Below are 103,520 nucleotides of genomic sequence, written 5' to 3' on the forward strand. Positions count from 1 at the left end.
AGAGCAGGGACAAACCCTGCCCGGGATGGAATTCCCAGAGAGCAGGGACAAATCCTGCCCGGGATGGAATTCCCGGAGAGCAGGGACAAACCTTGCCCGGCATGGAATTCCCAGAGAGCAGGGACAAATCCTGCCCGGGATGGAATTCCCAGGGAAGCTGGGAGCCCTGGAGTGCCCCAGGGAGCAGCCTGCACAGTGGAAGTTGTCCCTGGAGCAGGCTGAATTTCCCTTCCAGCCCAGCCCATTCTCTGATCACCATCTCCTGCCTCGGAATTAGACAAAAAGAAATAAAATCCATGCACGCATGGGGGTTTGCATAAATTTCTCCTCTCCCTACACCGACAAACACATTGAAATACATTTAAAATTATTGTAAAATTTTAAATATGAAAATACATTAAAATTTCTCCTCTCCCTACACAAACACATTAAAATATGCTAAAAATTATTTTAAAATTTTAAATATTGAAATACATTAAAATTTCTCCTCTCCCTACACAGACAAATGCATTAAAATACAAAAACAGCTACAAGTCTCTGTTATATTACATATATATATATACACACATATATATATGTATATATATATATGTATGAAAAGAACCTAAAAGAGAGAGATATATATGGGATATATATATACACACATATATATGCATATACATATTATATATATATAGAGAGATAGAAATATATTTACATGGGATATATACACACACATATATGTATACACATATTATATAAATATTTATGTTAAAAAAGAAAAACATCTGAATCAGATGTAAAACTTGTGTATGGACGTTCCTTTGGGGCAGTGAGGAGTGAGCTCTTGTCCCACCTGCAGCTGCTGACCCGGACTGGCAGAAGGACAGACTAGCTGTAGGTTGTCATTAATCTTGGTCTAAAAGCTCCCCCACTGTGTATCTGGAGCAGGTCTGGCTCACCTGTCAGACATTTGTGTTTTGGCATGTGTTAACCTGCCTGGTTCTGTGGGTGCTTCCTGTGGGGCACTGCCATCAGGTCTCAGTCCTGTCCCCTCCTGCTGGAGTCTCGGCTTCATGGTTGGGAGTGGAGTGTCTTCAGATGTGCTGCAGGTCTCTTACAGCTGGTGCCTACTATTTTGCTCTTTTTAATAGATTTTGTGTTGCCATTTGATAATGCTTTAATGTGAGGACTGTTGTAATGAAGTGAAGAATATATATATATATATATATAAAATTTACACACACCTAATGCCTCTGTATATCTAATGCCATATTTAACTAATTTTTAAAAACCATTCCCAACAACAAAACAGTTAAACCCAGCTGATTTTCAGGGGGGAAAAAAACCAAACCAAAACAAAAACAAAAACAAAAAACCAAAAAAAAAAAAACCTCCAATAAACGCATCCAAACAAATGTCAAACCGGAATGAATAATTAAAGCAGCGCTCACATGTCATTAGCAAGGAGATTGCAATGCCGTGCCCGAGCTGTTTTACCTGCCCGCTGCTCCCTCACCTGCGGCGCTGGCTCTGTCCCTGTGTCCCTGTGTCCCTCCGGCTGCTCCCGGGTTTAACTATTTAAGGAGCAGAGGGGAGGATATATAAAATTTACACACACCTAATGCCTCTGTATATCTAATGCCATATTTAACTAATTTTTAAAAACCATTCCCAACAACAAAACAGTTAAACCCAGCTGATTTTCACGGGGGAAAACAAAACAAAACAAAAACAAAAAACCAAAAAAAAAAAACAAACCTCCAATAAACGCATCCAAACCTATGTCAAACCGGAATGAATAATTAAAGCAGCGCTCACATGTCATTAGCAAGGAGATTGCAATGCCGTGCCCGAGCTGTTTTACCTGCCCGCTGCTCCCTCACCTGCGGCGCTGGCTCTGTCCCTCTGTCCCTGTGTCCCTCCGGCTGCTCCCGGGTTTAACTATTTAAGGAGCAGAGGGGAGGAGTGGCCTGGATAATCACAGCAGGGAGTGGCCGGGCAGGCGGGGGCAGGATACCCGACCTGGGAGGCTCCTGCTCCGGGAAAAGGGACCAAAAGGGACAAAAAGGGACAAAAAGGGACCAAAGGTGTCCCTTGACCAGGCACAGCGGGAAGGTGGCACCGGGGAGGACTCAGGGCTGTCAGCAGTGGGGAAACTGAGGCAGGAAAGTTGTTCTGGGAGGGTGTTTGTTGTTGGAAAGAGAGGGGATGGTGGGGGATTGGGTTGTTGGCCATAAATCCCCCAAATTTTTTGGGTGGTTTTAGACTCAGGGGCTGTCAGAAGTGTCCTGGTGCTCCCTCGCTGTGTTTGGATGCACCAGAGGGATCTCAGAATTGTGGAACAGCCTGGGCTGGGAAAGAGACATCAGGATCACTGAATCCCACTCCCAGGAATTCCCACAGCTGGGAAAGAGCCATCAGGATCACTGAATCCCACTCCCAGGAATTCCCTGAGCTGGGATGGAGCCATCAGGATCCTTGAATCCCACTCCCAGGAATTCCCAGAGCTGGGATGGAGCCATCAAAATAATTGAATCCAACACCCAGGAATTCCCTGAGTTGGGAAGAAGCCATCAGGATCACTGAATCTCACTCCCAGGAATTCCCAGAGCTGGGATGGAGCCATCAGGATCCGTGAATCCAGCTCCCAGGGATATCCTGAGTTAGGAAGGAGCCATCAGGATCACTGAATCCCCCTCCCTTCCCTGCCCAGACCCCCAGGAATTCCCAGAGCTGGGAAAGAGCCCATAGGATCCTCGAATCCAGCTCTCAGGAGTTCCCAGAGCTGAGAAGGAGCCATCAGGATCCTTGAATCCAGCTCTCAGGAGTTCCCAGAGCTGGGAAGGAGCGCTCAGGACCACTGAATCCCCCTCCCTTCCCTGCCCAGACCCCCAGGAATTCCCAGAGCTGGGAAAGAGCCATTAGGATCACTGAATCCCACTCCCAGGAATTCCCAAAGCTGGGAAAGAGCCCATAGGATCCTCGAATCCAGCTCTCAGGAGTTCCCAGAGCTGGGAAGGAGCCCTCAGGATCCTTGAATCCAGCTCTCAGGAGTTCCCAGAGCTGGGAAGGAGCCCTCAGGATCCTTGAATCCAGCTCTCAGGAGTTCCCAGAGCTGGGAAGGAGCCCTCAGGATCCTTGAATCCAGCTCTCAGGAGCTCCCAGAGCTGGGAAGGAGCCCTCAGGACCACTGAATCCCCCTCCCTTCCCTGCCCAGACCCCCAGGAACTGCCCCTGTCCCTGCTCAGGGCTCTCCTCCAGCCCTGCTTCACCTCCTGGAGAAAGGCCAGGCAAAGAAAGTAGCCAGGAATAGGAAGGAGGATGCTGGATGAGGCAAGCTCGCTATCTGAGCTCCCATCTCCTGCCCCAAGCCCTTCCAGCCTGTTCTGCCAGCCGGGCAGGGGCGTTTTTCCAGCTCAGTCCCACCCCTTGCCTGCCAAATCCCCTCCAGGAGCAACACAAACCACCGGGCAGCCCTTGCAACATCCCGGATTTATATATAAATATATCTATTCATATATATATATATTTGGAGCACAGACAGCTCCTGGCCTGAGTTCCTTGGTGCCAGCAGCTCAGCTGAGGGAGGAGGAGAGCTCAGCTGCTTTTTCCTGGGAAGCAGGAGGGAGAGCTGGCTCCCAGGAGCCTTTGGGAAGCAGCAGCAGCAGTTAAATTTGCCCATTAAAAATATTAAATTTGTAAATTTAACTGCTGCAGTTAAATTTGCAGCAGTTAAATTCAGACACGTTCCTAAATCTGCCTGTGGGACTCAGCTCCTTTTTTTTTTTTTTCCGTGTCCAATCTCCTCTGGAGAGCACACGGAGCTTTAAAAGTCTCAGCAGCTCCCGAGGGAGCTCCACCTTTGGCTAACAAATGCAGAAATGGGGAGAAAATCAGAAGCAGGAGGAGCTGTTTGGAGGAGAGGAGGGCTGAGGGCTCCAGGGGGAAGGAGAGGCCTGAGAAAACTCCTCATTCCTGGATGATCCCGGTGCTGCCAGGCTGAGGCATCTGTGTGCAGCTAAACCCCAGATTTTGGGGCAAAATGCGGTGCTGAGGGGTTTAAACCATTCCCAAGAGCCAAACCCACAGCTCTGCTTCTCAGGGCTGGAGCGTGGACATGGAAAATCCACCTGGTTCCACAGGATCCCAGGATCACCAGGGTGGGAAGGGACCTCCAGGATCACCCAGTGCCACCCCAGTGCCACCAGCATCACCCCAAAGCCTGTCCCCAAGGCCACATCCAGACTCCTCTGGGACAATCCCAGTGACTCCAAACCTCCCTGGGCAGCTCAGCCCAAGGCCTGACCACTCTGCCAGGGAAATTTTCTGTCCCAGTCTCCAACATGAGCCTCCCCTGGTGCCATTTGAGGCCATTTCCTCTCCTCCTTTCCCTGCCCCTCCTGGCAGGAGCTGTGCAGAGCAGTGAGGTCCCCCCTGAGCCTCCTTTTTTCCAGATTGAGCTCTTTTCCAGCTCTCTCAGGACTTTTCCAGCCCCTTCCCAGCTCCAGTCCTCTCTGAAGTGAGAGTTTCAAACTCTTCCCTGGATTTGATGGTTCTCTTGCCTTGGAAACCAATGGAAAGTCCAGTGGAAATGCAGAAGGATAAATGTGGATAACAATCCCTTGGAGTGCTGGCCCTTGATCACCTGCACAACGTGGGGGCATGAGTGATTTTTTGTTTCATTGGGAATTTTCCTGATTCTCTGGGAGAGACACAGAATCCATGAGTCCAACCTGCCCTGGAGAGAAGCTTGATTGCTAATTAAGGCACGTGATTAGCGCCAGCCTCTAACTGCTGACCTGAAAAGTGTGTGAGGGTGGACTCCTCCCCAGCCATTCCTGGGAAAAAGGTGCAGGATTCCTCCTTGTCCTCAGCAGGGCAGCACAGTGGGGATCCCAATCCTCCAGCAGGGTTCCCATATCCTCCAGAGCTGTGGATTTTTTGGGGTTTTTTTTCTGCCAAGGTCGGGATTCAATGTGTGAGAGGGTATTTCTTGTTGGGACTCAGATGTTTATCAGCTCTTGTCTCTGTCACAGTCTCACAAACCCTGAGCTCTGCAGCACTTCACTCCAACAAACTAAAAATGGAGCCCTGTCTCTCTCTCTGCAAGGCCTTTGAAGGATAAACTGTCCAATTAAGAAATGACACCTCAATTATTTTCACTTTTAACCCAATACCCAACCAGCCGTGCCCGCAATGGGGACTTTTTTATCCAATGACACAAAACCACCCAAAGCCAAGGAGAAGAAGGTGAAGAAGAAGGAGAAGAAGAAGGTGAAGAAGAAGGAGCAGCCTCCACCCTAAACCCTCCATCTTGCTTTATATCTGTTACTGCATTCTAAACCCTTAAACTCTGTGTGAAAACCACGTTCACCCTCTTGTGAAAATTAAAAAGTTTAATAAAGGATAACAGGAGATAAGGACCATAGAGCAAATGTTGTACAGCCAGGTGGATTTTGGCACTTAGCCAAGAGCACACTGTTATTTTTGGGGATATTCCTTAAATACTTTTTTCATTATATTAGCTTGCTGTATATTTATAGACTTTTATGTACGGTAAACTTTTACTTCAAACTTAGTTTACATGTTTCAAGGATTGTTTAGGATGGCTCCTCTTTAGGTCTGCCTTTTTAGAGTATGCATATTTTTGGTTGTAGTTTAGTCTGTTCTTATCACTTCCAGATTCTAGGCCTTAGTCTACACTGTCTTTAGAAGGTGAGTGTTAATAGTTAGCATCTTTGCAGCAACTGTTCTCATTTCATGTTTATTAGATGTTACCTCATCTAAGTAGACATTTTAATACAAGCATAGCTATTTCATTACTATGTCCAAGGTTAATTAATAACAGAAATTACAATTATATATTCATAACAAAGTAATTTTAACACCACACATATAAAATCAGTTTTAATTTTTGCAAAAAGCCAATATCACAACATGTATCTATAACACTCCGAGTTTCCCACCCTGTGATATCACACACTTCTATTCAAACTGCACACCCATAACCTCAGTTATATTATTGAATTTTGGAAGCTTCTCCAGGCCCTCAGGTCAGTGCAGTGTTCTCCTGGGGGTCAGGGCCTGGCAGCACAGAGAGTCTGGAATTCTCAGTTCCAGGGTTCCAGCACAGAGCAGCATCCAGCTGCCGTTGCCAGGGCTGAGTGAAGGAGCTGGGGTGGTGTGGGATTTCCATGGGGAGGGTGGGAATTCTGGGAGAGCGGAATAAGGAAAATTTCTGTTGGAAGCCAGAGCACAGGGAATATTCCTCTGCTTGTCCTGAGAAGTCCTGACCCCCAGGAGAACACTGCTTTTAATCTTCCTCCATGGAGAAAGCTTCCAAGACTCTGGGATTAATTGGAAGCTGTGTGTGTGAAATAGACAGTAGGAGAGTTTATCACAGGGTGAAACACTCAGAGGTTTGGGGTTTTAGTATGGAGGTGGATGGGAGACAAGATGGAGGATTTGGGGCATTGTCTGATCTGCTTCTTGTTCTTCATCTGCTCCATTTTCTGCAGTGTTGGAGGCACAGGGTGATTGGTTAGAAAGAGCCACAATCAGATGTTGTGTGAAGAAATAAATAATTAGTTATTGGTAAAAAGAAAGAAATCAAATATGTTCTAAGAGTTAATTGGACAGAATAGCTTTAAAAGACCTTAAACCTGCGTGCCTGGTGACTTTTGGTGCCTTTCTCTTTGTACTCTGAGATGCAGACAGCATGCTGAGCTTTTGGAAAGAGAAAAATAAACAACAACCTGAAAACCAAAAGAACAAAAGTCCCGTCCATCTCTCAATTCTGGCACAGAAATTTTCAGGGGTCTCCCCATCAGGGATTTCACAGATTTCCTTCCATTTCAGTTTTCCTTCATCTCCCTCAGCCTCCGTGCTGATGATCCTGAGGAGCATGGAAGTTTCCCCGGTTTTCCCTGGATTTCAGTGAAGCTGTAAGGAAGTCACCTTCTCTTCATTTGATCCTTCACAAAATGCTCTGAAGCTTTAATTCTCTTTCAGAAGCTGTGGCTCAGAAAGTGGGGATTTGGTGAGGAACAAAACTGGAGGCAAAATCTGGAGGCACAGCCGTGTCCCCCCAGTGACCCCTGCCCAAGGGTGTTCCCACCCCTCCTCCAGCCACAGCCCTGGGCTCTGGGCTTTTCCAGAGGAATGAGGGAGTGGGTTTGGAGCAGGAATACCGAGGTGCTAGGAAATAAACCTGGCAGTCTTCCAGTGGTGGCAGATCAACTGGGAAGTTTCCAGCAGTTTTATGGGACACAGGTCAGGGCACAGCTGAGGATTTGGTTCCCTTATTCCTGAAATTCCTTTTTTTTTTTTTTTTTTAAACACACAAGGCAAGGAACCAATCAAGCAAGGCTTGATTTAGTCCTATTTTGTGGGAGATAGATTTATAGAAAATTCCAAGAAAATTTAATTTAAAATTCTAGAAAGCCTAACAAAAAACTCACATAATAGACATCTGTGTACAAACGTTCAGATAAGAAATGCTAAGTTAGAAATACCACAAAATAAAACAAACATTTTTGAAAGAAAAATTAAACTAAAAGCTATTTTCAAAAGATAGCCTTACAAATAAAACTAAATACTTCAAAGAAATGAAACCATGAAAGATACATAGTAGTGAGACTCAAAAAGAGGAATTTTAAATTATTAACTTTAAAACATTTACAACATAATATAACAAAAGCCAATAAACAAAAAAACTTACTTATATTGTGTTTTTACACCATACACTTATAGTGTACTGTAATTAAAAAATAGTAACAGTGTAAATTATAACATCTATATTATCTCACCCTTCTCATAAAACTAAAAATAGAATAAAAGTTTTTTAAGCGCCTCTCATACTTATATCATGTTTTTACACTATACACTTACAGTGTACTGTAATTAAAAAATAGTAACAGTGTAAATTATAACATCTATATTATCTCACCCTTCTCATAAAACTAAAAATAGAATAAAAAATTTTTAAGCACCTCTCAGCTACCCCATCTCTAAATAAAAAGAAAAAAAACTTAGCAACTATTTTTGCCCAAATATTGGATTTTAAAGCGTCAAAACCCTGGATGGGCTCGGTGGGAATTGCCCTGATCTCCGTGTCCCCTCTCCCAGGAGCGAGGATACCTGGAAGCACAGGCAGGACATGAGCAAAGCCCTTTGAAATCCCAAAAGGCTGCGATGAGGCGATGGATGAGCTCCAGCCCGGAGCATTTCCCAGCCCCACTCTCCTCCCAGCTTGTTTTCCACGCTCCCAGCCCCGGGACACACAAGCTGGATCGTGTCTGACATTTCCTGTTGAGCCAGGGCTGCTGGCCCGGAGGAAATGGGCCGCAGGAATGTCTGGATGTGACAGCGACACCGGGGATGTGACACGGCTCACGTGAGGAGCCCGCAGCGCCCGTGGTCACCGGGGACAGAGGGGACAGAGGGGACAGCGGCCCGAGGGCTCGGCCACAGCTGGATCCTGCTCCTTGTCCTGCAACTCCTCCCAGAAAATCTGGGTCATGCCCTGGCAGGTGTTTGCTGCAGGAATGAGCCATTCCCCAGGCTGGGATGATGAGGGATGACCCTTCCCCAGCATTCATCCTCTTCCTCCTCCTCCAAAGCATCCTGGGGGCAGAAGCCTTGAGGATCATCCCATTCCCCATAGGCAGGGACACCTTTCCCTATCCCAGGTTACTCCAAAACCTGTCCAAGCTGGCCTTAGATACTTCCAGGGCAATGTTTTGGAAGGCGTTTGCTGCAGGAACGAGCCATTCCCCAGCATCCCTCACCAGCATTCATCCTCTTCCTCCTCCTCCTCCTCTTTCTCCTCCTCCTAAGTGTCTTGAAGGCAGAAGCCTTGAGGATCATCCCATTCCTCATGGGCAGGGACACCTTTCCCTATCCCAGGTTGCTCCAAACTGGCCTTGGACACTTCCAGGGTGATATTTTGGGAGGCGTTTGCTGCAGGAATGAGCCATTCCCCAGGCTGGGATGATGAGGGATGACCCTTCCCCAGCATTCCTCCTCTTCCTCCTCCTCCTCCTCCTCCTCCAAAGCATCCTGGAGGCAGAAGCCTTGAGGATCATCCCATTCCTCATGGGCAGGGACACCTTTCCCTATCCCAAGTTGCTCCAAACTGGCCTTGGACACTTCCAGAGTGATATTTTGGGAGGTGTGTGCTGTAGGAATGAGCCATTCCCCAGGCTGGGATGACGAGGGATGACCCCTCACCAGTATTTATCCTCTTCCTCCTCATCCAAAGCATCCTGGAGGCAGAAGCCTGGAGGATCATCCCATTCCCATGGGCAGGGACCCCTTTCCCTATCCCAGGTTGCTCCAAGCTGGCCTTGGACACGTCCAGGGGGATGTTTTGAGGCTGTAGAGAATGATGCAAGAGCTGGAGGAGATTTTTTAGAGCCCAGAGATATTTTGCATGGAAAATCCCTTCCCAGGACCCTGCTTGGGCAGGGGGAGGATGTGTCCTGTCCTTCTCCTGGTCTCAGTGGTGGCTGAGCCATCTTGGCTTCCCAGGAGATGCCAGCTTGGCCAGGGTTTGGAGCGTCCTGGAATGGCCCTACCCATGGCAGAGGGCTGGAAATAATTGATCTTTAATGTCCCTTCCAGGCCAAAGCATTCCAGGATTCTGTGGATGGTCCCAGTGCAGGTCAGAGCCACTCATGGATCCCATTCCCAGGTTTTTGGTTCCCAGACCTGGCCCTGTGAGCTGTTCGTGTCTCCCCACACTCAGTGTGGGTGTGAGGAAAGCTCCTCTGCATCCTCCAGGATTTGTACAAAACACTCCCTCAGCCTGCTCCTGCTCCAGGGAACAGCTTGGTGCTGCTTTTTCCTACAGGAGCCCTGGATATTCCCAATATTCCTCCTCAGCAAGAGGAGAGCTATGGAAAACTTTTTGCACAGGAGCACATCCCGTGAAAGAAAAGAGTTTGTATGAGCCAGAGAGGAAAAGAGCTGTTATTGGACATTGTACAGTGAGGGATTCTGATTATATAAGTTTTTCTTTCTTTCTTTCTTTCTTTCTTTCTTTCTTTCTTTCTTTCTTTCTTTCTTTCTTTCTCTTTCTTTCTTTCTTTCTTTCTTTCTTTCTTTCTTTCTTTCTTTCTCTTTATTTCTCTCTTCCTTTCTCTCTCTCTTTCTTTTTATTTTCCAGCATTTTTCCAGCCTGCTTGGCTCTGAATGCATTCAGCTTTCTCACCACTCCACTCCACTGGAACAGGACTCCTCAGGACAGACCTCCACAGATTTTGCTCCTTTCCTGCCATTCTCAGACTCTCCCTTTGCCACAAATTCCATGTTTTGATGCTGCTGTGACCCCATGGGCAGCTGGGCATTTCTAAATCCACAGGGACTGGGAACAGCTGGATGGGACCTGCCCAGTCTGGCCCAGAAATGGGATCAGGAGGTGCCAGCAGAGCAGGGATATTTGGGGTCTGGGAAGAGATCTGGGTACCACTGGGCCAGGCCTGGGGTGGGCTGTCCCCTGTTGTCCCTGACACTGGAATTCCTGGGTTCCTCCTGCCCCTCTCCTGAAGATTTCCAGGTGGAATGGGTTCATCTGAGCCACCTGCAATGGGATTTATTGGGTTTCCCCAGATGCAACTGGTGAGCAACTGGGACACACTGGTGTGGTCCCTGCAGGAGGTGCAGCCTCATCCTCCTCCTGGAATGGGGAATTTAATGGGAAATAAACCCATTAAATGTAAAGCTCCATCTCAGCTCCATCTCAGCCCCATCCCAGCTCCATCCCAGCTCTATCTCAGCCCCATTCCAGCCCCATCCCAGCCCCATCCCTGCTCCCTGTCACGTGCAGGATCCACGACAGGGCCTGGCTCAGAGCCACATCCAGCTCCTGCCACTCCTGACTCAGCCCTGGCAGCAAAACTCTGATTATCACCCTTGAATTGTGCCTGGGGAGCAACCAGGAAAAAAAAAAAATCCCATGATGAAAATCCCATAATGAAAATTCCATTTCTGCGGCCTGGTGTTCACGTTTTGGGCTGGGCTCCAGCGCTGTCACCTCCCGGCCAGAATGGAGGCAGCTGCCACTCCCATCCTGTGCTTCACATCCTGTTTCCACCACTGCACATTAAGGAGCCCTTGGCCAAGACAACATCACGTTGGGACAGCTGAGCCAGCAGTGGTGGCTGCTGGGGACACCAGGGGACAGGAGGTGGCTGCTGGGGACAGCAGAGGAGGAGAGGTGCTGTCCCCGCAGGAGGACGAGAGCTGAGCAGGAAAACTGAACATTAAAGAGCTGATAAAAGCTGAAAATACCCATGGAATTGTCAAAGAGCTTTGTAGCCCTTGTTTTCCACTGCTGGGAGCCATCAGGGATCAGAGGAAGGGCAGGAGGAGGGCACAGGGTGGGAAAAGCTCTGCCCTGTCACCCCAGCTGTGGTGGCCCTTCAGGGCGTGCCTTCTGCTGGGACGAGCTCCTTCAAACCCACCTGGAGCTCCCAGAATCGCCACAGAATCCCAGAATGTGTGAGCTGGAGGGGACCTTAAAGGCCATCTCATCCCACCCCACCCATGGAGCATTCCTAAATGCTCAGGGTTGGGATCCAGGGTGATATTTTGGGAGGTGTTTGCTGCAGGAATGAGCCATTCCCTAGGCAGGGATGATGAGGGATGACCCCTCACCAGCATTTCTCCTCTTCCTCCTCCTCCAAAGCACAAAAACTGGATGGGAACTGCCCAGACTGGCCCAGAAATGGAATCAGGAGGTGCCAGCAGAGCAGGGATATTTGGGGTCTGGGAAGAGATCTGGGTACCACTGGGCCAGGCCTGGGGTGGGCTGTCCCGTTATCCCTGACTCTGGAATTCCTGGGTTCCTCCTGCCCCTCTCCTGAAGATTTCCAGGTGGAATGGGTTCATCTGAGCCACCTGCCCTGGGATTTATTGGGTTTCCCCAGATGCAGCTGGTGAGCAACTGGGACACACTGGTGTGGTCCCTGCAGGAGGTGCAGCCTCATCATCCTCCTCCTCCTCCTGGAATGGGGAATTTAATGGAAGAAACCTATTAAATGTATGGAATAAACCCACAAACCCATCTGATAAACACAGCAGGTTGAGACTTTTCTCCCTTTTGAAAACCTCGCAGGCAATTTAATTCTCTGTAAATCTCCAAAAAATGCCAGTGGATAAATGAAGAGGAGAAGCTGGAGCAGGGAATGCTCTGCCTGTGTTGGTTCCCACTGAAGGAAATTCAAGAGGGCAGAGGAAACCTTCCCAGAGTGGAGAAAAGAAGGATCCTTCAGAGTTCCTGGTGATTTCTCCATTTCAGTGACTCCTGGGAGCGGAAATGAGGAGCAAAACGCACATGGAAAAATCCAGGAGAGGCTGTTGAAAGTGCAGAGGTTGGATTAAATGATTTTTATTAAATAAAGAATCTGTTTCTATTGTCTCTGTTGTGCACTGAGCTGTGCAGCACCTCTGGAGTTGGGATCAGGATCAAATCATGGAATATCCTGGGCTGGAAGGGATCCCAGGGATTGAATCCAAGCTCTGGCCCTGCCCAGACCCCCCAACAATCCCATCCTGGGCACCCCTGGGAGTGGTATCCAAACGATCCTGGAGCTCTGGCATGAACCAGGCTGCTTCTCAGCTTCTTGCTGCTATTCAAAATGCCTTTTATTCTGTCACAGTCCCTTTCTCCAGGTCAGGATTTGGATGGAAAAACAGCTGGGCTGGTGGTGAAGAGATCTCCATTTTTTTGAGGGAAATCCAGAAATGGAAGGAGATCAGAGATTTTGGGTGCCAGCCCCACCCTGGGTAAATCCCAGAGGGTTGCTGAGTGATGTCCGTGCTGGTTTTCCTATTCCTGCAGCACAACTTTTGCATATTAAAGTGAAAAAAAATAAAATTATGGGCAGGGTTTGATGGTTTATCGCTCAGGATCTGACCCAGCCCCGAGTCCCTGGGAATGGGGCTGCTGGGGGGAGTTCCAGAGGTGGAATGGGCAGGATCTGCCTGCAGAGTCAGTGTGACATTCTTGTTTGCAACTTTTTCTCAGCTCCCTTTGGCACCGTTGGGTGGGAACAGAAAATAAAGCCTTGAGGAAACCCTGCCAGGACAAAAAGTGCTGGAAAGTGCCTGGATGCAGAGCAGAGGCTGGAGGTTCAGGTGCACAGCAGCTGCTGGAGCCATGCTGCCCTGAGAAATCCCTGCTGCCAGTGGAGCTGCAGGTCAGGAGGAAAAACGAAATGGAGCTCAGGATCCATTGTTGGGAACAATGGGAGAGATCCTGATAGGAGATCTCCTGCTGAGGAGAGGGCTGCAGGCCAGGGCTGGAGCTTGCAGGGAAACCTGGAGGAGGATGAGCATGGAAATGGTGGGAGACAGAAGAGACAGAGCTGCTGGGGCTGTGCCAAAGGAGCAATCCCTGGAGAACAGCTTGGGATCAATCCCTGATCCCCAGGGTTGGAAGGGACTTTAAAGATCATCCCATCCCAGCACAAACCATGGCAGGGACACCTTCCCCTGTGCCAGGCTGCTCCAGCCCCAGTGTCCAGCCTGGCCTTGGGCACTGCCAGGGATCCAGGGGCAGCCCCAGCTGCTCTGGGAATTCCATCCCAGCCCCTGCCCACCCTGCCAGGGAACAATTCCTCATTGCCCAGATCCCATCCAGCCCTGCCCTCTGGCACTGGCAGCCACTCCCTGTGTCCTGTCCCTGCATCCCCTGGAAATTGTCTCTCTCCAGGTTTCCTGGGGCTCCTTCAGGCCCTGCAAGGCCACCCTGAGCTCAGCCCAAAGCTTCTCCTGTGCAGCTGAACAATCCCAGCTGTGCCAGCCTTTCCTGCCAGCAGAGCTGCTCCATCCCTCTGCTCATCCTGGAGCCTCCTCTGGGCTCTCTGCAGCAGCTCCAGCTCCTCCCTGTGCTGGGACAGGGCTGGGGCAGCTCTGCAGGTGGGCTCTCACCTGTGGGGGCACAGGGACACAATCCCAACCCCTCTCCTGATCCGAGCTGGGGGCTCTGGGCTGGGGCAGCTCCAGCTCTCCTAGGGCTGCTCCATCTGCTCATCCCAGCCTGGGCCGATCCTGGGATTGTCCCAAGTGCAGCCCTTGGCCTTGTTGGAGCTCAGCAGATTCCCAGGGGCCCTTCTGGAGCTGCTGGTGCAGGTCCCTCCGGATGGCTCCTGCCGCATTCCCGCTGGCTCCCACAGCTCCCCAGCCGGGTTTGTGCTGCTCCCTGCAGCCATTCCTTGAGAAAAGCTCCCTGGAGCTTCCACGTGCCCAGCTGAGGGCTCCAGCTGGATCAGGACACCGGGGACCGAGTTTGGGGCAGTGATAACAACGTGTAAAACTGAAACAGGATGCCAGAGAAATATTACACGAGATAAGAGCAGTTATCAGCTGTAAAGAATGTTCTGCTGGCTTCTGATTGCTCCTATCTTCTATTTTTATCAGTTTCCTCCTGCTTGTCTCTGAACAAGTTTCCAGGTTTAGCAGGTCTGACCCAGCCAGCTGCAAATCAAGATAGCCCTGATAACTCCAAATGGCACAGGGCAACTCATTCCAGCCTCACAGAGCCTTTGGGAAGGATTTTCCAGCTGGACTCTTCAATCCCAGGGGTTTCATCTCCCATCCCTGCAGCGCTGAAGTAAAATAAATAATAATATTTTCTGCTGGTAAAATAAAACCCCACCTGCTGCAGGTGCAAGTTCTCCATGAGGTGGGAAATAAGAGCTTGGAGTTCTCCAGGATGGGGAGGGGAAAGGCTGAGCCCTGAATCTCAGCAGGTCAGAGCTGCCTCAGAGCAGCACAGATTCTCTTCCCTGACTGCAGATGAACTCCTGGACTCATTCCTGGGATGGGCTTCCCTCAGTGCTGCCCTCACCTTTCCTTCCAGCTGGAATTGGCACCTTGGCCGAGCCTGGGCGACGCTCACGGCTCTCTGAGGGTGGATTTAATGTGGGCAGGCAGGGACAGATTTAAACTGACAGAAGGGTTGGGTTGGAGACTGGGATGGCCCAGGGATCCAGGGGCAGCCCCAGCTGCTCTGGGAATTCCATCCCAGCCCCTGCCCACCCTGCCAGGGAGCAATTCCTCATTGCCAAGATCCCATCAAATCCTACTCTGAAGCCATTCCCTGGCTCCTGTCCCTGCAGGCCTTGTCCCCAGTCCCTCTGCAGCTCTCCTGGAGCCCCCTCAGGCCCTGCTCTGAGGTCTCCATGGAGGTCTCCCTCAGGGGCTCTGAGCTCTCCCTGGATCCTCTCCTCTCCATGTGAGCACCCCCAGCTCTCCCAGAGCCCTCAGAACACCTCCATGGCTTCCTCTGGACTCACCCCCACACTCCCATGGCTTTTTCCAGGCCCGCCGTCATTCCCTGGAGCTGCAGGTGCCCCCGAGCCCCGGCTGCCCTGGGCAGGGAGCCGTGCCCAGCCGGCCCTGGGGGCTGCAAAGCCCGGCAGTCAGCTCCAGGTGAGGAATTCAGCGCTGACATTTCGATATTTGTGCAGCTCTGGGAGAGATCCCGGCAGGGCCCGGCCCTGGTTAATCGGGTGGAGAGAGGGGACGGGTGAGTGGGTGCCCCTGGGGAGGATCTGCCCCCTGCCCCGAGCCTGTGGAACAGGTTGGGAGGAAAAAACAACATCTGAGGCCACGAGCAGTGCTTGAAATTCAGATTTTATTGCTCTGTATAAGCGAAAAAAAACCAGGGGGGTGGAAGAGAACTCCAAGACTGAAAGGTGGGAAGCCACCACAGGCACTCACCCAGGGGTGAGGGTGGCACAGCAAAGCTCCTCACTTTTTTTAAATTTCAGTTAAAAAAAAAGGCAGAGCTGCTAAAAGGAAAAAAAAAAGGGGTGCAATTAATGCTGAGCATCACCCTCCTCACAAATAACCCCCATGGAGCTATGAAAATAAAATGACCCAAAATCCCTGAAAATACCTGAGGTGGAGAGAGAGCTGAGGAGGGAGCCCTGGGGATGAGCTTCACTCCCAGGGTTTAATGCCATTAAATGTTTTAACTGTTAAATTAAAGAGTTTAATGTCATTAAAAGCAATTTTTGGTGCAAGTTTAAGCCAAGTCCAGGGGCCTGTTTCTGCAAATCCTCTCCCAGGGCAAGTCCTAAACAGTGAGATCCCAAAAGAGCAGCGCCCAAGCTGAGAAATCAACATTTTTTCAGAGCTGGGCTTGGGTTTTCATTCCCCCAGAGGAAAAAGTGACTGGGATAATTAAGTTGCTGGAGATTTCCCAAGCTGCTCCAGACACCAAAAATATGGATCTTGTCCTCAGCTTAATGGAAGGCACTGTATAAATATAATCTTAAAAAAACAGCCCTGTGTTTTGAGTGTCCTGAGTGCTCTGGGAACACAGACACGGCTGGAATATTGCTCAGATGGAAGTGCAGTGCTAAAGAAGTGCCTGGAAAAGGGCTCTGCTGGGATTGCTTCCCTCTCCAAGCTCTCTGCCCTCACCTTGCCTTGGAAGCAGCTGCTCTGCTCCTCTCCCCAGCCTCCCCCAGTCTCTTCCCTCTCCAGCAGCTAAAAATGGGATTTGTGTCTGCAGGGCAGAAATAAAATCCCCACTCCTGCCCAGAGTGTTGCTTCCTTCTCCCCAAACCAGCTCCAAGCTGGCAAAGCTGTTCTTTTAGGGAACACAATGTCCAGGGGAGATGGATTTCTCCTTTCACAGGCAGGTGGAGGAGGGAAAAGGAGGGAAGGGCAGGAAAACCTTCCTGGATTTTGTGTTGGATCCTTGGATGGACGCCTGGGAGCTGCTCACGGAATCTGAGCTAAGCACAGACAGCACCTCTGGGTGATTCTACAGCAGAAATGATGGAATTGCTCTTCCCACAGTGGAAATTCCCTTCCCAGCCAGGGGCTGGTACTCGGGGCTCGTGCAATAATTAATTGGGATTGAAATTGGGGAATGTTCCCCACATCCATGGCACACACCCAGTCTTTGCACATGGATTTTGTTGCCAGGATCAAACCCCATCCATGGGAAGGAAATTCAATTGACTGGCCCCCAGGGAGACCTGCTAGGAATCAGAATTGATGTTGGAAAAGCCCTCCAAGATCTTTGAGTCCAGCCCCTAACCCAGCACTAACCATGTCCCCAAGTGCCACACCTATCCCAGTCACTAAAGTTTCCCTTCAAAGTCTGCATTCTCCCACGGAAATATTTTTCAGACAAAAAATTGGGAATCTTTTCCTAATATTTTATCACTAAGAGGTGCATGATTCTGAAGGAAACAGGTTAGCACAACACTGCACTATTTATAAAATCATTATTCTAAGCTGGACAAAAATTCAAATAAAATCTTTCAGCTTCTATTTCCTGGGAGAATTTGGTCATTCTGGAATACGATTGTCTAAGCCATGCTTGGCAATTAACACCTCTGCCCTGTATTTGGTTCTAATGAGTCCTAATTAGGCTCTAATTTCACACCAGCAACACTAAGATTTGCCTTTGTAGAGAGCCAGAGAATCCCAGAACCGGTTGGGTTGGAAGGGAGATCAAACTCATCCCATTCCCTGGGCAGGGACACCTCCCACTGTCCCAGGCTGCTCCAGCCCCAATGCCCAACCTTGGGCACTGCCAGGGATCCAGGGGCAGCCACAGCTGCCCTGGGCACCCTGTGCCAGGGCCTGCCCACTCTGCCAGGGCAGATTTATCCCCAAAATCCCCCCCAGCCTGAGGCTTGGGTCAGGAGGTGAAGCTGATGAGTCCGCGGCGTTCCGCGTGAATCCCGACGTTCCCTCACGGCGATTCCCACACGACGCCGGTGCTGGGCACTGGGGCAGCACTGGCATCTCCCAGATCCATCAGCTTCACCAGCACTGCTCCTCCAGCCTGGCCAGGCCCTGTGGCTCTGCAGAAGAGCCAGCAGCTCCCCCGGCCCACAGCAGGCACCGCTCACACCGTCCCCGTGCCGCGCACCATCCTCCCCCGCTTCTCCCTAGGAAGATTTCTCCTCAGGGATCTTCATGCCCGGCTGCTCCACGGCCAGCTGGTTCTCCAGGACACAGCAGAGCTTGTAACTCTCGATGAGCTTGGCCTGGAGGTACTCCCTGTCCTTCTTGTGCCAGGCGTCCGTGGCGATGTAGGTGTTGTAGGGGTCGCGGGGCCCCTCGAGGCGCCGCGCCCGCAGGTTGGTCACCATCACCCCCACGGTGAAGAACCCAAAGAGCCCCAGCATGAGCAGCACGTAGATGATGGCCAGGCTGTCGCTGGCGCTGCTCTCCTGGGAAGGAGCTGAGCTGTTGGTCTGTTCCGGGCACTCCTGGAGCAGTTTGGAGAGGAGCAGGTTCAGGGCCGTTGTGTTCGACAGCACCAACATCTGGATTTTCTGTCCTTGGTGCTTCTTCCTTCCTTTGGCTGGAAAAGGATAAAAATCAGGGGGTGGCATCAGGTAAATGTCTGATTAAGCTCTTTTCTGACCCAGAGATGGGGCAACTGAGATGTGTTTGAAAAACTTTTATTTCATTTTCAGTCTCATGAGAAGGGTGAGACAATACAGATGGTATAATTCACAATCAGAAGCCAATTATTTCCTAATTACGATGCACTATAAGTGTTTCTTGGCCTATCAGCTTTAGCCACACCACGCTGTAAATGCCTTAAAGCCAATCATCTAAAATGACCCCTCTTGAGTCCCACTACAATTCATCTTTCACAGTTCTGTTTCTCCAAAGTATTTGGTCTTATTTTCAAGGCCACCTTTTGAAACTTGTTCCTAGCTCCATTTCTCTCCCAACAATGTCTGTCCTGTTCCATGGCATTTCTGAGTCAGCATTTCTTGTCTCAAGGTTTGCACACAGGTGCACTCTGTGTGAGCCTTCTGTCAGGCTTGGAGAATTCCCTACAAATTCATTCCCCACTTTTCCCCCTCTCTCTTGAATGGAAAAAGTTCTTTGATGGATCTCACAGATGAAGATGGGATTTCCTCTGCCTCCCTTTCCTGGTTCCCCTCCTCAGTGAGGGATTTACCTCTGGGAGCCTGGGTGTGATGCCTTGAGTTTCAGCTTTTCTATTTTTCAGATTCTGTGCTGCTTTAGTGTGTAGCTCTGAGCTTCATATTGGGTGTTAGCAAGTTCTCTTCATAGGGCAGAGAGACAGAGCAATCCTTTTCCAGCTTGACCAAGGACAACTGGTACAAGCTCCAGGCCTAAAATGTGTAAACAAGGGAGAATTGAAGAGAGAAAAACAAGCAGGATGGGAGTGCAGGGGCTGAGCTGGAATTGGACACTGAACTGCAATGTGCACATGGAGCAGAGCTGATCCCAGGGAGAGACCCCGGGAGCGCTCGTGCATTTTGGGGCCATTTGGGTTCATCTTGGCTGCAGCCCTGGCTGGGCTCTTGTGCTGCCCAAGGTGGATCCATGGAGGAGATCCTTGGAATCAATCCCTGCTTTATTCTTTAGCTCTGCCCAGCCTCTGCTCTGGCTCAGCCTTCCTGAGGCATCAGTTCAATGTGAAGAACCCCTCTCATCTCTCACCTGTAACCCAGCCAGGGCTGAGTCCATCCCCAGCCACAGCTCCAAAATCCCCTGGTGCTGCACAGCTGGTCTGTGTGGTGTGGAGCTGGCACAGATCTCACCCCGAGCTCCCTGCTGCTGTTTGGAGTTCAGGACTCCCTCCCTGAGCCCCCCAGGCAGGAGCAGTGTCCCAGCCAGAGGGACAGCTCTGATCTCTGCTCTGGGACAGGGGCAGCACCCAGGGAGCAGCTGGAGCTGGGCCAGGAGGGATTTAGGTTGGATTTTAGGGAAAGGTTCTTCCCCAGAGGCTGCTGGCACTGCCCAGGCTGCCCAGGGAATGGGCACGGCCCCGAGGCTGCCAGAGCTCCAGGAGCAGGAGATGGGGACACCCAGAAACTCCTGGAAGGCCAAACCCTCGCAGGCACAGCCTCTGCTCTGCCAGTCTCACACAGGAGGCTGGAGGGTCCTTTTCCCTTTCCAATCCATCTGTAAATCACTTAATGAGAGGAACCCTGTCAGCACTGCATTCCCAAATCCTCAGCAGCCAGGCAACATCAAATCATGAAATCATTTTGGAGTTGAGAGGGACCTCAAATCCCACCCAGTGCCACCCTGCCATGGCAGGGACACCTTCCCCTGTGCCAGGCTGCTCCAGCCCCAGTGTCCAGCCTGGCCTTGGGCACTGCCAGGGATCCAGGGGCAGCCCCAGCTGCTCTGGGAATTCCATCCCAGCCCCTGCCCACCCTGCCAGGGAACAATTCCTCATTGCCCAGATCCCAACCAGCCCTGCCCTCTGGCAGTGGGAGCCATTCCCTGTGTGCTGTCCCTGCATCTCCTGGAAATTGTCTCTCTCCAGGTTTCGTGGGGCTCCTTCAGGCCCTGCAAGGCCACCCTGAGCTCAGCCCAAAGCTTCTCCTGTGCAGCTGAACAATCCCAGCTGTGCCAGCCTTTCCTCATCCATGACTGACAGCCCCACCACAGCCCCTCAGCTAAAAGAGTCTGGAAAAGAAGACACCAATGTCCCTGGACCACCTGAATGGTCATTGTCACTCAAGGTGACCTTGGCACCCCCTGGGGTGGCTCTCAGGCCTTCCCACAGCTTTAAATCCACGGCAGCAGCTCAGCAAATCCTTCTCCAGAACACTCAGCCATTGTTGTTGGGGGATTTTGAGGAGGAAGTACATCAGAACCATTTCTAATCCATCCAGGCTGAGAAGGAGCCCGGGGCAGGAGTGACACCTCTGGCAGGGGATGGTGGCAGCTCAGGGATGTTTTCCAGGAGCTCTGCGTGGGAGGGAGCTGAGCTGGGCACAGCCTGCAGCTGCTGGGAATGAGCCTGCAGGAACAGCAGGTACCTGGAGGCTTCCTTGGGTTTGTTTGTGCCTTGCTGTGGAATGAAAACTGCACAAGGAGCTGCTGAAACAGAGGGACAGAGCCAGGGCTCAGGAGGAGAACATTTCCCTGGAGTGTTCACAGCCAAGGGAACGCAGCAGGCATGGAGAGGGTCACACACAGGAATGAATTGTTAATTAATGACTCCTTGTGATGATTTTCACTGTGAACTTTTTATCTGAGCACTCACGGGTCTGAGGCTGAAACACAGAGAATTTCAGCACGGGGTGGGGAATTCTTGTGGAATGGTTTGGGTGGGAAGGATCTCAAATCCCAGCCAGTGCCACCCCTGCCATGGCAGGGACACCTTCCCCTGTACCAGGCTGCTCCAGCCCCAGTGTCCAGCCTGGCCTTGGGCACTGCCAGGGATCCAGGGGCAGCCCCAGCTGCTCTGGGAATTCCATCCCAGCCCCTGCCCACCCTGCCAGGGAGCAATTCCTCATTGCCAAGATCCCATCCAGCCCTTCCCATTCCCTCTCTCCTGTCTCTCCATCCCCTGGAAATTGTCTCTCTCCATGTTTTTGTAGCTCCATCCAAGGCCAGGTTGGACACTGGGGCTGGAGCAGCCTGGCACAGTGGAAGGTGTCCCTGCCATGGCAGGGGTGGCACTGGGTGGGCTTTAAGGTCCCTCCCAACCCAATCCAGTCTGGGATTCTGGGATTTTATGATCTCTTCAGGGACACCCAAATCCCTGCAGCTCTGGGGTGCCAGAGTGTGAGCCCAGCTGGGTGGGAAGAGGCCAAGGGGAGACCCTGGAGAGCTCCTGGTGCCTCTGTGGGAGCTGAGGCCATGGGAATGTCACAGCAGAGCTGCAGACTGACTTAGGACTCCAAATACAGGGAATTACAGCTGGATCTGGCACCTCATGGAGCTGCTGCCAGCTGTGGGGACAGCAGGGCTGACTGGCACCCCCTGAGTGGCACTGGCTGCTTCCCAGCACAGGCACAGCACAAGGCTCTGCTCCAAAGGAGGCTGGATCCTGCTCCCTGAGCCCTGGATCCTGCTCCCACAGCCCGGATCCTGCTCCCACAGCCTGGATCCTGCTCCCCGAGTCCTGGATCCTGATCCCACAGCCTGGATCCTGCTCCCTGAGCCTGGATCCTGCTCCCACTGCCTGAAAACTGCTCCCAGAACCTGGATCCTGCTCCCACAGCCCGGATCCTGCTCCCTGAGCCCTGGATCCTGATCCCACAGCCTGGATCCCAATAACACAGCCTGGATCCTGATCCCACAGCCTGGATCCCAATAACACAGCCTGGATCCTGATGACACAGCCTGGATCCTGATCCCACAACCTAGATCTTGCTTACACAGCCTGGATCCTGCTCCCAGAACCTGGATCTTCCTCCCTGAGCCTGAATCCTGCTCCCTGAGCCTGGATCCTGCTCCCAGAACCTGGATCCTGCTCCCTGAACCTGGATCCTGCTCCCACTGCCTGGATCCTGCTCCCACTGCCTTGATCCTGCTCCCACAGCCTGGGAGCTGCTCCAGTGGAGGGCACCCAGCCCAGTGGGCACCTTCAGCTCCAGCCCAGCCCTTCCTGCCCAGTCTGGGCTGGGCTGATCTCCAGCAGCTCAGCTCCAGAGCAGCAGGTGCTGCCAGAGGCTGCTGGTGCCACCGGGGTTTAAAAGGGAAAAGGGAATTTTCTGTCCTGGAATGCACCTAAAATTTGTGACACTCGGCTTTGGAGCTCAACAGGAATTTTGTCCTCGAGCACTGAGAGCTGTAGCGAGCCCAGAGGAGGCTCCAGGATGAGCAGAGGGATGGAGCAGCTCTGCTGGCAGGAAAGGCTGGCACAGCTGGCATTGTTCAGCTGCACAGGAGAAGCTTTGGGCTGAGCTCAGGGTGGCCTTGCAGGGCCTGAAGGAGCCCCAGGAAACCTGGAGAGAGACAATTTCCAGGGGATGCAGGGACAGCACCCAGGGAGTGGCTTCAACTGGTAGATTTCCATTCCACTCCCTCATTTCCTTGTGATGGAAATGAGGGGCTGGGATGGAATTCCCAGAGCAGCTGGGGCTGCCCCTGGATCCCTGGCAGTGCCCAGGGCCAGGTTGGACACTGGGGCTGGAGCAGCCTGGCACAGGGGAAGGTGTCCCTGCCATGGCAGGGGTGGCACTGAATGGACTTTGAGGTCCTTCCCAGCCCAAACCATTCCAGGATTCCATAAAAACTGACTCTTGGCTGCCTCTATTTCTCTTCCCTGCTGAGGTTTCAATGTGATTTTTATCACACAAACCGAGCTGGATGTGAAGTGACAGATTTTAACAGCGTTTTCTCAGCTCTCTCAAATCAGAGCACCTCTATTTTCATTTCCACCAAGCAAACATCTCCAACCCTCTCTCCTATCATTGCCAAAGCATCAGCAGCCAGCCCCAGAAACCCAGGCATTTTAGAGGAACACTCACCTTTAGAGAACACAGCTCAATCACCATTTCCTGTGGTTTGATGACACAGAAATAAAGCCTGTGCTACTCTCAGAGCAAAAAAACCAGCACAGCACATCACCCACCTCCCAGATTTTCTGCCTTCCAAACGTCCTGCTGCTTCTGCAGCGCCATGAAGGATCCAGTGACCTCCCTGGCTCGTTTCCCTGCCATTCCTTCAGGGATGAGTAGCTCTGACACCGTTCCCATTGCACAAGGGAGCCCCATTTCCTCACCCCAGCTGCCGGGAATTTTGCAACCCGGCAGCATCCAGGGCACAGCTCCTGCCCGGGCCGGGAGGGAGAGCTGCTGCAGGGGGGGATCTGCAGCTCTGGGCTCTGCCTCCCGCAGCCCCCAGCTGTGCATGGCAGCTGTGCAGCCTCTCCTGCATGCCCAGGCCCATCCTTCCCTGCTCACCTGGGCAGCAGCACCGCAGCTGCTGGGCAAAGAGCAGCACCTGTGCACTGGGGGCACTGAATTGTCCCCAAGTCTTCAGTGAATTGTCCCCAAACCCCCAGTGAATTGTCCCCAAACCTCTGCTGAATTGTCCCCAAACCCCACTGAATTGTCCCCAGATCTCCAGTGAATTGTCCTTAAAAGCCCCAGTGAATTGTCCCCAAACCCCACTGAATTGTCCCCCAACCCCGCTGAATTGTCCCCAAGTCTTCAGTGAATTGTCCCCAACCCCCACTGAATTGTCCCCAAACACCCACTGAGTGAATTGTCCCCAGACCTCCAGTGAGATGTCCTCAAACCCTACTGAATTGTCCCCAAACCCCCACTGAATTGCCCACAAATCCCACTGAATTTTCCCCAAACCCTCACTGAGTGATTTGCCGCCAAACCCCACTGAATTGTCCCCAAACCCCCACTGAGTGAATTGTCCCCAAACCCCGCTGAATTGTCCCCAAATCCCCACTGAATTGTCCACAAACCCCCACTGAGTGAATTGTCCCCAAATCCCCAGTGAACTGTCCCCAAATCCCCACTGAGTGAATTGTCCCCAAATCCCCACTAAGTGAATTGTCCCCAAACCCGCACTGAGTGATTTGTCCCCAAACTCCACTGAATTGTCCCCAAACCCCCAGAGAACTGTCCCCAAACCCCACTTTTCTCTGATCACAAGCCAGCAGTTCAGTTTCCTTGCACACATCATGCAGATATACCGCTATTCCAAAGTGGAAACTCCAGCACTCCCTAAAACGCACCCATCCCGGCGAATCCCGGGCTGCAGCAGCCTGGGGGCTGCTCCCAGCCCCGGGGAGCAAACACCGGCACGGCTGGAACGACGAACAAACCCCGGCAGCTCTGCTCCTCCATCGGTTCAGCTCTGCTGAGCTCCCGGGCTCCTGGACATTCCCATTTTTCCAGCAGCCCCGCTCCCATCCCGGGCTGCCCGGACACACCTGCGGGGCTCCAGCCCCTCGTGGAGATGGAGATGCCAGCCCTGGGGATGGGTGTGGGGCTGAGCTGGCTCCGGCTGCTGCAGGGCCACCAGCCCGGCTGTCACTGTCCCGTCCTGGCAGAGGCGAGCGGGGAAAAGCCGGGCTGGGAGGAGGAGGAGGAGGGAGGGAAGGAGGAAGGGAGGGAGGGAGGGCAGCAGAGCCGTGCCCGCTGCAGGTGCCCAGGTGGGAGGTGCTGAGGGGGCACCGCAGCTCCTGGCATGGGAGTTGTGCAGCCAGAGCAGCACAGGAGAGAGGGAACCATGGAATTCCTGGGTGGGAATAAACCCACAGGGATCCCCCAGTGCCACCCTGCCCTGCCCAGAGCCCAAAATCCCAGCCTGGGCATCCCTGGCAGCGCTGGCCAAAGGCTCCTGGAGCTCTGGCAGCCTCGGGGCCGTGCCCATTCCCTGGGCAGCCTGGGCAGTGCCAGCAGCCTCTGGGGAAGAACCTTTCCCTAAAATCCACCCTAAATCCCTCCTGGCCCAGCCTGGGATCCTCCCTGGGTCCTGCAGCCCCGGGAGCTCCAAGCTCAGGCTGCTCTGCTCCAGGAAGGCTCCGGGGGTTGGAACATTCCCAGTGATTCCCTGGCTCCCTGGCACTCCTCGAGCTCCATCCTGCAGGGATGTTGCACATTTTGGGCTGGGAGCAGGAAGGGGAGATCATTACAGGGCTCCCCTCTAACACCTCCCTGAAGGGAGGCTCCCTGCAGCCAGCACCAAAACCTCAAACCCCCACCCCAAATCTCACCCTCTGCTTCCCACGGGAGGGAGAAGGGTATCCCTTCTGTGGGTATCCCGTCTGTGGGTATCCCTGAGCCACAGGGGGCTCAGCCGTGCCCACCTGGAAGCTACAAAGTGAATTTATCAGCCTTGAAAGATGCATTTGAGCTCCTTCAGAGGATGCTGCTGGTGTGGGGTGACATCCCCTCAGCATTCCCATCCTTCCCATGGGATAACATCCCTTCAGCATTCCCATCCCTTCTGTGGGGTGACATCCCCTCAGCATTCCTGGGCCAGGGCACATCCCAATCCATCCCATCCCATGGCCCTGGCAGGGACAGTGGCCACCAGACTCTCATCAGCTGCAGTAAACGGATGGGATGGGATGGGATGGGATGGGATGGGATGGGATCCCAGACTCTCATCAGCTGCAGTAAACAGGGATGGGATGGGATGGGATGGGATGGGATGGGATGGGATGGGATGGATGGATGGGATGGGTTGGATTAGGTAGAGATTGGGCTTGGGAAAGGGATTGGGATGGGGTGGGATACAATGGGATGGGATTCAGATTCAGATTGGGATGAGATGGGATGGGAGGGATTGGGTGGGATGGGATTGGGATTAGGATTGGGATTGGGATGGGGTAGGATAAAATGGGATGGGATTGGATTAATATTCAGATTGGGATGGGATGTGATGGGTTGGGTTGGGATTGGGATTGGCTGGGATGGGATTGATGGGATAGGGTGGGATGGGATGGGATTGATGGGATGGGATGGGATTGATGGGATGGGGTTGGATGGGATGGAGATTGGGATTGGGATTGGGATTGGTAGTGGGATTGGGATGGGTTGGGATGTTATGGAATGATGGGATGGGATGGGATGGGACAATGGGATGGCATGGGATGGCATGGCATGGGACAATGGGATGGCATGGGATGGGATGGGATGGGACAATGGGATGGCATGGGATGGGATGGGATGGCCCCTCCTTGCCTGACACTCTTTTCCAGCTGCTGTTGCCTGGGCAGCAGCTGGGGAAAGGAATTGAGGTGGTGATGGAGGCATTCAAACAAATGGATGAAAATATCTCAGCATTTTCTTGCTGCTCACTTTTCCAGAGCTTTATTCCATTTTTCCTCAGGGTGAGGATGCAGCCCCTGCTTCCCTTGCCTGAGCTGCTGCTGCCTCTCAGTGAAGGAGCAGGCTGTGGGATTCATTTCCAGGCTGGCCCAAATCTCTTTTCTGCCTGCCCAGTTTCCCCTCTCCAGGGCAGCCCAGTTCAGTTCTCCCCTGCCCCTGGGAAGCCTGGAGCAGGATCTGATCCTCTTCTTTTCACAGCCCCCAGGGAATTCCCCCTTCTGGGTGAGTTTTAAAGCCTGGCACGGGAGCTGGAGGTACCAGGAAGAGGGAGAAGATGAAGGGGTGGCCCAGGCTCAGGAGGAGTCACAGGGAGGAGATTCCCTTCCCCAGACCAGTGGCACCAGTTTGAGGCCAAGCACGGCCACCAAGACCCTGGGATGTGAAGGAATGTCGTGCCTGGATGTGTGATCTCCCAAATGACTGAAGGGTGTCCCAGAGTTAAACCCAGCCCGGGAACATCCCCAGGAAAAGCTGTGGGAGGACGGGCCGGGGCTGATTAGGGAAAGTGCACTTGTGGATAAATGCATTTGATGAAATAAATGGGTTAAATCAGCAATGCTGAAGGCTCAGAAATGGGGTTAGGGCAGCAAAGGCTCCCTCTGGGGTGGCCACAGAGAGTTGGATCCAGGAGAGATCCATGAGGGAGGAGGAGGAGGAGGAGGAAGAGGAGGAGAGGTGTGGGTGGTCAGTGACAGCAGAGTCAGGCCCTGCTTCCTCCTCGTGGGGGAAATCTGGGACAAAACCAGATCCTGGCACTTCCTGGGCCAGCCTGCCTCTTCCCTGAATGCTGGGTGGGGGGTGTGGGACAGGAGCAAGGATCTGGGGTGGCACAGGGTCAGGGGTGGCACAGGGTCAGGGGTGGCAGAGGTGGCCGTGCCAGGGCAGGGAGCTGTCAGGGAAGGCCGGGCACAAGGAGGGCACTGCAGCCATTCCCTGTCCCCTTCTCCCAGGGCAGGGCTCTGGTGTCCCCCAGCCAGCTGTGGGGACACCCTGCCACCCCACAGGACACAGGGAGGGGGCTGAGGGTGCCTGGAGGGGAGGGACCCCGTCTGTTGGGACAGGGGGGCTCTGCTGAGCCCTGGTGACATCCCAGCTCCCTGCTGGGGCCAGCTCGGGAATTCCAGCACAGGGAGGAGCTGGAGCTGCTGGAGAGAGCCCAGAGGAGGCTCCAGGATGAGCAGAGGGATGGAGCAGCTCTGCTGGCAGGAAAGGCTGGCACAGCTGGGATTGTTCAGCTGCACAGGAGAAGCTTTGGGCTGAGCTCAGGGTGGCCTTGCAGGGCCTGAAGGAGCCCCAGGAAACCTGGAGAGAGACAATTTCCAGGGGATGCAGGGACAGCACACAGGGGGTGGATTCCAACTGAAAAATTACAGGTTTAGATCAGATATTAGGAACAATTTCCTCCCTGGCAGGGTGGGCAGGGGCTGGGATGGAATTCCCAGAGCAGCTGGGGCTGCCCCTGGATCCCTGGCAGTGCCCAAGGCCAGGCTGGACACTGGGGCTGGAGCAGCCTGGCACAGGGAAAGGTGTCCTTGCCATGGAATAGGATGAGCTTTAAGTTCCTTTCCAAACATTTTAGGCCATTTTAGGATTCATTCTCTGGGATCTCAGACTCTGTGGGCCCCACTCCCCTCCCAGTCCCTCCAGTGTCACCTCCAGCCCAGGCAAGGTTGTGTCTCCAGCAGAGCAGATCTGTCACTCCTGTTTGACTTTGGGGGGGACTTGAGAGCACCTGTGACTGGGAGATTATTATTTAATATATTTTTTAAAAGCTCCAACTCGATGTAGGAATCCTTTTTGCCCTCCTGGATCTGTCAGTAGCCACAGATTTCATTTTCCCCAGGTCAATGACGACCTGTGGAGTGATGGGATCCCTCAGGAAGTTTTCTCTGGAAGGTGACAAAGGACATTTCCCAGCACAAGGGCTTGCAGATCTCTTGAAACCGCATTCCTGGAAGCCTTTGGGTTTTAAATTTGCCTCATTTTTTTTTTGTTTTGAGGAAAGAAACACTGAAATAAGAATGGGGAGCAGACACTTTAAAGTTTAAATACACTTTAAAGTGTATTTAACTTTAACTTTAAAGTTAAAATCCACTTTATTCTTTCAATGAAATTCCCATTTTCCTTGAAAAGCTGCTGCTGTGGCCCTTGTACTGGAATAGATGAGGTCTAACATGTTTCTGTCCAGGTCTTTTTCTGTGGCATGGTAACCCCTGAAAACCAGGGGGAAGGACCAGAGCTGTACAAACCCTCCCTGGCAGAGTTCTTGGGGCTCCTGAGCAAGAGGGAGGGAGAAATAATCCAGAATTCATTCAATCATTCAGAATTCATTCAGAAATAATTTGGTTTCTGGCCCCACAGGGCCCCGAGCTGGTCCCAGCTCTGCTCCCTTGGCCGAGCCCAGGGGACAGGAGGTGGCCAGGCCCTTCTGCAGCTCCATCCCCCACCCCAAGCCTGTCCCCCCATCACAGAGCCCTGCTGCCCAAGGGCTTGGCCAGCCCCTGGGGATGGCACCTCCAGTCCAGCCCAAACCCTGCAGAGATCATTTTGGATTGAGGTTTTCCAAGTCACCCTACAAAGGATGGCCAAGAGGGAGACATAATCCACCTGCTGCTATCCCAGCATTAATACAATTAATTAATTAATTAATTACCACCCCAAAGCCCTAAAAACAAGGGTTTGGAGCACCTGGTTCCCCCCTTTGCACCATCTGTGCCAGGATCCAGAGCTTCCCTTGGCAGCAGCAGCGAGGCCACAGCTCAGGGATGCAGCTCAGGGAGCTGTGGGATTTCCTGCAGCTGGAAAACTGGCTGCACTCTGCAGCCTGCCACTGAAATGCAGTTTAGAGTGGAAAAAAAAACAAAAACAAAACCAAACCAGTGTTAAATGAAAGATGTGCTGACAGCTGCAGCTTTGGAAGTGGCTGGATGGGGAGGCTTCAAACCCCCAGAGCCATTGAATGCCATTCCATGGAATTCCTGTCCTTCACAGGAGCTCTGAGCCCTCAGCTGAGGCACAGGGACTGGAGAGTTGATTTTGGTGAGGATGATTCAGATGGGGCACCACCGATCACCAGTCACAGCTTTAATGACCAGACACAGGAAATTTGGATTAGTTCTGACCAAAGCTGGAGTTTATTGTTCCCAGGGGTCCTGGGAAGGTTCCTCCCCTGAGCCACAAACTCATCCCCACTGGCACAGGGTGCCCAGAGCAGCTGGGGCTGCCCCTGGATCCCTGGCAGTGCCCAAGGCCAGGCTGGACACTGGGGCTGGAGCAGCCTGGCACAGGGGAAGGTGTCCCTGCCATGGCAGGGCTGGCACTGGGTGGCATTTAGAGCCCCTGCCAACACAATCCAGTCTGGGATTCTGGGATCCCCTGAGAGATTATTTGGGTTATCAGCTCCCACAGGCTGAGCAGAACCCTCTGGGATCTAGGATGAGGGAGGAAGGTGAGACCCTGGATCCCAAGCTCAAACAGACATCCCAGGAGCACACAGAATCCCAGAATGGCTTGGGTTGGAAGGACCTTAAAGATCATTTTGTCCCAGCCCTGCCATGGCAGGGACACCTTCCACTGGCCCAGGCTGCTCCAGCCCCAGTGTCCAACCTGAATCACCACATCCCTGGAGCTTGGATCATCCTCCCAGCATTTAAAGTATTGAAGATCTGACCTGGTGGATCTCCTTTGATCCTTCAGCAAAAATACCATTGAACCTTTGGATTTTCCTCCACAGAATCCAACCACCCCAGAGGGCATTTTGTACCCCCATTTTTATCTGCAGATCCCCAAATCCCTGGTGCTGGCAAAGCCCTCCCAGCCCAGGCAGTGCCAGCTGTGCCCCATGGCCACCTTGTGCCCCATGGCCCAGAGCACTCAGTGCCACCCCCAGGGGACACCTGCAGGGATGGGCACTGCAAAGCTCCCTGGGCAGCCCCTGCCAAGGCCTGAGCACCCTTTCCATGGAGAAACTCCTCCCAGCACACTGAGAAGCAGAGATGTTTTATGCTCAGAAACCAATTTTCATGGTGGTGCTGCTAGAAAAATGAAAGATCTGAGATTCCCCCATGGTGCAGGAAAAAGGATCTGTCCAAACATCCCCTTCAATCTCCCAGGAATTTGCACCAAATCCCTGGGGAATGTCAGGAGAGGAGGCTCCTCCATGCACAAGGAAGGACCTCAAAAATATCCCCAGTTCAGGGAAAGAGCCAGATCACAGGGGCAGGGGAACTTCTGTCCTGAGAAGCAAAACTGGGAAATGCATTTCTGTTAACTGGGGAGGGAGCAGGGGCAGGGGAACTTCTGTCCTGAGAAGCAAAACTGGGAAATGCCTTTGTCTTAACTGGGCTGAGCTTTCTGCCCACGCCACCTGGAGCACGTGAGCCCCAGCCTTGCCTCCCTTATCAAGGAAGTTTTTAGAGGCAGCAGCAGCCCTGAGTGATTTCTTTATCTCATTTCCTCTTCTTTAGAAGTGCCTGTGTTATGGTGTGAGGCCCAGATAAGCTTTTCTCTCCAGGCAGCCCCTGTGTGTCTTCCTGCTGGGCTGGTTTTTCCCTGAGCGCACACAGATGGGGGCAGCAGCAGCTGATTCCCAATTCCCACCCTTCCCAAAGCTCAGGAGTCTCAGCTCCTGCTCCACTGATCCCCAGTGGAGTGAGAGGGTCAGGAGTTCTCCTGGATGTGCTACACCCCTGCAGCCTTCACTGGAGAGCTGGTGTGGCTTTGTGTAAAAACAGATTTGCTCTGTCCTGAGCTGCTCATCCCTCCTTAGCCTAATTTTCCATGGATTCAAACATGTTAGGAGGAGCAAATTCATTCCAAGCGTGGTGTGAGTGAAGTCAAACCTCATTCATGGTCCCCAGGCAGAGCCAGAACTGTTGGAATTGCTCCCAAAATCCCTTCCTGAGCAGCAGCAGAGGAGCCAGGCCATGGAATTGGGAAAGGTTTGGGTTGGGAGGGACCTTTAGGATCATCCAATTCCATGGGCAGGATTTCCACTATCTCAGCTTGTTCCAGCATGGCCTTGGACACTTCCAGGGATGAGACAGCCACAGCTTCTCCTGGACTTTTGGAAGGTGTCCACCATGGCAGGGGTGGCACTGGATGGGCTGTAGGCTCCCTCCCATCCCAGTCCATCCTGGGATTCCACTGCCATTCCCAGGTTAGCACAAGGGATCAGGGCAGAGTTTATGTGGCCTCTCTGCTCACCTGTGTGGGCTGAGCTTGTGCAAATCCGCTCAGCTTTGAAATCCTTACCTGGCTGAGGAGGAGAACACCAAGTCCTTCTTCCAGGCAAATCCTTCCCTTCCTTCTCCAGGTCAGCACCGTGGAACTTCCCAGGACCACTGAGGCTGGAGGAGACCTCCAAGGCTGAGCCCAGCACTGCCCAAAGGCTGCTCCTGCTCAGCTGCTGCTTCACTAAGAACTCTCTCAGAGCTGGGGCCTGTGAGAGGTGGAGGAAGTGCTGATGCTGATAATAAATTGATTTTGGAGTGATCATCTGCCCTCAGCATCTGAGGAGGGACAGAGACAGAGCCAGAGCTCCCCGAGGTGCCCGAGGCTGCAGCTGCCCCTGCCAACATCCTGGCACTGCTCAAAGGGAAATTTTTAACTTAAAATTCATCTCATCCAGCCCTGCCATGGACAGGGACACCTTCCACTGTCCCAGGCTGCTCCAAGCCCTGTCCTGGGGCTGGGACTCTTCCAAGAATGGGGCAACCACAGCCTTTCTAAGCTCTCTGAACTTCAGAGCTCCTTCCTTCTCCTGAGCTTTCTGCTGCACTTTGCATGACTGATAAATGTGTTTTCCTTTCTTTCTTTTATATCTGAAGAGGAAAAAAATGGACAGTATAGGGAGGGGCTGGGGTTTAGGGCTCTACTGGAAATGTTGTGGATCATCAGAGCTCCAGGGGGAATTTACAGAAGATTTCCAGTACCTGAAGGGGCTTCAGGAGGGCTGGAGAGGGACTTTTTACAAGGAGATGAAATGACAGGAGAAGGAATTTAACATTAGGGAGGAATTGTTCCCTGGCAGGGTGGGCAGGGGCTGGGATGGAATTCCCAGAGCAGCTGGGGCTGCCCCTGGATCCCTGGCACTGCCCAAGGCCAGGCTGGACACTGGGGCTGGAGCAGCCTGGCACAGGGGAAGGTGTCCCTGCCGTGGCTCTGGGTGGGATTTGAGGTCCTCCCAAGCCAAAGCTGTCTGGGATTCTGTGCCCACATGGATGCTGTGGATGGACAGGACCAGGCACAGTCCCCAAAGTCCTTCCCAGCCCATTCCCCAGCCCTGAATCTCACCCAGGTCCTTCCTGCTCTGCTCCTGCCCTTGCCCTGCACTTCTCAGGTGCACATTTATCCACACAGGGACTTTTTCCTCTCACCCCTCATATTTTCCTTACTTCAGGCATTTTTTTCCTTCTGGGCAAACAAGTCATCCCAGTTTTTTTGAGTTCCCTCCCTCTCAAAACAATAGGTCAGGTAGGAGTGAAACTGTCCCTCCTTAAGCCAGGCTGCCACAAATTCCTCCTACCTTCAGTAAGGGACTGGACCCAAAACTCAGGATTCTCCTTCTTCCCTGGCCAGCAGGAAAGGCTGAATCCTGCTCAGGATCTCAGTCAGGACTGAAAAAGCCTCTGGTGTTGCCCATCCTGGGTTTGTTGCCTCAGTCACAATCCAGAGATTACACCAGCACAAGAAAGGGATGAGCTGACCTTAATGACAAGGTTTGCGAAAGAGTTGGACTTCATTTCTGAGATGTTTTAATGAATTACTCTGGCTCCCTCCTTCTAAAAATTCCCAACCCTCTGCTGCCTCCTGACTGAAAAGGAAACACCCTCAGAGAACAGGGTGCAGGTGAAGGAAAGGCTGAGGGTGCAAACAGCCTCAGACCCACCCAGAGACGCTTTGGAACACTCAAATTTACCGTGGGAGAGAGGATCTTTCATGGAAATCCCAAACTGCTACAAAACCCATTGGATTTTGCAGAATCCCCAAATCCCTGGTGCTGGCACAGCCTTCCCAGCCCAGGCAGTGCCAGCTGTGCCCCATGGCCACCAGAGCACTCAGTGCCACCCCCAGGGGACACCTGCAGGGATGGGCACTGCAAAGCTCCCTGGGCAGCCCCTGCCAAGGCCTGAGCACCCTTTCCATGGGCAAAGTCCTGCTGCTGTCCTAACTGAGAGTAGTTTTGGATTAGAAATTGGGAAGGAATCTTGCCTGTGAAGGTGGAAAGGCCCTGGCACAGAGCAGCTGGGGCTGCCCCTGGCTCCCTGGAATGTTCAGTTCCAGGCTGGACACTGGGGCTGGAGCAGCCTGGCACAGTGGAAGGTGTCCCTGCCATGGCAGGGGTGGCACTGGGTGATCCTTAAGGTCCCTTCCAACTCAGCCATTCCATAACTCTGTGATCACCCCACCATGCCATTCCTAATGCCATGACTAAAAGATTTACTAATTTTAAACCTCCTTTGTTTGTTCCACACAAGGAAGTGGAAAAAGTGCATTCCTGTTGATCAACCCCTCTGCCAGATCCAGCACATTATTCCTTTTGTTTGCAAAGTTTCATTTCCAAACGCCATCCATTAACCACAGCCCATTCATGCAGCACTTTGACCATCCAGACCTCACCAAAGGGATTTTTTTATCCTGCTGTTATGACCAGCTCCACTCCCTTCAAAAAGCTCAGCAGGGCATCACCTTTTAACCCAAAGTGAAAACAATAAGTGGGATTTTTGTCCATTTAGGAGCTTTAACCACCTGTGACGTCACAGGAATGCTCTGGACAGTGAGGAGCACTGGGAATGATGAGGGGCTGGGAGCTGGGGTTTGTTTGGAATTCTCCTCCACAAAGCTCTGCCCCAGCAAAGCTGAGCTTTAACATCTCCACTGCTTCCATCCTTCACTACATGTAATAAAGCTTCTGATGGCAAATTAATTAACCACGTTGACAGCCGTGATTTAATTGTGGGGGGATGAGGGAGCCTCTTGGAAAGAGTCAAAGAGAGGTGTCCCTCAGAGTGAAGCTTTCTAGGGCAAGGCAGTGGCTGGAAAAGTTTGCTCTACTGCATTTGAAGTTCAAAATTAACTCCTTATTTTCCCACACAACATAAAAACGTTCCATAGAATTTTTTTCTTTTGAATCTCACCCAAAAATTCATGTTTGGTGTGAGAGGGACCTTAAATGCCATCCCATTCCAGCCCTGCCATGGGCAGGGACACCTTCCACTCTGCCAGGTTGTTCCAATCCCTGTCCAGCCTTGCAGAGGTGTCCATGATCTGGGTGCTGCTCATCACACCAGTCAATAAACCAGGACACAAACCTGCTTAAAATACCAAGAAACAAACCTGAAATAATCAAGGAATCAACACTTCCATTTAATTAAACATCCAAATTCTCCAGTGGGTTTGGATCACAGATACAGAATGGGTTGAGTTTGGGGTTGTTTTTTTTTTTTTAGAAATTGAGATCAAAACCAGATTATCTGCAAATGTGGCTTTTACAGGCCCAAAGAATCATCAGGGTTGGAAGAGACCTTGAAAATCCCCCAGCACCACCAGCATCATCCCAAGGGCCACATCCTGAACACTCCCAGAGACTCCAGCACATCCCTGGGGAGCTCATCCCAAGGCCTGACCACTCTGTCAGGGAAAAATATCCTGTAATACCCAATCTGCACCTCTGTGACCTCCCAACTGCACTCTGGAGAGCACAGATCCAGCCTGTGGTGGCTGGGCCAGGCCTCCAGCAGCCACCCCTGGCCAGGTGTGTCCAACCAAGGCTGCTTTGCCTTTCAAGGTGTGCCAGGATTTCCCTCCATGCCCCAGACAGCCACTGGCCAACAAAGCAAATGCACTCAGGGCAAAGTCAGTGCAAATAACTGGGGAGTTTTCTGCAGTTCAAAAGGAGGAGGATTGCTTCCTCCCCAGCCCCACCCACAGCAAACCCAGCACAAAAGGCTTCTGTTCTGTCTCCCAAAGAAAAATCCCCTGGCATTTCACTTTGATTGATGACACGCAATAAACTGAGGCAGGAACCCAGTGAATGTGTGGGTTTGGAAAACAGGGACTCCAAACATGGATCCTGCCCCATTCCTGGGGCTGCCCATGCCCAGGGACCCTGGAACCCAGCACAGGGAGGAGCTGGAGCTGCCTTGTCCCTGGCCTGATGCTGAGATCCCCTGCAGTGGGACCTGACCTCTCCCCGTGGTTTCTCTCCCAGTCCCTCTGAATGGAGCTACTTTGCTGGTGCAGCATTTGAGGGATTGCTAGTGCAGGATTTCAGGGATTGCTTGTGCAGGCTTTGCTGCTCCCTCTGGCAGCCACTCATCCCATGGGAAATGGAGATGTTTGGAAGCAAAGGCAGCAGCACCTGCAGAGGGCAGAGCCCTGGTGGCAGCCGGGATCATCAGGAGTCTGGCATTCCCCAGATCCAGGATTTTGCAGTGCCAGCACTGGGGTTTGTGGTGACTGATGCTGAGCTTGGGTAACGACACCAAAACACCAAATCCCCCCTGGGCAGGAGGCGGCCGCTCCCTGGAGTGTCCTTGGGATGCAGGGAGTGGGAATGGAGCAAATCCAGCCCCTGTGTGCCCCTCCTGGTGCCCAGCAGGCAGGCTGGGTCGGGCTGGAGCAGCCCTGGGGACTCAGCAGGACAAATGAAGGATTTCAGTGCCCAGGACACGCTGGCAGTGCTGCCACCAGAAAGGACTTCCCAGAACTCACATCAGTCCTGGCTGCCCTGGGGTACAGAAATGGATTTCCAGTTGGATTTCATGTCCAAAGTGTTCTGGTAAAGAGCTTTCTGAGAGCTTTCCCTGTGCCAGGGAGCCGAGCCATGGATTGGGGTTGTGCCTGTGCCACCCCACTGGTGCTCAGGGATTTGTCCTTCCTGGCATCTGTGTCTCCCACAGCCGAGTGTCTCTGCCCACACTGCAGCTCTGGAGACAGATTTTTTCCTGGAGCCTGAGGTTTGCCAACAAAAGCATCACTGTGAGTTTTGGTGGACAATTAATTAGTCCTTCCCTCCTGCTCCTCCAGCCCCCTTTGGAATAATTTCTCCCATTCCAACGCTTCCTCAGCTGCTTTTCCTGACCTCAGGAGCTGCAGAAACAAGCAGGGAACTCAAGAAGCTGCAAGGAAAGTTCTGTCCAGTCCAGTCATTTCTCAAATGTGTATTTGAGAGGCTCTGTGTGAACCCCTGAGAGCAGGTGGAGGATGCAAGGAGCATGCAGAGGGAACAGAATTCCTGGGGGAGGGAAGTGCAGGATCCTCCTGTTCTCACACTGAAGGTCAGAGCTGCTGCCTGGCAGCACAGGGAGTGTCCTGGCTGGAGGGAAACGAGGCATTTGTGGTGAGGGACACTGGGAAGGAGTTTAAATTGTTAGAGAGGAAGAAAAACTGCAGGGAAAAATCTGCATTTCCAGATCCAGATTTTCCGGATTGTATTCCCAGTCTGTGTAAGGTGGCTCTGGCTGAACAAGGCACTGTTCAAGGTGTCCCATCCTGTGTTTCTGGGATCACAGAATCCCAAAATCCCTGGAGCTGGCACAGCCCTCCCAGCCCAGGCAGTGCCAGCTGTGCCCCATGGCCACCTTGTCCCCAGCCCAGAGCACTCAGTGCCACCCCCAGGGGACACCTGCAGGGATGGGCACTGCAAAGCTCCCTGGGCAGCCCCTGCCAAGGCCTGAGCACCCTTTCCATGGGCAAATTCCTGCTGCTGGCCCAGCTGAGCCTGCCCTGGCCCAGCCTGAGGCTGTTTCCTCAAGGAATCTTCCAGAAGGAACACAGGCCTGCTGCACCCACGAGGAAAGTCCGGAATCTGTTTGGATGAGCCCCAGCTCTTCACTCTGAAGTCTCAGACAACACCAAAAAACCTCACATTACATTAAAATCCTAATTAAAAACCACCCCAAGCAATTTGCTGAGTAACCCTCCCTTCTGCAGGAGCTCTCTCCAGAAGGAAGCTCTGCCATGGCTTTAATGACAGGGCAGTGGTGCTGTGGCAGCTCCCAGCCCAGCATTCCTGCACGTCCCAGCAGCTCCTGCTGATTCAGGAGACAGCCTGAGCAGCCAGAATTGGTCCAGCAGATTAAAAAGCAGGTGCAGCACATGGTAATCCCTCTGCCAAATTGGGCTGTGTGGGAGAGGCATTCAGCAAGGACTTTCCATGCCTTGGCAGCACGTGGAGCCATCCAGGCTCCCACAGCCTTCCAGGGAAGGCACTGGCACAGTTTTGGGGAGGGTTGTGTTGCTGAGGAGGAAAAGCTGCTTTTTATGGCAAGTCCTGCAGTTTCCCACTGGAGTAACATCAATAAATGGATCATTACTTTACTTACAGAGGCTCAACCCAGCATGGTTCAGCTCCTAGAAAAGGTAAAAAAATCCCATGCTGGTATTAAAGGCACTTAAGAGAATCCCAGAATTGGGCTGGAAGGGATTTTCAGGATCATTTTCATGTCCCACAGGCAAGGACACCTTCCACTGGGCCAGGCTGCTCCAGCCCCAGTGTCCAGCCTGGCCTTGGGCACTGCCAGGGATCCAGGGGCAGCCCCAGCTGCTCTGGGAATTCCATCCCAGCCCCTGCCAGGGAACAATTCCTCATTGCCCAGATCCCATCCAGCCCTGTCCTCCTTCAATCTAAAATCATTCCCTGTGTCCTGGTACTCTCTGCCCATGTAAAAACCCCTCTCCCTCCTTTTCAGAGCCCCCTTCAGGCTCTGAGCTCTCCCAGGAGTCTCCTCCAGGCTCTTCCCACCAGCCTGACAGTGACTCCCACCAGGGAATCACTTGGATGAAAATCCCACACACCCTGGGGATCAGTATCACTTCTACAGAGGCACAAGTGGCACCCAAAATTTACCTTTTCCATCTGGAACCAGCCACTTTTCGCTGTGGGTGGCCCCACGTGCTCCTTCAAAGCAAAGAGATTTACAAAGAGAAATGCAGAACAGCAGTTTGGGAAAGGTGGAATCATAAAATCATGGAATGCTGAGGGCTGGCAGGGATGTCAAAGATCTTTTCCAACATCTGCTGTGGGGATGGGAGCCAGAGCTGGAGGCTGAGTTTTACTGGAGCTGGATTTATTCAGGATAAAGCCATTGTTGGATATTTAGCTCCACCTATGGGCACCTCCTCGTGCCTCTGGAAATCCCTCAGATTCAGCCATTTAGTCCTGCTTTAAAACTCTAATCCCAGATTTTCCAGGCGGGAAGAGCCCTTCAGGAGCACCCAGTGCCACCCAGCATCACCCCAAGGAGACATCCAGACTCCTCCTGGACACTCCCAGACACAGTGACCCCAAACCTCCCTGGGCAGCTCGGACCCAAACATCCCACGGATTTTAAGAGGGGCATGAAGAAAGAAATTCCTTTCAGAAACTTCCACAAAGGAAAATGATTAACTCGGTTTATCTTCAGTGGTGTCAGGAAGCTTTGATCTCTAGCCCTGGGCATCCAGCAGGGTGTCAAGAGGATGCACCAGGCTCTTCCTAGTGGTGCCAAGCAGTGGGATAAGAGGAATGGGCAGAGACTGATGTCCAGGAATCCCAACAACTTCTGTCTTGGGCAGTGCCAGCCCTGGGGTCTCCTCCCTGGGATATTCCAGAGCCACCTGGACAAGCCCTGTGCCCTGGGCTCATTCCAGTGAAGGGAATTTTTCTTTCCTAATCTCCAACCTGAGCCTGCCCTGGTGCAATTCCAGCCCATTTCCTCTCCTCCTTTCCCTGTCCCTGAGTTTTGGGGAGCAGTGAGGTCCCCCTGAGCCTCCTCTTGTCCATTCCAAACCCCCCCAGCTGCTCCTCCCAGGATGTGTTTTCCAGCCGTTTCCAAAGGGACTCCAAACAAAAGGAATTCCTGGCAGGAAAATACACACACTCTCAACATGACAAAGTCTGGAATGGGACAGTTCCCTGTTATCAATGGAAATTTTGTCAGGGAAGATAAATCCAGCCCTGCCAGCTCCATCCTGTCCTTGGAGTCACCTCTGTGTTCCTGCCTCACTCCTTTTAACACTGAAAATTTGGGATTATTTGAAAGCTCAGTATCAAAATGTTCTTTACCACTGTCTTGGGGAATGTCTTCATCATAGTTTTGTCTTTTCAGATCCAATTATGAATTATTAAAAGCATTAGCAGGGAATAATTCCCTGGAAAATGTTTCTGAAGTGTGCTGGCCAAGGCAGGATAAAAGCAAAAAGGAAGAACTTGTGTTCCCCAGGACAAGCCAGAACTTGAGCAGGCAGGTGATGATGCCACGGGCAAAATCCCTGCTGGAATTGTTCAGAGATGGTTCAAAAATTGTTCAGGTGGCTGGAGAGCTCTGGAGTTCATTCCTTCCCCACTCCTGGCAAGTCTGGACTGAAGAAGAACCTTCTGCTGCACTGGTCCAGTGTCAAACAGCAAAGTTTCCACACCTGGGGCTGCTCTGGGAAACAAAACTGATTAAAAACCAACTTTGGTCCTTTCGAGGTCGTTGCCTTCACCTCTTTAACGAGGAAGGGCTTTAATTGGGCACCAGAAATTCCTTTCTGCCATCGCAGGACTGCCATTCCTTCCCATGGCAAAACCTTCATGGTTTCCCTTAATTCATTTTGTAACAAAAGGACTTGAAGTTATCAGGTAAAGCCATTTAATACTGATGTATTTTCTGTATTCCAGGAGCTTCAAAAACCATGGGATCATGGAATGGTTTGGGATGGAGGGACCTTAGAGCTCATCTCATTCCATCTTCCACCATCCCAGGTTGCTCCAAGCCCTGTCCAGCCTGACCCTGGACACTTCCAGGGATGGGGAATCCAGAGCCTCTCTGGGAAAAAACCCCAAATTATTCATTTAAATAGAAATATTTCAGGTATTATCAATGCACAGGGATTATTCTGGAGCAGGAGATGCTGATACCTCTGTTAGGAACTTGAGGCTCAGAAGAATCAGGTTTTCACTGGAACATCCTCACTGGATTTTATCCATGAGCAGATTCTCCCATGTGGAGGTCATGCAATTCTCTGAAGGCTGGAAACCTTTTCAAGGCATCATTTGTGAGGGCCTGGCACAACATTCTGCCCCTTTGGAAGCTGAAAATTCCCATTTTGGTGCTGAAATTTGAATGGTTCTGTGCAGAAAACACCAGGACATTTACAATAAGACAATAAAATATTTTAATTTCAGTCTGCCCCGTGCTATACAAGTGTATAAAATACCAACTAAGCATCCATTGGAACATTACAAAAATAACCAGAAAAAGCAAGCAGCACACTGGAGTCATGAGGACAGGAGGTGGCAGATCCAACCAGGAACACACTGAGAGCATTCCAAGATTTCCATGGCTCCCACCTCAGGCAGGGGTCAGGTATTAAACTGGCAAAAATCAGATTTATTGATGGTTTGAACTGAAAAGCAGCTCTGCTTTTGGAGGGAACACAGCAGCAGCCACCTGGGTTTCCACTGCCAAAGTCATGCTTGGATTTTTCATGGAAAAAGGACAGGACAGGAATTATTCCCAATGCTTTGAACTGAATGTGGTGAGACACAAAGTCCAGCAGTCGTTTGAGAAACATGGAAAAGTCTTGGAAAGGCTTCAAGGCAGTTGTGGCAAACCTACAAAGTTTTTCTCTATTAATTCCTTTATTTTGGGTGTTGAATGCAGCACGTGGAGCCAGCTGAGGTTAACCCAAAATAATCTGATTTTCCTGGGTGTCCAGCTGCAGCAGTCCATGGAATCAGCTCTTCTCACCAGCTCCCACGGAGCCAGGGCCACTCAGACACCAGAACCAGGCTTTGTTCCACTTCCCAGGGAATAACAATCCAAGCTAGAGCAGGAAATTCAGTATATTCCTGGTCTCTAGGCCCACATTTCTGCTCCAGTCAGGAATTCCAGGCCTTCCCTGTCTCCCTGCATCTGGAATGGCTCCACTCTTTTTAAAACAAATATTATTTTAAAAATCAAGGTGTCAACCAGGAATTTCAGTCAACATTTGCTTCAATCTCTTCTCAGACCAACTGTGGCAAGAGCAAACCACGAGAGAGCCACAGTCTGATTCCTAAAAACACAACGAGAGGCTCCAGCATCCCTTTTCCAAGACCCCAAGTGGTATTTTTTATGGATAGCAATTCCTGTCTCCTCCAAAAAAATCCTGAACCCTGTTTCAAGGTGAGGATCTCCAGTTTAAAAAACAGTATTAAAATATTTCTGCCTTTTTTCTTCTTTAAAATTTGCATTTAGGAGCCTTTAAACACTGCCATAAAAGAGCCCTAAAGCTTCTCCCACGTATTCCCAGTGCTTAAATCAGCATTCCTTGGCATTAAGCATTTCATCCCAGCTGAGTTTGGAAGCAAAGCTCAGAAAGTTTGGATTTTTGGATATCCAAAACCAGTAGAAAAAGATCCAAGTGTGCAGCTTGGAGTAGGAATGGACAAGGAAAAGGCACTCCAGCTCTCCTCACTGCTTCCTGGGTGGAATTTTCCAATCCCAATGAAATCTTTACTCACCAAAATTGCAGATTCAAGTTTCTCCATAGGTTTTTTTTTTCACTGGAAAAATCCCCCTGCTCTGAATATGCACCATCAGCATTATCTGAGTCCTTTTTTCCCCCCTCGAGTCAAAACTCCAAACAAATCCTACTGGAGGTATAAATTACCTGAACTTAAATAATTTAAAATCCATGTTTTCCAACAGCTCTCCTATTGCACGTTTTTCCATTCCTTTTTTCCAAAACTCTCTGCAGGAATTCCAAAGGTTAAAATTTTAAAAGCACGACTTCCAGAGCACCAAAAGCAGGTGCTGGAGGAATTGGATCCTGCTGGAAAACGAGTGCCAATAAAACCGAATATAAATATATCATGTATGTACACATCCAGGAGGAATTCTGGGATGCTGAGTTTATAAATACTTTGAAACAATTCCCACATTTCCAGAAACTTGGGAGAAACTCTAGAAAAGAAAGCAAATTACTTGAGAAGACCAAGAAGAAACATGCACAAAACCTAGTGTAAGAAAAAGGGTTAAATTCCCAAAATTCCCATCATCTCTCCAACCCTGTCATCCCAAGGTTTTCCAAACACCCATCAGGGGTGTCACAACAAGGAATTTTCCCCCAGAATAAGCCCAGTTTGTCCTGTTATGTCCCAAAATGCCCCCTTCTCCCATCCTTTGTTCCCAGCATCTGGGAATTCACTCAGCGCACGGATCAACACTCCAAACTGAGCAGGGAATTCTTTCATCTGGAGCAAACCTGGAATTCTCCTCCCGTGGCTGCAGCTGGGCCACCACAGCTGGGCTGGTTTCCACTGCAAATCCTTGGGAAAACCCCTGGAATTGTGGATTTCCTCTGGAAGAAGCAGCAGCTGGGCTGGGCTCAGCTCAGGGGGGCGGGGGTGTAGTCGGGCCGGCGGGTCTGGATGATTTTGGGTTTGGGTTTCTTGGGCTCCTCCTCGGCCTCGCCCTCGGGGTCGCTCTCGCACACGTGCACGACCACGCTGGGCGTGGTGGCCGTGGCCGCGTGCAGCTCGTACTTGTCCCCTGGGGAGGGAAAAACGGGAATTCCTGAGGAAAGGGCGCCTGGGGGCTTCTCCAGGGGGGTTTTAGAGAGGGAATTCCTGAGGAAAGGGCACCTGGGGGCTTCTCCAGGGGGGTTTTAGAGAGGGAATTCCTGAGGAAAGGGCACCTGGGGGCTTCTCCAGGGGGGTTTTAGAGAGGGAATTCCTGAGGAAAGGGCACCTGGGGGCTTCTCCAGGGGGGTTTTAGAGAGGGAATTCCTGAGGAAAGGGCACCTGGGGGCTTCTCCAGGGGGGTTTTAGAGAGGGAATTCCTGAGGAAAGGGCACCTGGGGGCTTCTCCAGGGGGGTTTTAGAGAGGGAATTCCTGAGGAAAGGGCACCTGGGGGCTTCTCCAGGGGGGTTTTAGAGAGGGAATTCCTGAGGAAAGGGCACCTGGGGGCTTCTCCAGGGGGGTTTTAGAGAGGGAATTCCTGAGGAAAGGGCACCTGGGGGCTTCTCCAGGGGGGTTTTAGAGAGGGAATTCCTGAGGAAAGGGCACCTGGGGGCTTCTCCAGGGGGGTTTTAGAGAGGGAATTCCTGAGGAAAGGGCACCTGGGGGCTTCTCCAGGGGGGTTTTAGAGAGGGAATTCCTGAGGAAAGGGCACCTGGGGGCTTCTCCAGGGGGGTTTTAGAGAGGGAATTCCTGAGGAAAGGGCACCTGGGGGCTTCTCCAGGGGGGTTTTAGAGAGGGAATTCCTGAGGAAAGGGCACCTGGGGGCTTCTCCAGGGGGGTTTTAGAGAGGGAATTCCTGAGGAAAGGGCACCTGGGGGCTTCTCCAGGGGGGTTTTAGAGAGGGAATTCCTGAGGAAAGGGCACCTGGGGGCTTCTCCAGGGGGGTTTTAGAGAGGGAATTCCTGAGGAAAGGGCACCTGGGGGCTTCTCCAGGGGGGTTTTAGAGAGGGAATTCCTGAGGAAAGGGCACCTGGGGGCTTCTCCAGGGGGGTTTTAGAGAGGGAATTCCTGAGGAAAGGGCACCTGGGGGCTTCTCCAGGGGGGTTTTAGAGAGGGAATTCCTGAGGAAAGGGCACCTGGGGGCTTCTCCAGGGGGGTTTTAGAGAGGGAATTCCTGAGGAAAGGGCACCTGAGGACTTTTCCATGGAGGTTTTAGAGAGGGAACTCCTGAGGAAGCGTCACCTGGGGGCTTTTCCATGAGGGTTTTAAGGGGGGAATTCCTGAGGAAAGGTCACTTGGGGGCTTTTCCATGGAGGGGAATTCCTGAGGAAAGCGCACCTGGGGCTTTTCCATGGTGGGGAATTCCTGAGGAAAGGGCACCTGGGGGCTTCTCCAGGGGGGTTTTAGGGGGGGAATTCCTGAGGAAATGGGACATGGTGATTTTTTAATGGGGTTTTTAGGTGGGAAGTCCTGAGGAAAAGGGGCATGGTGAGTCTTTAATGGGGTTTTTAGGGGGAGAATTCCGGTTTTTAGGTGGGGAACTCCTGATGAAAGGGCACCTGAGAGCTTTTCCAGGGGGTTTTTTAGTGTCGGAATTCCTGAGGAAACGTCACCTGGGGGCTTTTCCATGAGGGATTTAGGGGAGGAATTCCTGTGGAATGGTCACCTGGGGGCTTTCCCACATGGGTTTTTAGGTGGGGAATTCCTGAGGAAAGGACACCTTTGGGCTTTTTAATGGGCGTTTCAGGTGGGGAATTCCTTAGGAAATGTGACATGGTGATTTTTCAGGGGGGAAAATTCCACAGGAAATGTGACATGGGGAATTTTTAATGGGGTTTTAGGGGGGAAAATTCTTTAGGAAATGGGACATGGTGAGTCTTTAATGGGGTTTTTAGGCAAGGAAATTCCTGAGGAAATGGGACATGGTGAATTTTTAATTGTTTGTTTTAGGAAACACGACATGGTGATTTTTCAGGGAAGAAAACTCCTTAGGAGATGGGACACGGTGACTTTTTAATGGGGTTTTTTAGGAAATGTGACATAGCAAATTTTCAATGGGGTTTTTAGGCAGGGAAATTCCTGAGGAAATGTGACATGGTGACTTTTCAGGGAAGAAAATTCTTTAGGAAATGTGACATGGTAAATTTTTTATGGGTTTTTTTAGAAAATGTAATATGGTGAATTTTTAATGGGTTTTTTTAGGAAATGTGACATGGGGGGGAAATTTCCTTAGGAAATGTGATATGGTGAATTTTTAACGGGGTTTTTAGGTGGGATAATTCCTTAGGAAATGGGACATGGTGACTCTTTAATGGAGTTTTTAGGTGGGAAAATTCCATAGGAAACGCTCAGTAACAAGGGAAAATGACCAATTTTTAATGCTTGGAAAGGCCTAAAATATTTGTTTTAAAGTTTCTTTTTGGTTTTCCTAAAATTTGGAAGGAAAACTTGGAGTAAAGGAACAGCAGCATGGAGCAGCTCTGAACTCCCACACAAACTGAGGCTGCTGTGTTATTTATTCATTTATTCATTTTTTGACTTATTTATTCCAAGTGTTCCATGAAAAACAACCTCTGCTTCCAAAATCCACTGCAGGGAAATAAAATCTCTGGTAAGACTATTTCATAATGAATTATTTAGAATATTTAATTAGGATTCTTGATGGGAAGTTTGAAATCCCAACATGCAGGAGTTCAAAGTTGTGTCCTGCCCTTTTCTCCAGCCTTTACAATTCCGTAAGTTTGGAGGTGAACAGGAATTTTAAAAATCCACCAGTAAAATGAATCTGACACAGTTTTCATTCTCTTTGATCTTATTGATGAGAATAATTATTCTCATATAAAAAGAATAATTTAATTCTCTTTAATGTTATTAAATTTTTCTCTCCCCTAAAATTAATAATACAGCCCCAAACAGGTTAAATCTGGTCTGGATTAAAGGAAAGATTAACTTGCACCAATTTTCATGGATAAGTTGTATAAAATATGGGAGAAAAAGGAAATCAAAGGATGAGATCATTAATCACTGGGGAAAGGAGCGGCAGGAATTTATCCCTCTTAAATTCCAAGGAATTTTAGCTTCATACTGATAGTTCCTCCTACACTCAGTAGCAGTTTCCTCCTCTGAGGAAAACAGAAATAAAAATAAATAGAAATAAAAAGAAATATAAAATATAAAGAAAAACAAAATAGAAACAGAATTAGAAATTAACAAAATAAATAGAAATAGAAAATAAATATAGAAAGAAAATATAAACAGAAATTAAAATAAATAGGAATAAATTCTTGGGAAACTTTCAGAAACCCAGGAAGTTTTGAGTGTTTTCTGAACCAAAATTCTGTTTTTCCCACCTCCTTACCTGGTCCTAGCTTGGAGATTGCATACAAAAGGTCGTAGTTAATGACTGGAGTGGCATCCTCCACTTGTTTCCAGTCCACAGGAGGAGAGGCAGGAGGGGAGATCAGGAACTGCTTGTCTGGATTTGGGGGGGCCAGGTGGGAGCTCCCGATGTGCAAAGTCTGCAGGAGAAACCAGATGAGCCCAAGGTGTCCCTGAATGCCTGCATCCCTCAATTCCTGCATCCCTGAATGCCTGCAACCCTCAATTCCTCCATCACTGAATTCCTGCATCCCTGCAACCCTGAATGCCTGCAACCCTGCATCCCCGCATGCCTGAATGCCTGCATCCCTGAATTCCTGCATCCGTGCACCCCTGAATGCCTGCATCCCTGAATGCCTGCATCCCTCAATTCCTCATTCTTTCTTCCTTGCACCTCTGAATGCCTGCCTCCCTCAATTCCTGCATCCCTGAATGCCTGCATGCCTTCTTCCCTGCATCCCTCAATTCCTGTATTCCTGAATGCCTGCATCCCTGCACAGCTGCATCCCTCAATCCCTGCACCCCTGAATCCCTCAATTCCTGCATCCCTGAATGCCTGCACCCCTGCATGCCTGAATCCCTGCATCCCTGAATGCCTGCACCCCTGCATGCCTGAATCCCTGCATCCCTGAATGCCTCCATCCCTGCACCCCTGCCTGCTTGCACCCCTGCATTCCTCAATTCCTGAATCTCTACATCCCTCAATTCCTGCATCCCTTAATCCTTGCACCCCTGAATCCCTGCATCCCCAAATCCCTGAATAACTGCATCCTTTCATCCCTGAATGCCTGCATCCCTGAATCCCCACATCCCTGCACTCCTGCATCCCTGCATTTTCCTGCATCCCCACATCCCGGGGCTGTCGTGCCCTGCCCGGCACTCAGGGTGGCAGCACCAGCCAGGACACAGCTCCGAGGGAAATTCCACCGGGATCCTCTTCCCTAAAAATCAAACCCCTGCCCTTCCAAACCTCCAGCAGGACAGGGCTCTAAGGCCCCGTGACAGATGGTGCTGGGAGTCATCCCAAAAGTGGGAGTGGAGGGAATTCCAGCAGGGATAAAAATAACCTGGATCATGGGGGGTGTCCACAACTTCTGGATTTGTTTTCCCACTCAATTTTCAGAGGGAAAAGCAGCTGGAAAAGCAGCCTGATTGCCAGAGCCCGAGTTTGGGCAGAAGCAGAGAGATCCAGAGCTGCTCTGGGGGAGATCCCCAAGACTGGGATGGGCAGGGAGAGCCTGGAATGTGCAGCTCCAGAGCTTGGAATGTGCAGCTCCAAGTCTGGAATGTGCAGCTCCACAGCTTGGAATGTGCAGCTCCAAGTCTGGAATGTGCAGCTCCACACTTTCAATCCCCCAGGGACTCCCTGGGTGCTGGCAGAGCCCACCCAGCCTCCCCCAGCCCTTTAAATTCTTGGAATGTTCTCATTCCCATCCAAGGTTATCCAAAAAATGGGAAATATCAACAGCCTCCAAATGTGTGGAGCTCTGGAATAACCCTGGATTCTCAAAACGAAAAATGACCATGAAGGAATTCTGGGATGCTGAGTTTATAAATACTTTGAAACAATTCCCACATTTCCAGAAACTTGGGAGAAACTCTAGAAAAGAAAGCAAATTACTTGAGAAGACCAGGAAGAAACACGCACAAAACTCAGTGTAAGAAAAAGGGTTAAATTCCAAAAATTCCCATCTTTATCCCAAACCCAAAATTTAACCCCAAAATTGGGGTTTTCCAAACACCAGCTTGGAAAAATAAATCCTCCACATCAGCTGGAGGATTTATGGGAGTCAGAACAAGGAAAGCTTTAATCCCCCCTGGGATAATCCCAACCAGCTTTTTTTTTTCACCTGAGCAAAATAGAGTTTGAGCTCTTTTCCAAGGAATTCTGTCTTGTCCAGCTGGATCCTGGCATCTGCTGCAGACAAGGGGTTGCTGAAGTTGATTCTCACTCTTTTGAAGCTCTTAAAATACTGAAAGGTGAGGTCCCTGTCGTAGGGTCGGAACAGGGATTCAAATTTGGCCTGGAGAGAAAGGAGCAGAGGAGAAAATCAGCACTGAACACTGATAAAGAAATTAATTTTAATGAGAAGTTACTAATAAGGGCAAATTATCACTCTTGAATATTCATTATTGCAGCAGCTTCATTTATTTTCCTTTTTCTTTCTAGAATGAAGTTTTCTACCTTATCCCTTATTTCACTGGATCATTAAAATGGATTATTAATAAGTGATATTATCACTCATTATATTATTATCTGAAATTATTGCTGGACAAAACACTCTAATTTAGCTACAGAAGATATTGAAATGTTTCTTAAAAAATTAATATCCAAATCCTTGACAAAAAACTCTGCCAAGCCTTTGCCCAAATGTGCAAATTTCAATGGAACCAGCACAAGTTTTAACAGAGAAACATGAAAAAAATCCTGATTTTCAAGCTAAATGTGATTTTCTTCAGGGACTCAGCACAAAGAATGAAGTCCATGAACATCTCCTGCCTTCCTGCTATGTTTAATTTCATTTATGGAAAGTGCTTCCACTCTCCCTGCAGGATTCCAGGCCAAGAGAGACACAAGAGGAGGCTCTGGAGCTGCCAGCTCCTTCCCAAGTGTTTTATTCCAATGGATTCAAACTGGAGGAATTTCCAGATATTTTCTCTCCCTAAAAGCTTCCTAGAACTCAGGGTAAAGCCACAATAAACATTATTCCATTGAGGGTTTTTTACTACAATATTTTGAATTAGGAGGGGAAAAAAGCAGGGACATTACATAAGAAGGCAGAAATTAATTCAGAATTTCGTTTTCCTCCCTGAGAAGCTCCACTTCACTCACCACAGCTGGGTATAAAATCATTCTATTCCAAAGAGATTTTAAAATCAGAGCTGCTTCTCCAACTTCTTCACAGGAGCAGGACCCTCCCCACACAGAGCTGGTCTTTGGGATACCTCAAAATACACCTTTGGAATATCTCAAAGCTGAGCTGGAACCATGGAAAACACACCCAAAAACTGCATTTCCAAGTTCCCATTCTGCATTTAAAGGCAGAAAGATCTGGGTTGTTTTATTGTTATTATTATTATTTATTTAAATGTGTGATTATAAAGGTCAGAAATATCACTCTATCACTATGATACTTAAAAAAAAAAGTTATTTTTGTCCTGAAGGTATCTTAGCAGTACCAGCTCACTGTATCAGGACTGATAAATGTTTTATATTCTTTTATATTTACATTATTATTTATTTTCTATTGCAAATCAGCTAAATACAGACCCAAGAGGATTTCTTATAGTTTTACCAGGAAAGAAAAATCCCAGGAGAAGTATCATATGGATTACAAATTTGTGGATCTTGCTACCAGAATTAGTAAAGGAACAGCAGCATGGAGCAGCTCTGAACTCCCACACAAACTGAGGCTGCTGTTTTATTTAGTAATTTTTCCAGAACTGATTAAATATTTGCTGAAAATTCAGAATACACCGCACAATCCAAGAAGTCTGGAGGGAAACTTGAGATAATTTTCCCAACCACACACAGGTAAAATTGAATAATTCCCCGAGCTGGAATCATTCCCATCAGAGCAGCCTGCTGCAGACACCCAAGCTCCAAGACAAGCTGCAATTTCCTTCCAGATGCGAGCAGCACCTCTGGAGTGCAGCTCCAAGAAATAACCCCAAAACCAAAACCTACCCTCGTTTCTGGCTGGGTGAAGAGCTCCCCATCGGGCAGGCAGGCGATGAGCGAGCCGAAGCTGTAGTGGAAATTACGGAAATGCATTTTGGGGCCGGGATCCCGGCTGCTCGGGAGCCCTGGCTGCCGCTCCCGGCGTTTATAAAGCAAAGCCAGCCCAGCCCCCGGTGACAAAAAGCTCTCAGAGCATCCTGTGGGTGACAGCGAATTCCTGAGCGCGGTCCCGCGTGCTTGGGAACAAAATGTAAGCGGGACTGGAAAGAGGTGACGTCAGTAATTAGTCAGCTTCCCTCTGCTAATTACCGGGAGCATGGAAAATGCAGCTGAGCTGAGCAGCTCAGCCTCTTGCAGCATAGTTTCCACTGGCAGTAATTCCATGCAGCTCCCATTCCACGGATGGAAAATGTTCCTGTCCTGCCTCTGCAGGGCTGGGGAGAAAGAGAAGGCAGCAGGAAAAATGCCTAATTCTGATTCTCTGGGGATGGGAAAGAAATCCCTCAGCTTGCTTCTTGTTCCACTCAAGAGCTACAGGTGGAAGCACTCCAGGAATGGGCTGGGGAGAAAGAGAAGGCAGCAGGAAAATGCTCAGTTCTGACTCTCTGGGGATGGGAAATAAATCCTTCTGTTCGCTTCTGTTCCACCAAACAGCCACAGGTGCAAACATCTTGGCCCTGTGTTAAAACAGAATGATCTAAAAGCACTTTAGATTTTGACTGTGTTATAATTTTGGAGCTGAATGTGTGTGGGAGAGTTTCAAATAGCTTGTGAAAGCTTCAGTTTAAACTTCATTAATTACCTGAAATGGTGATGAGCTTTCTTTAGTGGTTCTTGCTTAAAAAAAAAAAAAAAAAAAAAACACACAAAGCAAAAAACCTCCCTCTCCCCTCAAAAAAAACCCCAAAAAAAAAAAAAAAAAAAAAAACACACAAAGCAAAAAACCTCCCTCTCCCCTCAAAAAAAACCCCAAAAAAAAAAAAAAAAAAAAAAACACACAAAGCAAAAAACCTCCCTCTCCCCTCAAAAAAAACCCCAAAAAAAAAAAAAAAAAAAAAAACACACAAAGCAAAAAACCTCCCACTCCCCTCAAAAAAAACCCCAAAAAATCCACAAGATCACAAAAACCTGTGTTCTGTGCTGCTTTTTGGGAAATGCTTTTGGATTTCTTGTCCCAGAAAATGTCAGGAATTCAGGTTCCAGGAATGGGCTGCACTGAAGGCAGCAGGAAAAATGCCTAATTCTGATTCTCTGGGGATGGGAAACAAATCCCTCAGCTTGGTTTTTGTTCCACCAAACAGCCACAGGTGGAAATGTAGAGATTGTGATTTGGGGAAATGATTTTCCTGCCATCACAAGGAGGATTCGTTTGGAAACTTCTTCAAAGCAGCTCTGTGGATTAATTACTGCTCTTGCCTTATTAAGAACTTTCCCATCCAGCAGGGAGGGTTTGCCAGGGATTGGTTTGTGCCTCTTTTTCCTACCAGGAGCCTGCTCAGCAATCTGCTGGCAGGGCTCTACCAGAACCTGAGACACAGCAGCAGGGAGCAGCTGTGGAACCTGAATTCCTGACATGTTCTGGGACACCTGAATCCCAAAGCATTTCCCAAAAAGCAGCACAGAACACAGGTTTTTGTGAGGGTTTTGTGGTCTTTTCTTGTGATTTTTTTAGCGGGGGTGGGAGGTTTTTTTTTGCTTTGTGTGTTTGGGTTTTTCTTTTTTTTTTTTTTTTTGTTTGTTTAAAGCAAGAACCACTAAAAAAACCTCATCACCATTTCAAGTAATTAATGAAGTTTAAACTGAAACTTTCACAAGCTATTTGGAACTCTCCCATGCACATGCAGCTCCAAAATTAAAACACAGTCAAAATCTGAAGTGCCTTTAGTTCCTTCTGTTTTAACACAGGGCTATGACAGAAGCACCAAGTTTTAGGGAATACCTGCAAACAATGCACAGTGCTAAGTTCAAAACCTGATTTCATCAATACATAACTACACAAAACTTTTCACATGAAGACCATCCTCCATTTTTAGGGGATCTACTTGCTAAATCCCCACTTAAAGTCAAACTCTCCATTGTTCTTAGGTTACCTCAGTGTAAAAGTCACCACAGCATGAAAGGAATACTTAATACAATTTATTAGAACCTTTTCTTAGAAGGCATCACTTCAAAATCCCAGGAGCACTGAAATTGGAGAAGCACTTCAGGACTATCAAGTCCCACCTGTGCCTGAATCATCACCCACCTTGTCCCCAGCCATGAGTGCCACATCCAGACATTCCCTGGACACCTGCAGGGATGGGCACTCCAAACCCCCCTGGGCAACCCCTGCCAAGGCCTGGGAAGACTGGGATGAATTCCATCAGTGAGGATGGGATGAGAGATCTGCAGTGGGCACACACAGAAATTCAGGGTTCACAGAGCCCAGAAAACCACACTGAGCACATCCCAAACCCTGTCCCTGACCTGGAATTTGTTAGGTACCCTCTAGCCTCGGGATGTGGAAGGAGCAGGTGTGACTCCACAAAGCAGAGGTCAGGATGCTCACCTGGAAAGAATGGCCATGACTCACCTGAGCACAAACAGGCTGCCCACATGCCAGGGAACTGCAGCTCCTGATAAGAAAGCAGAGCAGGTTCCTGCTCCAAGCTGGCACAGCCTCGGGTCACTGCAGCACCTAGCAGCTCCTGCCAAGGCCTGAGCAGCTTTTCTGGGAAGACTGGGATGAATTCCATCAGTGAGGATGGGATGAGAGATCTGCAGTGGGCACACACAGAAATTCAGGGTTCACAGAGCCCAGAAAACCACACTGAGCACATCCCAAACCCTGTCCCTGACCTGGAATTTGTTAGGTACCCTCTAGCCTCGGGATGTGGAAGGAGCAGGTGTGACTCCACAAAGCAGAGGTCAGGATGCTCACCTGGAAAGAATGGCCATGACTCACCTGAGCACAAACAGGCTGCCCACATGCCAGGGAACTGCAGCTCCTGATAAGAAAGCAGAGCAGGTTCCTGCTCCAAGCAGGCACAGCCTCGGGTCACTGCAGCACCTCTGGGGACATTTCTGTCCCCGGAGCTCATGAGGAGTAAAACAGAAAAAATCTCTCTGATGGCCATGCTCAAGGCCACCTGCACATTGCTGAGAGCCAGGGAAAACGACTTCAGAAGCCACCCCTAAAACAGAACTTTGTCAGCTAATCCAGGACTAGAGCCTGGCTAGGAACAAACCAAGTGGGCCTGAGAAATGCAACACCTCACAAAAGAATTTTTTCACAGTGCTCTCCAGATTTAAAAGAAAAATTTAAGTTCTACTGATACACACAATGTTTTTAACTTGGCTTTTTAAAACGAAGAAATCACTTGTAGGACGTTGCACTTTGTCACTATCACATGATTTTGTAACATGGTTCTGTACCAAATCATGGAATCACAAAAAGGTTTGGGCTGGAAGGGACCTCACAGCCCACCCAGTGCCCCCCTGCCATGGCAGGGACACCTTCCTTGTGCCAGGCTGCTCCAGCCCCAGTGTCCAGCCTGGCCTTGGGCACTGCCAGGGATCCAGGGGCAGCCCCAGCTGCTCTGGGAATTCCATCCCAGCCCCTGCCCACCCTGCCAGGGAACAATTCCTCATTGCCAAGATCCCACCCAGCCCTGCCCTCCTCCAGCTCAGGCCAGGTCTCTCAGTGTATTAAATAAACCTCTTTGAGTTATTAATACCAAGCTCAAACACTTTGTCAAAGAAAAAGCCCCAGTTCCCACTGCCCCTGGTGCAGGTAATGAAGAGCTGTTTGAGGAGAGCCCTGAATGATGTGGAAACCACGAGGCAAAGTTACAAAAACCCCACTGCCAAACCCTGAGTGTTGCAATGTTCCCTCCTGGAAGGTTTGGTACCCAAACAACTTTGGCTGGGACAGGAACATTGCAACACCTCAGGAGTCCTGGATTTGATGTTCTGATATTATCAGAGGGCAGCTTTTTCTGCTCCCTTATCTCCCTTCAGAGAGTTTGGTGCTTCCTGTCCTCTCTTTGAGACTCCCTGGTGAGCTACAGACAGAACAAGGGCAAAATCACCTGCACAGGGAGGAGCTGGAGCTGCTGCAGAGAGCATCCCTCCCAGCCCAAACCATTCCATGGTTCCATGGTGCTGCTGCACTTTGGGAATGAAAGCAAAGGGCTCAGAGCAGTGGGGCAGGAGAGCAGGGTCAGCTCCAGCTCCTCAGCTCCCAGCCTTCCCTTGGAAGCTGCAGATTCCAGGGCTCACATTCTGGAACTTGAGTTCTAAAACTGCAGACAAGGTGCTCAATCAAAATCTAAACAGCTCCCGAACACCAAGAGCACCTGAGAGATCCTCCAGCACTGCCAAGGACAGAAATGTGACAGAGACCATTTCTGGGGGCTGGAAGGACAATCAGAGAGTCCAATAAATACATGAAATAGTGGGAACACAGAATGACTGAATGCCATAATTAGCTCCCCAATTTCATCTCCACATGCAGTGGAATAGGCAGGGCACAGAAGCGAAGGAAATGAGGCCACAGAAGCAGAAATCAGGGGAGTCACCAAAAGTGCCAATAACTCCAACAGCAAAGTGAACAACCAGAGAAGGGAAATGAATGTGAAGTTAAGTATGTTGGGAATTCTCTAAGTTGATAAAATTACCCCCAAGAGCCATAAACCAGAACAATCCAGTCCATTCTCTCTCCTCCCTGGCAGGTTTTACAGCTGCCCTTGGAGGTGCTCTTTGTGTAATCCCTGCACTCCCACTCCAGACCTGCTGCTTTTTCCTATCAACACACAGCTTCTATTCCTGGCTCCATGTTAATTATCCTGCCTCAGCCCTTCCTCAGGACAGGGATAAACATCTTCAAGTTATCTGCAATGAAAATCACATTGGCTTCATTTTCCTGGCACAGCCTTACTCTCATTTTACTGGCTAAAAATGAATTCACATTCCCAACCACTCCCTTGCTCCTCACAAAAAAAACCCAAAAAAACTCAAAAGAAAAATCATAAATTCCCAGACTGGTTTGGGTGGGAGGGGGCTCACAGCCCACCCAGTGCCAGCCCTGCCATGGCAGGGACACCTTCCCCTGTGCCAGGCTGCTCCAGCCCCAGTGTCCAGCCTGGCCTTGGGCACTGCCAGGGATCCAGGGGCAGCCCCAGCTGCTCTGGGAATTCCATCCCAAAAATCATAAATTCCCAGACCGGTTTGAGTGGGAGGGGGCTCACAGCCCACCCAGTGCCAGCCCTGCCATGGCAGGGACACCTTCCCCTGTGCCAGGCTGCTCCAGCCCCAGTGTCCAGCCTGGCCTTGGGCACTGCCAGGGATCCAGGGACAGCCACAGCTGCTCTGGGCACCCTGTGCCAGGGCCTCACTGCCCTCTGAGTAAAAAATTTCTTCTTAAAATGTCTTTAACATTAATACTGGGTGATAATTCTGCCTCCCTGTGTTTGTGACCTGGGTGTGCTTGGCATTGGAAAAATTTACAGGGCTAAGTCAGAGGCAGGGGTGGGTGTGATGCCATGCCAGGCACGGCCAGTGCCAGGCTCCCAGGGATCAGGCTGCTGGAGGAATCTGGGAAGAAAACTGTTCCAAAGTTTCTGAAATGTTCTAAAGGATTGGTCTGCCAGGGAATTTTACCTCATGAGAAATCCTGTCAGACTTGCAGAAAGAAATCATGCCCAGATTTCCTTTCAGACACATTTCCCAGAGCAGCTGGGGCTGCCCCTGGATCCCTGGCAGTGCCCAAGGCCAGGCTGGACACTGGGGCTGGAGCAGCCTGGGACAGGGGAAGGTGTCCCTGCCATGGCAGGAGGGTGAAACTAAATTGTCTTTAAGGTCCCTTCAAACTTAAACCATTCTGTAATTCTGTGACAACTTCTGCTCTGGGGTTATAAAAAGCTGGTTTGTAAAGTTACCTATTCCACGTTATATTTTGTGCATTTCTCAGAAAGACGTAAGTGAAACAAATCCATTCCTCCAGCAGGGAAATCATCTGCACAAACCAATTTGTTAACGAGCTCAGAAGTCTGTGGGATCACAGAATGAACTGTACAAGGAGCATGTGCAGACTTATTTACAGTAAAGGAATCAGAGCACAGCAACTCAAGGCCACAAAGTGTTAGTAAGGAATCAGAGCACAGCAACACAAGGCCACAAAGTGTTAGTAAGGAATCAGAGCACAGCAACACAAGGCCACAAAGTGTTAGTAAAGAATCAGAGCACAGCAACACAAGGCCACAAAGTGTTAGTAAGGAATCAGAGCACAGCAACACAAGGCCACAAAGTGTTTTCCCAATGACAGCATGCCCTAGGTTTTTTTCCCCAATGACAGCATGCCCTGGGTGGAGCCAAGGAATGCCCACAGTCCCTGGAAAAGGGGCAGCAGCAGCTCCTGTCCCCATGTGTGCCCCAGCAAACACAAGGGCTCAGTGCTGCACAGCCCTGCAGGTGTTTCACCCCCTGAGTGCCCAGGCAGACAGAGCCCAAAGTTTGGGCAGGTTTGAGCAACTTGAAGGATCTGATTCCATGGAATGGGCACAAAGGTGTGTTTGTACTGCTGGGGTACATTCCTTTATTTGCAGCATCAGCCTCTTCACATGGCTGAGACAATTTCAAAATGGCAAAGCTCATGTACAGCCAGCAGCAGCCACAGATTTCTCTGTTACAGAGCATTTTTAATCTTTCTAGCCAACAGCACATTGCTAAAGGTCACGGACAATTGCTCCAACCAATCACTAAAAGCACACATACACCTGCTTCACACAATGCCTGCTTGTCTTTCTATTTACAATACACAATACTCCATTATTAAGTTTAAAACCTCCTACCACCTTGCTAAGCACGTTTTTCTGCAGGCTTAAGGTCTGTCTTAGCCAAGCCTAAAGCTCAAGCTACTGTTTCATGTCCTTGCTGTACTATTGTAACTTTTCTCCTTTCAGACTTTGCAGTTAGCTCTGAGTTCTCTGCTCTTTCTGTTTCTGTGTTGCTTTTACAGCTTCCTCAAACCCTTCTTACCTTTACTGTGGGCACAAAGGTGTGTTTGTACTGCTGGGGTACATTCCTTTATTTGCAGCATCAGCCTCTTCACATGGCTGAGACAATTTCAAAATGGCAAAGCTCATGTACAGCCAGCAGCAGCCACAGATTTCTCTGTTACAGAGCATTTTTAATCTTTCTAGCCAACAGCACATTGCTAAAGGTCACGGACAATTGTTCCAACCAATCACTAAAAGCACAAATACACCTACTTCACACAATGCCTGCTTGTCTTCTTTCTATTTACAATACACAATACTCCATTATTAAGTTTAAAACCTCCTACCACCTTGCTAAGCACGTTTTTCTGCAGGCTTAAGGTCTCTCTTAGGCAAGCCTAAAACTCAAGCTACTGTTTCATGTCCTTGCTGTACTATTGTAACTTTTCTCCTTCCAGACTTTGTGGTTAGCTCTGAGTTCTCTTCTCTTTCTGTTTCTGTGTTGCTTTTACAGCTTCCTCAAAGCCTTCTTACCTTTACTGTGCTCCCCCAACCTGCCTGGGCTTCACCCAGTTTTGCTGAGTGCTCCTCTCAAAGGAGTGCACAGTTCTAAAGCTCCAGCACTTTTCAGAAATCAAAGACTGCTGGAAATATCTATCAGAGCACTAATTCAGCACAATTAGCACTGGCTAATGGTAACAGAGGTGTTCACTGCAAAGGATAACCTCAGCTGACAATAAGAATTGAAAACCACGTGTCTGGGGTGCAGTGTCACCTCTGGTTTAGACTTCCACCTATTCCAGGAAAATCTCCTCCTGTTCCAAACAGAAGCAGAGGAATGAGTGCCCATTTTCTAAGATGTCAGGCAAACCCACAGGAAAGCCAGTGGAAAAGTTTTGAGGATTCTGCACCTTAAGACACAAGACTCAAATGCAAACTTAAGACTCAAACACTTTTCTGCACCTGAAGTTACAGAGGGATAAATGTCTATGAGTTTGTAAAAAAACTCTGCCTATTTCTACTGTCTTTATTTCTGTTTAAACTCATTAACTGCTTTACTCTCATTCCAAAATTATCTGCAGATAATGTATTTATAGTAGAAAAAGCCCATTATGAAACACCTTTTGCAGTAATTGGGTTGGGAGATTAGAAATGGGAAGGAGAAAGTTCTTGCAAAGTCAATCCAAGAAACATTTCCTTCACCACAGAGAGAGAATCTGGGTCCACATCATCAAAACAGCCTTCAAGAAGATGCTTTTTAAAAGTCCATGAAAATTCCTGAGGAGGACTGTCCAGCAATAATATAATTAATCCATGATACGTTGGGATGACAGAAAATAAACAGCCAAAGACAAAAAAAAAAGCCAAAGATGACAAGAAACCACGACAAAAGTAATCAAGAACATTCCCATGGCCAGCTGCAGTTGCAGTGCTGATTTTTATTTCTATTTCTAGGCAGAAAGGAGGAAAGAAGGTGACAGGGACAAGAGTCCAGTGTCCAGCTCACCAGGGAACCCGTGCACAGGCCACCCCAGGAAAAGCTAACTCTGGGAAGGGAAGGGCAGGAAATTCTCCAACAACTCCTCTGCAGCTTGCTGAAGGCTTCTCTAAATATAGCTGTCTATATAAATCCTTCCCTCAGAGTGGAGGTGAAAAAAGGGGGAAGAGGTGGAAATTCTCCAAAGATCACATCTATTTGTCAGGAACTATAAAAGGACAAGGACTTTGAAAACAAAATAGGTTAATAGGGCATTTTTCATACTGGAGGAAAACTATTTACAGCAGAATTGAAGGAAATGATTTGTTGAAAATGCTCCTGCAGCCACCAAGACAAAAAGAGGTTTCTCCCAAGCACTGGGTAACAATGAAATAAAGGAAGCATGAGAGACTCTTACCACTTCAACCAGGAAAAATCAACTCCACTCTGACCTTTTCAAGGTTATTTCTTTGAATTAATAACTCAAAGGGGAAAAAACCCCATCTAGACAGTAATTACCAGATCTGTGGAGCTGCAAGATGAAATAACTCAAGTCAGAAAGAAGGGCCATGTTCAAACACATCACTGCTGAAGCAAAAAGGGGCTTTGGATCATGATTTCTTGAGTGAGGGGGCACCTTCTGCAAGAAGATCTGGCTGTTTTATGAAGAGAGAGCAGCTGTGAAGTTATTTATAAGTGAGACTGAGCAGAGGGAGAGCTGCAGAACAGGGCACGTGCTCCCAGTGGGATCCCTGCATTCCCGGAGCGTGCCCTGCCAGCGGGCACAGCTGGAGCCCTGCACACCACCAGGGCTGGGCTGGGACACAGTGCCACGTTTGGGGGCTGAGCAGGGACCACAAGTCAGAGAAATTTAACCCAGATCTGCTGAAATGGTGACAGGGCCACAAGGAGAACAACCCTGAACAGCCCAAACATGGAGGGATGGGGAATGGAACCAACACAAAGACAGGAGCTGTGACAGCTCCTGAGAGAGGATGGAGGGGAAAAGGACAGGAACAAAGCTCAGGGAATCCCAGAATTCCAGAATCCCTGGAGCTGGCAAAGCCCTCCCAGGCCAGGCAGTGCCAGCTGTGCCCCATGGCCACCTTGTCCCCAGCCCAGAGCACTCAGTGCCACCCCCAGGGGACACCTGCAGGGATGGGCACTGCAAAGCTCCCTGGGCAGCCCCTGCCAAGGCCTGAGCACCCTTTCCATGGGCAAATTCCTGCTGCTGGCCCAGCTGAGCCTGCCCTGGCCCAGCCTGAGGCCGTTCCCTCTGCTCCTGTCCCTGTTCCCTGGAGCAGAGCCCGACCCCCCCGGCTGTCCCCTCCTGGCAGGGACTTGTGCAGAGCCACAAGGGCCCCCTAAAAATCTTCCCTAATTCTCTTCTTCCATGGGAAGAAGGAAAAGTTCCCCACAAATGATCCAGCAGTGCCACAATCCTGCCCCACAGCTGACAGGGCTTTACTCAAACCCCATCCAATCGAAGCCAGGATGGTCAGAGCTCCCCCTGATCCAGATATTCCCACAGGAAGCACGTCCCTCCCCAATTCCTGCCTTCCAGCAGCAGCCACAACACAAATGAGACACAGAACACTGAAGCCAAACATGGGTCATTATTTACAACACCCCAGTGCCAATCAGCTGAGATCAGTTTTGCCCTCGTGTGTAAGAGCAGTGATGAAGACACAACAGGAGAGGAGCTTTCAGCAATTCAGTTCTGAGCTGGCTGTGTAAGGTTGGGATCCAGGTTCAGATTCCAGAATCCAAAGGAGCTACAAGAACCATGGAGAGAGACAATTCCCAAGGGCTGGAGGGACAGGAGCCAGGGAATGGCTGCCAGTGCCAGAGGGCAGGGCTGGGTGGGATCTGGGCAATGAGGAATTGTTCCCTGGCAGGGTGGGCAGGGGCTGGGATGGAATTCCCAGAGCAGCTGGGGCTGCCCCTGGATCCCTGGCAGTGCCCAAGGCCAGGCTGGACACTGGGGCTGGAGCAGCCTGGCACAGGGGAAGGTGTCCCTGCCATGGCAGGGTGGCACTGGGTGGGCTCTGAGGTCCTTCCCAACTCAAACCATTCCGTAATTCCACTATGCATAACACATTATGTCTTCAAAATATTTATCTGTGGAAGAGGTTTTACAGCAACTCCTGTGAGCCAGAGAGAAGTCTGATCAGAGGATCCACGCTTGTCCTGGAAAGAATTTTCTACCAAGGTCGTTGACACAGAAACCAAGAAAGAAAGAAGGAGAAATAAGAGAAACCTGCAGCTGCCCATTCCAATGAGCACTTTGTTTGTCTTTCCTGACCAATGGGTAAAGTGTAAACTTCTGAGCTTTGTAAGAATGTATAAAAAGAATAAAAACAGTTTGAAGCCTTCTGAAAATGGAGTGCTACTTTGTATTGTGGCTGTCTCAACTACAACATATATCCACTTTATCATGTTTGAGTAAGAGCCTGATGTCAGCACCCCAGTCTTTTAAATATTTCTTGAGAAAAAAATATTTATTTGGTTTGCTGGCTTGATTACACACATACTGATCATCACAGCAGCATCAAAAGGCAGGCGGAAATTGTAGTTCAATGTGATTCCATCTTCACTGAAACTTTTCTGAGAAGACCAAAGAAGTTAAGGTATTTTTACCTCACTTTGTACATTCCAGATAATGAAGGAGGTAAAGATAAAAGGTCAGTACAGAGGAAAAAAAAAGCAAAGGGAATGAATCTGTGTCAGCCTGTCTGTATTCCCCACTCAACATCTCAATCAAGAGTCAATCAGTGCCTATTAAAGGTTCAGGTAAAGCAATTAAAGAAGTCCAATTACTTTTTCTTTGAGCAACCAAGGCTTTGCTTGCAAATCTGTTCTGAAAGTCAAAGGGGCTGGAGCATGGCCAGGGCAGGGAATGGAGCTGGGAAGGGGCTGGAGAATCCCTGAGGGGGCTGGGAAGGGGCTGGAGAATTGCTGAGGGAGCTGGGAAGGGGCTGAGCCTGGAGCAAAGGAGGCTCAGGGGGCCCTTGTGGCTCTGCACAAGTCCCTGCCAGGAGGGGACAGCCGGGGGGGTCGGGCTCTGCTCCAGGGAACAGGGACAGGAGCAGAGGGAACGGCCTCAGGCTGGGCCAGGGGAGTTTTTCTTTCTGAGTTTCACCTGCACTTTCCCATTGGAAGCCCTTCAAATTGTGCAGGCTGGGGTTTCTCCAGCAGAGCTGCTCATTCCTCAAGGCTCATGGAAATAAAACAGGCAGCACTGTCCTGAATCCTGCATTTATTCCTCCAAGAAGAGCCAAATGCCACCTTTATCCAGAGGAGTGTCTTGGTGGTCCCTGCCCTGACGCTGCTTCTCAGATGTCCCACGTGGCTTTTGGGAATTTGGTGAGGCCTCAGAGCCAGGATAACCCCCAGGTGTGATTCCATGGGCTGCTCCTCCTCCCAGCTGGGCTCCAGCTGATCCAAGCCCCCCCAGAGCTGTTACTGCTCCCTGATGACATTTGCTGAAGGAACAAGTCTGGTCACTGTGCAGCAAACAAAGCTGGGGAGAATGGTTTGGAACAGGCAGCTTTTCCTCAGGGCATCTCCAAAACCTGTGAGACAATTTTGTTTACCATTTAATCCTAGACTGGTTTGAGTTTGCAGGGACCTCAGAGCCCACCCAGTGCCACCCCTGCCATGGCAGGGACACCTTCCACTGTGCCAGGCTGCTCCAGCCCCAGTGTCCAACCTGGCACTGCCAGGGATCCAGGGGCAGCCCCAGCTGCTCTGGGCACCCTGGGCCAGGGCAGGATTTTTTCCTAATTCCAATCTAAACTTTCCCTCCATCACTTTGAAGCCATCACCTCTTGTCTTGTCACCACAAACTGTTGTAAAAACCTCTTGAAAGTTCCAACCTTATTTCTTCCTCCTTCACTTTAAATTCTCACCTGTGAATTGCCAACCCAGCCCTGCTCCCATTTAATTTCCTAATTTTCTGGATCTTAATTCAACAGCTGTTCTTGGCATGGAAGGAAGAAACTCTTCCAGAAGGTTTCCTACATCTCTTGGTACTATTTCAAAAAGAGAATAAAGAAGAATCCTGGAATATCCTGAGTGGAAGGGACCCACAGGACCATTGATCCAAGGCCTGGCCCTGCCCAGAGCCCCAAAATCCCAGCCTGGGCATCCCTGGCAGCGCTGGCCAAAGGCTCCTGGAGCTCTGGCAGCCTCGGGGCCGTACCCATTCCCTGGGCAGAATTCCTCCTCCAGTTAATTCCCAGTGCAATCACAAACGCTGCTCTGCAGGGCCGTGCCCTGGGGCTGTGTGTCCTTCCAGCAGAAGCTGCAGTGCTGGGGAGCCCCATGGAAGTGGGGCTGGGCACCTCTGCATGCCAGGGGGGTTCCTGGGAAGCCAATTCCTGAATTCCCACACAAACTGCAGCCACTCCACAATGCCTCCACTGAAGGATTAAAACAAGATTCAAATAAAGCCCTGATGATTTTTTAATGCAAATTCCAACTGCAGTGCCAAGAAGGAGCTGTTTTTCCTGAAGACTTACAGGATACATTTGAATAGCTTCAAATGTATGAGCTGGTGTCCTTTTTGCATTAGGAGATCCAAATATATTCAAATAAAATTTCCAGAGTTGTGCTCTGTCACACAAGGGCCTTTTACAGATTCCATGGGCCACAGTTTTCCAGCCACCCATCTGAAAAATAAATACCTGCAGTGTGCTTCTTCCATCCTTGGAAAAATCTATGATTTACACTTCCATTTCCAAGAATTAAACACTGAATTCCTGTGCACTGAGTGGGAACACAAAAGTGGGCACTTGGAAATTCCACTACAGAGCAGCTGAGTAACCATCAGCCTCATTTAGAAAACTTTTGAATGTGGGAAATATATTCCAAAATGTAAAGGCTTTTTCCAACACGTTTCCACTCCTGCTGGGAATACACTCAAATGATCCAGAGTAAATTAATGATGATTTTGCCCTCATTTGAGTACTCAAAAGGAAACAAATATTTTCAGACAGTATTTATGGCAATTATTTTTCTATTAATCTAAAAAAAGTCATTCCATTTGGTAAAATATTCCAACACCTGTGCCATTCCAGGATTTCCAACCAAACCTGCTGAGGGAAGAACAAAACCCTCTAAAGAAAATCCAGAAATCTCTCTGCTTTGTTCAAAAATTGGTATTTTGGAACAGAGCAATGTAAGCTGAGGAATTATGATGCTCATTGATCCCTAATCCACTGGAAGGGAAGGAAAATGTCCCTTCAAGAGCTTTCTCCAAGTCATCATGGGAGACAGCTCCCCAAGAAATGTCTGGAGCCTCTTAGAAAATCTCCACCAGGAAAAGGGGTTAAGGGACAAGGCAGAAATGAAAAATGTACTTGGCAGAGGATGCAGGCTTTGGGTTTTAAGAATCAAACACCAAAAGTGACAGGAAGAATTCTGAATTGCTCTCTGAGGCATTGCAAAGTGGACACAAACTGTGGAGAAATAAAAATTCCAGTGGATGCAGGGGTGCAGTGAGAGGGTCAAGCTCGGTTCTGAGGGATCTTGAATGGCTGAACTTTTAAAATGTCTTCAGGTGGTCAAAAATTTCTTCAGGTGGATTTAACTGGAAGTGAGGCATCATCCACTTTGCCAGGAAATTCAAGATGTTTAAGCACCATTCCTTTCCTTTGCCCTCTTCCCAAAGCAGCCCAGGAGCTGAGCAGGGCAGTTCAGGACAGCTGAACACAAAACACAGGCAGCAGCTTTCATTTATTAATAACAAAAATTCAGCCTATTCCCCCTGGCCTGGCTGGTTTAATCCAGGATATCTCCATGCATGAGCTGTTCCCACAGGAAAAGAAACCACCACCACCAAACCCAACACACCAAAAAACCCAAACACAACCCAACTTCCTCTGCAGCTTCCTAAAAAATCCTGGATGCATCAACTTTGGCAGAGGCAGCTCTTGGCAAAGAAGTGGGAGCTGCAGAAAATGGGATTTGACAGGCATTCAATAGTCAGCTTCACATCTCTGACAGGACAGAAGCAGCTCTTCCCAAAGCCAGGAGCTGCCCCAGACATTTGGATCCACAGCCCACTCCCAAAAATCCCTCCAGGATTCACTCCAAGAACACTGAAAGCTGCCATCCCTCACCCTTCCCACTTTTTTTCGTGGCATTTCTGGTTTCTTTTAGCCCTGTAACAGCAGAATAATGAACACAGATCATGTTAAAACCATGGGAAGGAGTGGGAAAACCATGGAGGCTCCCACACTGCCAGGCATTTGCAGGGGCAAAGCAGAGACTGGAGATAATTACACTGATAAGATGAAATAATTAATTCATCATCAACCAGCAAAGAAATATTTGGCCAATTTACTGTCTGTGAGGACACCATTCACTGCCAGTTCCTCTTCAGCTGCCTTGATTATGCCAGCAGGAAAATCCAGGGAAGAAAAGGGAAATTGAGAGAAAAGCCCCTCTGGCTGGCATTAAATGTCATATTTATTTCAAAATAAGCATTTTTAGCAAGTCAATGAGCAGCAATTTTTCACTTGCTCTTTTCATGAGAGCTTTTGAAAATGGGTGTCCCATGATCTGTACAGAATCATGGAAAGCTGCCCCATTTCCTGATAGGCAAAGGGTGGCCACTGCAGCATTTCTTTGACTAATTCCTTCCACTGGGTTTTCCATAAGTGATTCATGGCTGTACTCAGCTTTCCTGGAAAACATTTCTCAAAGTCTGCAAGGTATGGAAAGCAGGATATTCTCCTGGGCTGGCTTCTAACTGGGAATCTTTGTGCCTCTCTTTAGACACAAACAGCAGTTTTAATAACTTCATTCTGTAAACTCTGATTTAATTATTTTTCCCCTAAATCTCAGAAGAAAACAAAACTCAAACATATCTTTCACTCTATTCCCTGCATATCTTGATTTCTTAGAATTCTAGCCTTAGAAGCCTAAAAACTGGGTGCCTTTTTCTATGATTTTGCTTTTATTTAAAGGAAATTCAGAAAGAACCTTCCTGAACACTTGTATCACCTGCTAAATTTTGTTCTTTTCTTAGAAGTCACAACACTACAAAGAGTTGTTTTACGTAGAGGGACTGTGAAATAATTACAAGTTCCCTGAGACTCCATGGCTGACTGGCTGCTAAAATCCCTCAGGTGTCACTTAAACCCAAGACTCAGCAGTCAGACCAACTCAGACCGGCTCAAAGTCCTGCTCAGCCTCGGATCCAGCTGAGTCTGGAGGCTGCTGCTTAAATAAATCTTCAAAGCAGTTCCCAGGCCCCTCATCTCCTCCCATTTTCCATAAGAAATTTAAGGCAACTTTGATTCCCATGCAGATCAGTTGTGGGGATACCAAAGCTCCCTGGGACATTTTCCACACTATTTCTACCTGGGCTGCTGCCTCTGTGCAATTCCACAAGAAACAAATTCTGCTCTCACTGCTCAGAGCAGCTGGGGCTGCCCCTGGATCCCTGGCAGTGCCCAAGGCCAGGCTGGACACTGGGGCTGGAGCAGCCTGGCACAGGGGAAGGTGTCCCTGCCATGGCAGGGCTGGCACTGGGTGGGCTTTGCTGCCCCTTCCATCCCAAACCATTCCATGATTCTGTGATTCATTCTAAGACCGAAACAGATTTCCAGTGTTGTAAAATGTTCTAAGTGAAGGTCAAATAATAAATCTGAGGGTGATAACACACCTGGAGGGAATTAGTAAAGGTTTCAAATAATCCCAATCTGGTTTGGGCTGGGAGAAAGCTCAAAGCCCACCCAGTGCCAGCCCTGCCATGGCAGGGACACCTTCCCCTGTGCCAGGCTGCTCCAGCCCCTAAGACCAAAACAGATTTCCAGTGCTGTAAAATGTTCCGAGCGAAGGTCAAATAATAAATCTGAGGGTGATAACACACCTGGAGGGAATTAGTAAAGGTTTCAAATAATCCCAATCTGGTTTGGGCTGGGAGAAAGCTCAAAGCCCACCCAGTGCAGACTGTTTCAGAATTTCTGTTTCCTGCTTTTTTTTTCAGCCCCCAAGCCCTGTTTTGGAAAATCCCCCCACTCCTTTCCCCATGGAGGCAGGAAGGGCCCAAAGCTCCCAGGAGAGCTCTGCCCTGAGCTATTCCTGGTGTGTTTGCAGCTGGTGCCACTCTCCAAGGTATTTCTGAGGAAACTCATTAAGCTCCAGCAACAACCATGTCCCAGTGAAAGGGAAAACTTGTGCTGTGTGCTCGGTCCTTCAGCAAACACTGACAGCAGGGCTGTGCCCGTGTGAGCAGCTGAGCCTCAGCATTTTTTCCAGATGAACTGGGTTCTGATTGAAGTACTCCTCTAAAAAGCTTGGAGTGTTTCATTGGACTAGGAGGAAAGAACACAAATGTGCTCGAGTGCTCTCCATAAAACCAGCCTGGCCATGATTCACAGCCCCTTTTAGCAGGCAGTTTCACAAACTCTATTTTGTATTTGTCACTTCTCAAAGTGACACGATCCAACGGCCTCTACCTTGACAGTGTCCAAAGCCAGCTCAGAAAATCACAGCTGACATTTCCAACCTGCCCAGCAGAGCAAGGGAAGAGCTTAAACAGCATTTCCAGTTCCACCTTCTGCAACCTCAACGTCACAGCAAGGGCTGAAATGCCAAATTAGAGAGACTTCAAATCAGAGAAGCTGCAAGGCAAAGCCCTAATCAGGACAGGCAGCAACAAAGGGAAACTCAAATAACTGGGGGGGAGAGAGATTAAACAATAATTTGCAAATACAGGAAACAAATACAGTCAGAGCTCTCTGCTCATTAGTGAATTTGGTGTCCCACATCCAATCTATTTTAAAAAAAGAAAGGTTATTCACTTTCAGGCTGACCTGATTGGGCTGGCACATTAAAATCTTTCAGCATTTCTTTGCTCATGGTGATTGTTTGTGTTTAGATTTATTGATGCAGCTCTTTTCCCCAAATCCTCATGGCCTGTCACGTTGCAGCTGGGTTTTGTTCTCCCCTCACTCAGCTCTCACAGGATCCTTTCCCTTGGGCTGAGAGTTTATCCTTGGGCAGTTTTTAAGGATAAAATGATGGGGGAACTGCTCTCCTGTAATGATGATTAAACACCAGCACCAAACACTGAACTGGGGCAGTTTAAACCAGGCTTAGTCCAGGACAGGGTGACACAGAAGGAAGATTTAAGTAACCCAGCTTTCCAATGTACAACCACTGAGTGATCAACACCTCATTCCTGTCATTCCATCTGCTCCTCCTAGAACCAAGGGTTTTTTTACATGTATTTCTTCAGGAGTTTTTTTAGATTTGTACCTTTTAAAGCATCGTTACTCACCAAGGCACTGGAGAAGATGGATCTACTACAAATAACTCCAGGGGCTGATGAACAGTGAGAAATAAACACCTCTCAAAAACAGCCCCCACTGCCAGCATTTGTTTCCCAGCCCAAAGTGGGCCCTAAATAGCACCAAGCCAGGTCTCAGCTCCTCCTCATCCTCCTGAATTCCAAAGCACAATGGGGCTGGATTTCACTCTTTATTTACTTCCTGCACTGACAACTCCACAGCAATCTACCAGAGACAGTCACTAAAATAATCTCATTTAACCCAAGTCCGTTCTTCCACCCAGGGAATGGCTGCCAGTGCCAGAGGGCAGGGATGGGTGGGATCTGGGCAATGAGGAATTGTTCCCTGGCAGGGTGGGCAGGGGCTGGGATGGAATTCCCAGAGCAGCTGGGGCTGCCCCTGGATCCCTGGCAGTGCCCAAGGCCAGGCTGGACACTGGGGACAGGGGAAGGTGTCCCTGCCATGGCAGGGCTGGCAGTGAGACCATCTTTGACCTCCCTTCCATCCCAAACCATCCTGCTTCCATTCCATAAAAACCTCATTCTCAGCATTTCCAGATCACCCCTGTGAACCACGGAAGAGATTCCCAGCAGTGCCTAAGAATTATCCAGCTGCTCATTATTTTATATTGGTTCATTAATTCGCTCTGATTAACAAACATTTTGCAGCCATTTCGTGCTTCCCACACAGCTTCAGGACTGTATCATCTGTGGGGTCAGAGGTTTAGCTTTTTTTTTCAGCTTTTTTTTTTCTACCATTTCTGCAAAGTTAAAAGAAATTTTAAGAGGTAAGGCACTTGTCCCTGAAGTACTTTTCTAAATTTTATGGTGTTTTTTTCAGCTGTGACAGGTACAAGAACTGTCCCAGTGACTGAAGATATGACATAATCCCACTGGAGTAGGATGAAAAAGACTTCTGTAGTTAACAACTGATTATCATGAAAAATGCAGCTGTATTATGCCAAAACTCTGACTGGAGGGAGAGCAAAGATAAGGATGAAAACAGCAGGTGTTTGGGATTGTTTTAATTTCTAGTTCCTTCTAACATGACAGCAGGATTTGTTTAACAGAAATATTAAAGATATCATCCCAGGCAAGCAGAAGTTACGTGTTCATCCTCTGACACATCCTCTGTGACTAAGGGAAAAACAAAAGGAAATAGAAAATTCAACTTTAACACAGGAGGCTTTGGAAAACAACAGGAGCTGGTCAGAGCAGGCTGGTATTTCTGTGATCTTTAAAGAATGACATTTTCCACTGCACTCACAGAAGGAAGAATGGAAGATAAACTTCAGAAATATTTTCTAAGAATGTTCTGGGAGGGTAGGAAAAAAAAAACCAAAGCAATTACAAGAAGTTTCTGCATTTCAAAGAACAAATCAAGTGTACCTGGAAATTTCAAAAGGATTTCAAAGCCACTAATGGAATGGTTTGGTTGGAAGAGACTCTAAAGATATCTAATTCCAACCCCCTTCCATATCCCATCCAAGCCCTTGATAAAATAATAAAAGATAATAAAAGGAGCCAAAGAAGAGTCTGGAATTTATACCAAATCACCTGCATTTTTGGTGAGGTTAATGCCTGACACACTGTAATTATCTTAGACATTAATTAGTGACACATCAGCAGCACACTGGCATTTAAAGCTGTTAAGGTATACAACAACAGAGCTTTGGGGATGCATTTTATTTATTTATTTATTCATATGGCAAGAACCCACCTGTTTTTGATTAAAGGGACAAAAAATTCAACATTAGAAAATAATTCCTGAAAAGATTTTAAATGCCTGAATATTCCAGGCAGTGGTTTTTGGGTTAGGAACTCTCACTTGCTGAAAGTTCTGCATTTCCTTCCAACTTCTGCTAGAGAAATGTCTGGATGTGCCTTTTTCCCAGCAGGGGAGGCAAAACATCACTGCAGAGCAGTGGGTAAGGACAGAATTCCACTTTGGCAGCTTAGGAAAGAAGGCACAGATTAAGGAACAACCTCTGCTGACACCACCTCCTGTGAAGAATTCCTGCACTTCAGCTGCTCTGGGCAAGGTGAGGAGCTGAACCAAACCTGAAAAACTTCCAAAAATGAGTTTATTTATACCTAATATAGATTCTAAGGCTTCCCCAAGGGGAGAACACCCCACTGACGTGGGAGGCTTGGTGGGGTTTGGAGAGGCCCCGCTGATCTCACCTGCTCTGAGCTGATTTTCTGCTTGTTGCACAACCCCAGGCAGGAGCTGTTCATACTTTCCACTGCCTGTCCCTGCAGCTGCTTCATCCTGGAGCCTCAGGACAATTCAAGCCTCTCATCAGAGTTTCCATGAGCCAGGCAGTGCTGGCTCCCAGCTGGATGGCAACTGGCCCAAGGGCCAATGAATTCTGCAAAGGAATGGCCACACACCCCAGCAATTCCCACTGATTTCCCTCCACAAGTTCTGGTTGCCACCAGAAACTCTCTCATTATTTAACCTGCAAGAAATGGACATTTTAGTTCTCACTTCACCATCTTTTTCCATAGTAATGGACATTTCAGTCCTTATTTCATCATCTTTTCCAACAGTAATGGACATTTTAATTCTTGTTTTCTATTTCCATAGTAATGGACATTTTAATTCTTATTTCATATTTCCATAGTAATGGACATTTTAATTCTTATTTCATCTTCTTTTTCCACAGTAATGGACATTTTAGTTCTTATTTTCTCTTTCCACAGTAATGGATATTTCAGTTCTTATTTTGTCTTCTATTTCCACAGGAATGGACATATTCCTACTGCAGCTTTCAGGAATTATCAACAATTCTATACTAAAATATTCAGAGATGGGAGTTGTTCTTAAAGAATTTAACAATATCATCTCACTTGCTGGGTTATCAGAAAGGTGGAGGATATTTTAACTACAAACCCACAGAAGTGTTTTGTTTAACTATATGGATTATGAATGGGGTAATAAAAACAAACAGGAAAAAAATCCATTTATTATAACAATACAACTTGGCTTTTCTGGCACTTCACCAGCTCAGCTTCCTACCTTCAGGAAAAAAAACCAAAAAAATAACAATTCTCCTGCCTTTCAGCCAGTTCTTCTTGGAAAACAGCCTGAATTTTAAGAGGCTTCCACACAAACAGCCACTTGTTTTGAAATCAGGATCAAACCTTCAGGAAGTTTCCAGAATGGTTTTCAGTCCATGCAAGAAAATAAAGTGATTTTGGTGCATCTAGAAGTCAAACCCCTCAATTTATGGGTATTTTAGGATTATTTTTGCCAAGCTGTGTGATACAGACATTTTCAATAAATCAATTTATCAAAAAGCCCTGCACTGGCAGAGCTGGCCCTCCCACAGCACTGCTGTACCACAGGTACTCTCTCAATTTTCCTGCTGCCTTTTGCATTTCAGCAACACAAAGGAACTCCAATCCAGCTCCTGAGAGCTCAATTACCAAGAGTTGTTTGCCAGCACCAAAATAACTGCAAAGAAAACCTCAAAAAGCAAAATCACACCCAGCTCTTCACTTGTGAGCCTCTGAAAATCTGCCCAGGGGAGAGGGAAGTTACATTTTAATAAATGAAATTCACTGAGAATTGACAGCTCTGCTTCTGTGATTGATCAATCACTGACTGCCATAATTAATTACATTAATTCTGGTTATCTCTGGCAGTAAAAAATGCTGAGAGGAAGAGAGCAAAGGTTTAAAGCAGGTGCTGCTGGATGATTCTGTTCCCATCTAAAGCTGGCAGAAGCTCACAGACTCCATTTATTGTCACATCCTAAATCCCTGTGCCTGGCAGCCACCACTCACCCACCACCTTGTTTTTAATATTAGCATTCCCAAACATTTTAGGACAATGTTCCATAGTTTAATTATGCATCACACCCACAAAAAAAAATTTTAAATGGTATTTTAGAGCTCTGTCATGACTTCAGGTCCACTGAACACAGCCCATGTTTCAACCATTCCCAGCACATTTCCATATTTTATGAGGATAAAAAGAGCACCTGGCCAGAACAAGAGATAAAAGCCCAACAAAAACCACCCCAAATGGCCACGGAGGAAAGTGCTTAAAGACTAGGAACAAATCCCAAAATTCAAGCAAATCCAGGCAGCTCAGGGGTCCCTGCCCAGGGCTGGAGCTGGATCATCCCTGGGGTCCCTTCCAAGCCAACCCATCCCAGGATTTTCTGTTTTCACACAAGAACAGCCCCCAGACTTCACTGGAAATTCTAGTTCATATCAATATATGAATTTGCACCATTGTTTTATAATTATTTCCCTCATTTTCAGCTCTCCTGACCTTCAGTTACGACACCAAGTAATGTTATTTATTAATATGCAATATAATTTAGAAACACTGCTTATTAAAAGTTGAATTAATTACTTCAGCAATTTCTGACACAGAACTAAACCTTTGCTGCTATAATTTAAACCTGCTCTGCATGGGACAGTTCAGTGACTGCTGATATTAATAATTATATCATGCTGGGGTGTTTGGGCTGAGTTTCACATCAGTCTCACCTCCAAACCACGGCTCTTATTTCCATATTTTTAATTAATGAATGGGACAATAATGCTGGGAACAAAGCTCCACTTGCTGCTACAAAAAGGCAGAACCCAAGGAAATGGTGATCCCAGGGATGCCTCAGGTTTGAGCTTTTCTATTTTCAGACCATGTCCTGCTTTAGTGGGTGGGTCTCGCTTCATATCCTCGGATGGTGAGCTCTGTGCACAGAGCAGGGACACAAAACAATTCCTGCTCCAGCTGGGCACCAAGGACAAATGATCCAAATCTCAGCCCAGGAGCACAAACCCCGTGGGCTGCAGAGAGAAAAACAAGCAGGATGGGAGTGCAGGGGCTGAGCTGGAATTGGACACTGAACTGCAATGTGCACATGGAGCAGAGCTGATCCCAGGGAGAGACCCCGGGAGCGCTCGTGCATTTTGGGGCCATTTGGGTTCATCTTGGGGGCAGCCCTGGCTGGGCTCTGGTGCTGCCCAAGGTGCATCCATGGAGGCCTTTGGATAAATCTTTATTAAAATATTTATTAAATTTTATTTTAATAAATTATTATGTTTCCCTACTTTATTCTGTAACTCTGTCCAGCCCCTCTGCTCCAGGTCAGCATTCCCAAAGCACCACCAGGGATTTCACCAACGTTTTCCCAAATTTCCCTTTTCTCCAAGAAACCAAAATTGTTAATCCTGGCACAGCTCTGACCTCGGGTGGGATCTTTCTCCCAGACTCTGAGCTCAGGATTGCAGCACTGGATCCCAGGGAAGCAATTTTTGTGAAGAATTCCAACACTGAGGCTTCTCAGCACAATTTTACAGCACTGCTCTTCTAGGTTTAGGTATTTTTAAGGCACCCAACAATCATCTGGTGCAGCAAGAGTTATTTGAGTATTTAAATAAATCTATAAATATTATATATTTCCTTTTTTTTTCTACCTATAGAAGCATTTGTATTGTTTGCTTGAAGCACTGACTGATCAGCCCACTCTGAGGATTTCAATAAGTGGATTTTTGGCCCAGAATTAATTCTTTTGGGGACCTACAGAAGGTCCAAGTGTGATATAAACCTGAAGCTGCTCAAAATACCTCCACTTAACTAAACACCTCCAGAAGCAGTATTGAAAAACTTCTCACAATGGAAGGTTTCTCATTTTCTTGTAATGGTTTTAGTGTTCAAAGTAAATCCAGATTATTGAGATGTGATTTTGAGCCACACTCTTAACCCTGAGCTTTATTTGGAAACCAGAAGCATTACAAACTATAAACACTGCCACAAAAAAAAAAAAAAAAAAAAAAAGAGATTTTTTTTTTGGCAGGGAAAGAATGAAAACCTTCAAAATATATGCAGGTGCCAATATTTAAGTTTTACATTCCCTTTATGGAGTATTTTGCCAAAACCAGAGCTGTGGTCACAAAAATCCATAAATGTAAAACCACTTTTTTTTGGAAATCTGCTTTTAAAAAGTTTTTTTTTTTTAATGTGATCTAAGAGGCTTAAAAAACGTGAAGTAAAAGGATTATGAGGCATGTGGCTGAGGCAGGAAGAGATTACCAGAAAATGGAGATTATTTATAAAGAAAGTTTTATAAATACTGCTGAGAAATCTGCTAAACTTCCTGCAAAGCACAAGGAATTCTTTAAATACTTAAAAAAACCCCAAATCCACCTCCTGATTATTTCAATGGCCCAAAGCAAGGCTCCAAAAGCTCACAAAAAGCTTTTCTGCACTGAAAATCCCCCAAGCAGGAGGAAAAACAGGATTTTGGAGCTGGAATTCCCAGGATTCTGCTTCTCCTGGGCTGCACAACTCACCTTGCTGGGTTTTATCTTCAAGAACAAATAGATTTAATTTATTTTAGAGAGACTCTTTGCAGCCAGGGTTATGTGAGGACACAGACTCAGCTCCAACTCTGGGTGCACTTGCAGCAAGATGAATTTCTTTAATAATTCAGTTTTCCACTGAAGTTTTCCCAGAGAAAAGCTGCTCCCAGGACAGAACTGCCTGCTTTCAGTTTCTCTGTGAATATTAGTTGTTGTTAATGATGGAAAACTTGCTGCTGTGTTCATTAATTTGCAAAAAATGAGCAGATTAAGGTAATTATCACAGAACCATTAAAGGTGGAAGTGACTTTCCCAGCAGAACCATCGTGGAAAACAGGACAAAACATGGTCTAAAATATGGAACTAGGTTTAAAATATGGTTTTTAAACACCTAAAATGTCCCCAAGTGCCACATCCAAACACCTCTGGAACACTCCCAGAGATGGAGACTCCACCAGATCAAAATCTCAGAAATATTTTAAATTTAAGGGGAAATTGTCTCCATCAAAAATCTCTCCTCTGATTTTCAGAGGAATTAAATTCTTTGTAGGAGCTCTCTGTGCTCCTCTTTGCCCAGCTGAGAGGTGCCCACAGTGAAGGAGAAATGGAAACTGGCTTTGGGGTTTTTTTAAGCTTAGGATTAAGTGTGTGAGATGATATTTTTTGTTTAAGTTTCACAAACTGTGAGTTTTATAGTATTTTATTTTCATAAATTAAAAATGGAGCTGTATTTTTGTAAGGGTTTTAAGGAGAAATTATTTTTACTTTTAACTTAATAACTAACTACTTGTGGTTTGTAATATGGATTTTTTTATTTAGTTACACAATATTACATATGAAAAAGGATTAGTTTCTGTTTTAAAACTTTTATCTTGTTTTATTATATTTTAAAACTCTTAAGTTTTCTACTGTGTGATACTACACACTTCTATTTAAACTCCACACTTGTAATTTTGGTTCTATGATTTCATTTTCTCCACAGCTTCAGATTAAATGCAGGATTCTCTTGGTGCTTATCAGCACACAAAGTCTGAAATTCTCAGTACCCAGGGTTCCAACGAGGCAGAAATGAAATTATTTCGTTTTTTAACCTTCCTGTGAAGCTACTGATACATTTTCTTAAATAAATGAGCACACAGGAACACAGTTTTAAAAACAAAATCCACCTGGGTGTTGGGTGAAGAAAGAATTACAATTCCTCAAGCACACAATCAACACTGAAACTACCAAAAGCTGCAGATCCAGTGTAAAAGATCAGAAAATCCAAATTTTTCCGAGGTAATTTGCCAACTTGAAGACCAGAAAAGGGGGTTTTGTCTGTGGTAATTTCCTGTGCTTCAATAAAAAGGAAAAATCCAGAATTTAAAGGAATTCCTGAACTGTGCTTTAACTTGAGAGTAAGTGTTTAGGTCAATTTATGGGTTTTTTTACTCTGAAAAATTTTGGGATTGGTATTAAGAAACTGGTCAGGAAGAATTTTTATTTCTTCTGAGAATAAACTGTCACTTAGCAGAATTGACAGGAAGGTCTGGTTTTAAGAAACTCATCACAAACCACTGAAAACTTCTGATTTCTCAACTGGGATTATCAACACCCCAATAAAAACTGAAAAGGAGGAAGAAGAGGAACATTCAAGCAGCACAAATCATGATCTGGGAGGGACAGAACAAAAATAATTACCAGTGGCTGTCTTGTCTCACCTTTGATTGGATCAACCCTCCTCAAATAGGGCAATCCAGGATTATTAAGGGGCCCACTGAAGGGAAAAAAATCCCATTTAACTGGAGAGAAAAGGTATTTTAGGAGTGTTACATCTGCTGGGAGTGTTCAGAGAGTGGAACCGAGCAAACACAGCAAAATTCAGAGTATTTACAAACACTGAGGGTGGGGATCCTTTCATCAGCACCAAATTCCACCCCTCTGCTGCTCAAGTTGGAATTTTTTGGAATTCTACACCAAACCAAGGGAATTTTCTTAAATTTCACCCCCTAACCAAGGGCAGACTTTGAAAATCACCTTGGAGTATTTCTCAGGTGGTCCAGCCAGTGACATTTCAGTGTGCCCACGTCACCTCACACAAAACTCCTGCATTCCCCTGGACACCAGAACCTGCTCTGGAAAACTGGATACACCACGGGACAATGCAGTATTTTCCCCATTTTTAATTGTTTTTCTTAAATCATCCAAACGCTGAGGGCACCTTTCACACCTCCAAAATCTGGGATACAGCCTTAGGGCTTCGTTGCACTTCCTCTCTCTGCACCTTCCTGACATTTGGCCAACAAAACAAATTAAAAACGTGGCCAGTCCATGTGTGTTCTTAAAAATGTCCCTTATTTCCAGCTTTAAAGAGTCACCAGCTCTTGCCAGCTCTGTCACTTTATTAAATGAAGCTAAATTATGCATTTCAGTGCTGAAATTCAGTGACCACACACCTGATTTTTCATCTATTAAAAGTCTGTGTGCATTTGCCTTCCAAGGGCCTCCACCTGCCTTTTTTTTAATGTTTTGTGTTATTTATAAAGCTGAGACTCTTCTTCCCTCCTGGACACAGATATTTATTCAAGTTCAAGGCAGTTCTCCCATTTTTTACCTTAGAAATGTAAGTTATACAGGCTCTGTACATGTTGCCATCCATAGTGAAGATAACACAGTTATGCTGAGATGACAAAACTCAAATTCATTTGTTATTAATCTTTCAAGTGCATTCTGTTTAATTCAAATCTGTTTCAAAACGAAGCACCTCCTTCAGTACAAAAGGGTTTGAGAGCAAAACCAACGACAAAAACAGGAAAAAAACCCAAAACCACAACATCGGGTGCACCAAACACAACCTTAAGCACAAAGCTCAGGCTAGGGTGGTCCAGGGGTACTTTATTTTATTGCATTTCTGTTTCATGCACAGCTTCACCCTGGGCAACAGGTTCAGGACTCAAAGGAATTAAGGTAAAAGAGCTGTAGCTACTGAAAGACCCAGAATCGTGGAATCACCGAGGTTTGGGCAGCACGGAGTGCCAGCTGTGCCCAATGCCCACCTTGTCCCCAGCCCAGAGCACTCAGTGCCACCCCCAGGGGACACCTGCAGGGATGGGCACTGCAAAGCTCCCTGGGCAGCCCCTGCCAAGGCCTGAGCACCCTTTCCATGGGCAAATTCCTGCTGCTGGCCCAGCTGAGCCTACCCTGGCGCAATTTGAGGCCGTTCCCTCCGCTCCTGTCCCCGTTCCCTGGAGCAGAGCCCGACCCCCCCGGCTCCACCCTCGGAGCGGGCTCGGCTCATCCCCGCCTCGGCACGGAGCTCGGGCAGGACCGAGGGGGCGGGCGGGGACTCGCAGCCACAGCCTCGCCCCCTCATCCCCACCCCCGAGCGTTCTCTCCCCCGGCCCCGCACACCGCGCCCCCCTCACGGCTCCCGCCTCACCCGGTACGGGCCGTCCTGGAAGACGCGCGGGTCCAGGTTGCAGGCGATGGTGGCGGTGGGCAAGTCGCGCAGCGCCACCGCCTCCATCCCGCGGTCGACGAAGCTCCACTCCGCGTCCGCCTCCTCTTCCTCCTCCTCCCCTTCCTCTTCGTCTTCCCCGGGCGGCAGCGGCTGCCGCAGCGGCGGCTCCTCCATGGCCGGAGGCGAGCGGAGGCGGCCGCGGCGACGTCGCTGAGGCGGCTTCTCCCAGCCCCCGCCCGCCATCTTGTTTCCTTAGCCCCCGCCCCGCAGCAGCCAATCGGAAGCCGCCGCTTCGCTCCCTCCGGACCGTGTCAGCCAATCGGAAGCCGCCGCCGCCGCGGCAACAGGTGGCGCGTGAGGCGGCGTCCGCCATGTTGGGTGAGGGCAGCGCCGTGAGGGAGAGGCGGAGCTGCCGCCCACAAAATAAACTATATTTGTATAAAATATACTATATTTACCATCTATGCTGTATATCTAGTATATATTACGTATGTAATACACGTACTCACTATGTATAATATATTATAGATGAAAATTCACCATATAAAATACCATATATATACCACATATATATATATATATGTACACCCTATAGTGTGTGTACTGTATTTATAGTATTTTTTTATATTATATGTAATATATACAAAAATATTCTGTGTATACGATGCTGTATGTCTTTGTGGTATATATCTAATATACAGTATATAGTATATAAAAAGGTGCTTTGTGTACCAAAATACTGTGTGTGTGTATATGTGGGAATATAAATAACGTGCAGTACATATAATACATATAAAATATGTTGTGTATAATAATATACTCTATGTATATATATATATGTATTTATATATAAATTATATAATGCTATATTATTGCTAGAGAGAGAAAAACATGAGCTTTGTGTCCCATCCCTGGAAGTGTTCAAGGCCAGGTTGGATGGTCTATAACATAAATATTAAATATTTAGATAAAAATGCCACATAAATGTAAAAATTCCTCACTCTGAGACTTAGAACTCAGCTGAAAATTGCTGCTGTGTGTGTTGTAATTTTGTTATCTGCCTTAAGGACAAGCTGACCTTCCCTTGGTGTGCTTGGCTGGTTAGTCTGACCTAAGAGACCCAGACAAATATTTTTATTATTATGTATTTATTATCTTTTTAATGTAATGTGCCTGTATCCATATAAAATATTTTATATAATATTACGCTCCGATTTGTTTTTATATGTACTTAGCACCACCTTCCAGGGGAAGGCCCAAGCTTCAAAGGTCACAAGTTTTTTTATGAAGTTATTGGGTTTTATGAAGTTAGTGTTTTTTATGAAGTTATTGTATTGTTATTGAAGTTTTTTAATGCAGTTTTTAAATGCAGTTATTTTATGAAGTTATTTATTTTTAAGTTATTGTGAGATTCATGCATCTCCAGACATCCCGACTCCAAATTTCTTCAGCCTCTCTAATGGGTTTGGAGCCATTTAAGTCTTTTTCTGAGGGATAAACTAAATACAAGATGCTTTTGTGATCACTTGTGCTAAAATCTTCATCTTCTCAGATGCAGACGAATGGTCTCTGATAAGAAAAGAAACTTCTCTGAGCAAGCCCAGGTGTTTAATGCAGAATCCAGCCAAAATAAAGCCATTTTTAACCCAATTCTTTGATGCCAGAGCTGCTTCCTGACAGGGCTGGTGACGCTTTCCCCTCTTGAGGAGCGAATCTCTGGATTCTCTGCAGCTCCAAATTCCTGGAGGAATTCCACCCGAGGAATTTCCACCTGAAATCTGCTGTTCCACAGAATTCCAAATCCAGAATTCCGAATCCAGGAGCAAATCCCTGTCCCTGCAGCCTGGACATCTCCCTGGCAAGAAAACCACCAGGGAATATTCCCTGGCACGAGGTGCTCATTGCAGTTCAGGCGGCAGGTTTGAAGGGGGAAAAAAACGTTATTAATTGTATTTTGTGTAATTAATTGAGGCTAAAGGTCAGCTGAGATCGTGCCCTGCAGGGCTCCAGCGCCAAAGGACTTCTCTGCCCTAAGAGCTTAAAAGTTTTAAGCATTAATTCAGCCACAGACGTCAGAAAAAAAAATTAAATAAATAAACCTGAATCTCCCTAATCTTCAGATTTAATTGTTCATCCTTTATTTTTTCATAGGAAGGGAACGCGGCAGCGCTTTTGACTGGAAGAGGTGGAAAAAAAAACAGGAAAAAAAATTTAAAAAAAAGGATTTTTCCCGCAATGTTTGGGGCCAATTTCAGTGTAAGTGAGGTGATTAACGCTAATGATTTAGCCGCAGGAAAAGCGGAATTGCTGCCTGGAGCAGAGCCAGGGAAGTGTTCCCAGCACTGACACCACCACCTAGTGGCAGTGAAACCTCGGGAATTGCAGCCTTTTCCTGCAGGGATCTGCCTCCCAAACCCGCCTTTGGCGAGGGAAACGTGGCTGGCTAAAATAGAATGAAATGAAATGAAATTAAATTACATTAAATTAAATATAATGAAATTAAATAAAATAGAAAATGAAGTAAAATAAAATAAAGAAATAAAATAAAATATAAAATGAAATATAAAATGAAATTAAATAAAATATGAAATGAAATAAAATAAAATAGAATATAAAATATAAAATCAAGTGAAATAAAATAAAATAGAAAATGAAATGAAATAGAATATAAAATATAAAATGAAATGAAATACAATATAAAATGAAATAAAATAAAAAATAGAATGAAATCAAATAAAATATAAAATATTAAATGAAATTAAATAGAATGAAATTAAAATAAAATAAAATAAAATAAAATAAATTAAATTAAAAATAGAAAATGAAATGAAATAGAATATAAAATATAAAATGAAATGAAATACAATATAAAATGAAATAAAATAAAAAATAGAATGAAATCAAATAAAATATAAAATATTAAATGAAATTAAATAGAATGAAATTAAAATAAAATAAAATAAAATAAAATAAAATAAAATAAAATAAAATAAAATAAAATAATTGATTATCCTTCAATGGAGAGAGAATAAACATCACAGAATCCCAGAATTCTCAAGGTGGGAAAAGACCTTTAAGATCACCCAGCATCACCCCAAACCCTGTCCCCAAGGGCCACATCCAGACACCTCTGGGGCACTTCCAGGGACTCCAAACCTCCCTGTGCAGCTCGTTCCAGTGCCTGACCACTCTTCCCGTGGATTTTTTTTTTTTTTTTTTAAAATCCAACCTGAACCTCACTACAGACATTTTGCTTTGAAAAGCCATGAGATATTTTCAGCCAATGCAGCTGGAAATATTGAATGGAAATGGTGAATTCCCTCAATGCTGTTGATAAAAAAACAGCAGCAAATATTAAAATAGTGATCCAGTAAAAAAATTTTAAAATGTCTATTTAAAAAAATAAAAGAAAGCAACAAAAAAGAAAACCTGTGTTGTTTTAAGATGAACATTTTCCTTGGGGAGAGGTTTGGACCACTTTTAGCAGCTTTAAGAGAACAAAAAAAAACCCCAAACCACCCCTGAGATGTTTTCAGGGCTGGATCTGCTTAACTGAGCAAAAAGAATAGTGGGGAGAGGCTCCAGCTAAACGTGGAGCTCTGCAGAGTTTTGGTCACAGAACAAGAACAGATGGCCCCAGTGATTAAGCAGATTTAAGCAAGAAGTAAAACATAACTTTAACAACATTTAGCACCAGAATAAACTGTGAAACGAGGCTGGGGGTTTCCTTTATGGCTATTTCCTTTTGGAGGGCACCTGCTTTGCTCCAAGTGAGGTTGAATTAAAGTATTGGGATTTTGGGTACTTTATAAACTCCCTGTAAGTGTCTGGATTGTGTTGGAGAGGCTCAGACTCTTAGGGGGAACAACCTGTCTGAGAGAAATCAGCCCAGGGGGCTGCTTGGCACAGGAAAAGCACCTCAAAAAGTAAATGGGAGACTCTGTGATCGGGATTTTTAGTGAAATATCCCAGGACCTGAGGCTGTCGGGAGGGTGCAGCAAACAGGAGGCAAAGCCCTTTGGGCAGCCTGTGAAGGAGCCACTGACTGGAAATGGCAAAGTGCATTGGGAAAAGCAGGAGGTGGATTGGAAAAGCAGATCATGGAATGGTTTGGGTTGGAAAGGACCCTACAATGCTGCTCCCAGGGCAGGGTTGGAGCTCAGAGCCCCCAGAGCTGCTCCCAGGCCGTGCTCCTGGCTGGGATTGTCCCAAAGCCGGAGCCGCCGCTGGCACTGGGACCTGTGGAACTCCCTGAGCTCCTTTCTAGTGAAAGATGGAAATGAAACTCCATGAAACAAAACCAGCACAGCGGAGTTCAGAGTTTTATTGCAGGGATCTGCCTCAAAAAAGCTGTGTTTTGCAAGGGAAATGTAGCTGGCTGAAATAAAATAAAATATAAAAGAAAATAATAAATAAAATAAAATAAAATTAAAAATTAAAAATAAAATAAAATATTAAAATAAAATAAATAATTAAAATAATAAAATAACATAATATCAATTTAATTAAAATAAAATAGTTAAAATAAAATAAATTATTAAAATAAATAAAAAAGAAAATAATAAATTAAATTAAATTAAATTTTAAAATAAAATAAAATATTAAAAATGAAATAAATTATTGAAATAATAAAATAACATCAATTTAATAAAATAAAATGAAATAAATTATTAAAATAATAAAATAACATAATATCAATTTAATAAAATAAAATAAAATATTAAAAATAAAATAAATTATTAAAATAATAAAATAATGTAATATCAATTTAATTAAAATAAAATAAAATATAAAAGAAAATAATAAATAAAATTAAATTAAATTAAATTTTAAAAATAAAATAAATTACTAAAACAATAAAATAAAATAAAATAAAAATAAAACAAAACAAAACAAAACAAAATAAAATAAAATAAAATAAAACAAAATAAAATAAAATAAAATAAAAATAAAACAAAACAAAACAAAACAAAATAAAATAAAATAAAATAAAATAAAATAAAATAAAATAAAATAAAATATGTATTATATAAATTGTATTATATAAATTGCAGTCACCGAGCTCCTGCCCAGCGCTCCGCTCCCGGCCCAGCCTCTCCTGTGCCGCTCCCTGCCTGCTCCCGCCCGTCCCGTGCCCGTCCCGTGCCCGTCCCGTGCCCGTCCCGCCGCCCTCCCTCCCCGGCGCTGCCACCCCAAATCTCCGGGAATCTGTTTTCATCCCGGGTCACCCTGCTCCTCTTCCCGAGTTTCCAGCTCTGCCCCGGTGAATCGGCTCCTAAATGAGGCAGGGAATAAAATAACAAAGAGGTAAAAGCTTCTTTGGATTTTTTTTTTAAATTTATTTCTTTATTTATTTATTTATTTCAGAGCAATCAGTAACAGCCCCGGTTACTGATTCACAGCAGGGCTCGGACAAACGGGTTTGTCAGGCAGAGCTGCTGAAAGGAAATAATGAAAAGAAATGTCAGAACATTTCAATAAAACCTCAGTCAGAGCTGTTGGGAGAAAGGGGAAGGTTGGGGTCCTGATCCTGGGAAAAGGAAAAGTCATGGAAAAGGAAGATAAAGGCGAGGAAAAGAGGGGAAATGGAAAAGTAGGAGAAGAAAAGGGGAGAAAAGAAATATTTAAAAGAAAAAGAGGAAAATTAAAAAAGAAATGAAAAGGAAAAGAAAATGAAAGAGAAAAATAAAGAGAGAGAAAGGAAGGGAAAGGAAAAGAAAAAGACAAAAAGAAGGAGAAACAGAAGAAAAGAAAAAGAGAAAGAAAAAGAAGAGGAAGAAAGAAACAAAAAGAAAGAAAAAAAGAGAGACAAAAAAGAAAGATAAAAAGAAAATTAAAAAGGAAAAAAGAAAATGAAAGGGAAAAGGAAAAAGGAAAGGATTGTGGCATAACCTGCATGAAAATAAAATAAAATGGTCATTATGAATAAGACAAATTCTCATTGTACCTCTTGACTGCACGTCATGTACTTCTACATCAGCAACTCGAATATTTATATTGCTGCTTTGAAATATTCCAGGTTTTATTCCCAAAATCCATAATTATCACAAATTTCCTGAGGTGGGAAGATCCCTTTAGGATGATCCAGCCCTGCTGTCAGCCCAGCATCACCCCTGAACCCCAACAGTTCCTTTAAAAGACACATTAAACTTAAAAGTTCCCTGAGTTTTGAAAGAACAATTGGAATAAAAGCCAAGATTAAGTGGCAGTGGTGCAGAATGGGGGTGAAATTAAAAGCTGTGAAATGAAATTTAAAACAAGAGTATTAAAAAAAAAATCAAATGAACTGTGATTAGGGGTTACATTCTGAGAAACAGGCGCAATAAACCAGGAAAACATTTGAAATAAAAGTTAGATGTAGTAGGAGTTAAAATAAGAGTTCAAGACCATCTGGACACTTTAAATAAAGTGAAGAAAATCTCTGGGAGCTTCCAAAAGCTTGGAGTTATTTCCAGGCTCCCAAGTAAAATGCTCTGCTGGATCTAGTTAATCAATTAATTAATTCGCTAACGAGTTTTGTGGAGCACTGCGACAAGAGCAGCGTTTATCACCCAGAAAACTCGAGGTGATTTCATTAATTCCGAGTGTGAACTCCTGGACACTGGGGCAGTTTTAGCTGCAGTTTTATTTTAAGGGCTCGTTTTCATTTGCCACGAGCTGCTGAAATCCAGCTGAGGTCGGAGTCGTTTTCCACACTCACCTCCCGAATTCCAGGAGCAGGGAAGGAGGAGGAGGAAGAGGAAGAGGAGGAAGAGGCAATAATGAAATCACAGCTCCTCGATGAGCCTGGCAGAGGCTCTTAGCTTTAAACTACTGAGCGAGGAGGGATTTGGAATTGGGCAATCCCTAAGGCAGGAGGAGGAATTCAGGAATGCTTGGGAAAGGCTCTGAAAATGACTTTTCATTGGAAAAGCCTCTGGAAGCGATGGGGAGGAGGGAATTCAGCGCAGGGAGCTCCACAGGGGTTTCCCGAGCAGAATCAAAAGCCTGGAGTTGTCCAAAAGGAGCCAACTCGAGGTTTCAGGACGGCCAACAGGACTTTGCTGCTTCCCAAATTCCAAATTTAATTCCAAACCACGATTTGATTGAATTAGGCTAAAAAACAATATGTAATGTCTGTTTTTTTTTACCTTGGCTTCATTATTCTATCAGTGCTGCTTAACCAAAATAAAAGGAAAATCAAAGATTCTTTTGGACAATGAGCAGGTTTAAAGTAATTAAACATAGCGGAAATGACCGAGTTTGATTTCTTTGCGAGCTTTCTTGCTGTTTTTCAACATATTCTGTAATTATTTTTTCAGAATTTAACTCCGGGCTGCTCCGGAATTGAGTCAAAAAAACAAAAGGAAGAGCGGGATTCGGCATGAAGGATCATCTCCTCCTTCTCTCTGCTTGTTGAGTCTCATTTTTGGGGGTTTTTTTTCGGGTTTTGCCCTGTGCCCTGACATTCCTGAGTTTTTTCCCAAGCTCCCGAAGCAGCTGCGGAGGGCCGGGATTGCTCCTGATCGGCTCAGCACAGATGGCAACCCCGCAACCCGCCGGGATTTCCACCAGGACATCCCTCCCTCCTCCTCCTCCTTTCCTCTGAACACCCTCCCAGCCACGAGATGATGGAATTTCACACCAGGAAAATTAAGGAAGCCGGGGCAAACGTAACAAACATCCATGCGTTCTGAAAGCAGGAAAAGATTCTAGTCCTCCAGTAGAATTCTTTCACTTGCAGCTTTGTCTTTCCCACAGTTAAAATAACATTTTAAATAGGATATAGAACTGGTTTATATACAAATAAAGGGCTCTGGGGATATTTTTCTGTCTCAAAAGGTATTCATATTCGGTATTAATACATAAATATTGATAATACTGTATTCATATTCTTATATAGATAATTTTTATACCACAAGTGATTGGAAGTTTTATACCACCAGTAATTCTTGTCTCCAGCCAGGCAGTTTGTACCTGTCTGTGTTTATCCTGACAAATCTCTCCCTCCATCCCATGCTGGGGGCACCCAAATAAATTGTGCAAGAACTCCTTTTCTGGAGCCTCAACTTCCCTGTAATTCCCAGGGCAAAAAATCGGGAGCAAAAGGAATTTTTTTTCCTTACCTCTGGCTGCAAAAAAATTACAACTTTGATCTGCAGTCGGGAAGGAAAAGGAGTTACAATAATCGGAGCGAGTCCAGCCTAATTAAAATCCCCCAGGGATCAAAGTTGTTCCCACCAGACTGCGAGGGGATCTTCGGTTGTGGCTACAGTATGACATCTGTGAGCATTAATTCATTAATTAATTAATACCTGCACTCATCCTTTAATAAAGAAGGTGTGCGCTAATCCTTCCCGAAGCCGAACTCTGAAAATCAAATTTATTAACCAAGGGCTGTTTTAGAAACAGATGGGGTGTAAAGAGCTTGACGGAACAGTGGGAGCGTGGAGAACGGGATATTAATTAATTGTTAAGTAATTGAGTGACGAGTGCGGGGAGCGAGAAATCCAAAGCTGCGGGATGCCACGGGGACAGGTCTGAGTTTAACATTGCTGCATTCCCAAAACTCCTTCGGGAAACCGAAGAGTGCCAAGGGACCTTTTCACCTGTCCCCAGCTCTGTTCCTGCCTTCCCCCGTGTCCCGGTGCCCTCACACGGCTCGGTTCCAGCAGAATGAAAAATCTCTGTTCCCGGGCTCCGGGGAGAGCACAGAGACATCCCGAACAAATTATTCCTGCTGGATTGTATCAACCACTCCGCCTGAGGTTTGTGTCCTGCAAAGAGAATTAAGGGGTGGCTGGGGGAGCTGTTAGACCTTGGCTCTGTCTTTGTAAGGCTCCCGTGAATATTTAACGAGCTAATCTTTTGTTAGGCTTAAACCCTGCGCCGAGGTTCGCCGGCAGGCACGGCTTAGCACCGAAAGGGGTTTTTGTTGGCTTTTGGTCTGGTTATCACTGAAAGGGTTTGGGTTCTGTCGGCCTTGAAATCCTCACCTTGTGAGAACTGAAAGAAGGGAACAGGTAAATAAAGGAAAAGAGGATCGCGGTGTTAATGGATAAGCTGTGCAGGGAACGGGGGACAGGCAGGCAGCTCTGCTGTGGTTCCACCACATCGGCAGGACACAGATCCCGGGTCAAACTGGGAACCTGAGTGAAACCTGACACAAACCCAAAGGAGCTGTGCAAGAACCCAAATACTGAAGCACCCAAAGGAGTTGTGTGAGAACCCAAAATATTGATGGACCCAAAGGAGCTGTGTGAGAACCCAAAATATTCAATCACCCAAAGGAGCTGTGTAAGAACCCAAATATTGAAGCACCCAAAGGAGCTGTGTGAGAACCCAAAATATTGATGGATCCAAAGGAGCTGTGCAAGAACCCAAAGCATTCAATCACCTAAAGGAGCTGTACAATAACCCAAAATATTCAATCACCCAAAAGAGCTGTGTAAGAACCCAAAATATTGATGGACCCAAAAGAGCTGTGTAAGAACCCAAAATATTGATGGACCCAAAGGAGCTGTGTAAGAACCCAAAATATTGATGGACCCAAAGGAGCTGTGCAAGAACTCAAAACATTCAATCACCCAAAGGAGCTGTGTGAGAACACAAAATATTCAGTCACCCAAAGGAGCTGTACAAGAACCCAAAATTCAATCACCCAAAGGAGCTGTGTGAGAACACAAAATATTCAGTCACCCAAAGGAGCTGTGCAAGAACCCAAAATTCAATCACCCAAAGGAGCTGTGTAAGACCCCAAATATTTAATTGCCCAAAGGATTTGTGTAAGAACCCCAAACATTTCATCACCCAGAGGAGCTGTTTAAGCTGCAGGGAGCCTGAGCAGGCTCTGCCACAGGGAGCTCAGAGGGACCCTCCTGTCCCAGCCCATCCAGAGCAAAGCTGAGCTCAAGGGGCCTCAGGGCTTCTCAAGGGTGCAGCCAAACACAGGATTCATGGAATTGTGGAATATCCGAGTTGGAAAGGACCCACAGGGTCACAGTGCAGCTCCTGGCCCTGCACAGACACCCCAGCAGTCCCCCCGTGCCTGGGAGCAGTGTCCATAAATGTCACCACCTGCCTTCAGGTCTTGTGTCCTTCACCTACAGCCAGTTCCACACAATTCCCACCCCTGCCCTGAGCAGTGCTTTGCTGTTCATTCCCAGTGCAGAATCCCGAGGTGAGCCGTGCCCTCCCAGCATGACCTCCATGGAGACAGGCAGAGCTTTGGGCTGGGCTCTCACAGCTGAGAGGGTTCTGAGCTGGGACTTGTGTGACAACTGGGGACACAGGGAGGAGCTGGAGCTGCTGCAGAGAGCCCAGAGGAGGCTCCAGGATGAGCAGAGGGATGGAGCAGCTCTGCTGGCAGGAAAGGCTGGCACAGCTGGGATTGTTCAGCTGCACAGGAGAAGCTTTGGGCTGAGCTCAGGGTGGCCTTGCAGGGCCTGAAGGAGCCCCAGGAAACCTGGAGAGAGACAATTTCCAGGGGATGCAGGGACAGCACACAGGGAATGGCTGCCAGTGCCAGAGGGCAGGGCTGGATGGGATCTGGGCAATGAGGAATTGTTCCCTGGCAGGGTGGACAGGGGCTGGGATGGAATTCCCAGAGCAGCTGGGGCTGCCCCTGGATCCCTGGCAGTGCCCAAGGCCAGGTTGGACACTGGGGCTGGAGCAGCCTGGCACAGGGGAAGGTGTCCCTGCCATGGCAGGGGATGATCTGTAATGTCCCCTCTGACCCAAACCCTTCTGGAATTCTCTGACATGTCCAACCTTCAGGCCAAGGTTAAGAAGCCTTCAGCAAAGGTGAGGATGAAAAAACCAATATTATCTCTCCAGTGGTTAACGAGTTGTGTCATTCTACTGATATTAAACCCCATAAGAGATAGGGAAAATAATTGCCTCAGGACGGTTCCACCTGCAAGACCTCCACTGGCAGGTGCTGAGTTGCTGCTCCTAAATCCTCATGAGCCTCTGTTCCTAAATCTTCCAGGAACGTTCCTTCGGAGCACAGCTGCCTCCATTCTGCTGTCTCACTCGGGATGCAGCTCCGGGAGAGCGTCAAAGAGCTGAGGATCGTTCATTGATTTGGCTGCTCGTGTTTTATCGGGGCAGAGTGTTTCACCTGCTGCAATGATTTATTCTGTAGGATTTCCCCGCTCCTGTCGGCTGCATCTTCCCCTTTCACACCCACTCCAAACCCCTGTGTTCTACCCCTGCTCTGCTCCCTCTCAAATATATGAAGTGGGTTTATATACACAAATATTAAACTGTTTAACTCTTGGGGGTTTTTAATTATGATGCCTCACTCCGGTCAGCCAACTCTGCCTCCACTGTTCTGTCTGCCCCTAGAAAATCAGGATTATTTTCCTTATCTGAAGGAAAAGTTATGACTTCTTTCGCAGCAGCTGCCGGCTCTGCCCAGGACACGGCGTTTCTCACCCCGTTTAAATGCAAACTCTCGAGGGTCCTCCTAAGGCGAATAAAAACCACTTCAAAGCATGCAAATCCAGGTGTTTATTTCTTTACACACAGGTTTGTGTTGTTCCCTTTTACAACACAAGCTGACAAGGACACATTTCCCTTCTTAACAACCTTTGGAGCAGCCCGAAGCGGTTCATCCGTGTTTTTAACAAAACGTGCGGGACCATGGGGGCTGTGCCAGGTCAGTGCATAGGCAGCGGCGTGGATGCTCAGAGGGTGCCTTCCTACACCTGATTTGGAAAATGAGGCAAGCAGAGCCTCAGCCGCACCTGCCCGCAGGTGTGTGCCCGGCTGGGGACTGCAGTGCCAGGGACACCGCGCCGGGGCTGGGAGCAGCAAAGGGGCAAAGCAGGGGCACGAACGGGGCTCAGCGTGCGAGGGGAGACACACACACACACAGAGGAGATTTTTGGCCACTCTGCAAAGGCTCCGGTGCCTACCGGGCGGAGATGGCCGGGGGCAGAGCTCGGTGAGCAGTGGAGCCGCTGCACAGCGGGGCTGGGCAGGGGCTGTGCCCGGAGCGGGGCAGGGGCAGTGGGATAGGGTAGGAGCTGTGGGATGGGGCAGGGGTTGTGCCCGGAGCGGTGGGACAGGGCAGGAATTGTGCCAGAAGCGGGGCAGGGGATGTGCCCGGAGCGGGGCAGGGGCAGTGCCCGGGCAGGGGCTGTGCCCGGGGCGGTGGGACAGGGCAGGAATTGTGCCCGAAGCGGGGTAGGGGCTGTGCCCGGAGCGGGGCAGGGGCAGTGCCCGGGCAGGGGCTGTGCCCGGGGCGGTGGGACAGGGCAGGAATTGTGCCCGAAGCGGGGTAGGGGCTGTGCCCGGAGCGGGGCAGGGGCAGTGCCCGGGCAGGGGCTGTGCCCGGGGCGGTGGGACAGGGCAGGAATTGTGCCAGAAGCGGGGCAGGGGCTGTGTCCGGGCAGGGACAGGGGCAGTGCCCGGGCAGGGGCTGTTCCTGAAGCGGGGCAGGGGCTGTGCCCGGGCAGGGACAGGGGCAATGCTCGGGCAGGGGCGGTGCCCAGAGCGGGGCAGGGGCAGTGCCCGGGCAGGGGCTGTGCCCGGGGCGGTGGGACAGGGCAGGAATTGTGCCAGAAGCGGGGCAGGGGCTGTGTCCGGGCAGGGGCTGTGCCCGGAGCGGGGTAGGGGCAGTGCCCGGGCAGGGGCAGGCGGAGGGAGGAGCGCAGCCCCGGCCCCGCCGCCCCGGGCCCCGCGCAGGCACCGCCCCCGTTCCCCGGCCGTGCCCGGCGCTGCTCCGCGGCCGCTCCGCTGCTCCGGCTCGTCCCGAGCGTCCCGGCGGTCCCGGCATGGCGGAGAGCCCGGGGCGGCCCCCGGAGAGCAGCGATGTCCCGCGGGAGGGAGGCGAGGACGAGGCGGCGGCCGGGGCTCGGCCCGGACTGTGCCCCGAGGGCGCGGCCGAGCCCCCGGACGGGCCCGCGGTGCCCGGGGACAGCGGCTCCCCCGAGAGCCCGGGGACACCGAGCGAGGAGCAGCGGGACCCCGGCGGGGACAGCCCGGGGCACGAGGGGCAGCCGGGCGGCGAGCCGGGGGTGATGGACGGGCCCGAGGGCCCCGCGGCGGCCAGGGCCGAGCCTGAGGGAGAGGCGGGGACGGCGCCTGAAGGGGCAGCGCCGGGGGCGATGGAGCCCGAGGACGCGGCTGAGAGCCCGGCGGGGACGGCGCAGGAAGAGGCAGCCCCGGCAGCCACAGAGCCCGAGGACGGCGCCGAGGCCCCGGCAGGGACGGAGCCCGAGGGCGCAGTGGCTGCTCCGACGGGGACGGAGCCCGAAAAAGCAGCACCGGCGGGGACGGAGCCTGAGGGAGAGGCGGTGGCACCGGCGGGGACGGAGCCCCAAGTGAGAGAGGCGGTGAGGGAGGAAGGCCCGGCCGAGAGAGAGCCCCAGGAGCCGGCCACGACTGTCCCGGCAGAAGGAGAGCCTGAGGAGGCTGCGGCGACAGCCCCGGCGGGGACAGAGCCCGGGGAAGCACAGGCGACAATCCCGGTGAGAACAGAGCCCGGGGAAGCACAGGCGACAATCCCGGTGAGAACAGAGCCCGGGGAAGCACAGGCGACAATCCCGGTGAGAACAGAGCCCGGGGAAGCACAGGCGACAATCCCGGTGAGAACAGAGCCCGGGGAAGCACAGGCGACAATCCCGGTGAGAACAGAGCCCGGGGAAGCACAGGCGACAATCCCGGTGAGAACAGAGCCCGGGGAAGCACAGGCGACAATCCCGGCGGGGACAGAGCCCGGGGAAGCAGAGGGGACAACGCCATCGAGGACAGAGCCCGGAGTGGCGCTAGGACAGGCGGGCCCAGAGGGAACAAAGCCCGAGGAGGCTGTCGCGACAGCCCCGTCCGGGACAGATCCCGAGGAAGCTCTGAGGGAGGAAGCCCCGCCGGGGACAGTCCCTGAAGATGCGGTGCAAGAGGCAGCCCCGACGGGGACAGAGCCCGAGGAGACCGCAGTGACAGCTCCAGCGGGGACAGCCCCCGAGGATGCGGTGCAGGAGGCAACCCCGGCTGGAGTGACAGCTCTGGAGGATGAGGTGCAGGAGGCAGCCCCGGTTGCTGTGACAGTCCCCGAAGAGGCGTTGGGGACAGTCCCTAAGGATGAGGGGCAGGAGGCAGCCCCGGTTGCTGTGACAGTCCCCGAAGAGGCGTTGGGGACAGTCCCTAAGGATGAGGGGCAGGAGGCAGCTCCGGCTGGAGTGACAGTCCCCGAAGAGGCGTTGGGGACAGTCCCTAAGGACGCGGTGCAGGAGGGAGCTCCAGCAGGGACAGTCCCTAAGGATGAGGTGCAGGAGGCAGCTCAGGCAGGCACAGTCACCGAGGAGGCGTTGGGGACAGTCCCTAAGGATGAGGTGCAGAAGGCAGCCCCGGATGATGTGACAGTCCCTGAGGATGCGGCGCAGGAGGCGGTCCCGGCAGGGACAATCCCCAAGGATGCGGTGCAGGAGGCAGCCCCGGGTGATGTGACAATCCCCGAGGACGAGGTGCAGAAGGCAGCCCCGGATGATGTGACAATCCCCAAGGATGCGGTGCAGGAGGGAGCTCCAGCAGGGACAGTCCCCGAGGAGATGCTGGGAACAGTCCCTGAGGATGTGGTCCCGGCTGGGACAATCCCCAAGGATGCGGTGCAGGAGGCAGCCCCGGCTGATGTGACAATCCCCAAGGATGCGGTGCAGAAGGCAGCCCGGGATGATGTGACAGTCCCCAAGGATGCGGTGCAGGAGGGAGCTCCAGCAGGGACAGTCCCCGAGGAGATGCTGGGAACAGTCCCTGAGGATGTGGTCCCGGCTGGGACAATCCCCAAGGATGCGGTGCAGGAGGCAGCCCCGGGTGATGTGACAGTCCCCGAGGATGCGGTGCAGGAGGCAGCCCCGGCTGATGTGACAGTCCCCAAGGATGCGGTGCAGGAGGCAGCCCCGGCTGATGTGACAGTCCCCAAGGATGCGGTGCAGGAGGCAGCCCCGGCTGATGTGACAGTCCCCAAGGATGCGGTGCAGAAGGCAGCCCCGGATGAGGTGACAATCCCCAAGGACCAGGTGCAGGAGGCAGCCCCGGCTGATGTGACAGTCCCCAAGGATGCGGTGCGGGAGGCAGCCCCGGCTGATGTGACAGTCCCCCCGGACGCGGTCCCGGCCGGGACAGTCCCTGCGGAGCCTGCCGGGAGCCGCGGGGCAGCGCAGGTGGCCTTGCCCGCCCAGGGGTCCCCGGCTGGCGGTCCCCCGTCCCCGGGCGGCCCCGGTGGCGAGGCGGAGCGGGGACAGCCAGCCCCGGCGGGGACAGCAGCCCCGGGGCCCGAGAGCGGCTGGGATCGGAGCCTGAACGGGGAGCGGCACCGGGAGCAGCACCGGGAGGACGGGACGGGCTCGCCGGGCGCCCCGGAGGAGGAGGAGGAGGAGAAGCAGGACCACGACATCTCCCTCTTCGTTAAGGTAGGGGTGAGGGGCTGCGGGGAATGGGAATCTCCCCTTCCAGGACCCTGTGGGGAGGAATTTAAACGTGGCAGGTGAAGGGCCAGCCTGGTTAAGGTGGTTTGGTTTTTAACACCCGTGTTAAACTTGCTGCTGCCTCCTCATTCCTGCAGGAATCGCTGGCGTGAGGAGCTCTCCGTGGGTTTTCAGATCTCCAAAGTGCAGGGAGAGGGGTTCTCATCATAGGGGCTGAGAGGGAGGAACCTGGGAAATGGCATTTCAATGCGATGCTGGGATTTTCTAACACCAGTTATGGGTGATGTTTAGAGAATTGTCCCAAATTTTGGCAAGGCTGAATTCACAGTCAGTAAAGAACATCCCTTGGAATTGTCCAGTTCGTGTTTGTTTGAAGGGAAGGTTTGGGTTACAGGGAAATAGGGAAGAAAAAAAAAAAAGAAAAAAAGAAGGGAAAACTAAAACCAATTTCTGATATTTTATTGAGTAGAGCTTTAGACCTTTCTATCCTGTGCCTGGAATCCCACCAAAATCCCTGGAGTTTGGCATGGAAACAGCAGCCATCCACAGAGCCTTTATCAGATGGGGATTTTTGGTGTGTAGGAAGCATCTGGAGGTGATTTCTTCTCTCTTCTCTGACCCCTCTGGACTAAAATGTGGAGCAGGGTGGGATTAACATAAAGCTAAGGAAATAAGCCTGGGGAAGCAGAAGGCATTTGGGACCTTCTCCTCCACAAACCGTCCCATCCTGTACCTCCTGAGCTGGCTGAGGCTGCTTCAGCCAGTCAGAATTCACACTAAAACAAATTAAAATTAAAATTAAAACTTGGTGCCTTCCACTTTATGGGAGGAAAACATGGCCAAAATGAGAGAGCAGCCTAGAGAACAAGAGCATTTGTTGTGACTCTTTGGTCCCCAAATATTAGGATTAAACTTGGGCTTTGAAAATCTTTGTGAATTCATAAAGGCAGAAGGAGAAGGGAGGAGCATTTTTGTGATGGGCTTAATGTTGGTAATTTAAGAATGCCTAGAAAACAATCCAGCTGCTTTTCTAATTATTTCTGTATTACAAAGCTTGAGTATTTTACCTCACCTGGAGCTGGATTTTTGTGGTTGGGGTTGGATTAGTTTTAGTCAGAGGTTGGCATGAGTTTCTCCAGGAAAAGGGAAAAAAAAAAAACCCAGCTGGAGAGTTCAGTGTCTCCCCAGGCCATGGTTTGATAGCACAATAGAAATACAGAGAGATGTAAAAATAAATCCCAAAATGGCAGAAAATTCACAAGAAAACAGCACAGGAACAGAGCTGGAATAATCCTGGCAGTTCCCCTGCCAGGGAAGATTATCCCAGGCCAGGCCCACACTAAAATGCTGTGGCAGTGACAATGTTCTGAGAAACAGCAGCCTCAGGAAGAGCCTCCTGGAAGAACAGAACTCCAGAATTCCCTGGGTGCTCCCTGATTGCCATTTGCCCATGGAACAATATCATTTATTTCCTTTAGATAACAATTCCCTTTATCCCAGGTGTTCCAAAGGCAAATGTTCCCCAAGGTCACCCAGATATCCTTTCCTTGGGAATTCAGTGTCCTTGGTACCTTGTGCTCTCTGCTCTTCAAGGACTTTTCTCCTTCTGTAGCAGAAGCTCTTTATTGATCAGAAAACTTCTGTAAATGTCAGATTTTTTTTTTTTTTTACCATTTAAATATTCTTGAACTCTCACTAAAATTCACTCCATTCATTTTTAAGCAATAGAACAATTATTTAAGAATTAAGAGCTTATTTCTAAATTGAAATTGCTATCTAATTATTTATAGATGGAAAACTCAACAGAATCACAGCTGCAGATTTCAGAATTCCAAAGATTCCTAAGGATTTCTCTGTACCACAAGCACTTGGCCAAACAACCCAGCTGGAGCACAAGGCCTTGCTCATCTCCCTCAGTTTCAGGGTTAAATGGATTTTAGTCAAAGCTGGCCATGAGCACAAGGTAATAGATTTTATCCAAGGAAAAGCAGGATTTATCCACTTTGGTGGCACTCTTGGTCTCTAAATCATTTCTCTCCATTCAGAGGATGATTTCCTTCCCATCAGAGACAGAGGTTACTTGGCTGCAGCAGAATTTCCCTGAGATATCCTTGAGTGACTTTGCACAGAGCAGTGCAGAGTTGCAGGAAGGGCTGGAAAATGAGAAAGGAGAAGCTTTGCTGGGAGCACAGGAATGGGAACAACTGCATCCCTGCCTGCTGGGTCAGTGTGCCAGGCTGGAATGGTAATGGGGGTTTCCTACAAAAAAAATTCTCTGATGTGATGAACCTGGGCCTTAAATAGAACTGAGATTATGAAGTAACAACTGAATTTTGAGTGCTGTAGGTAAGAAATCCGTGGGAACACCTGGAGGCCCTTTCAGTGTAGTCTGGGCTGCACCTGGTGCTTGGTGTAAACATTGGAATTGTCACCACTGAGGAGGTGCTGGTGCTGAAAATCTTGATTTTTTTCCTCCTCAGTCAGGGTGTAACTGGGTGGGGTGAGTGTGGTACACAGCCAGTAATTGTTGTGCTGTGTCCAAATCCAGGTGGGCAGCTCTTTATGGCCTTTCTTAGTGCAGGTTCACCACAGGAGCTCAGTGATCTCAATAAGGGAAATGAAAGATTGCTGTGTGCAGAAACCTTGTCTGCAGCAGAATTTCAGTGATCTCAATAAGGGAAATGAAAGATTGCTGTGTGCAGAAACCTTGTCCGCAGCAGAGTTTCCCTGCACCGCTCCTGAGATACCCTTGAGTGACTTTACACTTCCTGTAACCTGTGCAGAGTTACAGAAAGGGCTGGAAAATGAGAAAGGAGAAGCTTTGCTGGGAGCACAGGAATGGGAACAACTGCATCCCTGCCTGCAGGGTCAGTGTGCCCAGCTGGAATGGCAGTGGGGGCTCTGTTCCCATTTGTTCCACCAGCTCCACACACTGCCTTCTGCTCCCTTCTCCTCACTCCCTCTTTTTATCCTTCCTGAGCTCCATTCCTTTGGATAGTTTCATTTCCATTTAAGTGAGATTTTGCTTTTTTTAATCGAGGAGTTATGAAGGCTTTGAGCTGGGGACAAGGTGGGCATGGGGCACGGCTGGGACTCCATGGGTTGGGAGGGCTTTTCCCTTTGTATTTGGGTTTCCCCCAGATGAAGGCAGGAATGATAATTCTGATTCCATGTTCTCAGAAGGCTAATTTATTATTTATGATACTATATTATATTAAGGAGCACCAAACTATACTGTACTAAAGAATACAGAAAGGATACTTACAGAATGCTAAAAAGATAATAATGGAAACTCGTGGCTCTTTCCAGAGTCCTGACACAGCTTGGTCCCAGTTGGCCAATGCGTCAAAATAATTCATAGCAGAACTCAATGAAACAATCACTTGCGGGTAAACAATCTCCAACAACATTACAAAGGAGCCAAACACAGGAGAACCAAATCAGATAATTATTGCTTTCTTTTTCTCTGAGGCTTCTCAGCTTCCCAGGAGAAAAATCCTGGGTGAAGGGATTTTTTCCAGGAAATGTAAATGCCACATTTTCCATCCTCAGGGATGCTGGGATTCTGTGAGAGTTATCCCAGAAGAAAGAAAACCCAATTCTGGAGAAAGGCCCTGCTCTATCTGATTTGGGCTCTTTGGACAAAAAGCACCAGAGCAGTGTTTCTCTCAAGCCAGAGCAGGAAGCTGGCTCCCTTCCCGTGGGTGTTTGCCCTCTCACAGCTCCCTTTGAATGTTTTTTTTCAGCTGGAACATGCCAATTGCAGGTTCCCTAAAGCAGCTTAGAGGAGCTGGAATTACAAATTCCGTTCATAACTCGCCGGGTTGTTGCTGGCTGTGCTGGGGGCTCCATGAGCAGCAGCTTCTCTGGAGCTGGGAATGAGATGGGCTGCAAGGTCCCTCCCAATCCAAACCTTTCTGTGCTTCTGTGATTCCAGGAATGGCTGAGGGAGCTGGGAAGGGGCTGAGCCTGGAGAAAAGGAGGCTCAGGAGGGACCTTCTGCAATTCCCTGACAGGAGGGGCAGTGAAGTGGGGTCGGGCTCTGTGTCCCAAGAGGAAATGGCCCTAAATTGCACCAGGGGAGGCTCACACTGGAGATTAGAACAAGGTTTTTCCCTCTGGGAGTGGTCAGGCCTTGGGATGAGCTGCCCAGGGAGGTTTGGAGTCACTGGAATTGTCCCAGAGGAGTCTGGATGTGGCCTTGGGGACAGGCTTTGGGGTGATGCTGCTGGGGCTGGGGTGGCACTGGGTGATCCTGGGGGGCTCTTCCCACTTGATGATTCTGGGATTTAGACAACTGACAGACCAACATCCTTTTCCAGACTGACATAAACCAACAGACAGAAATCAGTGATCAGAAATATAAAGTTGCATCTAAATTATTTTTGTATGATTTAGTCAGAATCACTGATTGGTTTGGGTTGGAAAGGGCCTCAAAGCCCACCCAGTGCCACCCCTGCCATGGCAGGGACACCTTCCACCATCCCAGGCTGCTCCAAGCCCTGTCCAACCTGGCCCTGGACACTTCCAGGGATAAGGGAACCACAACTTTGGGTAAATATTTCCAGGAATCATCCTTTGCCCTTGCTTTGGAAGTTTTAAATAATCTCTGTGTGCCCCCAGGACTGTTCAGGCCTCAGGCCCCTGCTCATCCCCAGGGCCCATCTCTGTGGTTTGAAGGTTGGTTTTAGGCAAAAAGAAAAAAAAAAAAGAAGGAAAGCCAAGGTCTTCAAAGCTTCCTGGCCCTATTCCTATTTTTACTTCCTCCCAGCTGACTGCTGCAGTAAAGCCCCACACCATGTGTTTTGCTTTAAGCACAAGCTTAAAGTCACGTGCTGTGTAAGCCCCTCATTAACCAGGGAGCCCCTTCCTGATCCAGGCCCAGGGCACAGCCTGGATTTTGTGCTGCCTGGAACCAGCGGAGTCTCCTGAGGAGATCAGCCAGCTGCCCAAATTCCAGCCCTGGGGCCTCTGCTCCTGGATTTTGGTCTTTGTACGAGGAGCTGCTCTGGAGCAGCACGGAGCAGGCCGAGGGTGCGAGTTCTCCTTGGCTGCCCTCTGCCCCTGCTGGGCTGAAATCCCAGCCAAGTTTTTCAAGTAATTTTCAAGTAATTTTCAAGTAATTTTCAAGTAATTCCAGTTACTTCAGCCCCTAAATCCTGTGGGAGAGGCTCAGCTTTGCTCAGGAGGCTCCCTGGGAGTGTTCCTCTGGGTGTGGGACATGGTTCAGAGGTGGTCATGGTGGGACTGGGGGAGTTAGAAGGGCTCTTCCAAATGTCACCATTTTGGGATGAGGGGATCATCCTGCAGCTCTGCCAGGGAGTTCTCACTCTGCCAAAAAATATTCAATTTTTTTTGAGGCTTTACTGATGTTTTCTGTAGAGGAATAACAAACCAGTCTAGAGAACTCCTGGCATTCACAAATATAAAACATTAGAATGTAGGGAGTGATTTTCTGGAAAGTGATTTGAACAATTACTTGGAAAATAGAACTGTACTGAAATCAAATTATTAAAAACATCAGGGGAAGATTTGGAAAGGGCATTCTTTAAATAAAAATTTGTAGTAGAAGGTGTCCCTGCCCATGGCAGGGGGTTGGAATGAGGTGATCTTTAAGATCCTTCCAACCCAAACCATTCTCTGATTCCATCAGTGCAATTTTTATGGAAATACCAGTGTGAGACCTTTCCATGCAAATCCATCTTTATGACTCCTTCTTGGTTTAAATTCTGTCAAGCAGAAGTGATAATGGAAGTTCTCAGTATGCCCAGGATTTTTCAGGACGCTTATTCCTGGTAATGCCACCTGGAATTACAGTTTTATGGTTTTTAACCAGAGAGAGAGGCTGTGGGAAATAGATTTATATAACATTTTAAATTTTTTTATCTTTAAAAAATTTTTCTGACTCCATCTCTGGGTCAGAAAAAAACCATAATCAAACAAATGACCTCTCCCCTTCAGAGCTGGGAAAGGGAATCAGGCAGAGAAAGGAAAAAAATTGAGCTTCTGGAAGGGGAAGTGAAGCGTGGAGACTTCCACCTGTGCCATCACTGAGTTTATTCCCTGTTTTTTCCCTGGAGAGGTCCTACAGCTTAATTTTCTTCCCCTGAGGGTTTTGGGGCACTGCCCAGGAGCCTTTGGCCAGCGCTGCCAGGGATGCCCACGGTGGGGTTTGGGGGGTCTGGGCAGGGCAGGGGTGGCACTGGGGGATCCCTGGGGGTCCCTTCAGCTCAGGATATTCCCTGATTATTTAAAAATTAATTACTTGTCCCCCTGAGTGTGCCCAAGTGAATGCCCTGGGAAGGTGACCCAAACCTCCTCGCTGAGATGATAAAATGTCCCCCTGTGATAAGGCCCTGTGTGCATTTCCATTTCCAGATAAAAACTCAGCTCAAGTGACTCCCTTCCAGTCGCTCTCAATGACAGCACTGTCTCAGCACTGGCAGTTTTAATTCCTTCCTAAAAATAATGAGTTTCTCCAAAAAAAAACCAGCTTCCACCTGCTGGTGCAGGCACAAGGACAAAGGAGGAATTTCCCTTTTTGTTTCATTTCTCTCCATATGCTGACATTTGAGCACAGGTAGGAATATTGCAAATATTCAGAAGTGGAGTTGTCAGAGACCGGAGCCAAAAAGCAGAATGGGAGCAGTGGAAGTGAAGCATTCCCCGAGTTACAAACCAGTTAAACATTGACTCAGATTTTAGAAAAATTCCCATTTGTGTCTTGGTGAATCATTGACCTGGAATTACAGTTTTATGGTTTTTAACCAGAGAGAGAGGCTGTGGGAAATAGATTTATATAACATTTTAAATTTTTTTATCTTTAAAAAATTTTTCTGACTCCATCTCTGGGTCAGAAAAACACATAATCCAACAAATGACCCCTCCCCTTCAGAGCTGGGAAAGGGAATCAGGCAGAGAAAGGAAAAAAATTGAGTTTCTGGAAGGGGAAGTGAAGCGTGGAGACTTCCACCTGTGCCATCACTGAGTTTATTCCCTGTTTTTTCCCTGGAGAGGTCCTACAGCTTAATTTTCTTCCCCTGAGGGTTTTGGGGCACTGCCCAGGAGCCTTTGGCCAGCGCTGCCAGGGATGCCCACGGTGGGGTTTGGGGGGTCTGGGCAGGGCAGGGGTGGCACTGGGGGATCCCTGGGGGTCCCTTCAGCTCAGGATATTCCCTGATTATTTAAAAATTAATTACTTGTCCCCCTGAGTGTGCCCAAGTGAATGCCCTGGGAAGGTGACCCAAACCTCCTCGCTGAGATGATAAAATGTCCCCCTGTGATAAGGCCCTGTGTGCATTTCCATTTCCAGATAAAAACTCAGCTCAAGTGACTCCCTTCCAGTCGCTCTCAATGACAGCACTGTCTCAGCACTGGCAGTTTTAATTCCTTCCTAAAAATAATGAGTTTCTCCAAAAAAAAACCAGCTTCCACCTGCTGGTGCAGGCACAAGGACAAAGGAGGAATTTCCCTTTTTGTTTCATTTCTCTCCATATGCTGACATTTGAGCACAGGTAGGAATATTGCAAATATTCAGAAGTGGAGTTGTCAGAGACCGGAGCCAAAAAGCAGAATGGGAGCAGTGGAAGTGAAGCATTCCCCGAGTTACAAACCAGTTAAACATTGACTCAGATTTTAGAAAAATTCCCATTTGTGTCTTGGTGAATCATTGACATTTCCCTGGTGGCTGTATTAGAAATGAGTTTTAAAAGCTCTTAGAGAAGAGGAGCATTTTATAAATACAAAAAAAAAAAAAAAAAATCAGTGTTTTCATAATGGGGCAGATAAAACCCAAAACAGGCTCCAAATATACCCAAAATTCTTCAACATTTTCAAACCTGTGGTAAAAAAAAAATCCCACCAAGCCCTGAGCAGAACCTCAGCTCCCTCTGCCAGGAGCTCCAAGGGATTCCCCAGGATCTGGGCTCACTCCTGCTGTCGAGGGAGATCAGTGGGGTTTACATTTCATTCCCAGATAATCATTAAAACCCAGATTTTAATGAGCAGAGCTGTGTTTCTCCTCATTTCCCACAGAAGTGAGGTGCTGGGAAGAGCAGGATGGAGAACGGGAATAGGAACTTAGGCTGGGAATGGAAATTCAATTTTATTCCATTTTTGAATGTTCTGGGAGGGCATCTTCCCACTGCACCTGACAGGGTTTATTTTATTCTTTCTACACGGACCAACATCCCAAATTATTCTATTTCTATTATATTTTATTCTTTATTCTTTCTGTGTGGACCAAAACATTTTATTCTATTTCTATTCTTTCTATTTCATTCTTTCTATGTGGACCAAAACATCCCAAATTATTCTATTTTATTCTTTATTCTTTCTGCGTGGACCAAAACATCACATTTTATTCTATTTCTGTTCTATTTTTTTCTTTCTCTGTGGACCAAAACATCCCAAATTATTCTGTTTCTATTATTTTATTCTTTATTCTTTCTGTGTGGACCAAAACATCACATTTTATTCTATTTCTGTTCTTTTTTTTTCTTTCTCTGTGGACCAAAACATCCCAAATTATTTGTGGTGAAAAATCTCCCCAACTCTTTCAATATTTCACTTTTACCTCTTGATTTAAATTAGGAATGTCTTTGGCCAAGTATTTTCTACCCAAAGATGCCCAAAAAAAGCTTCTTTATCTTCAGTATTTCTTAGTATTCTTTAAGTATTATTACTATTCTTTAGTATTTCTTATTTATTTACTTGTTGGTTTCCAGTACAAATCACACAATTTTATACATATAATTTAGATATATTGTTTTCTATGTATTGTATACCATTTATATGTATTAATTTACATTACATATAATATATTAAGAAATTATTTCGTTTATAAATTTATTTCAGTAATTTGTTAGAATACAGATACTATTTGTATGTATTATTATATAATTTATAAATTCAGTTTTACTGAATTTATTACATATAATATCTTACATAGAATTTATACACATATAATTAGAAATATAATTTATAGTTTATATACATCCTATTTACATGTATTAATTATTATATTACATATAATTTATAATTTCAGTTTTTACTGAATTTATTACATATAATTTATACACATAAAATTGATATGCATATCAACTTAGAAATATAATTTTATTTTATATATACATACATATAATTACATAATTTATAGTTTCTATACAGATTATTTATATATATTATTATTTTACATAGAATTTATCATTGCAGTTTTTACTGAATTTATTACATATAATTTCTTACACATAAATTACACACATATAAAATTGATATGCATATGAATTTATAAATATAATTTGTAGTTTATATATACATATGTAGTATATATAATTATATATAATTTATAGTTTATATACACACTATTTATATGTATTAATTATTACACAATTTATAATTTCAGTTTTTACTGAATTTATTACATATAATGTCTTACACATAAATTACACCCATATAAAATTGATATGCATATCAATTTATAAATATAATTTGTAGTTTATATATACATATATAGTATATATAATTTATAGTTTATATACACACTATTTATATGTATTAATTATTACACAATTTATAATTTCAGTTTTTACTGAATTTATTACATATAATGTCTTACACATAAATTACACCCATATAAAATTGATATGCATATCAATTTATAAATATAATTTGTAGTTTATATATACATATATAGTATATATAATTTATAGTTTATATACACACTATTTATATGTATTAATTATTACACAATTTATAATTTCAGTTTTTACTGAATTTATTACATATAATGTCTTACACATAAATTACACCCATATAAAATTGATATGCATATCAATTTATAAATATAATTTGTAGTTTATATATACATATATAGTATATATAATTTATAGTTTATATACACACTATTTATATGTATTAATTATTACACAATTTATAATTTCAGTTTTTACTGAATTTATTACATATAATGTCTTACACATAAATTACACCCATATAAAATTGATATGCATATCAATTTATAAATATAATTTGTAGTTTATATATACATATATAGTATATATAATTTATAGTTTATATACACACTATTTATATGTATTAATTATTACACAATTTATAATTTCAGTTTTTACTGAATTTATTACATATAATGTCTTACACATAAATTACACCCATATAAAATTGATATGCATATCAATTTATAAATATAATTTGTAGTTTATATATACATATATAGTATATATAATTTATAGTTTATATACACACTATTTATATGTATTAATTATTACACAATTTATAATTTCAGTTTTTACTGAATTTATTACATATAATGTCTTACACATAAATTACACCCATATAAAATTGATATGCATATCAATTTATAAATATAATTTGTAGTTTATATATACATATATAGTATATATAATTTATAGTTTATATACACACTATTTATATGTATTAATTATTACACAATTTATAATTTCAGTTTTTACTGAATTTATTACATATAATGTCTTACACATAAATTACACCCATATAAAATTGATATGCATATCAATTTATAAATATAA

General features: G+C 47.8%; 2 protein-coding genes across 6 annotated transcripts; both read right to left on the minus strand.

Annotated features, from left to right (window-relative positions):
• Window positions 1-15,652: 15,652 nt before the first annotated feature.
• Window positions 15,653-40,543, minus strand: KCNE1 (potassium voltage-gated channel subfamily E regulatory subunit 1). Of its 4 annotated transcripts, XM_041402099.1 has the most exons (4): window positions 40,438-40,543; window positions 31,806-31,992; window positions 18,938-19,115; window positions 15,653-18,325 (listed from the first exon to the last, which is right to left on the minus strand). In XM_041402099.1, the coding sequence occupies exon 4, from the start codon at window positions 18,285-18,287 to the stop codon at window positions 17,907-17,909; it is 381 nt and encodes a 126-aa protein (XP_041258033.1). In that variant the 5' UTR covers window positions 18,288-18,325; window positions 18,938-19,115; window positions 31,806-31,992; window positions 40,438-40,543; the 3' UTR covers window positions 15,653-17,906. The 4 variants fall into 4 exon arrangements, with proteins under 4 accessions (XP_041258033.1, XP_041258035.1, XP_041258034.1 ...); XM_041402101.1 differs by lacking the exon at window positions 18,938-19,115; XM_041402100.1 differs by lacking the exons at window positions 31,806-31,992; window positions 40,438-40,543 and adding an exon at window positions 24,449-25,070.
• A 127-nt stretch (window positions 40,544-40,670) lies between these two features.
• RCAN1 (regulator of calcineurin 1) lies at window positions 40,671-77,802 on the minus strand. Of its 2 annotated transcripts, none has more exons than XM_041402097.1 (4): window positions 77,522-77,802; window positions 48,193-48,366; window positions 46,323-46,482; window positions 40,671-43,054 (listed from the first exon to the last, which is right to left on the minus strand). In XM_041402097.1, exons 1-4 carry the CDS (start codon window positions 77,783-77,785, stop codon window positions 42,891-42,893), a joined length of 762 nt encoding a protein of 253 aa, XP_041258031.1. In that variant the 5' UTR covers window positions 77,786-77,802; the 3' UTR covers window positions 40,671-42,890. The 2 variants fall into 2 exon arrangements, with proteins under 2 accessions (XP_041258031.1, XP_041258032.1); XM_041402098.1 differs by lacking the exon at window positions 77,522-77,802 and adding an exon at window positions 50,031-50,249.
• Window positions 77,803-103,520: the final 25,718 nt, after the last annotated feature.

This window comes from Onychostruthus taczanowskii, unplaced genomic scaffold (assembly GCF_017590055.1).
Source record: "Onychostruthus taczanowskii isolate IOZ18803 unplaced genomic scaffold, ASM1759005v1 scaffold192, whole genome shotgun sequence".
Taxonomy (NCBI): domain Eukaryota; kingdom Metazoa; phylum Chordata; class Aves; order Passeriformes; family Passeridae; genus Onychostruthus; species Onychostruthus taczanowskii.

What these genes read in the sequence shown, in the direction of transcription:
- KCNE1 (XM_041402101.1), bottom strand. Translation starts at nt 18,287, where the DNA reads ATGTTGGTGCTGTCGAACACAACGGCCCTGAACCTGCTCCTCTCCAAA.
- RCAN1 (XM_041402097.1), bottom strand. Translation starts at nt 77,785, where the DNA reads ATGGCGGGCGGGGGCTGGGAGAAGCCGCCTCAGCGACGTCGCCGCGGC. An exon ending in TCCAGGACGGCCCGTACCGG is followed by an intron (nt 48,367 to 77,521) that starts GTGAGGCGGGAG and finishes CTTTCTCTCCAG; the next exon opens with GCCAAATTTGAATCCCTGTT. An exon ending in AATCTCCAAGCTAGGACCAG is followed by an intron (nt 43,055 to 46,322) that starts GTAAGGAGGTGG and finishes TTCCCTCCCCAG; the next exon opens with GGGACAAGTACGAGCTGCAC.